This window comes from Pelmatolapia mariae, linkage group LG23, assembly GCF_036321145.2.
Source record: "Pelmatolapia mariae isolate MD_Pm_ZW linkage group LG23, Pm_UMD_F_2, whole genome shotgun sequence".
Classification (NCBI taxonomy): Eukaryota; Metazoa; Chordata; class Actinopteri; order Cichliformes; family Cichlidae; genus Pelmatolapia; species Pelmatolapia mariae.
In genome coordinates, this window is record NC_086246.1 from 39,433,212 (window position 1) to 39,577,390 (window position 144,179).

The following is a 144,179-nucleotide window of genomic DNA, read 5'->3' on the forward strand; positions in this document are numbered from 1 at the left end:
CTGGAGGCAATGATGAAATAAAGCTCGACAAATTTATTCAGAAACATTTGCTGGAGGAAAAAAACCCCCAAAACTTTTCTTTAAAAAAGTTATGAGTATAAGCAAAAATTTCAGAAACATTTATTGGTTTACATTTCTGATTTCAGAAGATATGTGCTTTAGGAAAGTGGCTGTAAAGTACGTGTCAAAGGTCAGACACGGGTCTTAAGGCTGTAATTCACACGTTTTATTACACTGTTAAATATTTTATTGTCTATATAAACACAACCCTTTGAATATGTAGCACAAAATAGCGCATGCTTAATTTACAGTTGGAAAAACCAAGACTGTTAGGCATGACTTGCACTTCCAGATGTGCTTTTTTACCTGCCCTCGTGATCTGTTGTGACACGCGTCATGTTTAACCTCCAACACAGCTATCACATGTGCTGCTGGCGCCTGTCAAACACTTTTATCAGACAAAACAAGGAGCGGGTCCTTCTTATCCATCTGAGTGTAAATGTTGCGCATTCTGTCTTTTATCTAACGCGTCTAACGCAATCTTTTCGAGGATTTGAGGGTCCACGCTTTACAACGCGAGCGAGCCCTGACACGGGGGCCAGTGACGTCAGATTGGCCCCAGACAGGGTTCGCGAGTGCGAGGATAGGCCACGGGGGCGCGCACTTGCGCACAGGCTTGGTCTCATTTTAACAGGAGCGCGGGCACGTCAATATACACACAGCGAGCCGAGCAGCGCTTTGGGTATAGTAGAAGGTGCTCAGCGGAGAGAAACCAGGCAGGCGCAGACACCTTCACGCACCGAGCAGCGGTTTGTTTGGCGGCCGGGACCCGATCCTTTAAAACCATGCTGGATTGACTGCGGAGAGGCAACTCCAATCAATGGCTTGGCTTTGAAATCGTTTCAAATTTATTGGAAAGGAGCGCGAGATAGAGCGACAGAGGGAGAGGGAGAGAGAGGGAGAGCGAGAGAGTGGCGCGAGGGGTGGAAATAAAGATCCTTTCAACGATGGAGCTGACAATGGAAAACATCGGAAATCTGCACGGTGTATCTCATTCCCATCAAACCAGCGACTTAATGAACTCCCCGCACGCGCGCCAGTCGTCGGCGTCGCATCGGAACTTGGTGTCGCACGGGCGGTCAGCCATGGTGTCCAGCATGGCCTCGATACTGGAGGGAGCGGGGGACTATCGCCCAGACCACGCTTTGTCTGGCCCCCTGCATCCGGCTATGACCATGTCGTGCGACTCGGGGATGAGCCTGAGCAGCACCTACACAACGCTGACGCCGCTACAGCACCTGCCCCCCATATCCACGGTCTCGGAGAAATTTCACCATCCACACCCGCATGCTCACCACCATCCAGCACACCAGAGACTTGCAGCTGGGAATGTCAGCGGCAGCTTCACCCTGATGAGAGACGACCGAAGCCTCGCCTCTATGAGTAACCTCTATGGCCACTACCCCAAAGACATGTCCGGGATGGGGCAGCCCTTGTCGCCCCTGTCCAATGGGCTCGGGTCTTTGCACAGCTCCCAGCAGACTCTCAGCGCCTACGGTCCCGGAGCTCACCTCTCCAACGACAAGATGCTGTCCTCTGGGGGGTTCGAGTCTCACGCAGCCATGCTGTCCAGGGGTGAAGAGCACTTGGCCCGCGGTCTCGGGGGTCACGGGGGCGGGCTAATGACCTCCTTGAACGGTATACACCATCACAGCCATCCGCACTCTCAGGCAAACGGATCCATGCTCTCAGACCGAGACAGGCAGACGGTGGTGGGAGGCGGGCAAGGTACTGGGTCAGGGCAGGTGGAAGAGATAAACACCAAGGAGGTGGCACAGCGAATAACAGCAGAGCTCAAGCGCTACAGCATCCCCCAGGCCATCTTTGCTCAGAGGATCTTGTGTCGGTCCCAGGGAACTCTGTCTGACCTGCTGCGGAATCCTAAACCTTGGAGTAAACTCAAGTCGGGCCGAGAGACGTTCAGGAGGATGTGGAAGTGGCTCCAGGAGCCCGAGTTCCAGCGGATGTCAGCGCTGAGGCTTGCAGGTGAGTGAGGAGACAGCCTGAGTGATGTGGAGGGATCAATTAGAAGTCAATGTGGCGAGACTGTCAATAGCAGCTCAAATAGACATTAGTAGAAGTTATTAGTCGATTGTATCGAGTAAAAGTTCATCATGACAGTTGAGGTGTTAAATGTTGAGGGAGATCTATATTTTGATTGATGCTACAATGCGCAGTAGTATAAACATACATTGTGTGATAAACAAAAGAGAAGCGCTGTCTGTCATAAACAGACAGACTCCAAAGCAAACCGAGTCTGCTCAGACACTTTTGGCTTTACGCACGTTTACGCACGAGTACAGTATGCATGCGTGCATCCATCTTCCTCTGTCTCACTCTTCTCTCTCTCTCTCTCTCTCTCTCTCTCACACACACACACACACACACACACACACACACACACACACACACACACACACACACACACACACACACACGCATGCACGCAGAAAGAGGCGAAACAAAGGAACACAGAGCGAGGAGTGAAATTGATTAAATCTTACTTGAAAGGTAAACGCTACACTTTGATATCATTGTGCCCCGAACACCCAGTTTTATTTATTTAACAAACCTCATCTAATTCTTTTGCGCTCTCCTTGTCAAATATGCGCGTGGTCACAAACAAGGATCGTCTGAGGCCTGGCCAAAGAGTCTGGGGAGCATGACCTCCCATGGATCAATATTCCAGGTCCAGGCGTCCCCTTTCAGAGTAGCGCAGTGATAAATGATCGATCTGGATCTGTAAGACACAAACAGATGCGTCTTTCTCTGGTCTGCGTTGTCCCCTCTTCTCTCCGGGATCCCTGTCTACTAATTTGATTTAAGGCCTATTTAGTCATTGTGCTGAGAAATTGTTTATTGCGGTTTGTGAAGTTATATGAGATCTCAGCTTAACAGGACAAATACTAAATGTGGCACAAACCCTATCTGCCTCAGCATTTCGGTTTTCTGAATGGTTCGCCACTTTGATCCATCGTTTCGATTTTTATAGCGCAAAGATTGTCACATTAAAGGCTGTGATTTGAACCCAAATCTCTGCCCACTTTAAAGTCTTTAACACTTGCAACCTGATTAATAGGATATAAATGAAAACAAGCGCCACGGTGGAGTTAATACAAAGATGTGAGTGAAAGGTCCCCCATCATTGATGTTTCTGTAAAGGCCTTGTTTAGACGCGCTGCTCTTCCAAACGTCAATCAGCGCTTCTGCGTCGTATTTCAGTGAACAGTTCAATTAAGCAGATATAGTGGCATATTTTAGTTCCAGTCAATGCCCTATTGAAAAGCACTTAATGGCATGTAAATTGTTCCTTTGCGTATTTAGTGGGGTTCTGGTAAATAAAGATTTAAACACTCCACAATTGTCTCTTTAAGTGCCACTGCTGTTAAAGCTAATTGGGCTGTGGGGTTTTATATCTTCCACACCCGGCACCAGGATAAAACCCTCAATTCAACTAGCGTGCTGGAGTGGCACAGTCCTGTGCAGCACACGGCTGCCGCATATTTGAATGTGCTCAGGTCCCGGACAGACTAGAGGTGCTCAGTGGTGAACGAAAATAAGAGCTGCAGTGTTTTACCACATTTTAGTTTTCCAGAAAGTACAAATGTTATCAACATTAAATGAATAAATGAAGTTTATTCGAAATTCCCAGCACACCATTAATAAATACTTCTTTTTGGAAACAGCTGATTCTTAAGCCTTCACTGTGCATCAACCTGCTGCCACAGTAGAAGCAAGGACACTCTAGGTGGGTTAAAATGACAAATGACTCGTATGTAAATGCAGGGAGCAACATTTTACTCATTGCATTTAAAATCACAATTATCCTCGGCTTTCATGTGGGCTGGGAGTGGGAGTTGGGGGAGGCGGGTGGGGGTTTTGATGCTGAAAGTGAGGCTGGGCCATACTCGCTCGGCCACATCAATCAATAAATTCAAATTACTATTCCAAATTCATCACAGTCACACGAATCAATGCAGCTGCCCTGCTTAGCTAATGCGAAAATACCAGTGTCCGCGCGCACACACATGACAATTCACTGCCGACAGGAAAAGCAGAGCAAAGGTGGGCACGTTTGGAGGGGGGATGTGTGTCCTTCACGCTTAACATCTCCTAATGCTTTCTCCACTTACTGTGTTCTTCATATGCAGACCTGTAACACACAGGCCACGTAAACAAAAGGCATTTCCACACTCTGAACATATATTATGCAGACGGCTGTTGTGTAAGCGGGCAGCTTTAAGAGAGACGCGGGCAGAGTGAGGTTTGGGGGGCATTTAAAGATCGCATTAACCATGAAAACAATTCGTCTTTGCATCTGTGTTGAATTCCACACTCCATCTCAATGTATTTGGTCGAGTCAATACAGCCCTGATCGATAAGGATAGCCAGTGCATCTATCAATTATCCCGCCTCAGCACTCTCTCCCATTGGTTTCTCCCCTGGAGCAGAAGGGAGGGGGGAAGGCGGGAGCCGGAAAAGGTTGGGAAAGGGGACAGCTGGTTTAAAAAAACGCCCCTGCACATATTTTTCTTTCCTGTTATCATGTTCCGTTTGTTTATGCGGTGTATAATCCCTCGTTTGTTCTTTGGGGTTCGTGCACCCGGGTAATGTTCACGTTTTTCCAACAGATGTTGGACAACACGGAAAATATCATCAGAAAAAATACATTTCAGGAATATCCGCTTCGTTTCCTTCCATTTACCAGTGATAATGTGCCATGGCATGCCAGGGTCCCCCCCCCCCCCCCCCTCTCTCTCTCCCTCTCAAAAAAAAAAAGCGCAGTAGGTTCATTTCCATCTGAATGGCCGGAGCACGTGCCAGGGTGTGGAGGTCAGGACCCACAGGACACAGAGGAAAAACATTGTCGAGAATGACGGTGGGAGGCCTCTATTCATGTTTCAATGGACTACACGCAGTTTACACAGGCCTAATCCTGGAGCTATACTCCAGCTCATCCACCACCATCCCCCCCATCAGCGTCACTCTGCGCCCTTTCCTCTCTGCACTAATCCATTCATTTTCCTGGGTAAATATATGTATTTATTAAGATCCCCAGCCCATTTCCATTCCTTACAACGCACGACCTTCATTTTGGTTAGGGGTTCATCATTTTGAGATAAACTCAGGCTTTTATATCAAACTGATGAATTCTGGGTGTTTTGTATATTTTAATTAAATTGTTGCTTTTCTTTAAATTAAATCGATGTGTGTTGGTTTGTGTGTGGCACACAGAAGGTTATAGCTGGTTAAAGCTTTGTGTTTATGTCTACAAAGCGTTTTCCTGCTGGTCAGTTTCTGGCGCTGTCCAGAGTGCTGAAATATCCACCGCAGGTTTGAGGACAGTCGAAGGTGGTGATCTGGAGTTTTCCAAATACATACTTGATACCGTTCTTGTGGCCTCTAAACACCATTATTTCATCCAACAGCTTCCACCCAACGATCAATATTACAATCCACAATCGCGTCAATCACACCACCACGCATCCTACTTTCCAGTCCAGCACGGAGCCCATCGGGGTTTCCATTTAAATCACATCTCCAGCTTCTTTTAGCAGCTGCAGATACAAAGTGGAGGTCATCTTTATTTTGGGATTTTCACGGAAATATCCTGACGTAACAAAAATGCCTAAAAGGTGTGCTCTTTTTTTTATTTTTAATCCAGTATAACGGGTTTCACTGGTAGAAACATTACGAAGTGATTGATGAGGGATAATCTCAAACAGCATTTTTTTTACATGAAAAGATGGCTTGATGCTGGCTTGCGAAATAATCGATTGGTACGTTAATAATTGATGTATGAGGGGAAGATAGGGGAGTAAACAGTGCAGCTGTGGTTTCAGAGCTTCGTTGTTCGTTAAGCACAGCATCATGTGCTGTAAGTACTGAGACACGCGTGTACAAGCATCGCCTTTTAAATCCCCTGGTGGGAGGGCAACAGTCATTTTCTTGAGGTTATACCTCGAGGCTATTTTGTTTAAATCCCGAGTTCAGTGAAGCTCACTCCAAATGAAATGACATTATCTGTAGCCTCGTGTGGAGAGGCTGGCTGGCTGGACTCCTAAACAAACACATTTAGAGGAATCCTCATGTTCGAGTGTGAAATGAGGACTTATAATAATGCACCGCTGGAGTCATGCTGGAACTGCGAAACAGCACAAAGCAAAACCATATACGTTCATTCCCACAGGATAGTGTTTTACCACCAGCACCTCGCAAATGTCGCCTCCTCCATTTCTTCTCTCCAGTATGTGTGTGATCGGGATGCAGAGTGCGTCTGCGCCAATTGTTAAGGCCGATCTGGTGAGCCCTGAATCTGTATCGATTTCCATTCCCCGGCATCTCCTTTCCATCTCTGGAGCTGCGCCATGCGGCCATGCAACCCCCTCCATCTCCGCCATGCAACACCTTTCCTCCCATTAACAGCTCACCTTTCATAACACATAACAGGACGAATCTTACGGAGCTGTCAAGTGAAAGTCTGAGAGTTTGGCTTCCCTCTAAGGCTGTGCTATGGTGGGATTAGCAGCGAGAGACGACTCACAGTTCACAGTCGTTTAACCTCTTTTTGCTCATTACACATCCCACCCACACTGGCCGTCCCGCACAGCCGGCTCTGACCACTTCGACCTTATTATTCAAAATAATGTCATTTTAATAGAAATCAGATTAGCCTGACTGAAGCCGGAGCCCGCGTCGTCTCTCCCACGTCTTCACCCGTTCCTCTCACAGCGCGCGCACGTTCCAATTCACACGGGGTGAGTGGTTAGCAATTATAAATGCAGCAGCGCTCCGTACAGTCTCCAATACCGTCTCTTCTATTTTAGATGATCAATTCCTACGCTGCTCAGTCGCCCCCTCTCCAAACCGGATCGATAGGAGAGAATGACCTTTAAATCAAATTGCTGGCAGAGTCAACGGCATGCACGCGGATCGCATCAAAGGGTTAATGGCACCGCGCGCGTCCCCTTCTTTCCAAGTAAAAACACAAAAGGTCCAAAGCAAAGATAATCCTAATTTAATCTCGCTGTTCGTGCACGCGCTTTGGAGTTCAATAGGTGCACAAAAGGATTTTAAATGTGAAATGAGCTAATCGTCAGTGGAGCTGAGGCCTGATAACGGACAATATCGCCCTTATAATGTCGTTATAACAGGTGTTATTGTAACAACACCTTTTATAATGACACCGTGGGCCTTTGTCTGCAGACTGTGGTGGTTTGCATAAGAGCATCAGTTAGTGAGGACTCCAAAGAGCAGCTGGTGAGCAATTAAAATGTTGACCGGAGTTATGTAACGCCGGGGTGCCCCCGAAAAAAACACACGCTCTGGTAGCTCCTGTGCGCGTGCACAGTGCCCACATTTTTTCCAGGCGTCTTTCAGTCGCTCCAAACTGTTAATTTTATCGTGATCTGTTCAAGTTCGTCATCAGCCCTGATTTATTCCAAGCAGTGATTGGCTGTGCTATTTTCCAAATGTCTCTGATACTTCAGGAAATAAGTAACAGATTACTTTTTTAGGGGTGACTGGGGATTTGAGTAACCAAAACCACCGCTGGTTATAAATCAGTGTCCAGTGGCGTCGAAGCAGCAGCGATTCCGCACACTCCCCTCTTATCTGGCGCTCTGACAGGCCATCGGTTATTAAAGGCCCGATAATGGCTCGTTTAATGCGCAGGATAAGAACAGAAGGCGAGGACACTGTCCGCGCAATTAAAGACGAAAAGGGCGGATATCCATTTGATCATTGTAAGACTTTAAATATAAATAATAAAATGAATAAGTAATGTAGCATCGCATTAAAGGAGATCCATAAGGTAGAAAAAGAAATTATGAATTTGAGTGAAAAACTCAAATAAGAAATATTCATCTTTTGTAAATTTGTTTCTCTCGCCAAGGGGGGGAAATATTTGACAGACACAAAAGAAGATTAAATGATTTAACTGACATTTAGCTAACACTGTAAAACAGTTTGTAAACAATGTTTTGGATGTAAAAAAATAAAAATAAAATAAAAAAATAGGTAAAAATCATATCTGGGAAGAAAGAAAGAAGCCTGCAGATGGTTCGTATGTATGGAGCCTTAAGTCTTCCTGGGGTCGATCACAACCAAACCGCAACACACACACACACACACACACACACACACACACACACACACACACACACACACACAGGAACACCGCTTATCGTACCCACAGATGCAACCCGAAACTCCGGTTGGGCAACCCCACACAGATCAACAAAGGAACAAAACGACTGTGAAATCAATTGATGAATGAATCGATGTCAGCCTTTGCAGCCTTTGTGTTACATGTTATTAAATATAACGAACTGCCTTCGGGTTTAAGCTAAAATTAATAATTTGGTTAATTTGTTGCTTTGGTGAGGGACGTGAATGCGCTGACGATGCATTTCCGTTCTTCAGGATTTCTGACTTTAAGGCGTGTGTGAGAGATTATTATAGAATATCCTTATGTATCAAAACAAAATTATTATTATCATTATTATTATTATTTTTATTAATATTATTACTATAATTTTATTACTGCTACTGGTATTATTATTGAACGGTATCACTGCTGTTTGCTGATCAAAAACTTTGCACACAAAAATAGAAAACCAGTTAAATAAAATATGTTTTATATCTTACTGTACAAAAATAAAAACCTAAATATAATTTCCACACTTTTTAAAATAAAACTCAAGCGATACATCAGTGTTAAAAGGACTACATAATATAAAATTAAACATGACATTCAAAATGTGCATGTGCGTTTTGTAACAGAATAAAGACACATCGCCTTATTTTATTATATAATATATTTTCTCCATTTTAATATCCTTTGTCTTGCATTGGAGAGAATAAATCAGATAAATGCAATTACATGGGTGCAATAACGGGCTGGGAAATAAGGGCTGGAAATATTTGTGTTGACTCTCTCTTCGCATGATTGAGTGAGGACGGTATCGAACTGAATCTGGAAAATCCTGCATATTGAAAACCTGTCTGCGTCCCCGTGGAGAGTAAACAGTATCATCTGACTGCAGATCAGTGTGATGATTCTCCTGCGACAAATAAAAAATTAGCAGAGAAGTGACAGCTCGGCGGCCAGCTGACATTTGAAGATATTTTTTTCTGAGAAATCAAGTATATGAAACCCTCAAATGGCGCACAAATGTGCACACATCCACTCAGGAGTGCAAATATAAAAATAAGGTAATTAAAGTCCGCAGATCCTGCTAGTCCCGCGAGATTTAAAAGTTGAAAACAATGGTGTGGGATTTGAACAGAAAACAAAGTCGGTAAATTTTCACCCCACATCTGATTTATACAGTAAATGATCGTGATGGATTAATATTAAACGACATGGTTATTTAATTAATTAAATGCTGATTCGTTTTATGAGAATAATTTGCTGCTGGGGTAAAATTATATAAAAAAGAAAGAAATTAAATATTTTATCATTTCGACTATTTAACAAGATTTAACATAAATATGAAAGCTCATTTAACATAATTTAGTAAAAGCAAAATTTAACCGAAAAATCTCCAAAAATATTATTTTTTTAAAGAAAAAAAAAAAATAGACTCCCACCTGTTGTTTGTGGGAAAGCATCCGTATGGCCACCTGTCTGTACATTCACAGTAATAATAAAAAAAAAGAATCATGATTACAGCTATCACACATAACTCAAGCAATTATCACTGAAATCAATGATAATCACAGATAAGATTATCACTCTAACAATGGACCCACTCATAACAATAAATGGCGCGTGCAGAACAGGGCTGCTATTAAACAAAAAAAAAAAAGTAATGCGGGGTAAATTTCAGCTCCGTGCTCTCGGTCCAGCGCTTAAATGGCTGAGTGCTTTTAATTATCCAAAACCTCATAAGGAGCGTGATGATCACAGCCATCAGCCTCGGCTCATTATTGAATGTTCTTAGCGCTGCGCAGTTTCTTGGGTTCACTAATAACGAGCTGGGATGAAAACAGCACCGAACGAGCTTTTCGAGCATCTCAGGCTGACACGGATCTTAAAAAATGTCTTTAAAAAAAATCTCTAATTAACATGAAAATCCAAATTCCAGTGCATGCATGAGAGTGTTGTGAGAGCTAATACAGCAAATCTAAAGGTAAAGGCTAGCTCCAAACGTTTCAGGCAGCAGAGAGTCTCGCGGACTTGAAGGTGGGATGTGGGCGAAGGTGTAACTGAGTTCAGGTTGAGTGTTATTGAAGGGCTGGAACAGAAATGCCTCGCAGCTGAGTCGCAGGAGAAGGCAAACAAACAAATTGTGCCGCTTTATCAGTATATTAACACCAATTCTCACTCATTACATTAAGGAGTATTGAGCAGGAAGTGTTTTGGCCTGGCGAGAGAGAAAGAGAGAGAGAGAGTGAGAGCTTGGCACTTCCCTGCAACCGAATGCCACAGTCTGCAGAGAGGGCCGTGTGGATATATATGCACACTGCTATCAATCTTTAGAGCAATAGCCCATGCAAAACAGCAGATACGTCATTTAATAAACAGGCCGAAGCTTTAACGCCAAACTGCCCAATCACGCATGCTCCATGTGAAGAAGAGTAGAGCTACAAGCAGCCTGCATAGATTATTAGTGAGGACAGCACTGCATTCCAACAATAAAGGGGAGGCACTGTGTGTGCGTGTGTGTGTGTGTGTGTGTGTGTGTGCGTGCATACATATAAAGGCACCCAACCGTAACCCGTAAACATGTTTATTGGTAAATTAATTAAATCACCATATGCTGTTGACCTCGTCTCCTTTCCAGGGATCACAAATAGGGCCAACCAGAGAAGTTTAGAAAACAAGCAGGACTGTTTCTTTATGCAGATGTGTAATCGTGGTTTCATACAGGCACAATATTAGGCGGTTTGACTTTCTCATTATGAGCAGGAAGGGCAGCAATGATCGATAAATGATTAATGCTCCAGATGAGCTCACATCTGCAGGGATCGAGGAGGCCTCGTGAAGACAGCTGTGAATATTCAGCCGGGCGCAGAAATCGCAGCTGAAGCGGGTGATGATAATTTACTCCTTTTCCTGCTCGGGTTTCAGGAGCACAGAAAGCTGGATCATCACTCCGCTTCCTGCCCAGTGCGCTCTCCCGTCTCCAGCCCCCTTCATGAATCTCCTCTCCAGGCCCACTCCCCCCTCCGAGGCATAATTAATTGGACGAAGTGAATTTCACACACGAATTATTCACGAATCTATCGATCGATATTGAACACCCAGGGCCTTTCTCTTAACCTCGCTTGGTTTGTCGTGAAGCAAAGAATATTAATGTCATCAGTGGAAAAGAAATGGGTCTAACTTATACCGTTTTCATCCGCGCATAAAGGCATTATTAAAGAATTCCAGATGTCTGGAGGCACGGGCCAGTCTGCGGGGACATTCGTTGACATTCATGAGGATTAACTGGACTTCCACTGCGCGCGCATATTCATGGACAATGATATTACACCTGTGTAGCCTGTATATGATGTATGTGTGTAAAATAGCGGCACGCGGGACAAACGTGGCTGTGAGAATCAATCTTTCTATGTTAGCGAGGAGCTTGAGGGATTCTTCCAAAGTAGGTCAGCTCCTGCTCTCAGCTCCAAAGCGAGAAATAGAAATCTCATTTCTCTTTTTTATCAGCATCACGCGCACCTCGGAAAACACCCAGCGCCAAATCAGGATTTCTGCTCCTGTCCGGCTGCTCTTTGTGCATGAGTTTATGTCCGTCTCTCTGCTCGGTGCCTACTGTAGCTCTAAAAGCTGCAATGATCGATTTTTTTTTCTTTTCTACGCCGAGCTTGGTTCAGTAATCAGGGCCCCCTTCCTCACCGATCGATCGATATCGATTACTAAATCCAGCGCCTGTAGCAAAGGCAGCGCACTATGGCGCCCCGTGCAGCCGGGCCACGACGAGAGCGACACCTACCGACCGAAACGGAACAAAGCAAGCGGTCGATGAGGTGGCAGAACGTGACTATCCGGTGGAGAAGATGTGTAGAGAGCCCGGGACTATGTCAGCTTGCTGTGGAGGCACATTAAGAGAGAAACACTCGTCCTGCTGACTCTGCATCTTCCCCACGCACAGGTGCACTCACGGCGAAAACGTTTGGATGTGTGTTTCTTACTTTTTAGGCATTGGAGAGAACATTTAACCATTAGGAACTCTTTGAGATATGATGCAAATCGTAATACAAATAAATGAGAAAACATTTTTGAAAGCGTTTAAAACATTAAAGATGTTGTATTTGGCTGGATGGGATTTTTACAGGGGTCCTATTTTTGTGACACATATTAATGCATGTGAATGCACAGTGTGAGGTGTGGAGGCTGCAGGTGAAAATAAAAAAAAAAGCTACTAATAAAACTTGGTAACTGCACACAGTTTTGCATTTAAGATATATCACGAGAGGTTGTGTGTGTTTCCGTGTTTATCCATGCATATCTGTGCAAACCACATGGACAAACCACAGAAGAATAAAGTTAGACAGTAGGAGGAAGTAAAGCTGCTCAGACCAACTGGAAGCTGCATAAGATAAATGGAGAACTGAGTGTTGTAATATATATTAAATATCATCATTATTATTATTATTATTATTATTATTATTATCCTAAAGACAGTAATCAATCTATATTGATAAAAATAGAAGAAGCTGTTCTAAAAGCAGCAAGATCCATAATAAAAATATTCTTGTATGAGATGCAGTCCATGCTCATGTGTAACGAGGAGCTACATTAATAAACACAGGTATCTTGGGAAGTGTATTTAAAAATGCAGCTTGAAAAAACTATTTTAAATGAAGCTGAATGTTATTTATAGAAAAAAATGATTAACTCAGCACTCTTCACGACCATTCCAGAGGTTCTGTGTTTCGAATAGGAGCAGACATGTCACACATGTCAGCACTGCTCTGCTGCTCCTCCTCGGACTTCAAACAAGCCTGGTGGAGCTTAGATACATGTTAGGCTCATTGTCCTGCTGGGAAACGAATCCTCTTGCACACACGTTTAATCCATACTGTCTGGCATGTCTCTGATGGGCTGTACGCTTCTCCCCGATGGCCGTGATGATCCAGTACAAGTTGTCGAGTATAGAATAAATAGAGATTTCATCACACCTGGAAATGTTTGAGCACTTAAGCTTTATGTTCAAACTCTGACGTGACTGAAGAGTAATTCTCAGCAGAGTTTCTTTATAAAGGAAGACACAAATGATGAACTGTTCATATACATTAGAATGAAGTAAGTAGCTCCATTTATTGGGAAAAAGAAAACATCTTAAATATTAACTTTTATCGGTTTTGGAGACAAAGAAATCCGGGATATAAGCTAGCCTGTCATTATTTATCCCTGGAACTACCAGGTGGGATTTACTTTGGCATTTTTAGAGTATCTTCAAGAAAGAGAAATACAATAAATACATGATGATGTAATCTTAGTAAGAATATGCCTTCTTGTTGTAGTCTTTCTGATTCTTTAGTGTCCTACTTTTTTCTTACTGTGAATAATTTCAGACACTAAAGAAATGGCATCCTCCTCCTCCCTTTTCCCACCATCATTACTACTCTTAAACCTTTAATAAATCAAAGTATTATACATGATGATACGCTCGCTGTTCGTACAAGCATGGACAAATTTGTATGTGGCATATTAGCATGTTTGCGTGATATATATAGCAGCAGTGTTGATGTGAAATATGAATATGATGGATGCGCAAGTGTGCAGGTTAGACATCTGTAGTAAACAGATTGGACTGCAATGGCTGATCAATGGGCTCTGCTCCACTGTAATTAGACACACAGCGCCACTGCTTGGCTCCAGCCACTTCAGCATAATCACAGCCTCCACACACACACACACACACACACACACACACACACACACACACACACACACACACACACACACACACACACACACACACACAAGGAGAATATAAAAAAAGAAATCTGTCCTTAAATGCATCAAGACACACACACACACAGCGTGAGAGTGAGACATTACTGAAGGCGAGTATGAAAGTATCAGACAATACCAGCGGCAGCAGGTGGAGACCCCATAGGGATGGCATCTTTCCCGCTCGCTTTCTCTCTCCAATTTGCTCCCGTTTTATTGAGACAGTAGGGAAGCTGAGAGGGACACACAGTGCGTTCTGGCAGGATTCGATCCTCAGTCAGCAGGGGAACATGTGGCTGCAGAGGTGGTGCCTTAACCTCACACACACATACACACACTCCTCCTACACCATCTCTGGGCGCCATTTCTCCCTTTTACCTTCCACCTGTCTGTTGCTTTCCACCCGTCTCCTACAAATACTTTGAGTTACAACACACTTACCCACATTCCATTAACTATTAATTTCTGCGTTTGCTGCACGCAACCCCATCACCCCCTCGGACACCCTCCCAAACGTAGAAGAGTACACTCAGTGTGTTTTCTTTTGAAAATTGCTCTGTGTATGGGAAGGGGCTCATAGCAGCCAGTGCAAGCACCTCTCCAGTGTTTGTGTTTGGGAGGGGTGGGGGTGTGTGTGTGTGTGTGTGTGGGGGGGGGGGGGGTTATAAATACCCTCTCAGAGCTCAATAGAGTGGGCTCCAGTGGGCTCTGTTTGAAGTAGCAGACTGTAGACCTGCTGGGGGGGGGGGATTCTGACCTCAGTCCCTACAGAGAACCCCCCAATTCCTACAGCAAAGTCGGTCAATATCTCGCTTTCTCCTTCACTCGCAGCCCCTCCCTCTTCATCTCAGCTCCTCTCTTTAGTTCTTACACACACTCACACATGCACACACACGCACGCACGCACGCACGCACGCACGCACGCACGCACACACACACACACACACACACACACTTTGTCTTACTCCTGCTTCTTTTCTGTTCTTCTCTCTCCAACCTATTCTTTCCCTGCATTTGCCCCTCCTCTATCTTTCATTTCCACACACGCACACTCAAACACAAAATGCTTACTTTTGTGCAACAGTCACTCAGTCCCCCATTGCGACTCAAACTGCATTAATATTGAATCAAACAGCAGTGTCTCCAGCTAGCAGGCAACAGCCAGTGCGCCCCCCACCCCCCCAATCTCTCTCTCTCTCACCGCAGGCTGGGTCCCTGTCTGCACTCTGCAGGATGGAAGGAATATTCCCACTGGGCAGGAGGCATGGATTAGCTTTAAATCAACTTTAATATGGCAATAGAGATGGAGCCATAGCACCTCCACTGGTGTATGAACTAGTTTTATGTGTTTAAGTACTGGGTAATTATAGTTTACGCACTTTACTTCCCTCCACCTCCAGCTCTCAGTTCATGAAAATGATCACTTTTGTATATTTACCTTGCGTTGTGTTTTCTTTCTCCTCTTTGCCTCCCACTCTCATTCCCATCCCTCCCACCTCTACAATCCACACCAAGCCTGCAAGCGCAAAGAACAGGAGCAACACAAGGACCGCAACACGGCGCCCAAGAAACAGCGTCTAGTCTTCACTGACCTGCAGCGCCGCACACTCATCGCCATCTTCAAGGAGAACAAGCGTCCATCCAAGGAAATGCAGATCACCATCTCCCAGCAGCTCGGCTTGGAGCTCAGCACCGTCAGCAACTTCTTCATGAATGCTCGCCGCCGCTGTGTGGACCGCTGGCACGATGACCACGGTACCAGCCCCGGGCAGCCAGGCACCTCTGCCACCACCTTCTCCAAGGCCTGAGAGAAGCAGGAGAGGGCCTTCGGCGGGCCGAGGAACCAGGCCGGAACAACAGGCGACGCTGGAAATTCCCTGCAAAGCCTGTCTGTAACAGCCCTGCCTGGCCCGGAGCACCTGAAGGTGTCCTCTACACGATATAAAAATCCTTTGTGCCATGCAATCATCTTTTACGTCAGTTAAAATTTCAAGCTCTCACCTGAAACAAGCATAATCTAAAAAGGTGAAGTGTGAAGTCAGGTCCACTCTGCATTTCTCACACACAAGGACAATCATTGATTTTGTCTTTCTTTTTTTTTCCTTCTTTTTTGAGAGAAAATAATTTTTATGGCATCTGACAAAGCAAAGCGACACCAAAGATTTGACGTTTCTGTTGGGCGGTATCTACATGATGCTGGCCTCCTCCTTCACCACCCAAGTAGCCACTGATTCTGCTTTTTCCTCTCAACTCACCTCCTTTGTGTCTGCCTCCTCGCTGTTTCCTACACACACACACACACACACACACACACACACACACACACACACACACACACACACACCACACACACACACACACACACACACCGGCACACGGAAGCAACAAGGGCAAAAGAACGGCAATAAATCTGAAAACAGAACAGCACATAGCCTTATTATCAGAGCCCCATCCTGCACACACACAAGGCCGTCATGAAGAAAACAACGCAGCCTATGAAAAAAACAACAAGGCTTTCCAGTTCTCCGCCTCTACCTCCCCCCTCCTCCTCCTCCTCCCGCAGTCTCCTTCATTCCTCAGCCAAAGGTATTCCCTGATGGCCAGCCATTTCAGAGAGCAGCTCGGCCTGATCATACGGCAAACTAATGAATTGAAAAATGAATCGATGCAGACAGAGAGGGAGCGAGGCCTTGACCCCCTCATGAAGGTGAAACTCAAGACACTCGCCAGTAGATACTCAGGTCTTCCAGGCCCAGGTCTCGTATATTTTTTGCACAGATGTTGGGAGGCCTGCAGGGAGACATGTTACTCTTAGCCTGAGCCCAGAGTCTGCGTTTCTCTGACCAACAGGAGAGGCGGGTGAGATGTCTGGACATGCTCTTTGTTCTGCTGGGAGCTTTTCCTCTAATCAATAACTGAGAACCGAACGATGACAACAACACGCTCGGGCATCCAGCCAACTACATTACAGCTGCATAGGAAAAGCAGAATGTAAGAGGAGCACATGAGACCCAGTGGAGATGGGGACACAAAGGCCTCACTACAGCAGCAGCAGCAGCATCAGCAGCATCAGCAGCAAGCACACCTCGCCAGCCTTGCCTGCGCTGGCAGAGCAACAGTGCCCCCTGCTGTTGAAAGCAGAGACCTGCATCCAGCAGAGCAAGGGGGGTTCAGAGTGGAGGAGAGGGAGGGAAGAGCCACTAGATGCTGAGGAGAAGTCATGGCACAACACATTCAGGCCTCGCAGCTCTTTGAAGGCAGATCAATAGCTAACCATTATCCTATTGTTGTTCCTCATCCAACCAGCACTGGTGAAGCCGGAGGAGGGGGATGGTTAGCCTGAATGCTGAAAATGCAGGGATTTTGCAAAGGCAGGGATTTATTTGGGCAATCCAAACGGAATACAAGAAAATTACACAAAGAGAGGAGGGGGAAAGTACAACAGAGTAAAATGTAACAGAAAGGCATCCCAAGTAAGACACATCAGTGGTGCAGTGGAGGTTTCATTTAGATTATTTTTCAGAGGTTTTATGAAATCATTGATTTTCTATTCATTCATTTCATCTGCTTGCAGAAAAAAAAAAAAAAGCTCAACAGATGTGATTTCAGTCAAACCTGGTTATTCCCACACAAGGGTTATCAGTAGCTAGCCCAAAGCTAAACACCACACTCAGCTGTTAAAATGCTACAACAATTAGTGCCAATGCTTACTGCCTTAATGCGAGTCAGAGAAAACGGTGCTATGGTTAACACACAGTTACAGTGCGCCCTGCAGATGATGGGCGGTGTGTGCCATAGCGCCCAACAATCAGCTTTTAACTGAATGAAATTATACTTTTTTAGTAAAAGAAAAGAAAAAAACAAGAATCTGATTTTAAAGGCAAACAATAACCAAACCTCAAATGAGAAAGACACCAAACATACAGTGCAACACAAAATGTTTCCAACGCATAACTGGACACATTTTGAAGCAGAAGAAAATCTCTCATTCTATCTTTGGTTCTCTACCTCCTCTGTCCCTCTAACCCCATTTCCCCCTCCAACCCCTCACCCCCTTCCTCTCTATATTGATGCGGGTATTTAATTAGTACCATAGACACAAAGTTTCTATTTCTTGTTACTATTGTGCTCTGTTGTGCATAAGTAAGGCACCTTGTTGATAAATCAAAAACAAAAAAAGGAAGGACTTTTTAAAAGGAAAAAAAAGAAGGATGCAAGGACTGAGGCCAACGAAGGACGTGGTTTTGTTTCTTTTTTTTTTTGCATTCTGTGTGAATATAGACCTGCAGGACATTTACCGCAAGAAAGAGAAAAGACAAGAGAAACAGGGAGCTGCTGAAGAGAAGAATAAATGACAGACACTTTCTCTCCTTTGGCATTTCGTGTCGGAACTGTGGTACTCTCAGCCCCCCCGCCCCTTTAAAGCTGAGCCCTGAGGATGGGGTAAAATTAAGAGGGACAAAACATGACCTCCAAATGTCCTGGCTGACTCGCTATGTTTTATTGGAGGGTGGGGTGGTGGCGCGGGGCGTTTACGCTTGGGACTCCGTAGTTATCTGTGTGGTCTTAAGATGCAACTGTAGCATTTCCAACAATGTAGTCAGATTAGCAGTGCAGATTAGATAAGAGGTGGTCATTGTAGAGGAGCTGATCAGGAGGTACTGACTAACTTCACGTTGCTGTAAGCAGTGAGTTAACGTCGCCAAAGGAAGATGAGCTTAAATTGACTTGTGGTATACAGTTCAGTGAGCATAGATAAATAGCTAGATTCAGCTTTAGGAATGACACTGACAAAATGACGTTTGTAGTAGTGAGAACCAATGTGGCTACCTCACTAAGCTGAGTGGTTTGTGAAACCGCCACTAATACCAAAGATACTGCAGCCTACCAGTCACAAACTGCCTAGGGGGACACAAACCAAAAAAACGAGAGCCCCCCCTCTTTGCCCCAAACTGTTACAAACACACTGATGATATTACGCACACACACGCACGTGCGCACACACACACACACACACACGTTCCTACTAACAGCGCAGTCAGACTGCATTGTGCCACATAGGAGGAGGTGGCTGCCTTGCAGACAGAGTTGAGTGCCTTTTCCCTTCAACCACGGGTGGGACTGCACTGGACACACACCCACACACACAGATGCATGCATATAGCGGCATACCCACTTACAAGCGTGTGCTCACACAGACAATGCACCCATAATTGGATGGACAGAAAGGGGGGCCAAAGAGAGGGACACAGAGTGGGGGCTGTGTCAGCATTTTCTCCCATATTGACTTTCCATCTTGATACACTAGAATACAAGCACTTTATCATGTAGAAAGTCTATAAAACATTTTCTATACGCTATTTATTTGAAACAAAATTATATGTTACTCCTTAATCTGTCGGAGTCTTCGTTGCTGTATCGTCGATCTTCTGCTAGCTCTCAGCCTTCGTGTTTTTCTTTTGCTTTCCGCCTGGCCTGCTTACGCTCTCGGCCGCTTTACCTTCCTCACATCAGAGATATTTTTGTGTAACAGAGAAAGAGAAGGGTAAAGAGGCGGCGGCTGTAAGCACCCAGAGGGCTGTTGTTATAAAATCTTAAATGCCAAACGGCTTTCTTTCTCCCCACTGCGTGCAAGCACAGAGGCTGCACTGGAAAAGTGTGGAAGACTCGCTGACAGTTTATAGACACACACTCTCTCCTCCCTCCCTCCCTCCCTCCACCTTGTCTGTCCAGTCAACTTTTCCCCCTGGCTAGTGCTAGGACTTGGTAGGCGTGTGTTGACAATTAATTCTGAAATACCTCAAAAACCTTTCATGTAAACTTTATGTAATTTAAACTGAAAATAATACTGCTAATGATAACAATGATTATGAAAGTATGATACTATGATAGTTAGTTTTGGAACTTGTGACTTGAAGCTTTATACTGTTAAATTCCTTTTATTCGTTTGCTTATTTTTCCTCGTACGTTCTCTCGTTTGTTTTTTGCTACGGCATGTACTTACTGTTTTCATAAAGGAAAAGACATTGTGAATGTTTCTGTGGAGGGTCACGCGAGAAAAGGAGACAGAAGAATAGAGGGAGACGAGCGAGAGCTGCTCGCTTCAGATGTTTAGTTCAAAGCTCTCTCACAGACGCCTACATTCAAAGAAACAACAAAAAAAGAAAGAAAGAGAAAAAGAAATGACAAAAATGTGATTTCGGTTGAATTATAAACCAAAAATTTGATGTTAAACCAAAGGAGGAATAACCTTATATCCATTGTTAGCTTTCTTCTGCCTTTCAGTTGTCTTTTCTCTGAAAAAACAAAAAGAAAAAAAAAAACAGTTTCACAGTTACTTCTGAAGGTTCCTGGGTGTGTTCAAGTGCTCCTGATGTTCTTAGAATATTAAAGACCAGCACCTCCTGTTGAAAAGAAGGTGCACTTTTTTTTCTTTTGTGCATGGATATTGTATAACTGTATAGAAACCAACAGGAATGACCTGTGATTTTGTGGGGAGAGGAGGAGGATGGAAAGACTTGGGTGTGGGGGGAGAAGGGTGGGGGTAATAGTTTGGTTATCAAAAATAAACAAAACAGGGTGGGAGGATTTGGGTTTTAGGCGATGGAGGGGTCTTTGTTTTAGAATTTCTGTCACTGTTGGATTCACTGGTTGTGTGCATGTGTTGTTGCAACCCTTCCCCTTTCCCCAATGTTTCTTTGATGTATATAAATCCAAACAGTAGGGGGCAGTGTGTGCTGGGGGAGGTCAAACTCCTCTCCTCCCAATCAATCGCATTCAATCTTCATTCCTCAGCTTGCGGTCCTCACTCGGGTCCTGAAACGTGTGTCTTGCTTTTCCAAAGACGGGCTGTTTACTTGGAGTTAATCACAGGGACACACTCAGACCTGAGCGGCCTTCCGATACCTGTACGTCTGTCTACATGCTTTCCTTCGGCCTGTGTACAATGTATATGTGTTCATTTGTACCTATGTGGAAGACTATTTCTATTTTCTGTTCCTTTGCTATGGGTTGCAGTATTTGTCATGCAAAAATCTGAAACCATTTCTTACTGACCGACCGACCGACCAACCGCAGTACCATGTGGCAACCGATCATCCCGCCTGAAGTGTCGTCCGCATCTACTGTCAAACAGCATATTCGTGTCATTTCTCTGTGGGATTGAATAGGTTGCCGGTGGGACTGATGTAGACACCCCCAGTCACACTGTGCTCTCCCTCTTCTGTTACCTGTTAATCAATCAGAACCAAGTGTCTTTGTGATGGTAGAAGACAATCAGTTTCAAAACAAGAAAAAAGGTAGAGAGAGGGCAGGCCAGAGGAAGGGAAGGACGGAAGAACAAAATCACGCGGAAAAGAGGCTCTCTGAATCGTGACATGCTGTAGTGCCCGACTGCCAAACGACTGCCCCACCAGCCCCACTCACTCGTTCATCCTTCCTCCCATCTCGACCAGATCTCACAGCTCAAACCCCTCGAACCGACGATCGCATGACCAGTTCCCCGCCACCATTGTAGTCCGACGCAGCAGTGCAAAAAAGAGCTGTGGTGCAAAGACCATGTTTCCCATCACCCACCACAATGTCCTGCTAATGTAATGACGATGTAACCAGCCGCGAGGAATTAAAAAATGGCTCCGGTTGGTGGCTTTTGCACAGAGAACTATGCAAACACCTGACCCCCCCAATCCTAATTGTTGCTGCTGGGTCAGAGTGTAACCCTCAACCCCCTCTCCCTTCCATCCGCGACATTTAAGCGCTCCCACTCATTTCGACCTTCACAGCCATTTACTCGGCCAATTAACCAATCCCATGAGCCCAGTGTGGGCGGAGTAACCCCAGTCACTCAGGTTATGGTGAGAGTGGCTGGGGACACAAGAGCACTACAGCATCCCATGTTTCACCACACTGAGATCACTTAACTTTACACGAACGCCCCAAACTGCCACTGACATCAAAATGGAGTCCATGCTGATGTTTGCAAGCCGATCCACCACACTCATGGCTCCATCGTTCTACAATGTTCGACTGTCTTTGTCCCCAGCGCCAAGGAAGGGCCACAATCAATGCAAAGACACTTACATTGTACCTACTTAAGTTTACAAAGTCGTCTGGAGATGGTGGCTTATATTGCACTCGGACAGACAGACAGACACACAAACAGACACAGGCACATGCTGGAGAGGGTGAGTCTGCCTTTTGAGAGTGTTTGCTGAAACCAAAGATGAAATCAGAGGTATGACAATCTGGCTGCCAAACCTAGAAGACAATGTTCAGCTCTACGGGTCCTGTGATTTCCCGGCTGTGTGGACATTCCACTTATTGCACTTAAACACACACACGAACACATGCGTACATGCACATACCCCAGCGTAAACCCATCACACACATCTCCACACCCACATAAACGAGGGAAAAACCCACTCACGTCTATTCAGAAAGCCTTTTTTCCCCTCCTCCCACTGCAGAAGCCGGAGAGCCTGTGGAGGACTTTTAGTTTCATTCTAGTTGAGACTTTTGAGAAGGAGAATAATCTGAGTAATAACTGTTACAGAAAAATAAAAACTTAAAAGGATAATATGGGTAAATTGCGTGTTTTGAAATAAATTAACAAATAAAACAATTGTAAAACAAGGCTATGCTGTCAGTTTATTGTGTTTGGTTCGATCCTCAAAGGAAATCCGCTGTAACCTCAGCAGATGGAGATTTGATTTTTACTCATATAAAAAGATTACCTCTGTTTGAACAGATCCAAAGTGCCAATGCGAAGATAATAAACAAGATTTATGATGCATAATATATTTTGTACATTATATCATTAACTTTATTTCAAAATAGTATCTGTACAATAGTGCAACAGAACTGCCCACAGAACCATACGCAAAACACTGAAAGACACAGAAAAGTTTGCTGCAGGAGCAGACGATACGTGTTATCTGTTACAAAATCTTTTAATGCAGCACTCCATTACGTATGTTTCACACAGTCAGTCGTTTTTCGCCTTCGAGACAGCACGGTTATGACTTGCAGTCACTTTCTCATGTGTGTCGCTGAGGTGATGTGGCGTCCGGACCCAGCTCCCTGAGAGACAGCATAAGAGGAACGGCGGAGAGGCGTCCCTCTTCTGAAACGAGTCCTCAGTTCCACTGACTGATGGGATACACTGTGGACCTGGGTCACAGAAAGGGAGAAACATATCAGCGACCGTTTACTTTATATAAAGTTTTTGGGGGTTTTTTGTGTGTTTCGTTTAACCCCAGAGTAACAAGAAACAGTGACAAAACTCAGTAAACTGAACCGGAGATGATGGCTGGGCATGTCAGCAGCAGCTACAACTGCAAGCATGATCTCCTTTCCGTCTCTAGTGTCTTCTTATCAAAGCTCCTTTTCTCTGGTCCTCTTTTCCCTCCTCTGTCTCTCACTCTCCCTCACCTCTGCTTTGGACTTGGGCACCAGCACAGCACCTGTAGGTAAGGTGTATCTGTGTCTCTGTGTTTTCAGTGATCGTGTGGCCTGTCCGGTTCCTGTCTTTTTCCTCAGGCGGCACACCTTGGGTGCATCGGCTCATCAGCATGCTGTACTCACAACCCCTTTGCCAACTCACTTCTCAACAGACTCTCTGTCAACCTCTGTGGTCTGAGGATCCCCTCGTGCTCCATGCAGCCTTTGTTGAATCCCATCTCTGATGATTTTCTGATCATCGCTGCAACTGCTGCATTATTCAGTAATTCTTTGAACTTCGCTCTCTGGTCTAGTGTACTGCATCTGGGTCTGCCAGTTCTTTGAAAATACGCTCACAATAAACTGCAGCACATGACTAGAAAACGATCAGATAATAATAGAGAAAGAATAACTTGAGATTGGTGGAGTTTTTACGAGCTGCTGCAGGTTGTTTGGCGTGGTATGTGCTGTGATTGTTGACTGTGAGGACAAAGTTTCTGTGTGTTTCCTGTCAAGAGCTGCAGTTTATGAATCTACAGTTTTTCTCAGTTTTTCTGACCATTTTTACACCTTCTCTCTTTTGACAGAGAGATGGCATAAACTGAGCAAACTGTGAAATATGGAGCATGACATTCAGTGACTCGAAACCTAAATGGACATACAATTTACATTTTTAGCTTTTCCTTTTGAGAAGTATTCCTTTTCAAACAGATACACCACTAGATCTTTCGTTCATACTCTCCCATGCACAAAAAGATCACCTTGTGTTTATCGTGGACATTGAGGATGACACTGAGGGCGTGAGCAGTCACTGAGGGCAAAACAGCTGTCCAGGCAACAAGCAGAGCTGTGAGCCATACAACCGGATCAGTGAAGGCGTAATCAGATGCACCTGATAAAAGGACAAACATAGAGCAATTATACCTTTAGACAGAAAGGGATAGAGAGCCACAATTTTCTAAAGGCAAATTGAAATCAGCTCCTTGTTGTTGCATGTTTTCTTTTTTGAGTTTTAGTCCAACGATGGGATGTTATGTCACAGCTTAAAGCAAAATCTCACAAGAGTGACAAAGAAATAATAATAGGCCTGTGCTGAATACCAAGAAATATATAGTCCTTGGGTGATTTCTCAAAAAGGAAGCGGTTGTGGGTGATCCTGGTACAGATGAAGAACAGCCCCACGGAGACAATTACAGCTGCTATGTTGAACTTGGTCCAGTGTCTGGTCAGCAGAATAATCTGAGACGTGGAAACACATTAAAGGATAAAAGTCCAACTGGATATATAGTACAGTGTTTATGTCAGAAAGGAGACCGAATAGTAAACATTTATATAATCATATAGTAAGTCTATACGAAATAACGGACCAGCAGATAGTTCAATTACTGTAAATAAAAATGAAATTATAATTAAGTTTTCTAAGGTTAGATCATTCCTATTTAGATCAGTGTTAGAAAAAAGCAATTAGAGCAATATATTATGTATTATATCAGAGCTGGTATGAGATTAAAAAAAATAATTGCGTTCTGATCACCAATGTTGGGCAAGTTACTTTGAAAAAGTAATTAATTATAGTTACTAGTCACTTCTTCAAAAAAGTAACTGAGTTAGTAACTGGGTTACAAGATTCTAAAAGTTAATAATTACTTGAAAAGTAACTGTTGCATTACTTTAAAAAAAGTTTCACTCTCTGGGGTCCAGGGTATAATTGCCCATTTTTAACAACTTTTGATGTTTCCTCTACATTTCACCTTTAAAAACTATTTACTTTGCCTTGTTTGGTATCATCCTTTTCAGCACAACCTCACGTCTGAATTTACAGTTATGTTTTTCATTTTGACATACTGTACTAACACAATTAATCTAAAATCAAAACATAAAATCCAAGTAGAAAAAGTTATATTTTTACAGTAACAACCACAAACATGTTTATTGAATCATATTTTATAACTTTAAATTCAAATATAAATTGTCAATTTTAAATGCATATGCACAAGTTTTGCAAACAACAAAGTTATTTGCAGCCATTTTCCTTTTACCCTTTTTTTTTTTAAACCATTTCAAACTATTTACAGAACAATCAGGTGTTCTGCATTCAATAAAATGCCACACAAATTATTTGTGCCACTCCAAAAAAACAATTTCTGTCCACTATAGTGGAGAACATCTCAGCCTGATACCTGCAGGTCTGACAGCAGGAGGTGTATCACTCCTCCTGTTTTCTACCTGGAGACAGCAGTCGCCTCACTGTTCTGACACTCAACAAAAAACTATCCACAACGCTACACACTAACTACACAAGACAACGTCTTGATGCATGCTCAATAATCCAGGTAAGTAAATCTCCAAAAGTTGATTCTGTTAATCTGGACGTAGCGTTTTCAGTGGGAGAAACGTTTCATCACTCATCCAAGTGACTTCTTCAGTCTCAGCTGACTGCAGGTTTCCCCAATCTTATAAACAGTACATTTGCATAATGACTGAAACCAGCCCACTGAAGGAACAAAGGGCTTGGAGGTCAGTTCCTTCATCATAATTATGCAATGCTCATGAGAATTTGCAGAATTCAGAATAAGAAACCTGCAGTCAGCTGAGACTGAAGAAGTCACTTGGATGAGTGACGAAACGTTTCTCCCACTAAAAAAAACGCTACATCCAGATGAACAGAATCAACTTTTGGAGATACACAAGACAACATATTAACTACACACTCCAAACACGCTAAACGTCACAAATTTCTCACATTTTAAAACTTGCTCTCTCTCTCTCTTTCCCCCTCTTCCTAAACAACCAAACATCATGTTGCCATATCATTTTTTGATTGGTCGACATGGTACATTTTTGCACCAAAATGAACGGGCTGTTTTTTGTTTTGTTTTTTTATTTTATGGTCATAAGCAGAGAGTGCTTTCTAGCGCTGTCCTTAAGACAGTAAACATGACGAAACTATAGAGGAAAAAAACGCCGTGTATATATTGTTTATTATGACTCTGGTTTTACGTGGTATATATCACCTTGTTGCTTTGTCATCTTAAAGTGGTCATGTGATTGGCTTACCACGACTACTATATTCTTCCTCAACCAAACAGCAGCATTAATGCGATTGTTTTGCCCCCTTAGCTCCAGGTGTTGTGCCAAAAAGTGATCGTCTGCCAGAAAGTGACTGCCTTCAGCGGGAGCGCGCGCAGCTGCTTAAAGCTGTAGTGCCCAGATTACTTACGTAGACAGCTACTTCCCTGCAACTGATAGAAGGTGCGGTAAGCTGAAGACAGCTTCAACCGTCCTTTTGTTGAAAAATAGTAATGCGACCCCACCGCATTTTCTTGTTAGTAACGGTAACAGCGTTGTAACGATAGCAATAGTAATTAGAGTTACTAGTTAGATTACTCGTTACTGAAAAAAGTAACGCCGTTACTTGTAACGCTATTCCCATCACTGCTGATCACACATGGCATTTCAAGTACATATTATGTATTTGTTACTGATAACCAAACATAGCGGTCACTTTGTCTTCATTCCCAGGATGTCAGACACTGTTGTCACATCAAAGCCCCAGGTGTCTCAGAGATACGCCTAAACTGTCCTTTGATAATGGTGCCATGACGCCTCTGACACATCAGTAATCAGATAGATTTCACTCCTTCTCATTTATGAAAACCTTAGTGTCATCAGCTCCAGGGTTGTATGTGTGAATGGCCGCATTTTAAATGGTCGACCGACTGTGCTTTCAAAGCTCACAGTCCTGTTATACGGACCACAAACCCACTACATTTTTAAAAGATGGTTAAAATGTATTTTTTTTTTTAAATGATCACTTTCAAATGATTAAATATGTATTCCAACAGTGGCTATAGATGAATAGGTAATTAATTATAAAACATTTTGTAAACATTATCAAGTTTTCATAACATAACATTCACAAAAAACTTAATTAACTATCTACAAAACATTTAACCATGGTTATTATAAATATAAATCAATTAAAAATGTTACACTTTCTGTTTCACTGTGACAACTGCATCTATGAAAGAAGAATAGAATAGCCCTTTATTGTCATTGCCCATGTACACACAAAACCATAAGACATCCTGACCTCAATCGTGGCAGTGAACGTAACTGCCATGGAAACCGTGATCGCCATCGTCTGGTAGTCAAAGACCGTGTTGTCGAAAACGCCGAGCGGGATGAAGACGAAAACGAGCGATGCATACACAGCATGCAGGAGTGACAAGGTCAACTTGAGGGGGCTCAGGAGCTCATGTCTCTGTCCACACTTGTACAACTCGGGAAATTTTAAGCTTTTTTCTGCGCTGACATCCTAAAAAAGAAAGAGGCGATTTTTATTGTTTAGACATTCACACTTATCTTCTTTTAGTTTAACATAAACTCTCCAGCTCACCTGTTCAAAAAAGGCCAGGCAAAGAATTGGGTATGCACTGTAGAAAACCGTGTATAAAGCGATGAACCATGTTTCATACAGAGACTGTGAGAGAAACATAATTTTTTGAACCTCACTTCATGACGTGACTATAAGCCTTTAACTGGCATAATTTAATATCTGTTTTTGTCTAACCTGAGCACTGAAGCCATTGAAGAAACCAAACCATAGATGCACAAGGGCAAAACTGCAGGTCTTAAACAGGAAATAGCGCAAGAAGAGGGAAATGCGACGGTAGGACCAGCGGCCATGGACGAGAAGCAGCCGCTGCAGAAATCTGAACTGGGCCAATGCAAAGTCTGCATTCTGCACCGCCTGACCTCCCTCCACTCCTGCCAGACCCACACCAACATGAGCCGCTGGTGTTGAGGAGAGAGGAAGGAGGCAAATGTTAAAACATGAACACAAATGATCAGTGCACACTGATTTATTTTTACTTTTTTATATTGTAGAACTACAAATAAACCCTTACTCTTGATCATATTGACATCATTGGCACCATCACCAATGCTCATGGTCACTGAGCTGGTATGTTTTCTCACCAATGTGACGATTTCGGCCTTCTGTGCAGGTGTTACGCGGCAGCACAGGACAGACTGACAATGTTCTGCCAGGCTCATGAATGTGGCCCCCCATTCTGGCCTCTGGTCAAACTCTGTCTGGGGAAAACAGACCCAAATGCGTAGATGCGGGGGAGACTTAAATAACAAAGTCATTTATTATGGCTGATGCAAAGTCCAAGATACAAAATCCAAAAGGCAATAGACTCAAAGAGGAGGTTAATAGATGCTCAGACAAAGAGTGAGGGGAAGGACTGGACTATTTATACACAAGAGGATAATCAAGGAAGCAGGAACAGGAGGGTAATGAGACAAAACTGAGCTTAATTTAGACAGAGACAGAGGGGGGAGTAAAACTAAAGGTATCAAACAGGAGAGAAGTCACAAAGTAAAGCAAAACGTGATCAAAAATAACGAACAAGGAAAGACAGAAATTTGAACTTTACAGAGGAGATAATGCAGGAAGAAAACACAGAGGAAATGAGAAACTCTTTAAATACAAGCAGTAACTAACGCAAACTGAAGGCACAAGTACTAGTGAATAAATGAAGATCAAAGCTAAATGATCAACAAAACTAAGAACCGAGAAACTATGAAGGAACCAATCAGAATTTTAAAAAAACAACAAATCCAGGCTTAATAATAAACAAGAACTGAAATAAAGAACCCTAGACCTGATAGTAACAAACAGAAGTCTTTCTAGAGTTTAAAAAATTACTTTAATCACCTCACTGTACAAAACCCTACAACAAAACCCAGACACGAAGACAAGCTGACCTAAAACTTAAAGCAAAGCGAGAATAGGACGTGTTCCCTGCTTAGCTGAATCATTACAAGCGTGCATATGTCCAGTGTTTTCTTTTTTTAATGTAATTCATCCTCAGAGATTACATTCTTTGTTTTCAGTGTAATTTTATGTTTTCCTCCCCTCCCTGTATGACTTTTTTGTTGTGAGTATTATCTGTTACAAATAAACGTATATATGAATAAACTTATACTAATCGTTCACTCGCTGGTCCCACGTCTTCATTTTAGGTTTGACAGTGATTTAGTAGATAAAGGTGAATGGCTTAGACATGAAGTGAGCTAGGGGAAGGCCTCGGAGGGGACTGGCGGCGGCTCCCGGGCCTTGCAGATACCCATGTACTAACTAGAAATGAATGAGTTAAAGAATTGAAAAGGGGAGACAGGGTGAGGCACGTAAACGAGAACGAACAGTTTGTAGAAGTGGGGGCGCAAATATAGATGAGAACTGGAAGCAGCGTGTTTGGAGGTGTGGTCCCGCTCCTGAAATTCAGATAATTTATCTCCAATTAATGTAAAACTAATGATTTCTTGTTTGATCATTCCACTGGGCGCAAGAAGTTAGTCCTAAAAGAAGAAGAAACAGAAGAATCTACTGCTCAACACCTTTTAATATCGCCTCTCCATGTCTCTGCAGAATACAACTTCTCATGAAACCAAATCGTCCGCAAATCATAAGATAGAATTTGTCCTTTACAAAACTTTACATTGTCTATGTATAGCACAGGTCGGTGTGTTTACCAGCTCAGGTCCGGTGAGGACCACGGAAGTCTTTGCTACAGCCATCTCCTTGTCTACAGCCCACAGCTCTGTCTGTCTGGGCTTAAAGAAACTGACCCGTGGATCTGGGGACTGGAGTATCTGTCTGCAGGGGCAAACAAACAAAGATCAATGGGATGGTGTGAGTGTGTGTATGTGCATGTGGTTGGATGTGTCTGTGTATTTCTAACACTGCTAACCTCAGCTCCTCCCATTCTACTATTCTGCTATCAGGATCCAGTAGTTTGCAAGAATATCCAATATTCACTGCAGTCTCTACAAACACAAGGAAAGAAGTCGCAGATGGAATTAGAATAACACATAAACCACAGTGAAACTTTATTTTTATGACACGTTCAGAATTTATGCCATGCTCCTTGTCGTGTCACAGCTTATCATAATACCTTTTTTGTCTCCAGTCAGCACCCATACTTTAATCCCGGCCTCTTGAAGTAGAGCAATGGTTTCAGGCACTCCATCCTGAAGTCGGTCCTCTATTGCTGTCACCCCCAGCAGCTAAAGCAAGACTTAATTTCAGCATCCATACAGCATATTCACATTTTTAAATATTACATACATATTTCATACCACAAAGTTCTATGACTGTGCCCATAAAAGTATGAAACCAGCCCTTTACATTAGACTAAAAACTTCAAGTTTGTGTCTAACACAGCTGCTTTCTGGGGAAGAGTTACTACCTGTGCATTTGTGCGTGCCCTAGATCTCCTGCATTGTGTTGGAACAGACACCCTTCAAATTGATTATCATTTTAGAGAAGCAACCAAAGTCACAGTGAGGAAGACTGTATTGCTGCAGGCAATAATGTTATCAATGTGTTGTGTGCTTGTTGCATGCACCGCAGTTCATGCAGTTTCCACAAAATAGTGATGCAGCAGAGAGCAGCCTGAGAATAAACAACACCATCACAAACTACCAGACTTTCAAACATCCCCAGTGTTTGTTATCTCAATTAACTGTCTACAAATATCTCTCAAAGGTATGTTTAAAAATGCAGTTTATTGAACAGTTTCTGATGCATAAAGTGCAAGAACACTGCAGTGTTTTGCCTCAAATCCTCATCCAGTTAACCTCTCAGCTATGAGGGGAAATACACAAAAAGCTTACGGGTCTGACCTGTGACTTTTGCCCCCTTTACTGATGCAGGCAAATTTACTGTTTTTAGCTTGTGGTGATAATGCTGAGTGGACTGTGGTCAGTCAACAGTTTCTTGCAAACCTAGTGCAGTTTGGTTAGACGTTTAATCACTTACAAACATGCTTCAAGTGAGTAATCTATTTGCTGTTACTAAACCAAACAATGGGCAATAAAAATAATAAACAAATATAGATAAAAAGAAACACATTTGCATTTTAATATAGAATATTTTAAATATTACGAAACATAAAAAGTAAAAAATTTAAATTTTGGACGTCACAGTGGAACTCTGTTTTGATGTGCTGAGCGTGGTAGCACAACTCATGACTGACCTCAAGCTTTGCATGAGATTCATTCACTGAAAATGGTGTATGGTGAAACCAGACCTTTGTGATTGTAGTCTAAAGATGTATGACTACATCAGAGTCAAATATAATGTGAGAAACTTAGTGAAGTTTAACCTTATAAAACAGGTTAAACAGATTTTAACGAAGAAAAAAATATTTGAATCAGTCTGCGCTCAGCTCCACAAATGCAAAAATAAATTTTGGGGAAAATAAAGGGCTGAAATCTTTAAGCATTAACATTATTAGAACCCTTTAAATGAAGAACTGACAATATATAAAACCTCACTGAGCACGAGCCCACCTGCAGGTCCATTTCCATCTCGTCATATAATTTTTCCAGCAGCGCGTCACGGTCACAGGTCGCCATGGTGGCAGACTGAGCCAGAGTTTTGTTCCACTGCTCCCATGATGCTTCAGGAACAGATCGAACCGCAATGCACAGTGTCCGGAGACAGGCCTCGGCAAACAGCTGACAGAAGATAAGTTAGATTGGTTTTTGATAGGCTCGCGTTATTTACTGAGTAATCCTTCAGGCAGAACTGGAAGAAAAAAAACAAGCGATAATCAGGGATGCCTCAGCTATCTCATTAGCTAGTAACGACTGGTTGGACCCGTTCTTGAAAACCTACTAATCATTGATTAAGAGCCTTCAGTATAGTGTGTAGATGGTTTGATGATGTGACAAATGATAACTGTAGTGGAAGATAATGTAGTTTAAGTCCGTGTAGACTTGTACACATCGCAGTCACAGAAATTTGAGAGCAAATGCAGAGTACGTGATAACTGTTAACAGGACGGAAAAAACATTACGTTAATTTAGCTTAGCATAATGATTAAAAACAGGATTAATAGCAAGAGGGAAATGCTTTACCTCTAGAGCTCTTTCAGTCCTTTCCTGATGTGGAGAGTCCTTCTGCAGTCTCTCCAGGATCACTATATCTGCCCCTTTACAGTACAACTTTATTCCACCTTCTGGCTCCCGCACTAAAGGCAAAAAACCCCTCTTAGTATGGACTAAACAAAAGGATGTCTAAGAAATAACAAAAGGCTGTTTCACTTAGAATCAAACCTGTGTGAGCCAAATGAAAAAAGCTATTATATGCGTGTGTTTAACAAGAGCTGCTCTCACCCAATACAGACATGCGTCTTCTCTGACTGGTGAAGTCCAGCAGTGCAAGGAGCTGATACCTGCGAGTGACGCCCAGCTCTGAGACAACAATAAAATCTCTCGCCCTAGAAAGAAAGACCCAGCCCAGCTCTCTGGCAGCACCAACAAGTGCTTCCTCATCTGGGGACGCAGCCTGGTAAACTGGAGTCTCTGTGGGAACGCGGTTAGTGCACAAAGGAGGAAAACATGTTGTCTTCCAGAAAAGGACCACAGTTATTCTGCCATGCACATTCAGATTAGTGATTTACGGGTTTTCTTAGATAATAGCAGAGAAAAAAACCTTTAATCTTTATTTAACTTTAGTTAAGTTGAAAAAATTCACAACTTAGGTAAAAAACATTACGGACTCACGACATGTGCAAAGCCTTACTTTTCTTCCACTCTGTCATGACAGTATGGCATAAAGCCAGCGCTGTAAGGAACTGTCTGCTGAGCGGACACTGGTTCCCTCTAAGTCTGTCCACGAGGGCTGGGGCTGACATAAACAGGCCACCACGGGAGAAGGGATTCCAGCTTAAATCCATGGGCTGCCCAAAGGCGGGGAAAGAGGCAGAATATAAGATGATATCATTTCAAACATATACTGAAGGATCTTTAGGGAATACCTTAGAATAAGGTTAAGTACATATAAAGAAGTGTAATTGTTTACCTCTACATCCTCTGCCCTGACTGAGGCATCACCTGTAAATGTATAAAATAAGACATTTATTTATTTATTAATATATATGTTTTAAAGGAAAAAAAAAGAAAGTTTGTCATCTGTGGTGAAAGTTGGTATTAATATTCTCCTGTGGTGGTGAATGTTGGGGTTACTGTTGCACTGAGCATGTTAGGAGTCTCCGCTGGTCTTTCTCGAGGGATGAGGTTTATGATGTAAGCATCTTTCCCCAGAGTCGTCTTTGTTCAACTGTAAATCTTTGCTGTCTAATTTGAACTTGAACGTTACCTTGTACGAGTTTTTAATGAAGGAAATTGCTGCAAATAATAACTCAGCATGTAACCTCACACATTACTGGCACAGGCTGTACTGTTGGACCATTAGTTGTTAACAAAGTATTGTTAGGGGAACAAACTGTGTCATTGCTGCTAAAGTTGTGTCACGCTGATGAGAAAAACTGTTTTAAAGCTTTCGTGTGTGACTTTGTATCAGCGGCTGAGCAACAAACACAAAAATGCCAAAACAAAACTGCAGTTCTTTCTGTGCTACTTCTGTGCTACTTTAAGCTGACTCCAAAAGTGAGTTTAAATGCCAATTTTATTAATATAGCACATTTCACTATATCTAAACTCATTGCGCTTAACACAGAAGATAAAAACATAAAAACCTTTGTGGGTTTACAAAGCCTTGAGGAAGTGCGAACAGCAAAAATAAAATAACAATTGCCATACTTTATGACATTAACCAAAATTGCTAATCTTAACTGACAACTTCTATCTCTCAACCAATCCAGACATGGTGGCTTCATCCAAATAAAAACTGCATAACTGGGCACTTTGCAATTACATTTTAAAACACAGATTCTAAACATCTGTGCAAAATCATCTGATGTATTCTCTGTTAATGAGTTTTGCTTTTGTAAAGCAGAGTATTTGGCTTGTCCAAACATCCACCTGCCCATGTGGCATGACCAGAACATGTATTGGTGTGGCCTGCTTTAAGCTGAAAATTTAAAATATCACATTAAATATAGTGTTTTGTTTAGTCACGACACACTCTCAGTTCAGTAATCTGTAAAAGAAGGAGCTCTTGTTACCATAGATTTCCCCAGCTATGCAGCATTGTCTGACGAGCAGGCGATTCTGGGTTAGTGTTCCAGTTTTGTCACTCAGCAGGTATCCCACTTGGCCGAGCTCCTCGTTCAGTGAGGTATTCCTAGCCTGAGCCGGTTTGTCTGCCTGCTGCCAATACATCTCCAAATCCCAGCCAATAAACAGGCTGTGGACCGTGTGGACCAGCTCAAACCTGCAGGCACACACATGCATGCATAGTAACCCAGCGCACGCACACAGATGTGCATACCCAACTTTCTCCCCACCCACAAATGATTGCAGTATTGTAGATGGAACTAACGAGATGTAGAGGGCTATAGGCATGGCTGGGCTGAGAAGGATGATGTAGCTCCAGTAGACGAGGAATCCGGTGTAGACAGCATTGCTGTTAAACACCAGAGCAGACAGAACGCCATTCCGTCTCATGAGCTGAGCAGAAAACACGCCGCTGCCAATGGCAAGGAACAAAGCTGCCAGCAGCACACACAGGACTATCTAGACAGAGCACAGACACACAGGGTATATAAAAACTGCAGAAAAATGTCTCATGGTTGTTATTCTCATGCCCTCCATCCACTCACCCCCATCACCACTTTGTTAAAAACTTTTTCCATCTGAGTCCTCTTCAGTTTCACTTTCCCGCTGTTCCTCAGGATCTTGGTGTCTGCGCCTGCCGTTAAAAACACCACTATTAGATGCTATTGCCGACCGGGCTGATTGAGTAGACGGTCAAGCAGCCAGAGGGTAAGAGTTCAAGCCCGCGTGTCAACAAGCTCCTGCTGATGTGCCCTTGAGCAAGATGCTGAATTCCTAGCAGATCCGGGGGTTTCTGACCCCGGTGCAGGGAGGTCAGGGGAAGAGAGAGTTTTTCTTTGCAGAGATCAATAAAGTATCACATTATGTTTTCCGACGATGCTGTCTCAATCTCACAGACTGTGGAAAGTCGCTGAACTTTGTGTGCAGAAATGACAAAACCATTCTAGGGCAGAAAACTGATTCCAACTCAGCCCTACAACAGCAACAACATGCAAGCTTTGATGGAAGCAGGTTATGTCGAGTGTGAGTTTACTTAGAGTTATTGTCAGGCTTAACTGGGGTTACACCAGTGGACAGCTTCAGATTAATAGTATGAAACTCATCTCTGAATAAATTTGATGTATTGATCTGCTTAACCAGAACAGGAAGGGTCAAAGCTATGGGATCAGGGACACTTCTGCCTCATCCAATAATATCAAATCAATGATGACTTAAAAGACAGGGAGAGCCTATAATCTGCCAGACGCCCACAGCTATAAGAGTGAGGTACTCAGGACCATAATTAGCAGTAGATTGTATTCCTCATAATAACATTTGTCATTGAAGTGAGTGGAGGCAAGAGTGCAAGGTGAAGATAGCAGATCTGGGAACATTGTGTAAAAGTGATATCGCTGTGCACTAAAGTAACAGTTTTCTGAACACAGATGACATCGTTCCACTCCTCTTTCCCATCTAAAGAGTACCGGTGTAGATGACCAAGCCGTACGCAAAGGCTGTGTTGCGTAGGACTGTTCCCCTCAGCAGGATGTGCTCACTGTCCAAGAGGAGACCCTCTCCGCCCCACTGCAGCTGACCTCTGAAGGTGTACAAGCGGTTGTTGGGTTCCTCACAGCGTACAACACCTGGAAAAAAGATACATCACATTAGCTCTCACTTAATATTCGGTTTTATAAATGCACAGCTGAAATCTGCATTTTTAATAAAAATAGGTTTATTCACCATCAAAGGCACTAAGGGCCTCCTCTGAGGGATTAGAGGTCAGCTCATCGTGTGTAGCACTGAGTGCCTGTCGATACTTGAGGTTGGTTTCTCTAAATGAAGAAAAAAACTTTAGTGTTCATTACAAAGTCAAAGAAAAAAGCATCAATACACCGAAAACACTGATAGTTAATTTTTAGTTATATGGATGAGGGCAGTCGTACGGTCTTAATTCTGTAGTTTATGAGTTCAATAAAGGACGATTTGTATGTACTGATGCATATAATCACACCTCTGCCTCCTCTATTAATAAAGATGTTACATTTATGTCATGTTTTCAAATTTTCTCCTTCACAAACATTTTCTGACGTCCATATTTGAAGCATTTTTATTGTCCTGTTCAAACACTTAAAAAATGTATCATTACTGTTACTGTCTACTTTAAGCATCATAAACGTTTCTGCATTTACATCAGTGTGTGTGGTGCCTATACATTTTAAGAGAATTATTCAGGGACCGGACTGATTATGTCTTTTTACCCATCTATATCAGCCGTCTCCACGTAACACAGACTGTGAGGCTCTGAGCTACACAAAAGAAGAAGATCGGCCTGGGTGGGAAAACAGAAAACATTAAAACAGAGCAGAGAGGGTGATGAGGGCGAAGGTGTGGAAACACAAACTGACACAAAGCACGCACTAAATCCAGTTTGATCCAGCTATCCTAAGAATATACTGGTTTTTTACCATGTACTGTATTTTCTAACAATATTATTGTTATTATATTCTCGAAACAAGGACAAATAAAAATTGCTGCACATTTCTACATTTTATGAATCAAGAAGCTCACTGGGAAGACTTGGTCTTTGTGGATCCGCAGCACATCCCCCACACACACGTCTTTCCAATTCTTCATTTGAAAACTGAGACAGAGAACAGACGAGAACTGAGTAATTGAGAAGAAAAAACCTTTTTGAATGATTTTCTAGACAAATTCAAGCAAAATGTTTTCAAAAGCAACACATGAAAACATAATTAGTAACCAACATTCAAATTAAAGTTTTGTTCAGGGCAGGAATTTACAGATTCATACTGTTTACTTGCAAAAACAATGACTCATCTTTACACTGGTTGTGTTTTTTGTGCATTTAGCTTGTTAGTTCTTTGTAGGACAGCGATGACTGCATGAAATAGTACAATTCTTCTGTAATATGTGTAATATCTGCAACATAATATTCTCAGAAACAGCAGAAGTTAAAAAACATGCGTCATTAAGAGGCTGGTCATAGTTCTTATCTTTCAATAAGTGGGGAAACTGCTCAGTGCATTTGCCCTGCTCTAATGCGTAAACGGGACTATCATGGGATTCACTCATTCACACTTCATTAGAGATTCATTAGAGGTCTGTTTCAAAGTGGAGATGTGTTGGCTCCTGAGAGAATAACCCCCTGTCTTTGTCCTTACCTTTGGGAAATGAGAATGTCACAGGGTCTGGAGTTAATCTCAGAGTCACTGCGTCTTCTTGCCTGTATCGGATGTAGGGAGAGAAGGACAGAGACAGATGGAAGGAAAGTAAAAGAGAATGAGCAATTGCTGGGAAGCATGACAAGGGTGGAGGGTAAGAGTGATGGACAAGGAGCAAGCGAGAGGGAGTGAGGGTGGCCATGAAAGGTTGAGAAGAAAAGAGGAGAAAGGAGAAATGCCATTACGGGGCTCTACAGTGACACCAGCTGGGAGATTTACACCCTCCACTAAATGATTAGTCAATAGAGAGGGGTCAAGCAAGCATTTCACCCAGAGCTGTTAACGACCGTAACTCAGCGATGCACTTAACCAGGGAATTCTCCATGCAAAACATCACGCCCGTATTTAAAAGGAAAGGCTTTAATGATGGGAGAGAAAATTAATGCTACTGGGATGACTGGTTCCGTCAATGAGAAGAGGACAAGGAGTCAATGAGGACAATGAAGGAGAGAAACGAGTAAGTGGCATGGGCATAAAAGCATGCGTGAGCCCGGTCACATACTTATATTCAAACTCCTGCATCTGTGTGAGCGGAAACATGGAGCTCAGAGAGGGATGGGCAGCCTCACCATGTCATTGCTGAGGTCTTTCAGCCCTCTCAGTGAGAGAATGGAGATCAGCGGGATGATGGTGATGTACCATGGTACTGATGAGATGGCAGGCACACACTTGAAACCACATGCAAACACAAGCACGCGTCAGCCACATCATCCAGGTAAAGTTCCTCCACCATTATTATAAACTATGCAAAATGCTTGCAAATGACTGCTGAGTTAAGTTCAGTTTGACAAGCTACATTAACCAAATACGAGCTGGTTTGTGATCACTCTCACTGGTAAAAAAAAAAGAAAAAAAAAGTGAATTATAGAAAATTAGCAGCAGGCTATATCAGGTGTAAAATGTAAAAACGTCAGCATATTAAATTATGCATTTGTTAAAGCTGAGCTGACAGAAGCACACAAAGCAGGATTTTTGGATTCATAGCATGTAAAAACAAAGCGAGACGCCGCAGCAGAGCCTTCATCTGACCTGCAACACCATGATGAGGAGATAATAGACATTGGCTGCTCGCTGGAACTGTTCAAATAGCGTCAGGGGCAGGAACGTCAAGGGGGTGTACTTGTAGCTGCGCACCACATTGTCCTGGCAACCGATGTGGAGAGCCATGGAGAGGGGCAGGAAGAAGACACACATGCAAACATCAGCGCATCAGCCTGACTCTGAATGTATCAGCAGGTGTAAGGTTTTCGTGTGGGATGGCTGACTCACAGCGGATCTCCCCCAACGGAAGCACAGAAAGGATTTCTTCTGTTTTGGTTTGTGGTAGTGGCGGCTGTTTGCTCTCACCTCCCATGTGAAGCCTGTCAGAAAAACTCTGTGATCTCAGACAACATTTACATAAAGTGATTTTTATGAGTCATTTTTAACAGTGATTACAGATGCAAAGAAGTTCCTGCACTGTGCGTTGTCATGCAGGTGGATGCTGTGTAGTACCTCTGTCAGTCCCCTCCTCATATCCCCCACTTAGAGTCTTAAGAAAGTTTAAAAAATACTCAAACAACATCTGCTAAAGAAACTTTATCTACTATAAGAAAAAAAAATCAACGTGGATGTGAAGCATGCAGATCAAAATGGAAAACCAACTGCATTCCTTTCTTGGCGGATCTTATGAACACAGATATGAATACGATGTCTGAAATAAAGTACAAAGATCAAAAGAGACATACCAGATTCAGCACTTTCATTGACCATGATGTTGATGAAGACTTGGACGCTTGTAGACTCCTGTTTGCTGCTACACAAAGTAGAAATCACAATGACATGGCAACTGAAATATGTTTTATCAGCAGACATGCAAACTCATCGCAGTTCACTGACCACACAGGCAGCAATTTGATCTGAGTAGGGCTGAGCTCATCAAAATAACCTATTGGAAAAGTAGATTTCACCTTCTTTCACCTTCTTTCACCATGTTTACGGGAAAAAAAACAAAAACAGAAACATATTTACACTTGAAAAAACACCCAGTTAGAGAGGAGATGATAAATGGTATGGAATGGCCACAGCAGGAATAATGGTTTATTTTATTTAATCATTTGAATATTATTGTGTATCCAATGGATACAGGGGATGTGCTGTGGGACGTTCAAAACCTTCGGTAGCACCTTCTTGGTTTATCAGTCGTGTACTTACACTGTGTTATGTTACTGCTGATGTGCTGATTTAAAAAGACTACATAGTTCTCTGTAAAGCGTACTCATACTTGATTAACTACACTGTGGCATAAACAGGTTACTAAGGCAACCTGAGGGCAACAGCAGGCTGACACATGTATGATAAAATACTGAGACGAGTACCTGATCTTCCTGCTGAATCTGGAAGCTAACGAGCAGTCCTGGTGAAAGAGGCTCGAGGATGTTCGGATCCAACCAGCTGCATTAAATCTGCAAAGTTTTACTAAAACAAAGACAAAACAGACTCATCAACAGAAGATTTATATGCTAAATTTTACCTGTTGCTAAGTAACAACCATCTGAGCCTTTTAAAAAATCGGAAAGCCATAAAGTTTGGGAGGATGTTAAACTCTTTTAACTGCTCCTCACTTCAACACAGAGTTACAGGTAACATGTGTACAAATACAGTTAAGGAGTACTTTACTGTACGTTCCATTTAGAGTATTGCTCTAATATCTTTCATAGTACTTCTACTGTAATCTCATTTACAGTATTTTTACTCTAATGTTTTTACTGCACTTTTATTGTATTTTCCACTGACACTGATTATAGTAGTTTAACTGTGAACTCATCTATAGCATTATTACTGCAGTTTATTTTATGGTACTTTTTTCTGTATTTGTGCTAAAAGCGCTTGTGTTCTGTATTCATTTACAGTACTGTATTTTCGTTTACATCATTGTTGATTATTGTGAAATATTCTAAAACTCTCATTTTTAACCTGTAAAAAACATTTGAATTGCAGTCCAGCGCTTTAAATTCAAAATTGAACCCTAAAAGTGAGGTTCTCATATATATTTGGACGTAAAATATGCTTTTAATTGTAAAATATTACTTTGAAATTATGAACAGTACAAATTACATACTTGCTTATTTAAAAGGAACACCGACTATTTCCACTAGTGGGCCTCAGTACTGTCTCATATTAAAGCATGTCGTTAAAAATCTATTCAAGCACTTTTATTGCTTAAAAAAAATCCTCAATCTCTAATATAATTCAATTTCCAACCTGCCACGACTTTGCCTGTGCAATGCATTCTGGGTTGATGACACGAGCTGGTGGCACTCGATCATTTATCACTGAAAAGGAGTTTACTGAATATTGGAAAAATACCAGACTGACACTTTTGGTTATTCTAAGCGAAAATGAAATAAAAAGATGTGAAGATGATGCTGATTATCGGCGATGACTAAGCGCCTCACTAACAACGTTCACCCTGAAGGTTTCCTCGAATTGATGGGAAATTGCTTAAAATTGGAAAGGATGGGAAATATCAGGCACTCTTGTGTTTGCAGTAAACCGGAAGCACTCTGAAAGCTAGCGAATGGTCGTGAATGTGAAAGCTGAACACCAGCCAGTAGCATCAGCAGCCTAAATGTTCCGTGTTGTAAGTAAGATCTGTGCTGCTACTCGTGTGGATACACACAGATAGGAACAGCTGAGCTGGACGTAGTTGAGCCAGTATTTATGGATCAAGATTGACTGACTTGGATAAAAAGTGGAAGACTAAATGATGGTGGTGGAGGCTCATTTATGAATTTATTGTTAGTAGAATATGTGTCGTAAAACTATAGTTTGATCCTCACATTGGCCTCTAACAGCTTATTATAGTAAATGAAGCTTTTCAAAACAAAGAAGCATCTCTCCTTATGTTCTGATTTCAATTGGAACGATTGAACAGAAGCCATTTTTATCTCACTACAGGGTTCGTGAACTAGGACCAACACAGTTGCAGCTAGCGTATGTCACTACCCAGACTACATTGCAATGTAAACAACAATGCAGGCACATGAATTAAATATTTATTTTACATAAACTAAGACATCAGATGTTTATTTAATATACATGTCGTTGTAGTCAGGGTTCAGTTTAATAAACAGGAACCCTTTTTCAATAAACACTGTTATTTCCAGAGGGAAAAAAAACACATAACAAAAAACATTAATAACTAAATTTAGTAGAATTTGCCATCTCATGACCATGATCCTTTAGCAATATTGACTTAATTTGGAGAAGATAAGAAACAACTCGTCTTTTTCATCTTTTGTGAATTCTGAAATCCTGGAAACAAACTATGAGCAGATAATTTTGTCTCCTTTTTTGTACAATTTTTTGGCCGCTAACCAGCTCATGTGTTCCTTACCAACTTGCTAGGTCGTTTATGTAGCAAGCTTCAGCCATCACCTGTTATTCAGGTGTTTGAGTCTCTCATCCTGCTAGAAGACGGACTTATCTTGGGCTGGATTTCGTGATTATAATCTTTGTTATTCTCTGGAGGGTCACTCTAACAGAACTAACAGCAGGAACTGGTTCATTTGCCACTATCTCAGGCCGGAAAGCACAACAAGAGCAACCAATAACAGTTGGAGTTCATCCACAGGACAGAAGACTCACTGGAAATGTTATTTGTCACAACACTGCAAATCCCAGAAATAGAATCGAAATCTGTGAGAAAAAAGCATAATATATACACAACACCTGACACCATTCCATTACACTGTGTGAAAACATGTTTAATGAACCATCTTGTTTCAAAACAGATGATAAACATTGTGGGATGTCCCAAGAAAAATAAGGCAAATTTCAACTCTACACCTCAGTTTTTCAGATTAAGTCTACCTGCCCTTATTACACATAAATTACATGTTATAGAACCCAGTGAATCTCCTAAGGCAAAACATTCACACTGAGTATGTTACCACATTATTCAAGCAACTTGTCAAGATCTATGAATACTTCAGCCTTTGCATACATTTCCATTCTTGCGCAATGGTGCTGGAATGGCCACAGCAGGAATAGCGGTTTATTTTATGTAAAATCATTTGAATTATTAGTGAAATCTCTGCAATTTCTACTGTTTACAAAGATACCAATGGGCTGGATTGGATATGGGAGATATGCTGGACGTTCACACCCTTTGGTAGTACGTTCTTGGTTTATCAGTCGTGTACTTACACTGTGTTATGTTACTTATAAATCCCTGCTGCTGATTTAAAAAGACTACCCAGTTCTCTGCAAAGCATACTCATACTTGATTAACTACCCTCTGACATAAACAAAAGGTTACTAAGGCAACCTGAGGGCAACAGCAGGCTGACACATGTATTATAAAATACTGAGACGAGTACCTGATCTTCCTGCTGAATCTGGAAGCTAGTGAGCAGTCCTGGTGAGAGAGGCTCGAGGATGTTCAGATCCAACCAGCTGCATTAAATCTGCAAAGTTTTACCAAAACAAAGACAAAACAGACTCATCAACAGAAGATTTGTATGCTAAATTTTACCTGTTGCTAAGTAACAACCATCTGAGCCTTTTAAAAAATAAGAATAACAGAAAGTCTGGGAGAATATTAAACTCTTTTGACTAATCATTAATCCTGTTTGTACTGCTGTGAACAGTAACTCTGTCATTCTTAAGTAATAACATATAAACATACTGTTTTTTTAAGTCACAAATTTACCTCCGTTTTCTGCTGCCACAGTCCGAGCCTGTGTAAAAAACATTACAAACAGGTGTTTAGCTTAGTCATTAATGCTGATGCTCCACAGACCACAACCAGACATTAACACGAGTGTTTTCACAACCATTCTTCAGCTGCTTTACATAGCTCAAATCTGCGCTACCTGCCTCCCTCCTTTATCCCTGTGCAACATGACTCCACCTTTCTCGTTCTCCCATGTGAAGACTCCAGTAACAGACTGTACTCCCCAAGCACTGTACCTGAGGAAAAAAAAGGTAACGTAGGAGGGGCATCAAACCCTCACATGCATAACAGATCACTGTTTGAATCTCAAATTTGAGTAAAGCACAATTAGTGATTTTAAAAGAATCTAACCCAAATAACTTGAATGAGCCAGAACGTCCTCATGAGGATATGACAGTACGGCCATTGTGTCAGCAGTGGGAGTATCAGTTTACAGGAATGTGAACGCTGTGAAACTTTCAGATAAGGCATGCACGGCCAACACACAATCTTTCTTTCTATCTGCAAAATACTGTTAAATGTACACACCAAATTAAATAGGTGTCAGTCTCCGAGTGCTGAGTTTAAACAGCGGCTGAATTAAAGATTTTTTGGTGAATCTTGGCCTTGAGTATTTGCTCAATGCTCTATATCTTTTAAAAAAAGCTTTATTGCCTTTGCTGATATTTTCATATGTATGTATTTGGATCTTAAGCAATCCAGCTCAAGTATGAGCTCATCCATTTTTCTTTGATAGTTTAGAAAACCTAATGTATGTAAGTAAAGGAACGTTTTAATGATTTGACATACACCAGTCTCTCCTGTCTCCTCCTTTTATTTAGGGCCTTTCTAACAAGTGTTTTGAACTTCCTCATGAATCTAATGCCACCTGGTGGAGGTGAGCACCCACTGCAGATCAAGCATCAATTGAAGGTCAAAAAGGGTGAATTTATAAACAGTGGCAACCCCGAACAAAAGGCAGTTTGCTGAATTGATGCTCACTCAATGTCAGTTAAATGCACTTTTTGTGGTTTCATATCTCTTTGTCTCCATTGCTCTTTCCTAAGTGAGGTCCCCCCCACAAACGCCACACATCTACACCTGAAGGTGTGTGTGTATCTTATTTCTTATATGTGTCTCTATGTGAGTGCGTGTGCATATCTAGGGCAATCTTTCCTATCTATTTTTACAGCTGGGCTGCGACGCAGAGTGGTTAAGGTGATGTGCCAGTGGTGTGGAATGGGTGCTTTAAGGCCTCCACAAACAAATGACAATCGATAGGCCAGACTGTTCCCACCAACAGTTTAACCGTTGGCCAACACGGCTGCAAACCTCAGAGCCATTAACGAAAAGTGGATTTGTCTCTTCGAGCCTGCGGGTTTGGTCAAGGTTCAAGGCAATATGTCAAAATACGCGAATATTAGAAATTACAGCGTTTCAAAGTCATGCAACACAAAAGCTTATGTTACAAAAATCATCAAAGTAAATAATGAAATGTGGACGTTTTAAGCAGAAACGTACTCTCCTAACCCTCACATTGGTAAAAGCACTGTCAGTTACGCAAAGATGAGGCCTTGATACCATACTGGAGGTCACTTAGTGGTCACTGATAGAGCTGGACTGCTAAAAAAGGCAAATGAAAGGTAAAAAAATAAACAAAAAGCACATTATGGGCTATTGCTCATGTATGTGTGCATGCTAGCTGCCAACAAGAACCAGCCTCTGCAAACATTAGTGACCCCTTTATTTGTTTTAACACCTTTTAAATTCCCAGAAGTGACCAATAGATAAAGACATCACTTAATATTTAAAAAAAAAAAACCCTATTTAGATTGCATCTTGTTAGATTCACAGTCTTACTGCGGTAGTTAGTGAGAAAAACAGATGACAAGTTTAACTTCCTCATATCTTGCTCAATACAAAATGGAAACACACAAACTGCTAAACCAAATGGGGCTAAACACTGCAATAACGACCGCAGCAATCAACACACACAGCAACTTGTTTCAGGAGATTATAATGGTTGACGTGCTGATCTCTAAAAATGGCCGATTATGACTGAAATACTTTTAAATAAGTTAGTTACTTTGCTGCTACTTGACAAAGCAAGGGTGCAAAGTGTTAGGTTGTTTTAGGCTGACTTTTATTTTAAACACATCACAGTTACAACTTTATACAAATCTTACACTGACAGTAAAAACCACAAGTGGCAAAACAGACACATTCATTATCACTGTGCTATTTATCAAATAGTCGGAAAAAAAAAAACGCCCAGAGCTTTTATTTCGTGCCTAATGAGCTTATGTGTGTTCTCATCTTCTACTGTATCTCACAGGATCTCAGCAGTGCATGATCCTCAGGCCACTCATGTATCAACAGCACAGTAAGTGTGAGAAAGCCCCATGCTGTGGGAAGCTACACAATGCCCTTATTTCTCAGGGGCCTACATTACTACTGTAAAGTTGTCATGTGACGCTGTACAAAAGTCACACTGCAGTTGAGTATGAGGAGGCGATATCCTCTTCATACTCGCTGAGGCTCAACTTCCTGTAAAAGGTGGTTAACAGCTGAGCTGTGAATTAAGGAGTAGGAATCAGGCCAGCAAACATCAACCTCAACAATCACACAAATTACCTACTTGGAGGGGTTTGCAGAAGACATGGGGTCTGATATGACATACAAACTCACCTTAAATAGGTCAGGTTAGAACCAGAGCAAAGCAGAGGGGACGGGAGCTTGTTAAAAGCAAAACATCTGTGTGTGTCTGCGTGTGTGTGAGTGTGTGTGAGGGGAATGGGGGTGTGCGGGGAGTAGGGCTGACATAACAACAACAACAACATCAAAGTTTACAGGAACAAACTGATTAAACTAACCGCCCCAGTGATGACTCACCTGGTGGTATCACAGTGAAGTGAACTGTGTGGGTGCAATGAAACACGTTAGTAATGGTAAAACTGTGGTTTGGAGGGTACTGCTACAAGTAGGGGTACCTGGGCGAGAGCTGATTTGAAAAACAACCAAATAATATAACAAGTTTGTACTGTGACTACCACAAAGTAAAAGCACTGTAAAAAAAAAATCTTTCCATTCTCTCTCGCAGTACTTTTTAGACAAAGGCCCACGTGTCCAACAATTTACTCAAGTCATCATTATGATAAAGTTATTACAGTAGTTGTCTAAATGAATCAGTTCCACTAGCCATATGTTTTTTCTACATCTTATCTATCTGGGCACTAGCTCTGAGTGACGTTTGAGTGACTTTGATGATAAAGATGACCATTTATTGAAATTTCCACCAGCATGACACATCATCGCTTGTGTGCCCTGGAATCCTCGGGTGTTTCAGCGTTAATCACAAGTCACCCTCGATTAGCTTAGCCCCTGCCATGGAATAACAGATATAACTTGTTTTTTCTTAGTACTGCACATAAAGCGATCTCCTTCACCTCTGCATTGGCTAAAGTCTGCTGCCTGCATACTCAGACAGCCGTCCTGACAGACACTAACGAAGGAATATGAGTTATGCCTGAGTTAAACTCTTTAGCCCCAAGCCTACCTGATCTCCTGCTTTTTGCCCCCGTATCAGGGGGCGTTGGGGCTTAAGAGGTTAAAGTGGAATTATTATACTCATATCAATCTCCATATTATTATTCCTGTACAATAACAACAACAACAAGAGAAAACCCCCACTTAACTTACTTTAACCTAGCTGATAAACACCCTCACAAGCAGATGAAAAAACCCAGCATGACATCACAGGTCACTTTCCTTTTTTCTAGCTTCTGCCTGTCTATTGCAAACCACCAATAAACACATCGATATATAAGCGAGACCATTTATGCTCATTTCCAACACCAAATTTTACTCGCTGGCCACACAAAACTAGCCTTCCATGAGTTACAGTTAAAAACACTCCTCATGTCATCCTGGAAACATGTATTTGATACCTTATCACACGTTATCACACGTTATCACACGTATATCACACATGTCCAAAAGCACCCAAGAGACTCAGAGTGGTGTGTTGAAAAGTAATGATGTCAGTTTCACTGGAAGACGCTTTGAGTTCAAACTAAGAGACACGATGCTGAAATAATACTTTTAAACAAGCATGACTTCAATAAATATTTATTCATATACACTGTACAAATTTCTATAATTAATTCAATATTAGAAGCAGTATGCTTTAAGTAATTACATTTATTAAAACTAGCTTGACTAAACTCTCCTTATCTTTCATACTAATTTACCCATGAGGTAACTGAGCTCTTAATATTAATGCACACAAACACACACACATACATATACACACTGGTGAAGACTACAGTCTACAACAAACTTGCAGTTCTGGTAAAGTTTAAGCCACTCCGTCTCTGATTCCTCACTTCCTACAGGTATCGCTTGAATAATGCTTAAAAATATTAACTAAACTCAATCGCAAACAATAAATGTGTAGATTTTTCTTTAGCTTATGCTATGAATCGTCATGTACTAATGCACATATTGGGAACGGACTGATTCTTACAACCCTCACCCACCCGGTCACATCCATCCATACAAGAACTTTTTTCGATCGTTAAGTGTTTCTATGTAACATGGGGCTCTTGCCCAACCCAGCCAACCTTTTGATTAGTGGTTGACCTGCTCTACTCCTGAGCCACTGCATTTATATAGATATAGGAGTAGGGTAATGGAACCCCTAATCTCTATCATAGAAAACAATACAGAAGTGCTTTAAACTGGCATTCTTTCTAGCCGGTAGACTGTGTAAGTCTACAGAAAAACAGCGCCAGACTTAGTAAATCTTTTTCCTGATGGGTTAATGATCTCAGTGAACCAGCTTACAGATTTGGTGACTACAGCATAATATTCATTTCTGTAAATAGTGTAAAAAACAAAGGACAATGAGGCAGAGTATGCTTTAAGATGAGGCAACACTGTGATTAAGGAGCTGGTTCTCTAGGAGTGAGGATTTTGACGCAAGTTGTATAAAGTGCCCTGAGTGCTTAGGTCAAGTAGAAAAGTGCTATATAAGAGTCAGTTCATTTACCATGAAGATGAAAACACAACTCAAGCTCTCCCAACAAAACTAATGTCTATGTACCACTGTCTGAGGCATTTAGAAAGGTCATGGTAACACTTAAAGTGGGTATGAGGAAGAAAGAATATATACATATATACACTTTTAATGCACAAGGTAAAGAAATTCAAAGACAAAAACAAGCAGAATAACTTTCTCTTTGTGGCATAATGTGCCAAAAACAACAAAAGAGACATCAGTCATCACACTTCCTTTTTTGCTGTGCGCATGACCAGTGTAGTAAAGATCAAATTCACTTTGGCACAGTGATAAAGCCTAGAAAGTCAAGGACGTGCGTATGAGGAGGCTTGAACAACCTTTTTCAGACTATTCTTTTATTTAGACAGTAGGTCACTTGTCTTTGTGTTTCTCACAACCTCATTTAGACATATGACGGGGAGAGTGATGGGGAGACCTACAGTTCGCACGTATGTGCAAAACACTTGTTGCACTTGTGGAAAGATGCATTTGGCACCTGGTGAACACTAGCGAAGTGTAAACACACTTTTAGAACATTTACTTCTCTTTCTTTCTTAGTCACTAAGATCATAATCTCTATCTGTTCGGAGTGCATTTGTGATTTACAGGGCTTTGTAGTGAGTGGTACCCCAAAATTCAACCACAGGTTACAGGAGAACTCTTTTCTTCATTGGGAAGAAAGAAACAGCATCACAGACAAATGTTTTAATCTACAAGGCATTAAAAACAGATTTGGTGAGATTGGAATTCTCTAGTGAGCTGAACAACTCACAAAGTTGAACACAGACTGGGCTGTCATATTCTTGTGCATGCATGTTAACATTAGCGCATGTGTTCAGATTTGTGCCATGATGAAAACTAAACATATGCATGCAGATATATGTATGTATAAGAAGCACTTTGAGGAGCTGATAGATGGAGAACATGAGAAAGTAGGATGGATGAATAGAGGACAGTTGGTGAATCAAGAAGTGCAGAGGATTAGTAGCGAGGAAGTGAGGACAGCTATGAGGAGATGGAAGAGTGGAAAGGCAGTTGGTGCAGATGACTTACCTCTGGAGGTATGGAGGTGTTTTGGAGAGAGGGCAGTGGACATTTTAACCAGACTGCTTAACACAATCTTAGAGAGTGAGCACTGATTTTCAAGAACAAAGGTGATGTGCAGAGCTGGACAGATGGATAAATGCGTCACACCATGTTATAGGAAAGAAGGAGCCCTACAGATTCTTGTTTTGGGAATGTTGGTGGAGATCAACCATCCAAAGCAACAGAGAGAGTATGAGAGAGGTCAAGAAAGGAGTGCTGGCAGGGTTGAATAGGAAAGGGAAGGTTTAGGAGATAGTAGTGAGACCTGCAGTGATGTATGGTTTGGAGATGGTGACGGTGACACAAAGACAGGAGGCCGAGCTGGAGGTGGCAGAGCTGAAGATTTTTGTTGGAAGCGATCAGGAGAGATAGCTCAGGCTGAGCAGTTTGGAGACAAAATAAGAAAAGCTGAGCAAGGCTGAGATGTTTTGTACATGTGCAGAAGAGGGAGAGTGGATATATTGGACAAAGGATGATAAAGATTGAGCTGCCAGGCAGGAGGAAAAAAGAAAGACCTCAGAGAAGATTCGTGGATGTAGTAAAGGAGGACATGCAGAGGGTGGGTGTGATTGAGGAGGATGCTGGGACAGGAGGAAATGGAGGCAGATGATCTGCTTTGGTAAACCCTAAAGGGAGCAGCTGAAAGAAGAAGAATAAGGAATAGAGGACAACTGGTGTTCTTTGTCACAATCATTGGATGTGATCAACATCTGTTTGAGTATCCTTCTTTCTTAGCCTGCAGCCAGCTGTCTAAACAATTCATGAATCCTTTACGGAATTAATTAGAAATCCTGTCTGTGAGGATAAACGTACTAGTGGTGCACAGGCTGGGTAATTAAAACCTGGAAATGACTAAATCATTAGCTTTTTCAATAGATTTATTGGTAAAAGGAATACAGCCTTTAACAAATGTTTGAAGGCCCTCCGCATCCATATTTTCGATAAAAATCAAAGCTGCCAGCAGCATGATGTTAGTTGAGCAATCACTGGTACGAAAGAAATACAGATAATGGTCAGACGTTCAAAAGTGTTCTCTAAATTGGACACTGAAGCATTATAAAGCCAACAGGACTTATACTGCTCAAGCTAAGTAATCCACATAAAAGAATCATCTGCAACATGCAGTCAGGATGTGGGTGTTGCCACACACGAACGTGGGAGTGCAACAAATTATGCAGGCCCTTCATATCACAATGTTTTCTAAGCATGTATTATTTTTTTAACAGTGCTAATAAACTCTCCTCGAAAAGGTCCAGATTCACACAGTGCTGAGAGACACAGTCGAGTAAATCGGATCACTGTCTGTCTAAAAAAAAATCAGCCCTGTATTTATTAATAATTTGGATGCTATCATATTTATAACACCTGCTTCCTGTTACTGCTACAAGCTGATGCTACACTGTAGTCCTCACCTGCATATATGTATATGTGTGTGTGCATGTTTGTTTCTGTGTTTTGTGTGCATTTATGATAGTTTGTCTCTTTTCAAAGCCGTCGAACTAATATGCGGGAACCAATACAACCTGACAGGTACTATGTCTTTAAAAATCTGGAGACAATGTTCTTACTAAAAGAAGACTGTTGGAACATGAGTGACTGTGGCTGATGCGGTTATGATGAGTCAGACAGAAAATTCTACTGGAGTTTTTAACAAACACACATCTGATAGGACACCCCCCTGTGATATGGACAGCCCCCTCACTCTGCACGCTACAAAGAAGTCTTCAGCACAAACTGCAGAAGAGTGATGTTGTACAATGTGGTTTTCCATTCGTGTTGCTGTTGCTTCTGTGTCTTCTCGCGAGAAGCTGCTCTTTTGCAGCCTTTCAAAAGAATACCCAGACTAGAATTAGAATATGAACAGAATAGGAGAGGTCGATAGTTAGGTTTCACCTGTGCTTCTCAAAGTTGTTAATGCTTAGGCAGCTGCTCAGCTGGAGATTTCAGTGCTCTCCGCAGACAACATAATGTACCCTGGTGCACTTTGCCCCTGTCCCCTGCAGACAGTGATTCATCTCTGGCAGCTCGGGTGAGGCAGGATTCAAACAACAGCCTTCTTGGTTGTGTTATGAAACATTTTGTTTTTTTCACCAATAGACGGACAGGTGGATTTGCCACTCTTAAATGGAAAAATACAACACAAATAAACAACTGGAGAAGAATGAGAGATGTGGGGAATCACGTCTGCACCAGTGAAGATTAGTGACATTGAAATAGCTAGACCAAAACCAGGTGCATAACTAAATGGACTATGTGACTAAATTAAATATGGAGAGATGAATACTGGGGAGAGACTTGCCAAAGGCACAAAAAAGGGTTTAACGAATCACATTTATTAAAGTAGATTTGTATGTGTAAAATACTTACTATACAGCTACCTATTTTTGTAGACAAGTGTGGAAGTGAACAAGAGTTGTGTGTGTATTGTGGTCATGTTAACATGACCACAACGTCCTGACATTTTAGAATAAAACATTAACACTGCAAGGCACAGATGGTGCTTACAGATTCTAAAGTCCTGCTTTGTCAGATGGCTGGAATGAGCAAATCCAGCAATGGGAAAAGAAATTCCCACAATCTGAAGCATTCAGCAGGAATTGCCTCTTGAAATTTTCCTTTTAATATAGCAAAAAGGAATTTGAACTGACCAGCAATTTCTCCTTCAATGTGATTTGTCTAATTAAAAAAAAAAAAAAAAAAAAAAAAAAGATACAGGGAACGCTAAATTACAAATCTGGACTTTAGTGATTCCCTGCATCCTTCCTGAGGCGGGACTAGTGGATGACTGGACCCATTCAAAGTCCTTCCTGAAATTTAACTGTGAGCACGTGATTAGCAGTTATGTGCACCATAACCTTCATTTAAGGAGGAGTTACAGGTGCAAAGCAGGCACAGGTAAATCCATGAGAAGTTATAGCTTTTGTTACAGTTCCCGCAGTCTCCATTTGAAGAGATGCGCCACATGCTGAGCAACACCGTGATATGGAGGGAATCTTTTAATTAAAAAAAAAGAAGAAAAAAATCTCTAAATCTCTCTAAATGTAGCTCGTGTTTTCTGGGATTTGTTTCAGTGTTTTATTTCATTTCATCACGTCATTCAAAACAAATAGATAAATACATGTCAAAAAAAATCTCAAAGTCAAACATAATCACGTCGTAAACCAAACCATGTTTTCTACTAATGAGTAAAGCTTACTGAACAGTGGTGTCACAGTGCGACTGTTCTGTAGACACGTCGACCGATGTGCTGTAATTTTACAAAAGTAATAAGTAGGACGGTTGATCCAAATCGACTCATTTCAGTAACACCTGTTGGTTTGATCGTGGCCACACACAGCTCTCTTGGACTTCCGCACTCCAAGTTAAAGTTGCCAGATCGGTTTCCACAGAATGAAACAGACAGCACAGCGTGATTGGCTATCCGTGTGGCCTATATGTGCGCACCGCCCAGCAGCTCTGCTCTCCACATCACCGCTTATTGTGAGTGAATGGTAAGTTCAGCCCTTTCTCTGTTTCACCCCATGTAACACCCACAAACTTAAAAAAGATTAAGTCACTTTTCCAAGTGCTGCGCGTAAAACTGTATGTCGTTCTTCTTGTGTTTGTGTGTGTGTGTCTTTGCAGAGCTGCAAGAGACGCTCAAAGTCCCGGCTTCTAAACAGTCCCACAGGTGTCATCCTTCCAATCAGGTCAGTGTCAGTTCAACTTTACGACGCTGTCTAATTCTAAGGCTTTAAAACGTGAACGCTCACATTCAGTATGCTCGCGTAAAGTTCCCTCGAGGCTAACTTTAATGTATCTGCCTTAATCTTAAGAAGGTTAGAAACTGTTTGAAATGAAAAGGCACCGCCACTGTCGTATGTGCCGACATCATTTAACGTTGTGGTGGAGTAAGGCTGTTTAGATTAATGCACATTGAATTTACATATTATTAACTCGCTTTTCAACGTCAGTAAACTACGTGTTACGTCAAATGTCTGAAGTACATTCAACTCAAATGCTCAAAATAAACGTAAACGAGTTTTATTCACGCAGATTTTTCTCAACATTAGTTATGAATCGAAACTTATGCAGCAATCATTGCTTTAGGTGATTCAGGTGCAGCTAACGGGGTCAGATTTATGCTTGATGCATGGATGTATGCATGCTGCTTGACTGACACTTGTTTCCCTCCACTAGTGTCATGAGCTCCCCGAAAAGCCCTGACGGTGCCGGAACAGATGCTCCTTGCCAGCCCTCCTCCTCAGTTGAGAGCAGTGGGTACACGGACACGGAGCCTCGGCTCCTGGCTGGGACTCGGTCCTCCCTCTTGGCTCGACGTCTCATGCGCTTACAGGCCTACAGTAGCCACTTCACCCCCGTTACGCGCCGGAAGAGGGAGATGATCCCAGACGATAAGAAAGATGCCAGCTACTGGGACAAGCGACGCAAGAACAACGAGGCGGCCAAGCGGTCCAGGGAGAAGAGGAGGCTGAATGACCTGATGATAGAGGGCCAGTTACTGGCTCTGAGCGAGGAGAACGCCCAGCTGCGGGCTCAAGTCCTTAACCTGCAGTACATCAGTACCCTGAGCATAGAAAAAAACAAAGCACCCTCTCCCTCTGCGACATCAACTGCGCCTGTCCTAGCGCCCACTCTGCCCTTGTCGCCCATACCTCCCCACACCCCTTCTCTCTTCCAGGCAGGGATCAGGGCTGTGCGACAACAGGAAACTGCACTGAACCAGTATGAGTCCAAGCTCCCTTGTTTTGGCTCAACTAGAGGTCTTTTTAATCCACTAAGCCATCGCAATTGTGGGACACAGCCAGGCATCCTTCCTCTCACCGGCTCCGGTGTCCTTTCGCTCCGAGATAGTTTAGGGAGCGGAAGGTCAGGGGAGGTAGGAGTGGATGCCCAGCGCCAGGTCTCCTCCGCCGATGTAATCCCCATCTCCCCCAGTGTATCTTCCCCACCCGTCTCTTCCTTCTCAGCAATCATGTCCTCTCCTGACACTCTCCACCATGCCTCTGCGCTCTCGTACCCACCCCAAAACTGGCTGGTGCCCCAGCTGAACCACTCGGCTGTGTGTAATAATCTTCTACTGCCCTGGAGGTCCTCCTACCTGGCTCCGTCGGCCGTCTACTCCGGGCTGCCTCTCCACTTACAAGAAAGGCAAAGCCAGGGTGTCGGTGTGGAGGCGCACATTCAGAGGGGGCTGAAGAGTCGGTTCAGCAGTGCAACGCCTGGTTTGTCTCAGCTCGGGATGCATCTCAGTTCTGGGGGACGCTGACTGGACAGTTTAACTGTTAAGGTGTAACTTACAAGAAGTTTTTAAAAAATCCCCAAACTTAACGTGATTCCATATGCGTCCAAATGTGATGCGAGGTGAAGGCTTTTGCAGCTGTTTTTTTGTTTGCCAGTAAATATGCAGTCCAAAAAGAATGAAACGTGTGCAGTGGGTCATAATGAAAATATGAACAATTAAAAAACGAAATAAACAGCCTTCACGTGACCTATATTCCCCAAAAGATCAGCCATGAACAGTGTATTTTACCACGAGCTACACGGCACGATTTTCTGTGGTTTTATTCTGTTTGAATGAAGCTTTTGCGCTCCCGCTCTTTGTCTGCATTTGTTTTATACAATGAAATATTAATGTATTATGTAATAAACACACAAACTGTTTTTTCGTTTTTGTTTTTTAACGTTATTCCGCACTTTTCTTTTTCATTCAAATTATTTAATTTCATTGCAGTATGCGTATTTCTTCTACATTTTTACCCTTTGCCAATGATGAAAAACAAACAAAAAGAAAAGAAAAACACAGCGACTGCACCAGTGAAACTGTGTGTGCTGACTCGGTATTCCCCTTTATCCCCACTGCGTGATTTCCCAGCACAATTCGACTCGATGGAAAACTGAACGTTGAACCGTTTATTTGTGGGTCAGCAGCTCAGTGAGACACAATCCACCACATTTCAGTGAGACACCACATCTGGGTAATGTTTAAATCTTTAAATGCTATGCTTTTGTTAGAATAGGGTCTTTAATATATGAATGTATATCCATGCATTCGAATAGTCCTGTTAGTCATTTTACAATCAAGTATAAAAGTAATGCTTTAAGTCTAAAAGTAAGTTTAAAACTCTAAGAATATACTTAGAATATACTCTAAGTATAAAAAGTATTACTTTTATACTTGTCTAAGTATAAAAGTAATACTTTAAGTACAAAATATACTTAGTGTACATATATATATATATATATATATATATATATATATATATGTATGTACACTAAGTATATTTATATGAAAGATATATATATATATATATATATATATATATATATATATATATATACCAAGTATAAAAGTAATACTTTAAGTATAAAATACTTGGCTTGTGTATATATGTGTGTGCATATATATACACTAAGAACAAAAGTAAGTATAAAACTCTAAGAATATACTTACACACACACACACACACTCACTCTCTCTCTCTCTCTCTCTCTCTCTCTCTAAGTATATTTTATACTTAAAGTAATACTTTTAAACTTAGTTGTCTAACTAATATCTTCTTTAGTACGCACTCTGGAGAAAATGATTTACTCATAAGCGTCAGTAAATTACATCTGAGATTTCATTTTTAAAATATGTAAATAAAGGCAGGCCGTTAACGTGTAAAGGCAAATAAGCAATCAGGAACATTCTGATTTAGGTCTATATCTTAGGTCTAAACAGTTCACTGGAAAATCCACCTATAATCCTTCCAGCCTCATAACTTTGTTATAAAATATGCTGACTTTAGCGCTTAGAAAGCCTCGTAAGCTTCTGTTCAGTGTTTAAGCTCAAATCCACTCTTTGAGTTATGGTTGGCTTTTACAAATGTTTTAAATATGATTATGTGACAGTAGATTTTCTATTAGAAGTACTTTCGGCTGCTCCCTTTCTTATAACGCATCACCACAGCAGGGGGGCTCTGCATGCTTCATTTTTTATTTTTATTTGTATTTTTTTAATCTCTTTTTATGCCCTTCTTGATGTAAAAAAAAAAAAAAAAAAAAAAAGATCCGGGTATCCTCTCGCAACAGGATCTTTCACTTGTTAGGCGAATGGAGCATCATGTCATCTCTGAGTGCCATCGCAATCGGCTCTTAAATACCCATGCACGATCTTGAAGCCTCCAGCAGAGGGCGCTACAACACAAACAGTGTGGCAGATGGATTTCGTTTTGTGGAATAATTTCTGCCTCTCCAGTAGTATGTATGCATTTTTCAAACATACACCGGTTTTAGAGTAAATAACTAAATAAAGTAAACGTAAACTAATATTAATGCTACCAATATATTCACATCGCATATTTTTATTCAGACTTCAAAGAAAGAATATTATTTTAAATTAAGGAGACCAGACGTTCTATTTTATGTGAGAGCGTAAAGCATTTGTATGCCTTCTCCTGAAACTCAACACACTCAGACACTGTTCCACATTTTGAGTGGTTTTAGTTTACAAAAGTCAGTACACGCAAGTCTTTGAAGAAACTTGTGGTTAAAAAAGAGACGTGCCAATGCATCCCTACTAAAACCCAAAGATTAGTATCAGGCACAGCAGCAGCTGAAATAGCAATAAGGTTTTTTATTGTTAGTCACATTTTAAAAAAATGGAATCAGTGAGTGTAAGAAGACAAGCTCATCATTAAAACAAACTTTTAACCTTCCTGTGACCAGTGCCCAAACAGTGAACTGTATAGTTTGTGTGTTTGTGTGTTATGGGTTAAATTCTTTTTATGGGATATGTCATATATGACAAACTGGTGACATGACCTATATTGTCAGACAAAATCATATCCTTTGACCCAGATTTAATTTGTTTGGATGTGGTCACCCCAATTCAATCATGGATTTGAACTTTACTCTCCTCTGAATAAATGCTTGACCTCCTTTCTTGAAAAGGGACGGCCTAAATTAAGGCATCCCAGGTGTTAAAGTTAAAAGCAGAAAAAAAACGATGACTGAATGTCCTGTTTAACTTACTGGAACTCGTCCGTCAGGGCTCGTGATGTCAAATTCATGTCTTTGTGTAAGACACGTTCCAGCTTTGACAAACTGAGTGCGTCTCAGTGTTCGTCCATCCGACACAGAGAGATGGACTGAAAATAAGTTTACATGCGAGTTTAGAAAATAACATTTTGGCATACAAGGAACCCTCTTTCAGCCCTTTGAAAAAGAAAGCATTTTTGCCTCCACGTGGACCTCCCGTGCTTATTTTTCTAACATTAAGGACTTACACGCATCACAACAGGAAGCCAAAAATCTGTCTACATGTGACACAGGCTATACATAGAAATGGGCGTTGAAGTAAAATTTCCAGTTACGACAAAAGCATGCATTTTAATTCCTGTGTCAAAGTCATTTTGACCTCCTATTATAACAAAAGATTCTAAATTTGGATAAGAAGAAGATTAACTGAGCAGAGGCTTGAAATACACTCTCATAAGTCACAAACACTTCTGCATTTTCTGCGAATCTGAGGTGCCAAAGATTTATTTAAAAGTCACACATAAAGTTTTAGTCACGTCTTCTCACTCCTCTCACTTATGCTTTACTCTAAATATCTGAACAACACAGAACTGATGGTCATATCATTACCTGGCTGTTGTGGCTTTTATCTCTAAAACGTCTTATATTACTAAGACTGCCGCAACTACTGCTGCGCCCAAGCTTTTCTGGAACGAGACATCAGGTATGTGACTGAATTTTAACATGTGGTTAAAACATTTCACTGAACAAAGTATCATAGTGCAGCTGCAGTACGAACAAAATGCTGTAAAGACACTAACAATGCATTTACTCTAGAGATTTAAAAAAAAAATCATATAGCTTTACTAAACTCTAGGGCATTAGATGCATGTTTTCATTTAGTTTTGGCATGCTATAGACCAAATATGCCTAAAATTGAAAGCAGCATCATACGGGGGAGACCCCTGTGTGGGCAAGCCACTACCACCACAATATGATCGACATCAAGGAAAGCAGTCAGACACTTTTCATGCGACAACAGAGGTGGACAGCCAGAGTTAAAGACAGGAAAACAGCGCGTTAAAAAAGGCTAAGAGCAAAGCAAAAAAGAGAGAGGTGAGTGGGTAGGACTGAAAGCAACAAAGTATTATGATCCCCACTCGACTCATATGTGCATTAATTGCTTGACAGTGTCTAACAGAAGAGTTCGGCACTCTAAGTTGTACATTAGGGCGAGAGCGAGACCTCTCTGAAACAGTTCACTGGCAGTTCGACGGCAGCAGATCTTGTGGATACGCTTGCAGAAGGTAAGGCCTGAAGTGCATTTTCTCACATATACTGGCACTGACCATGTATGTTAAAAGCAAAAAGACCGAATTAAGGAAATGGTTGAGGTGTTAGTGACCGAGGGACGGACATTTATCAACGCGGCACAACTGGTCTTGCTGTGATCACAGCAAAACATAACTGTGTATTCTGTGAAATTGTCAGCTCAGCAAACCTTTGAATCGCTTCATTTCACTCACGACCAAAAGCAGAATTAAGCAGCCAGACTTGTAAAGTGTCATTTTCTTTATTCAAAATTAAATCAGGTATTTATTCTATATTATATTATCTGGTGACAGTTGTTTGAGGAAGAGGAAGTGTTTGCACTGTGTAACTATGCGCAAGAGGAGCACAGTTGTGTACATGGAGCTTCTCTACAGCAAACGACATATTTCTGTTAGCTGTATTCTTTAAATAAACTACCAAGGTTAGGAATAAAAAAACCTTTTTTAATGCTCTGCAACGACCTCGCAGTTATATCAGAATACGAACGCTCTGAAGGTTATTTAGTTGTCTCAGAAAAAACGAACGTTTGTTTTATGAAAGGTGAAAAGATATACAAAGTTAGACTAGAGCACAGAACAACAATAAGATATGATGTTGGATGATCTATAGCTTATGTGAATTGTTGTATGTCATCTCTGCTGTGGTGTTTATGTGAGTGATTCAGTTTGTATCTGTATGTTTCTCTATTTGCTAGTTGAATTATTCTAAAAGTCCAGGATGGATTTGCATGAAAATGACCAAATGTGGGGCTCGGCCCAACTCAGAGATTGTTGACTTTTGAAGCCGAGCTAGCCCCGCATGCAGATCCCCATTTTTGGAGGGATTCTTTACCATTGCGAGGGAAGGCGAAACTGGATACTTTGTGCAATTTTAGCAAATCCATATCAAACTGAAGTCTTAAAAAACGGGACAACTAATCGTGATGTTCTCAAAAACAATGTCACAAATGAATCGCTTCTGATCCAATCAATTCGACCGTGATGTGGAGGAAAATGTCTTGGCCCGCTCTTAGATGCTGCGCTGTGCTGTAGATGTGAGAAAATGAGAGTTTTTAAACATTTATTAATTCATAAGTTACCAATCCATCATTGTGCATACTTCTCAGACTAAGAAGCGGTCTCACCCAAAGCTGAACATTTTTAATAAAATTATATTTACTGCAATGACGATACCCGCGTCTTGGACACTTAGTAATATTTTACGCATGATATAGTTGGGACATTTCGCCCGTATGAAGCCTGAGTTTGATTGGAGCTGCAAACATCACAAGTTTGCAGAAAGTGAAAGTTTGTTTTATGAAAGCATAAAATGACTTTACTAGTAAGTGAAGGTTCACTGTCCACTCACAAGTAAATAAAGGTCAAGCACTTTGGTAGCAGCGTTGCTAGTAACGCTCGCTATGAGCAACCAGAAGACTTCAAGTATAAATCCAAAAGGTTTTAAATAGTAGTGCGATCACAAGTCTAACACATTTATGCAAATTCTATAGTCAGTCATGAAGCTAAATGTCTATTTTGTGATACGAATCATAATTTGTGACACTTGAATAATAAAATGTTTATGTCGGTATGGCTGACAAAACAATGAGGAAATAATATTTTTCACGTAAAGTCAGGAAAATTAGAAAAAAGGCAGAACGCCTGATGTTTACTGCATGCAAAGCATTGTGAGGATGGTAGTTTGTATTTTATCTGCTCTTCAAGAAATGCATTGCATTACAAGACGGTTAAAAGCAAGAACGGAGGCGAATTCTTTATTCACCCAACAGGGAATTCTTTCACACTAATGGCAGTTTCAAGGTGATGTGAATAGAGTACATTGAGGTGGAAAGCCACAGAATATGGACTGACCAACTTTTCCTATGAGTACTTATTTTAACAAAGCTTGGCAGGGTACAGAGCAACACAACAACAGATGTTAGAGTGTGAGAAAACGGATAGACACCAAAAGAAGAAGTCTGAGAGTTCCTTACTAAAAAGCAGGCGGGCTATAATTAGTCGATAAGAAACAGGTGCAAATGTGCAGCAGAGTAGTGAGCGGGGTTGGCCTCAAGAGAGATTTCACTCAGGAACCCTCTCTTTTTTTATTTTCTCTTTGTCTGTGTCTTCCTTTGTGATTATTGTTTTCTCTCTTCCTGCTGTTGCTTTTTTTTTTTTTTTAATGTACAACTCTTAGTTTTTGTGTCAGACACCAGTTTGCAGGTGTGCACGTTCTCACACAGAAACACACGGGGTTTCTCTGGGCAAAGGTTTGAATATTTTTAACCAATGTGTACTCTCACCACTACACACACAGTACATGGCCTCTTTGAAACTACAGTTTTGTTGCCTCTGGCAAAGTCTGACTGTACGGTCACTCGACATGCTAAGAAAGTACTTTCATTTTGTACAACTGAAATAAAAAAGGCCATTCTACAGCCTTGCAGGGCATTGCACGGTAAGTAATAAGCTGCGAAGTTATTGTTTGCATTTAAGAGCATGCTATATGTGTGACATCCTGAGTGACAGCTTTTTTTGCAGCTCTTCTATGAGGTGTCACAATTGACTACTATCATAAAGTACCGTGCAGTGTCTGATTAAAAAAAACACTTATCAGGTATTATATTGTGAGCAAGAATAAGGTGTGAATGAAACATCAATGAGTTAAAAGAGATAAGTGTAAGCCTAGCATGTATGAGTCTATGTGTGTTTCTGATTGCACGTACAGGAGGCTGGCTGTGGTTTTTAACACATTGTTCACCCATCTTGCACAGCTTCCCATAAAAACCACCCACAAACCCACGTGAATAAAAGAGAATTCATTAGCAGCAGTCAGTATTCCTCCTATTCTGTTCATTTAAAGAAGGATTCGAGGTACATGTACAGCAAAATGGACAAACTCTTACTGGCTGCACGTTTGTTCACACAACAAAGTGATGCACAAAGATGAAAGTGCTGGAGAGGGGAAGCAGCGACTAGAAGGACAAGGCGATCAAAGAGGAAGATGAGGGGGAGACAAAGTGAGAAACATGAAGCATTGTTTGACTTCACGTTAACTAAAGATACCTATGCGTAATTTGCATACGCCGAGCTTAGGTCACCTCAGCTGAACTAAAAGCCGCTTGGTGCGACAGCATCTTCTCGGTCGCATAAAACCTCGCGTGAAAAGTTTCCGTTAAGAAGCGTTTTATTTGGTTTCACAGATATAAAAGTAAAAAGAGAAAGGCTTGACGACTATTTTTATTTGGTTTTGACAACACAGATCTGTAAAATCACAAATGCAAACTCTTCTAATTTGGCTCCTCATCAGCCATGATGCAGACAAAGCACACCGATGACTCAGTATGGAATATGGAGCTAACACACGAAGCCACAATCTTGCCATTCTATGTATTGTTTCCAGCCTTATTATTTTCATATGTTTCATATTGAGACAGGTAGGTGGTGAGGCTAGTTCAGGAAGGGGGGTTGTGGGTCTCGAGGTGCTAGACAGAGTGTAATAAAGTATTGAACTGTAATAGCCTCTAAATATTTTTGGAGAGGAAAAAAAACATAATGGCATGAAATTGGTCTGCCATAGATGGACAGGCTCTGCAGTCACGTGCAGTATTTTATACAATTATATCCTTTTTTTAAAAAAGCCCTTTATATCTGAACATTAGCCATTTATATGCTTAAAGCAGGAAGAACAAACATAAAGTTGAAAATACACAAAGTATATGTGCCTCTATTACTCAACACATTATAAGATTAGGGACTAGCACTGCAACAGCATCCCGTTGTCATCATCGGCTAATCTGTTTTCTCAGTAGTGCGATTAAACAGCTTGCCCTAACAATATGACAAAAATATGGAGAAGTGCCTGCTGTTGTCTTTAACCAGACCCTGAAACGGCATCCGTAAGTATAAGAATCCAAATGTAAGACATATTCAGATTATAAATGTGTGTAATGACAAGAATCACTCAGAGCGTTCAAACCTTCACCGAGGCAGCTCGCTCTGTGTGCGCGACTTCCTTTTAAGGGAATAGGATTGCATTTTGTGTATGTTCACCTTGTTTTCTTTGTTCCTTTAAAATGCTTTTAAAACACGTAATGGATAATGGGTACTGATTTGTAAATAACTAACTATATTCTGCAGTATATCTCTGATGAGCTCATTCTCTCTCTTGACGATACTTTCTTTAAATATTTAACACATTTGAGGATCATCTTGAAAGAAAGGCAGATATGAAATTAAAAGTGAGATCAGAGGTCAAATGTGACGTGATATTTGGATGCAAACTATAATGCGACACTCAGAATCCTCAAATACCACAATCATCTCCTAAATGTTGTCAGGACAAACAGAAGCAGCAGAATTTTAAACATAGTTATAAACATAATACATTTTACTGAAGTTTGACCTTGAAGAAGAGGTCAGAAGTCCAAAGTAATATTTAGAATCCCCCTATATCATTTCTTATATTCCCTTATGCTGTCAATATAAACAACGGTAATTAGAAACCGTTTTAAATAGCTCTACGCAACATTATTATCACGTTGACTTATCTATTGACCTTGAAGGAGTGGTCCGAGGTCAAATGTGACATATTTTAAATCTTCACACAGTACTTTCTATATGTTGACAGCGCACAGTACAGCTGTAAGGATAATGGAAATCATCATGTTATTTGAAAAGAACCCCAAAGCATAAATATTTTGTGGTTCCTGTTTGTTTAATGTAAAGCTATATCTATAATTACCTCCACCAAGGACGTTTTTGGTAGCGTTTGCACGTGCGTCATTCTGTAAACGTGATATCTCAAAACGTTTTTATTGAATTCTGACCAACCTTTGTAGGAGTGTAGAGCGGGGTCACATTGACAGTTCATTAAAATTTGTCTCATTATTCATTAAAAAACTGCAGATTAGTTTCCTGATAAAGAACTCATTGCTTACTCAGCTGCTCGCTTCAGCTCCACTAACTGCTCTCCTCTACTCGATTTCAGGTCTCTGTTGTGACTCACTCTTCATTTAGCATGGAGTCCCTATCGCTAGCTTTTCATGGGGGCCAAGAAAACCATGTTTTACACGTGGAAAACGATCTGGTACGTAAAGGACCCCGTCGCAAGAGGGAGTTCATACCTGAAGAAAAGAAGGATGCGCTCTACTGGGAGAAACGTCGCAAGAACAACGAAGCTGCCAAGCGGTCACGGGAGAAGAGAAGGATGAATGACTATGTGCTGGAGACTCATCTCATGGCTCTGAAAGAAGAAAACGCCAGGCTCAGTGCTGAGTTAATGGCCATCAAGCTTCACTTTGGCTTGGTTCACCCTGCAGCGTACACAGGCCAACAAAGTAATCCACTGCAATGCCATTTCAACAGCAGCAGCCAGCCTGTAAGCACCACCAGCACCCACCAACAATCCCTGCAGAGAAACTACTACTGGGGTGGCAGAGACTCTTCTGTCCTGCCCAGTCACCAGCCTTCTAACCCCTTTCTGATCCCTGCATACGCCCTTCATACGATGAGAGGCTATTCGTATTTCAACAGACCAGCTACTAGCGGCTCTGGCATCCTCACGCCCCTTGTCCTTCCTCGAAATCTCCTGCCAACCCATTCCCCTCATCCCATAGGTTCCCTACTGAAGCCCATCGCAACAAGAACCCCCTCAGATGAAGAGGAGGAGCAGCAGGTTCCAGGGCTGCTGTCCATGTCTTGCCCACCTCCGCCTCATAAAATCATCGCCAGAGGAGGCAGAGCCCATTCTCCACAAAGACAATACATGTCTGACTGACTGTGAAACACAGAAGGACGAATCTAGCGTACAGCTTCATCAACCAAGAAACAAATGTGTTATTTCTTTTTCAGTACTGTCATACATGCCTGCTGACGATGTAACGTCATTGCTGGGAACTAACGGCTCAAGGTGCGCAGCCCTTTCAAAATGAGAACTTTTCAAAGGTGCGCAGCATGCAAACCTCCCCCCTCTCCACTTTTTGTTCCTACAGAACCAGCTGTCAGCTCTAAGTTGCTGACCATTCCCATTGCAGCCACATAAAGAACATTCTAAAGTAGGGAGTACAATTTTTTCCATACAGTCCATTCATGCTGTTTAACTTCACAGAACACGATGCTGTGGTGTTTGTGCAGTTCGCCGTTTGGTACTTTCCTGAGAAAGTATACAAAGAATAAAATGCACACAGAATTGGGCGGGTAGCCACATGTGGGTCAGTGACGATAACAACACACGCTCACCTTTGCCCACCACTCTCACTTCAGAAATCTGTTAATTTTATGCAAAACTGTGACTGAGCTACAGATGTGTGTCCGGTGTCACGATGTTTCACTGGTGTTAATGCGACTGACGATGTTAATGCAGAATTTACAATTAAACTTCTCTGTCATCGTATCACACACTGCCTTTACAAACTGTAGGCCGCAGTCTGCCTCCAAACGGAAAGAGTGAAGTATGAAAATGATCTGTTTTGCCGTGTGAGCAGATGTAGTCATGTTCTTCCATACTGTGCCCACAATTTGTTTTTATTGTTCCATTAACCTTCAGAACCCTGACATTGTTTTTAATATTTTTACACATAAAATTGATTAAAACAGATGAATAACAGCATTTTGAACAAAGTCTTTGCTTTATTCTTTGACACAGTGCTCACAAAGATGAAAAACACTTCTCTGACTTCTAACCATGAAGATTGCCCACCCCTGGGCCTCTGTGTCCATGCTTAAGGTTTTTGGGGCTTTGCTAATAAAGTGTGACAGTCTAACCTCATAGAGATAAAAACAGAACTATTGCATAGGATTTACAAAAACAGTAGCTGTGACCCCTTTCTTGGATTTGGCTTGTGTTTCAGTGTGTTTTTGAGTCAGCAGCCAGCCGCCCGGGCTGTAGCAGGTTGCTGGCTCATTGCCTGACAGTGCTGCTGGCCAGGCAGGCAGCCAGTCCCAGTGGCTCAAAGACAAACTCAAAGAAACATTCAGTGTCAACAGAAAGACAGCAGCTGACTGCAGATGAACTCTTTTTATAATATCACACTACTTTACAATAACTTAACCAGCTATTTAACATCATTTACGAAGCAACATCAGATAAGCAAAAGTAAATTGGAACTTGGACTATGTTGAGAAACAATTTGCATTCAATAAAGAGTGAGCAATAGAAATCCCACCTGTTTGCTTGCTTCTTATTTGTCATAATTGTCTCTCACGGGTAACGCCTAACTTTGTTATCAGCAGACATCCAACTGAAATAACAGGCAGCTGTTATTCCTCTGAAGCTATTAGCTGGGTTATATTTCTCATCAAGAGTACAGCCTACAGGAGTCTGACGGACAGCTAGCAAGCTATAAGCTATTTTTTTTAGCCTTTTTCAAATAGGAACAGTGGAGAGAAAGAGAGGGGGAGGCATGCGGTAAATTATTTTTACGCGCTCTCAGCCATACGGCATTGTGGTCGCCGACTCATCCCAGTGAGCTTAAGCAGCGCATGAAGCTACTGACCTGGTGGCTAAACAAAACTTCCATGTAGTTACAACAGAGAAAATGTGGTAATTTCAGAGTGAGATGCACTTACAGGTTTTTAAAGCTGCCGAAGTACTCGTGGTGCTATTTAAGCATTTGTGGACATTAGATAAAAAAATAAATAAAAATTTTAAAAAAGCACTGGAGGGTTTTTTTTCCTAAATAACTTTGTTTTACCTCTGGGTTACACACAGCCAGGATTATGTTTTAGCTGACCACCAGTGGTTCTGATCTACGAGATTTATGCGTCTCTGTTATTAAGACTGTAGTTTATGATATATTGTTTTCTTTTTTGTAGTGGTGACATTGAAGTGATCAGAAAAAACACTAAATAAAACTTGGCTTTCTAAAAATAGTTTTGTATGAACACAAAACTATTACAGCAAAGCTGCACTGCTATAGTGGTCAAGGGACCAGAACAGCAAGTTCAATTTCAAGGGCTGGAGGGAGGTGGGGGTGGCCTAAGTTTATATTTGGTGAAACCCTGATTGAGATATATTGGTGACTTCAGTCACATCAAATGAAAGCAAGCTAGTTACAGTAAAGCAACATATAGTATCATACGCGTCACCACAACTGCAGACAAAGTCCGAGCTGTGACCTCAATCACAGCCTCGCTGGGTCAGCCAAGCCAGAGCAAGTGCTCTAAACAGAGATCTGGTTGCTGTATGACAGTTTGATCTTTTGAAAAGAATAATGAGCAATGAATGAATCATAATTATTTCTCCTCTCTGTACTGGTTACATATCAATGTAGTAATCAGTATATTATCACTAGACTGGTCCAACACAATAACTCTTCAAAGGCCCAGAATTTTCCATTTGCACACTGTCATCACAGGCATACTGAAATACTACTACATATAAAAACAGTGCAAAATAATATCTGGATTATATTGTTTGTTTGTTTTTAATTCAGTGCCAGACGGGCTCCTGTGAGACTTCATGCCTCTCAAACATAAAGAGCAGACACTGTTTATTTTCTATTTAGTAACTTCTATAATTATCATGTACAGAACCACTGCATATAAAATTAGCAGAGACATACTGAAATGCTGTAGGCTATATTTTATAAGCATACTCTGTAGTTGGCTGATATTTGTTGCCTATTAGTTTCCATTTGTCTGTAGATTAATTTATGCTCTTCGGTTTAGCTTCTGTTTGACATTTTGTGTCTTGTTTAGTAATTTCGTTGGACTGGAGTTTTATTAATGTTCGACTCCTTGTGTTTAGTACCCTCTTGTATGTTATGTGATTCCCCTTTTAGTGACTTCCTGTTTTCTTCTGTTAGTTATTTGCCTCTTGTGCCTCACCGTTGGTTTGTCTTTCCTTGTTATTGTCTTAATTTGTTTCAGCTGTGCGTTGTTACCCTGCTGCTTGTACTTTTCTTGATTACTTTGTGTTTATGCGCAGCCTCAGTTTCCCTTTTTCCTTCTTCCGGGTGTCTGCCAATGTGCCATTGTGTGTTCCTGCTTAGTTACCCCATTTTGGATTTTTATATTCTCTGCATTCGACCTTATTTATCTTTATTTGTTCTTTAGCCTAAATTTTGAGTCTCACATTTAGGTGCTGATCCTGCAGTCAGTGATACCATATTTATAGCCTGAAATACATTTAGAGAAAATGGCTTTTGGTCTTCATATTTGTGTATGTTACATTTTTATTATTTTTTAAAAGTAAGACTTTTAAAAGACTACTATTAGACTGTAGCCTAAAAGTAAAACAATGCCGGAAAAGCAACCATCATTTCAACTTCATATCTAACTAAAAATATATATATTAAAAAAAATAGAAAAGTAAGTGGAAAAGAAAACTGGATGAACATTTTGCAGCTATTTATTTTAAGTGGCAGCAGGTCAACAGCATGATTGGGTATAAAGATCGGCAAAAGTTTAGCAATCTGGAAAAAAAACAGAACTATTTTAGAGGGATGTTCCTCTATGTACAAATTCTAAGTGAAATTTTACAGCTAAGATAATGAATATCTGATTATCTATAGTACATAACATCTTCAAACGATTCTGAGAATCTAGAGAAATCTCTGTGCAGGAGGCACACGGCTGAAAGTCTGCACTGGATGACTGTCATATTTGGTCCCTTGTGCAGCACTACATAAAAACAAGGATGATTCTGTCATTCTGAATGAGTGCACAGGCTCGTGAACACTTCCAGAAACGCTGCTGTCTTCTCTGGACCAGAACTACGGGTGGGCTTCAGTGGAAAGTTGTTCTTTGGTCAGATGATTCACGTTCCTGAGCCCGTGTGGTACAGAATCAGTTAGTCGTGTCATGTTATACACACATATCTTTTCCTTTATTGGTTTTTGACCTTGTCTATTGTGTTCAGAGGCTTTTCTAGAATCTTTGAGTCGTTTAAGCATCATAGATGATAAATTCACCAATTTTATGTTGACAAGGCCTTGTCATACATTGCTGAACTCATGCCCACACAGTGTTTTTGCAGCATGGGGAAATCCTTTTAGTTCTCAGAAACTCCATCTCTCTGACACTGACAGTTAACTTCAGTTAGTAGTGAGATATTCCAGTGGATTTTTTGAAGTATTACACAACTTTCCCTCAGTCTTTTGGCGTCACAGTTCTAAATTTCTGGAAATGAATACATATTTTTCAAAACACATTGGAAATGTTTCACCTATGTTGTTTTTGTAGTATGACTACAATATGAATGATATGCATCTAAGTGTGTTCTTTTATTTGCATCTCAGGGTGTATTTCTGTGTTTCCTTTATTGATTTATTTCTGTATTATTCATATTAGAACCACAGTTTTCGACATGCAGCCATCGGTGGTTGCTGGTAATTCTTTGTGCAACCTGCTGGTGTGAAGAGCGTGCTGATCTACAACTACTTTAACCACTTTATGTTGTGATATAACTGAAAACAATTTGAACTGTTTGAACTTGATCGTAGACTTTTTATTCCAGTCACAGTAGCAAACTAAATCATCATAACACTGACAGACACAGGTGTCAATAAATGTCATCTCACTACTAGTTAAAATCTAAACCAGTACAAAAATGACAATTACCAAGACAAATCACCACTCTGAGATGACACATTGCAAACACTAACTAGTACTGATTTGCACACTTTTCTTGTTCAACTCTCAGTCATATGCTAGCTCGGTAATCAACAGTAATCCATTAAACTTTTGAGAAACTCTTTATCAGAACATGTGTGAAGGTTTGGGGGTTTTGAAGCAAGAAACTAGGCTCAGTTTAGCTGCCCTGCATTTGTTCTCTACTTAAACTAGAACCTGCGCTTGCAAATTGTTACTTTCCTCTTTTTCACCCTCACCGTCACCAACGAGCAGCTGTGGCAGGAGACACTGTACATCAGCAGTCTTTGTTCAAACTAATGATTCAGATGTAAGATCTTGCCTTAAACTTGTGTGAAATGCAACCTTTGAAACGTTTTGCGGGGCACAGGATTTGGATAATGAATGCAAATACATATTTATTAAGCACAAATTGACAGGTGCATAGTGCAGGTGTGCTTTTTGAAGAGCTTATCAGAAGTGCTGCAAGCAAATGAAAAGCGGCGCACATGTCGTAGCAGGTGAATTGTTTTTTTTAACAACTGCTAACCACTGCATTCCCATTTAGACCACCACACCTCAACAACATGGTAGCAAAAAAACGTGTGATTACCACACACACACACACACACGCACGCACCCACTGTGTTACATCATTTCAGCTACTTCATACTTGTTCCCATGGTACGGATGGAAATAACCTCGCTGAAGCAGAAGCTGGGTATCTCTGTGTTAAAGTGCATTCTGACATCATTTCCTCTGGCAGCCAAATGAAGAAGGTAGTTCAGGGCAGGGTTTTAACACGCTCTGTATTTTGCCACTTTTGTCTACTCCAAATAAATTAATAAATGGTATAAATGCAAGGCAGACCCAACTGAGTAATGATGCCATTTCACACTAATTCTGGCATCTAAAGCAGGTGATGACACATCTGACATGTTCGTTATGTCTCTTCAGAGACCCCCGAAATCTGCATAGGTAGCCACAGTCAGTGCTCAGCAAAGGCGGAGTTTCAGGTATATTACTTTGAAGTTACAAATGAAAAAAAACTGTCACAATAATTTGTTTTCAAAGGAAATTTAACAATTTAAGATTCAATTTCTACAAGGTTTTGTTAAAATCCTATCTTAACTGTAAATAGCAAAATAATATTTAACATGGAAGCCTGTTTTTATCTATTCGCAGAACGCTATTGATTCAATTGCAGCAGGTGTCTTGAAGCAAAAGCAAATTATCAATAAGCCCTTTCTTATACATACAGTACCTACATAATCAGCTACTCGATATCTAAACAAGAAAAAAAAATTTTATAAACTACCAAAATTCTTGTTCGTGGTCACTTTTTTCAGATATCTTCCCCTGTGTCAGGCTAAGAGGTGTATATAGGTGAGACATCACTAGAAAGACCTGAGAGAAAGAGGGGACAGTCATAACAAATGCACAGGCTTCCACACGTGTGACACAGATGAGCGGTAAAGGTATTCTCATTCCTAGTATAAAAATGGATGAGATGTGATGATCAAAATTTAACAAGAACGTAACGATCAGAGGTGACTCATTGTAGAGTCATTGTAGGTGCAAAAACCATTCACTTTCACATGTGCCTTCAGAGGTATGAAAAAACCTTATAAGGCGAGATGAGTCATTCTAGTCTGTATTCTTGATAAATGGCCAAGTGTTAGACTGGTAAACACAGAAAAATTCTTAAAGTGTGAATGACCCCCCCCCCCCCCCACCCCCCCATCTAGGGAATGGATATGTCTGATATGCATTGGGGGTAAATTGCTTATACGTCTAGTTCTGAGGAACGTTTCTCTTCTCTGCACATTTTCAAACATTTTGTGGTGGTTTGAGTGGTTTCAACAGTTGGGGGCACAAACATGGTGCGATTATGATAAATACCTGTGGGTGATTTTGGACTCATGTTTATGGGAAAAGCTTTTGAAAGGTAATGCTCACCTCTGGGCTAAGGGGCAGTAAACGTGTGGCGTGTTTTTGTCAACACATTTGCAAATGTGGGATCATATGACCTATTTGATCACCCTTATAAAACATAAAATCTATAGTTTTGTTGTTGTTGTTCTTTTTACAGATGAACTCCAGATATATTTTGAGACCCTATTTTTTAAAAAGGAGGAAAATTCGATAGAAAATAATACAGACCTATGAGTAAAAGCAAAATGCGTCTTACATCACTGAAAGTTTTAGTATATGTGTACTGCAGGCTTCAGCTTTCCACGTGACATCAGTGTAATTTAAATACTGAAACCCTCATGGCTTCCAGACTAGCAATGATGCCAAAGGTCTTGAACATAAACGTGTTAAAATCAAATTTATAAATATACTTGTTGTTCCTACAGTATTTAAAAGTAGAACGGGAGGCAGAGCCTTCAGTTTTCATGCCCCTCTTCTGTGGAACCAGCTTCCAGTTTGGATTCAGGAGACAGACACTATCTCTACTTTCAAGATTAGGCTTAAAATTTTCCTTTTGCTAAAGCATATAGTTAGGACTGGATCAGGTGACCCTTAGTTATGCTGCAGTAGGTCTAGGTTGCTGGGGAATTCCCATGATGCACTGAGTGTTTCTTTTTCACTCACCATGTGTTTATACACCTCTCTGCATTTATTCTTTATTTAATATTAATCTCTGGCTCCTTTCCTCCCAACCGGTCTCAGCAGATGGCCGCCCCTCCCTGAGCCTGGTTATGCCCAGAGTTTTTCCTGTTAAAAAGGTATTTTTCATTCCCACTGTCACCAAGTGCTTACATATATATAGGGGTTTGTCTGTTTGTTGGGGTTTTCTCTGTCTTACTGTAGGGTCTTCGCCTTACAATATAAAGCAACTTGAGACAGCTGTTCTTCTGATTTGGTACTATAGAAATAAATAATGTAACATTGAAATTCAATGTTAAAATATTGCTGGATGAGGAAGCAATTTAACTAAATAACTCAAACAAACTTTTAATGCACGGGGATTTTAATGGGGCAGTGGTTCACACTGTTGCCTCACAAGGTCCTGTGTGGAGTTTCAGTGTTCTCACCCGTGCCTACGTGGGTACTCTCCAAACATTGCGGCTTCCTCCCACAGTCCAAAAACATGCACAGGCTAGGCTAACCTGTGATTCTAAATTGGCTGCAGATGTGAATATGAGACTGTCTCTTTCTCAACCCTCCAACAGATTAGCTTTCTATTCAGGGTGTACCATGCCTCTCAGCCCCTGATCCCTACACTCCATGACCCTGAACTGTATAAGAAGAAGAAAATGGATGGGACTCTTAATGAGTATGAAGCTGTATACTGAGTGGTAAAATGCTGAGAACTTTATGTGTCATTTATATGACCAGTTATCAGTCACATAACTGGTCATATCAGTACAAAATGAATTCATTTACCCAGTGAACACTAACAGGGCTTGATTTTGTTTCATATTAAACTCACTGCCATGGATTAAGTCATCATACCCACACGATTAAGCAGTTACAATCTTGAAAGCCCACAACAGACACATCTGAAAGTGTGAATGCAGAGTTGACTTTATCTGCTCACAAAAATGAATTTATTTTTTGTAACTTTTGATGAATGCATAGAAAATGAACAGTAATAACCCTCCCCAGACAGTATATCATGCTTACTCATTCATCAAGTCCGGACAAGAATGCTTTCTGCTGAGCTCTATATCTTTACTTGTGGTGCTGATAGCACATCAATCCTTCTGATGCAACTTTCTTTTGAAATTAAAATATGAGCACTTCCTGGGGAAAGAGAAGCAAATAAAAGCACAAAATCTTCTAAACAAATTTCAAAGGGGGTCACAGGTCTATCGATACACTCCTGAGACCACCACCATACAGACTGATTCGCTGGCCAGCTGCTATTAAAATGGAACAAGGGACAAGACATGATTGTAGCAGATAATATCACATGCTTTATAAACAGTGTACTTCATTATTTATAAAACAGTAAAGTACAAAACAGTATAGCACAATTTCCATACACAGTGGTTTCCATATTTACAGGAGGGATCGGGGGGAGGAAAAGAAAATTACAACTGAAACCAAAGTGTTTACATATTGAAAAATACAAACAGGAAGGCTAACTGATGTGAGATCGGTCCACGAATGTATTCAAAGTTCAGTATTAATAACTTTGTTTGTAAAATTAGTTGTGCAGTGTCTATGTTGTTGAAACACAGGACTCAGTTTTGCGTGTTTGAAGAGGCAGGGTATACTGTTGAGCAACAATAAATTCATTTTTAATTCCAGCGCTGATTTAGGTCGACCATTGCTGAATTCCACATTTGCCTTTTGAGAAATTGAAAAAAATTACTTAATATTAAGTAAAACCCTGCTTGCACTATAGAAATAGTGAAAAGTACAATACTCGTCTTAGTCAACAGAGGGCAGCAGAACAACACTGTTAGAAATCAGCAGTCAAAGCTAAACAGAAATAAATGGTTTGTGATGATGACATTGGGTCCCAGCCCTAAACCCACAGATCATGAGATAGAGCTTGAGGGCAGAACGGCATGCGGGTGACCTCTGTTATCAGCATCTAGGCATCAATGTTAGTCACAGTTATCATGCAGCTTTTTGTTGTTGATTGTATCATTAAGCTTTCCTCAAATGACTTTGGCTGGTGTCATTTAGAGTTTTGCAAAGATATATTTTAAAACATTTACACTGAATGCCTCAAACGTAATTAGAGTTTCTTCAGCCACAGGTCAGACAAGCCTTCGTGTTATTTGTACAGCTACAAATAGGTAAACGAAGTGAAACTTGATGCAAATGCCCTTCATGATTTGCTGAGTGAGTGAGCTCAGGGAGTGGGTTGTGTGTTTCAGTCGAAACTAAATAAAAATAAAAACGCTTCTAACTGAACTGTTATGAGTCATTCCGAATGGGACTTTAACACTTTAATAACAGCATAACATTAAAACCTTATTAATCACTCAACAGTACTATAAACGACCACAAGAACTTTAAGGTCAGTAATTACAAAATATATAATACATCTTATGCACCCCTATGAGTGTTTCCTTTACAAATAATACAAGTTATTCAAAGTAAGAAGCCAACTCTGTACATGCATTTAATTCTATACACATGTTTGCAGATTAGGAGGAAGCTGAAGTTCTTTACTGAACAACAATGGGAAATCTGACTAGCAAACGTGTATTGGCATGTGCTGATTTGTCACCACATTACTGTGCACCAGGTCCCACTGTAGCTAAAAATCTGTAGAATGTTATTTTAAACAACTTCCAGCCGTAACTATTGATGTGAAACTTCTTTTTGCCGTGCCTTTGGACTGATAGTGATATTACTTGGTGCTTTCCGGTCGAATTGGCAGTGTTGCAGAGTGTACTCTAAGTGTAATATATTCTGTACGAATCCACCATCAGCAAAATGTCTTCAAGCAGAGCAAATATATTGTTGCGCTCAACTTATGACTGTGAATAAGTCTAAATATGCAGTATATAGCTGGAACTACTAAAATACATATTGGCATGTCCTTGGCATTTATTGAGCACCACCCTAATATTATGTATTCACCGGTTTGTAGACAGAGCAGACGGAGGAGAAGGGTGTATTCCTTTTGAGATGAACGGGGCAGAATTCCTCGTAGGGAAGCAGAACTGAGCTGGTCGGAGCATTAAGATAGTGTAGATGTGACTTTGCCGACTGGTCTTTTAACAGTCTGTTCAAGAGTTTAAAACATATTCGATGATAATATAGCTTTTCTTTGCACAATAATGTGAATACACAAGAAAGAGCTATAGAAATATATCCAGGTCTCGCTAAGAATAAAATGTCCGATAGATTTGACGTTGATGCTCTTCAAGCACAGCAGTCCACTTTAATGTGTGCTTATAATCAGCACTGAGGAGAGAACACTAAAACAAATCAAATCATTTTCATGTTGAACTTCCGGGCTCCACCTTGTCCTCCACTGGCTGCAGGCCCGTCCACTTTTCTAAAAGAATATTCTACAGAGAAGTTGTTTTTGTGCTGTCCTCGCCCTCGACTCCACACAAACAGCAGAATGAAACAGAAAAGCACTACCCCCAGAAACATGATACAGCCCATGGCTGTAGATATGAGGATCGTTTTGAGGTCCAGAGTAAACTTCAAGAAGACTCTGGTATCATTCAGATTTGTGTCATTAAGATCCCCAGCATAGTAGGTGCGGTTGGCCATGAGGGCTGCATCCAGTGGCAGCCCACTCACTGTAAGTGTGGCAAAATATGTGTCATTTCCACCGGCATTGCTGGCTATGCAAATGTACGTCCCACTATCTGTGACCTGGGCATAGCGGATTTCTAGCGTGCCTTCTGGTAACACGGTAAGGCGGCCGCTGCTCTTTGTGGTGATGCGGCGGCGCTGAGGAGAAATCCAGAATATCACCGGTGTGGGTTCACCTTCTGCTCTGCAAATAAATGACACTACCTGTCCCTCGCGGGCAGATATCTGCTGCAGTTTCCGGTTGCGGATTTTGGGCTTTTGACAAGTAAAGTGGTCAAAGAGAGCTGAATCAGAGAAAGCATTGAGAGCACGTCCTTGCACTTCAACAGGTGTCATACACACTGGGGAGGCACCATCAAAGTTCAGGGTCTTCCTGCGCTGAAGGATCCAGAGCAAGCGGCAGTCGCAGGCCAGAGGGTTTCCATCCAAACGCAGAGTCTCCAGAGTGTTGACAGACTGAAAGGCTCCCTCCTCCAGGGTCACCAGGCTGTTAGAGGAAAGGTTAAGAAGGCGGATTTGCCTTAGACCACCGAGCGCATAGGGCTGCACTACTGCCAGGTTGGTTTTGACTAGATGCAGCTCCCTCAGCCTTACAAGATCCCGCAATGCCCAGGACTCCAACACAGTGATGGGGTTGTAAGATAGGTTGAGGCTGGTGAGGTGAGCCAAACTACGCAGGGCAGAGGTGGGCACAGAGGTGATGTTGGTGTGCGTGATAGACAGCCAGGACAAGTTGAGACCCTGCAGGCTGTGGGGAGAGATGTACTCCAAAAAGGGCCAGTGATCGATCTCCAGGCCCCTCAGGTTTCCCAGCTTCCGGAAGTTTTGGTCCTCTAAGGCAGAGATACTGAGGTAGCGGAGCCGCAGAGTCACCAGGTTATGCAGGTAAGACAAAGACTGGCTGGACACTGAAGTCAGGTTACATCTCTCAATTGTCAGCTCCTTCAGTCCCACCAAACCCAGAAAGGCCTTGTTAGAGATATAAACTAAATCATTGTCACCGACCTCCAAGTTCTTTAAACTTCTCAAGTCTTGGAAAGTAAAGTCCAAAAGAATTACAATCTTATTCCCACTAAGGTCCAATGAAGTTAGGTTGGAGAGACGTGAGAAAGCTCCCATAGGGACCAGCTTCAGTTGGTTACCCCTCAGTGAAAGCGACTTAAGGTTCTGAAGGCTAGAAAAAGCATTTGGTTCCAGGACACTGATCATGTTCTCACTCAGGTCTAGCTTTTCGAGACGTGAATACGGAAGCAGGTCTCCGTGTTCTACCCAACGCAGTTTATTCCCACTCAAGTCCAGGATCTTGGTGTCCTGTGGGATTCCATCCGGCAGTGCAGACAAGCGTTTACCATAACAAGACACAGTCTTGAGCTTAGCAATGCACTCACAGCGCTGGGGACATCCTTGGCTTTGGGCAGGTGACACTGTGATCATTAGTAACAAGAAAAGGAAAGGCAGCAGCCAGCCTACATCCTGACCCAGGCTCGCCCTCGTGGCCATCCTTTCTTCCTCTTCCTTCGTCTCCTGTCTGGGGTCGAATCACTGGGCCAGACACCTGCAAAACGAGAAGGAGGGATAGAAAGAGTTAGACAGAAAAAAACCAATAAGGCAAGAACAGAAAGAGAGGGGAGACAAAAAGACATATAGTGAGAGAAATTCATTAGCGTCAGCTCTCTTTAAACAGCAGCAATCAAACACTCTAAATGAGCGGAATTACAATTACAAACTCTAATTGACCCGACACAGCAGTGAAATTAAAGCCAGAGCACCAAGATAATCCTCGAAGGACTGATTCGGCATTGAGTTGAAACAGTTTGGCTTACAATGGCCGACTGTGCATTGTAAGCTTACTGGTTTTATAATCACTTGCCGTGGCACAAAAACCCTAATAGCCATGACTCAATTTGATATATGATGGTTAGGGTATATTGCTCCCCAGCCTGTCTGTATGAAACTCATGCATTGTAAATGAAAACGGGGAAATGGAGAACCTATTGTATTAAAAGCACCCCGTGTGAGAAATCTTAAAATGCATGAAAAGCTAAAGTAATTGTGGGCTCTCAAAAGTCTTTAACAGCAAATACCTGAAATGGTACACATAAAGTATATATTGTGAAACAGAACACTAACAACTATACTTAACGCTTTGTAGAAGAAAACACAAGAAAGTGAACAGAGTGACTAAAACATCAAAGCGACACTGAATAATCAATAGACATACAGCACAGTATATCCACCCCAGAGTCTTTGAGTACAAGCCCGACACTGTCTCGCACTGCAGAAGAAGGCCACGACTGGGTGCTTCAGTATAACTCCCATCACATCATCTGCATGAGTCTCTGAGGCATGAGGCTTATCATGAGAGGAGCTTGTCTAGGCTGATCTGCTAGTGGTTTCATATGACACACACACATGCACGTGCACAATCCCTCTCTCCCACCCAACGTCTCTATCTCCTGATGCTTTGACAGCCGATTGGCAATCCTTTATAAACCCACTGTGAAAGACTAACAAGTAGGATGGAAAGTAACTCCATATATCACCTTGTTTTAGTACCTGATTGTGATGCTAACTGTGTGTTAAGAGACGATCAAAAGCCACCTTTAGTTTGCCACGCTATCAATTGCATATTTAAACAATACCTATTATTTATACCTATTTCCTCTTGGAAAATTTACAATGCATCTTAGTTGACAGATGATTATTCCCAATACCCCACCTGCCACTAAATACAGTTATACACCTGAAAATGTGTATAGAAAGGTCTGATAAGAGACGGGGCTAAATGAGCACATTGTTTTAATGACACTGATTTTTCGAGAGCCACCATCAAAGACGCTGTGACAGAAAGCGATATACCAAACATCCCACACACTCTCACCCACACGAAACAGCCTGACACATAGCCTTTTGCAGTCGACCCAGAAATTTTGTGTCGTTGACTGCGATCTAACAAGGCTCAGTAGACACTGGAGCAAGAACTCTCGCTGCACCCATGGGTAGTGTTTAGATTGTGGCTCAGACTTTGTGCATGGAAAACAAATCGCAGCAGATGGTTTGGTAGCAAGAAAATGGCAAAGAATTAAGAGATTTAATCGCTTGGCAAAGCAGATGTTCCCAAGGCACAGACATAAACAATGCCGTTTTAAAATAGAGCACCGCTAACGTAATGCAAATCATCTTGCTTCATTTGATGGTCCAATATTTGACTCTGATCTTTACAAAACTTAAGAGAATATGACTTTTTAAGTTGGCAAGCACTCACTGAAGGCTGCTTCTATTTCCTATTTCATTCTTTCCATTGCTGACGAGAAGGGAACTGCTTTTTTTTGAAAAAAAAAATTATACATCATATAATGATGTATAATTGAATTGCTCTAAATTGAATTGCTGCACTTGTCTGCATGATTTCAAGGACTTTATGTCATGCCAAGCATGTCTTTAGTTGGTCTGACATGTTTTGGCTGTGTGACCCACGGTCATGCTGGCAAAATAGTAAAAACTCACCTCGTCTGCAAAAGTAAAAAAATATTTCTTTCAGTATTCACCAACAGAGTATTAGCCACAAACTTCCTCCCTAGAGTCCTACTGTCCTCAGTCCTCTGCTTTTAAAATGTCTCCAGTTTCTCTGTCAGTCACATAGCCACGCTTTACGAACCCATATCTGGTAGCAGTCATTCACTAATAAGCCCAGAGGCCCCTGGCCAGAGAATGCACCATAAGTCAACAGCAGGTGGATAGAGAAGTGTGCACTCTACTGTGTGTGTGTGTACATATATATATATATATATATATATATATATATATATATATATATATATATATATATATATATATATATATATATATATATATACATACATATATATATATATATATATATATATATATATATACATACATATATATATATATATATATATATATATATATATATATATATATATATATATATATATATATATATATATATATATATATATCGATAGATATAGATATATAGATATATATATATATATATATATCGATAGATATAGATATATAGATACATATATAGATACATATATATAGGTGTTGACGTTGACATCTATGTTAGTTATGGCCTAAAACCCATTTAAACAACAGAACCTACACAAAGCCCTATAGAGACATGCACATTTACATTCCAGGTCTCCAAAGAACCCATGTTTATTTCATTAAGATGTGTTTAAAATTTGCATAAGTCACAACACACTGCTCTTACATAAGCTGCCTTCATAAGTTAAAAGTATCAGTATTGATAGTTGCAATAATGGCTCTGTATTTACTTGGTATGGGATCGATATCAAAATTTGCAGTATTGCACAGCACTAGTACTCAGACCTATAGGAGTGTCAGTCAGGTCAGCTAGCTTAGGGGCAGACAGCATGGCCTTTACACTGTGGCTGTATTAGCATGGTTTTCTGCTGGGTGATAATAAATGCCTGTCAGCTGCTAAGGAGCTCTGCTTTCTATTTTTAAGAACCTTCCGTATAATGAGGATGGTGCAATGGTTAGCTTTGTGGCTAAAGTGAAATTTTGTCATGGTTGTTCAGTGGTGGAGATCATTGTTAACCAATGAGGTAAAGCTACTACACTCACATGTAAATGAACAGCAGGAAACACACAAAAGTTTGCTTTTATTAATACAAACTTACTCTCACAGGCTATTTTTTTCTATAGGTACTATTATAATGTAAAAGATTCTATTTTAATAGCAGTAATTGTGTAATGCCACAAGTTTTAAATATAAAGTCACCGAGCACAGTCAGTGTCACATCTCTCTGATTATGCACTATTATGTTCCCCGCTGACCTTCGGCTATTTCAATGACACGAGCTACAGTGAAGCTGCTGCTCAGGCTAAAAAGTGGCTTCTCTTTACAAAGCTGTGACTGACAGCAACTCTTCCTCGTAACTCATAACTCACTTCACCCTGAATTTTTAAAAAGAGTAACATTTTGTGGTTTCTCACCAGCCAAGTTGTAAAACTGATCACTATTGTACTGGCTTGAGTCATTAATAGCGACACTAGTGAAACAGAAACTTTAAAGAGGACGGAGGACTTCCAGAAGCGGACGCCAAAGGAAGAGAAAAAAAAACTTGTGAACAGTGGTGCTAACGTGATCATGTCCCAGTTTTAACTATTTTAGAGTCAGTAAAGTAACTGAAGGGTTTAAAATACTCGGTCCATGGGATACGTAGGCTGTCGGTGAGATGCTCAGTAAAGTTCAGTTACGTAAACACTCATCTGTGAAGTCAGAGGATGTTCAACAAGCTGAGATACATCAGCTACGCCTCGCAGACAGAATCAATATGCAGCTCTGATATGAACCGCAAAGCTTCCAAAGGACAATACTGTAGGTGTTTAATGTTGCCGTGGCAACAGCTGCACCATCTCCCTCCACCCATCCTTGAAACGCTGTCCTTCCCAGTCTCCTGTTTTTCATATCAAGCTCAAATGCACCTGTCCACCAGATAGCTTCAGTAAGTTTCCCGCCCCTAGCGGCTGTTCCTGTTTACAGAGAAACTGCTCATTAGCTCTTTGATAAATATTGCTAATTATTATCAAGTATTTTAAGCTCAATTATACTGTGTTGTTGCTGATGTGTACGACATCCTTTCTGCTTCATACCTGTAGAATTTTCTGCCCCCCCCTTCCCTTTCCTGCTTGGTGTAGGTGCATTTAGGTCCCATTTCCTGTTACTTACCACCATCACAGCTGCCTGTCACATTCACACATTGCTTGTGCAATATGTGCACACATTCATAGCACTGACAAGTGGTCAGTTGTCTTTTGTTTTACTATTTTTGTTGCCAGGCAACATTTAGCACATGCTATTAGAAAAAAAACTTCACTGCCTGAAGTCATGTTCTACTCCAGAGTTGCCTCAGTGTTTAAATGCATGGGGGATGGACTAATTTTTTTTTTCCTGAGAACACTGCACTGTTAGCTGCACCAACTTTATATTTCTGGACATCTAAGCTTACAAAAGCGTGCAATTTGTATTCGATTTTGCACATGATGGATAATTCAAGAGGCAGACACAGAGTGTTCCTCCAGCTGGATCTGAATTTAGCTAATACTTGAATATTTTTAAAGGAATGTGGGAAACTGTAGGAATGATCTGTTATTTGTGATTAAAAATTACCTGAAAAATGCCAGCAGTTTGCTTATGCAAGATCAACACATGTGTCAGTGTCCCTGTGGAGATGAAAAGCATGAGTACACAGTCAAACTGTGCTGCCATGAAAGCGGAATATACAGAAGGCAAGTAAAAATCAGACGATGGCATAATCCTGTGCTGCTCTGCACTGTGTTGTTTGAAAATGCAAAAAGAAAAAAGAAAAAACTTAATTTAGCCCGTACTATCGAAATAATAATGAAGGGCTCCAAGCTCTGAATAAAAAATAGTTCTAGAAACTAGCTATCATTTCTGATGTTTAAGAGCACCAAAGGTACATGTAATATTAAACTTTCTGGGGGGAACTCGGAGCACCCTAATGCACACATGAATTAACCACAGCCTCGTAAGAGCCACGTTACAATATTCAGGACGTGTCTGTTTAATGGGATGGAATCAGCTTTAAGCAGACTTTAGTCAGGAGCTGACAAAAATGAATGTGGTGTTATTAAAATTTAATTAAAGAGACTTTGGTAGCGACCCTGTTATTGGTGTTTGAGCTGCTGATGCAAACAGATGTGCTGACTGGCTTTGGAGTCTCCATTTCTACCTTCCTAAGACCCCTAAGTTCTCAGGGTGATTCATTCCCACACGTAATTAATTTTCATACCGAACTCAAATTTAATTAAAATAATTAAACGTTTCAGATTTGATAGTGCGGTATCTAGCTGTCTGACATCCTGATGGTGTATGTCGTCTTTCCGGGTGCATGTTTAAGGGTTTTACAACATTTTGAACAAATATTAATGATTTAAAACTTACTAACACATCACCACAGGATGGAGTTTAAGAACTTTTTGATTTTGATCCAGATATGTGGATCACAGGATGTGACCCTCAGCAGGCTCACCTCTAATATGTGTTTAGTGCTAATTACCAAATATCAGGATGATAATAAGCGTGTTGTTAGCACTGAAAACACTGTTTTAGTCTATGTCCACGAATCCATTAGCTCTTATTAATCATGCCTGTTTTGCTTTTGTTGATAGACTTTGTTGTTTTGATTTATGATTTTTGTACTTTAAAAATTCAGAATGTGATGCAGATTTCTTCTAGTTTGCATAGCTGTGGTAAATAACCCCCCCCCCCCCCCCCCCCCCCCCCCCGTTTGCTCAATGTCCCCCATCTAGAGATGAAGAGAAGCATAGGCCTGAGCTCTGAGTCTCTAAAGTGCAGATGGCGGAGCAGGCGACCCGGAATTCATGTGCTCTTTGACTCCGGCCCAGTTACCATCGGAGACATCGCACATACCCAGAGAGTGGGGGTGTAGCAGGAGATGTGTGGCTTTTAGCTCGAAAAAAACCAAATGCAGGTTAGATAGCAACAGCGCCATAATTAGACACTAGAGTGGGCAGAGGCCACAGCAGCGGGGAGGCTCGCTGAGATGTTCTGCCACTTCTCAACCCCACCACCACCTCTTCTTGCAGAAACCACTACATGATTTATTTCACTGACTGCCTATACTGCCGACTCATCTCCTCCCTGGTCTCTCTATACACAAAAGCAATCAGAGCTTGAAAACTAGCAACTTAAGCTGATTGGCATTATGTAAACATTGTCCTTCTTGCTGCAGCAGAAGAAGAGTCTGTGTGTGTTTGTGTTGCCTACAGCAAGGCCCTGAATCAGAACCAGCTGAAGCAGAGCAGAGGATGAGACTGCCAGACTTATCTGCAGGTGTAGGACACAGCTGACAAATGAGCAGGAAGCGTGTTGGAGTGTGTAGGTGTATGCAGGCACCCTCCAGAAAGACACATAGGCCGAGGCATAACATCCACAAAAGCTCCTCAAATGGCTGCGCTCGCTGATTTTCACCGTGCCCACTCATTACGGTTTATATAAGCAGAGCTCTCTCTCTCTCTCTGTGTGTGGTATGTGCTGAAAGTGTCCTCCAGAGAAAACACATTAGTCATTTACACTGAGGGAAGCCTTCGTCAGTGTCCATCAGTCTGTGCAGGGAAACCCTGAAGACCATGGCAGTGCAAGTTCCAAGGAACACACAAATAAACACGCACTCACACACACTCGGAAAGCAAGAACAAGCTCAGGGATAAATGTGACTGACTTGTTTGTTCCCTCTAATGTTCCTGTAACTTCCACCTTGCAGTACAGTGATGGATCATTGTTACCTGGAGGGTCACGCTACCCGACACAGCCAAGGACGAAGAAGAAAAGCTGGAGTGGAGAATTTGTGACATTCATATAAAAGCAGTTCCAAACTTAGGAAGAAGAATTGCTGTTTATTTACGCGAGTAAACGCCTCTTCGTGTTCGAGCACACGGGCTTTCTGTGGACACTGAGGCTAAAAGAGGAATGGATGAGAGAAATGGTACACAAACAGCTATTTAAAGCGATTTCATCCCCGGGCACCGCATTACAAACTGATCGGTTATGTCGAATATTTCCATTACACCTCAGCATCGGATGCAGATTGATTTGAAACACTAGTTTAAAGGTGCCAAAAAAGACTCTCATTATTATAATGGGTTCCAGGGAGATTCTTAAATTTCATTTCTGTTCTATGCAAAGCATGAACGTTGAAACCGAAGGACACAAAGGGGTGATTAAGAATGTGTGCCATGAATCTTTAATAAGAGAGACCTGTTTCAGGGCTTATGGACGTAAAGGCTTCTACAACCAGGAGCTAAATAATGGATGACGTTATGCTGCGTGGTCATGACCCACTGACATGGAAACTTTGACCTTACCTGGAGCTAAAATAGCTACATAACCAAAGACATAGAGAAACAAAAATATTATTATTGGTCAGTTACTGGTTTTATACTTGAGCTGATATAAAAAGAGTTTTAAACTTTAATGATACATCTTAGTTTCAAAGAAATACCTTATAGCAACCAGCGTTTCGGTCCATGTATTAAGTAAACAGATGACAGCATTTTGTATTTCCTTTGTCTACTGACACATAATAATAAAGTTTTGGCTGTTTATTTACATAAAAAAGGACAAAGTGTACCATAGAACAAAATGGACAGCGCTACAAATCTGTTATTATTAGCATGATTAAAGAGGAAATTAATAATGATAACTAGTCAAACATCGTGTGATATGTTCAAAAGTCTGCATGACAAAGATGCATCTGTCGACATTCAGATATGGAACATGCATTTCATGTCATTCAGTGAGAACAAAAGGTGTTTAGACCGTGAAGCTGACATTTACGAGGATTTTGGTGCCAAAAAAAGGATCTCCAATATTTTATTTTGTGTCCTTGGAAGAACACAGAGTTACTGTCCGGTCCTCACTCAGATTCGTTACAGAGGACAATGCTTCTTCAGAGTTGATTGGACTTGCATCTTTTTCTAATTTTATTATACCTCAAACTGCACAGAAGGAGATTTCATTCTGTGATGTTTTTCAGTTTAGATGAGAGAACAGGTGGGGGCCACGATGCCTTACAAACACACTATCATGACAGGCTCTGACCCGGTTTTCTATTTTATCACTTTGTATTGAGGCATGTTCACAGCTGAAGGTTAAAACAAATATTGGGGTCCCTACACAAACACTCCCACACAATCTGAGCCCTCCGAGCACAGTCACTTTGATTTAACACAAAGGGATCTGTGGCTCCAAAGAACATTAAATTCGATGCCAATCTCTGAGAGGCCACAGGCCATCACTGTAATGCAGAGGGACATGCTTTGCCACGGTCACATACACACACTGTATGAAGCTGGCTGAGGTTTATTGAACAATCAACATTGTTATAGCAACAAAACACTGAATACCTTCAAAAAGTGTACAATTACTCAATTACTGTACAAATTCTAAAAAATGTGCTCCTCATAATTAATAAAAACTAAAACAAATACTGAAAACTAATGAACTGGAAACAAAAACAAAAATAATAATCATTTGAAATACAAATAAAACTCTGCTTAGTAACTCAAATTTACTTAAATTCAGGCTTAGCTTAACTTGAGACATGATATCAGTCTACTTAAAAATCTACAAATGAACCTCCCATTGTCTGAATCTTCTTCTAACTGTGATCGTGTTATTAATCGACAAACATGTGATTATGAACACAACTGAAAAACATGATGGAGACATCTGGAACCCCTCTGGCTTCTGTTCTCCACCAACAGACATGGGTTTCACAGTGGAGCGACACTAGTCGGTCACCCGTCTGTCTTTTCGGCCTGCTTTCCACATAGGCAGGCTGCCACTGGCAGCTAGCCTATTAAATGGCCAACCTCTCTTTAAGCCGTGGTGATCAGACTGTGTCAGTCAACCAGCAGTACCCCTCCTGGAGCAGCCTCTCGGGCTAGTTACACGACTTCAGCAGGGATGAGAAGTGACAGACCACCAGGAAAGAGAAGACATAATTGGGGGAACTGGGAGGACTAACAGTTTGTGCTCAGCGAGGAGAACAAAAACGTTAATTTGTCCTTGTCCAGATCTTTCACGACTGTTTTTACATTTTAAAAAAAATACATGAGTAGAATTTGGTCAGCACCCTGATTGTGTCTGGCAATTACTAGTAAGTTGATACAATAAGACAATCCGGTTTGAAGGCGTCACGGGCCATTTAACTATGAGATTCATGTCCTTGAAAGCTCCCTGATCAAATGCTAAACGTAATGACTTGGAAACATCCACTGTCTCTCTGTAGCTTCAGAGTAAATAGCTGGTTGTCATTTGCTCCAGTTTGACTGTTTAGTATGCATGACACATGCAACCTATTACTGTATAACGCTCTCTTTTGTATCCATTATGCTGTGAAATGGAGAACCTGGGCCAATATAACGCCAAGCATTACTGCTGGGGTTTTTTCCCCCTCTTTACCAATTAAATCACATAAAGCAGATTCCGCCTGTAAACTTGTACAAACAGTGACAATTCATCACTTGGTCTCTATTCTCACAGCGAAATAAACAAATCCTGGGTAATTTCAGGACCGTCATCCCATAAAAAAAAGTAAGTAAGCAGTAATAAATCATGATGCAGACTCCAGTCCCTCAGGAAAGAGGGTTTTTTTTCCTTCTGTGCATGAATAAAACTTGAGGTCAAAGGTTAATAAGAGTAATATTCACAAGCTCAAATTATTACTAGCTACTCTGTTGGCAGCAGACTTTAACTGTGACCCTTAATTTGAGGTCATTTCTCCCATAAATGCAAAACTAAAGCTGTATAATCTATATTGCCTGTTTTTGGGTTTGTTGTTTTTTACAGAGGACAAAGAGACAAGAGCCAGAAGTTCTTAGAAGGTGGAGGTGAGTGTGATCTGTGTCTCTGCTGGCATCTATTTTCTGACTGGCTGGCCTGTCTGCAGTGTCACCAGCCATCACTTCAATCCAGGCTCTTTCCATGCCAGTTGGCTCAGCTCTCGGTCGCTCTCACACTGCCTGCTACATTCAGAGACGAGAGGCAGAGATGGGGCATTTTAGGCTGGCATCACACATCACACGCTTGCAGTTCTTTGCACTTCACATACACACACGCAGAGATTTGCGTGTTCCAATTTACGCACGAAAATGGTCGAATGCACAGAGATGCGAAAACAGACATGCATGCATATTCACTCACGCTGCCACTGTCCTCAATCTGCAGGGGAGTGTGTGTGAGTTGTATCTTAAAAGGCTAGTGTGTAGGGATGCTGACCTTTATAACAACCCTGTTTACAACATAAACGCTGAATAGAAAGCAGCTAGAAATCAAGTTGTGGCAAACGTGGGGTGTCTATAAAAGATGTAAATCGAACATACTTCAACACTTTTCTTTTTCCCCTTTGGTTTGAGAGACTCGTGGAAGCATCATAAGGGAAAAAACTGCTGGCGCCTGCTTTAATCCTTCTTGAAGCCTGCAGGCTCTCCATGTCCTTCTCATTGGATTCATTAAAAGGATCCCTGTCCTCTCAACTTCCCTTTCACTGCCTGCCGCCTGCTCATCAAGTGGGCCAATTACAAGCACGATCAGGAGTCAAGAACTATCTGAAAGGGGTCACATACGCACTGCAGCTCCCTCTTACTTGCAGACGGAAAGGCTGAAATGATGTCGTGTAAGCAGTGATGCCACTTGTGTAGAAAATAAGGAGCATATTGTGTAACTATATCCAGCATACACAGAACACGTGCACGGCTAGTCGCTAGCTGTCTAAACAGTAATGTTCTTTGCTAGTTGGCAGCCTAATGTTCATATTTTATAAATGTAGATGCTAAGCAGACAGCTGCTACTAGCCCGGGCTGCAGGACTGGTGAAGAGAGTCTGAGTTAGGAAATGAAAAATCTGTGAACTGTGTCAGTTGAAACTGGCTTGTAACGACTTGTCTGGAGCAAGATATTAACTGCTGAGTAGCACACCTGGACATTACTCAGCAAAGCAGAGGTGGTTTCTATATTTGTACACTTCAACAGACTAATTTGCCATTTTTCCATCTGTAGTGTTATGAGAAGCATCAAGTGCCACACACTTAGACAGAGATCAATGTTGTGTTTTCTTACTTCAAGACTAGCCAGATTTTTTTCACCCACTAGTGAATTAGTTGCATTAGTTGTAATGGAGATTAATTTCTTAAACTTTTTATGTGATTGGGTTAGAGTTTCAGATGGCAATCTAATACGGCCCTGGAGGTCCCTTGAAAACGAAGTCTGACTACCAGTGCGAGGCGGCGAGGGGAGCGGTGTGCAAATTGAAAGTAATCCTCAGACCTGGGCAGCAGTGTAGCTGGATTAAAGTCTATTCATAATTCATCACTCAACAACAGTGGGGTGAAGATTGTTCTATATGTGTAATAAAGCAAGAAGAGACGTCTCTGAAAGGCACTGACAGAATCAAGCAGACCAGCCATTGTGTTGCTGAACGTCCCAGGTGAGGGACGCGCTTGTTACAAGCAGAGAGACAGACGGAGACGATAGCTGCAAGTCACACCGCGTTAGCTCCTATAGCCATCCATCCGCAACTTTCAAGAGGAGAGCAGCTGACTGAGCCTCTGCCAGTCTAATATGAACTGTCAAAAGCCTAATTAGACAGCACCCAAGCATCACTCACAGAGGCACCAGTTTCCCTCCAGTTGGAGCGTTCAAGCTTTTCCTGACCAGAAAGGAGTCAAACTGCTACACTAAACCCCGAGGGGGAGAGAAAGGAATAATTGGTAGCACATTTTCAGAACAAGCTTAAACATTTTAAGCAGACACTTGTAGTTGGTAAGTTCAATATTCACTTTTCTTTGACTCTTTACGTTTCCTCCAACATTCATGAAAAATATCTAAAACTTTTGCTGTAAAATCATTTAGATAAATTATGTTTAATCACAAGTTTTTTCCGGGTTCCAGGTTTAATGCAGTCATCCAAAACACATGATGAGGACACATCGGACTCAGAGGAACTGCAAAATCACACTGTAATTCTCTGCGGGTTTGTATTTTCTGATTTAAAAAAAAGATGATTTAATCCCTTGTTATTGTAAAAACATAAGTCACAGCTGCTTCATCACTTTTATCCTTGTAAACTCAGCAGGGTAAAATGAGTTTATTTCAATGATATAAAAAAAGTCACTTTTCCCTGAGCTGCTTCTGTGATAAACTCTTTGAAATAAATTGAATCATTCATCACTTTTCAAATTAGGTATCTAACGCATGAGCATAACTGGAGCTGAGGATTTAATTCACTCGTGGGACAGATGCATAAATCCTTATAGCAGCTTGATGCTGACATTTTTGGAAGACAGCAACAGCAAGTCAGCATGATTGATGATGATGACAGACACATGACAGACACTCAGACAGCTTGTGGACCCCAGACACTCAGCACTGCTTTACCTAATAGAGATTAGGAAAAGTTGAAACAAATTCACAAGCCGAAACTCTGAAAACAGGTACACTCAGGTGGTGTCGAGGCTTCACCTTGAATACAGAAGTTCAGTGACATGTCCTCATCTTCAAAGATGCGCAGTTTGCATAGTGACAACACTGAGCCTACTGCACACTGTGGAGGTGACTTTGGCTGTCAGAGATGTTGGCTGGCCCCCTAAAGTTCTGACATCACACGGTCCTGATGCTGAGGAGGACACGGTGGAAGTGAGAAAAAGAAGGAAGGACTTTTAAAAGATGTGATGTGGTGAACTACTAGTTAGCATATAGTGCCTGTGCCATGATAATACTGTCGTAAATTTTTGTGTGCTAAAAAAGTGTTGTTTTGGAATGTCATTGTGCTTAAGTTCCATAGTGCGCGCTGGACATGTCTGAGAGCGAGAGCAGTGTCAGCATAGGACTACTTCAACAACTTCTAATCAATAAAGTACAATGCAAAATATGTTTTTAAAGAAAGTATACAAACAAAATGTATGTTTGTAGAGGTGCAAACAACAAAAACACACTGTGGAGTACAACAAGGCACATCACCAGCTGGAGGCCAGCTGGTGATGTGCAACCCAAAACTAAACTAATGACTCAGTCAAGCACTGCTTGAGTGCTCACTGGTTGCACTCCATATGACAGGAAGATCAAACGGTAGATGCAAATTACAGATGCAGTAACATGGTAGTAAAAGTGAATGTTAAGACAGTAATGTGCAGGCCCCAAAGAGTAACAAGGTGGTTAATTTAGTTATTGCTACAGTAAAAATGTAAACACCAAGGATACTTGATGTTGTAATAATAATAATAGTAGTAATGTACACTTTATTGATGCCCATGGAAAAATTACTCTGCATTTAACCCATTCACTCAGTGAAGCAGTGGGCAGCCACCAATCCAGCAACTGGGGAGCAGTGTTCAGAGGTACCTCAGGGTAGCCGTTCAGTGGATTCAAACCCCCGACCTTCCGATCATGGGGGCAACCACTCTACTCCACTCTATACTGAGCTGTCCCTATTGCTGGCACCAAATTCACACTTCAAATTAGGTAGTGTGTCATCAGTGACAATAACTGTACTTTCATCATCTTAAGTGTCACGATCGCAAATTTCCTATAAAATGTAAATATATTTAAATAAATATAAATAATAATAATAATAAATAATTTTATGGCTATAACACCCATCCCTATTACTAGATTGGTTATAGCCACATAATCTGTTTTTCTCGTGTTTGTGCTGAGTCAGGCTAGACTGCTGCCATTACTGTTTTATTTAGCATATAGACATGAGAGTGGCATTGAGCTTGCTTCCTATGATGTTATTTTATATATATTTACATTTTATTTGGGACTATCGAAGCAGGAGTGTAACAAGATATTGGAAAACGCAAAGACAGACCCAGCGTAAATATAACTTCAAGATGTGATATATTAGGTTACCTCCAGAGTAAGCTCACTGCACCGTGTGCTTAGTCAGCTCTTTGCAGATATCCTAATTGCATTTTTACGGATTAGTCATAAGGCTGACATGGCTTATGTGAAATAAGGCATTAAAACCATAGGTGAACAATAATTTGCAACCAGGAGTTTTTTTCATTGTGTGTCCACGATAGCGCTGTCTGGCATTCCTGACCTCCCTGTTTCTAAACTGCACCAGCTCATCGTTGTCACTGATATTTTGTAAGATGTTGCTGTTCCATGTAACGCGTCTCATTAGGCTGCTGCTCCAGCAGGGTAGGTCATAAAAGGTCATCAGCATCCAAATCAACAGCTCATAACTAACATCTGCTTCAAATTAAGGATCCACAATCTCAGTTTCTGTTTCTGCCAATTTGGATATTTTCAGTGTTGCTATCGTTTCACACTACATTGAGGAAGATCATCTAAATATGCCTATTTAAATAACAAAAATACAGCTGAATATCTTTCTCGTCTCGTTCCTCAGAGTCGACCATTGAATGTGAGAGATTATCAGAAGTAACCACGAGTTCACTCATCTATATTAATATCTTTTTCTGTAAAGAATTTCTACGCAGCTCATTCCATAGCAGTGAGCAGACCCAGCTCTCACTCTCGTCTTACGTTCAGTAATGAATACAACACAAACCTGCGCTGCAGAAACAGAGCGTTGACAGCTAGCCTTGTTTTAAAAAAGAAAAATACACCAAGACCGGTGACATCTCCACAGCTGTTATCCGTCAGTGCTTTGTTCCCTTAAATGCAAACAAACGCTAGAATTGATCACTTCTCTTTCAGATATTTGACACGAGCAAAGCGATTTTGCTCCAGGACGCATTTCCTGATAAAATAGGGCACATCTGACATCAGTGTGAGTCTACATTAAGGTGAAAATGACGCAGAAATATCCACAAGTGTTCCTGACCAGTAATTATCCCTGTCTGACACACATGCAGCGGGAATAGCCGCTGGCCTGAACGGGATTACAGCGTAATGACATGCTGATGAAATGTACTGGGCCATCCAGCTCTGTCTATGTTATGGCCTGTTGTCCATATTTCAGCTGAGCCTGTTTGTATGGCCTACTTCGCAGTCCCACCCTCTAATCCCGTGCCGATGGGAACTGCCACGCCGCCCGGTCCCCTTCCCATCTCTCCTCCACTCAGCTTTAATCTCACTTCGGCTAAGACGGCGATGGCGAGCGCCAAAGTGGGGATGGCTGACAGTCAAAAGCAGCCTCGGTGAAAGTGTGTTTTTGATTCTGATAAACAAAAAATACTTTAACTAAATCTCGTTATTTTGCCCACAATTTACAGTCTTCGCATGAATGAAAACAGCAGCGAATAAAACGACTGTGTGCCTTTTGTTGCTGTGAGCGAGTGGCATGTCTTCCTTCCTGCTGCGCCGAGCCTAATAATTTGAGAATAGCGTGGTCTGGGATTTTGGTGTAATTATCCGAGAGCGCTAATTGCAGTAAGAATTCGGAAGCAATTATGAGGATCTTGAGCATCGACGCTGGCACTGAATCTGCATGGCGCAAAGTCTTACAGCAGCTAACTGTTGATTAATCTTCAAGCTTCACTAACACACAAATCCCTGCACAAAACTTGTGGAGATAATCATTCATAAGTTAAATCCCAAATTTATTCGCTCATCCCTTTATTTGATTTGTGCGCACTAGGAGGGGATGTTTAGTCTGGAAAGAAACTCTTGTTTATAGCTTTGAGCTGAAGCAGAAGAAGCAGAACGTTCAGTATCTGTGCCACGTCTTCTGAGAGATTAACTAATATGGCAGCAAGCTGCCTGATAAAAGGACTCAAGAAGTCAAGTGGCAGGAAAGAGAAGAAGGCGCTGACCAATGAGGGAAACGAAACAAAGCAGTCAAGAAAACGAGGAGAAACGAGAGGAAAGAAAAGCAGTTATTGAGCACAGGAAAGCAGCAGAGCGTGCAAGATGAAATTATAAATAGAAATAAAAGAGCTTCTTCTTTTTAGTTTTTTTTTCTTTCTTTTTTTTTTTACAAGGTGACAGATAAAAACAAAAAGCAGAGATGTGAAATGGTTTAGGGAAGGTGATGAGGGATTATACATCCTGACAGAGCCACAGAAGAAAGAGAGCCTTAGAAATGGATTTGTCAAAAGTGAGGCACTTCAGAGGAACGTGGACTGCAACTCTGTGTGTGTGTGTGTGTGTGTGTGTGTGTGTGTGTGGTTGACAGCCACACTCTCTTATCTCTCTGTTGTAAATCTGAACTCAAAAGAGAATCTGTCACTGACTGTGCTGCTGCTGCCGTTGCCCATAGAACAGCTCTGAGCACCTAATTGAACACTTACATACTGACAATGAAATTGTAAGGTACACATAAGTTCTGCAAAAAAAAAATGCAAAAAAAAAACATGTACAGGCTCTCAGATGAGGCTTTCTATGGCGTCGACAATGACACAGGTTGTCAGCACCTGTGATGAAGGCTTAGTGAGAGAAATCAGAAGGAAGGTGGAGGAAGGAGGAGCAATAGCAGATTGAGGATGAAGAGAGGGAGGAGAGAGTGACTCAGCTGCTCTCCCTAAAGGCCTCGAGGAAAAGAGTGATGAAGAGGCACCAAAGTGAAGGGGTGTTCAGGCTGGAGACAGTCATCTCCGATTTTAAGTCTGTGAAAAATACATGTTACCAAAAAAGAGACCTCAAATAACTCTTTTGGGGGGGGGGGGATTTACCCCCAAAGCAAACAAACAACTGTCCACGTTACAAGCGTGAAGGATGAGCAATGAGTGTCCTTAAAGGAGATCACCATGCCTCGCCATCTCACCGAGTCCGAGGCAGATTACGGCATCGCGGCCTTTTGTCTGCCATGCAAAGGGACCTCTTTAAAGTCTCTAGGCATAGCTTTGGGCACCCAGTAATTGGGTCCTGCCTGCGCATTAAACATAGATCTGTTCTGGCATCACACAGGAACTCAGCATCGGATGTACCGGGATGAAACAGCATGCTGGATGGAGTAAGAGGCACACACTGTGCCACACCAAAAAAAGAAGGAGAAGAAGAAGAAAAAAAGATAAAAAACCTCATCCGTGCAAACAGACTGAACCACAGCTACAGTCAGACATACAAATTATTCACAGGCTCTTTTGAAACTGTTTACTCTGGGATGCAGATGCTGCCTTCCTCACACTGAGACAGTCGAGAGATAAACTGAAAGTGGTTCTGATGAGGGATTGGTTGTGAAGGATTTGATTGTGGGACAAAAGTGAGATGCAGAGGAGTTCTTTGAAGGAAAGCTACAGTATGGATGCATACAATAGGCTGACAGAGGCAAAAGGAAGCAGGCAGGGCTGCCTTTGAAATAGGTGAAAGAGGCTGTGACAGTGTGCTGTCAGGCAGGCGAGCTGATCCCTGATTCTGTGATCAATGTTTTCCAAGAAAATAAAATAAAAAAAAGATGAATAATTCAAAACAGACTAGCGACAGGCTCGTGAAGACGGGTAAAGCAACAGCACTCGTCTGGCTCGCATAATAAATTCATAACATTCCCCTGATGTCCAGAACCGGCTTGTCCTTTTCGCCTGAAAGTGTGGCAAACAGCACACATCAGAGAGTACACCTGTCAGAGCTCGAAAATGTGACAGAGCATGAGCAACGATGCGCTTGTGTACATAGGCAGCAGCACAGTCGCATGGACGGATATTTATAGCTACGCAGATCTACAGATTGTGATCTATACCGACAAACATAACCCCATAATTCTAAGAAGCAGCATGAAATCCACCTCCACATATAAAATGTACCCACAATGTTCCAGCTATTCTGTGAGTAGAGTATAGCCTCCATAAGGTATTGACCTAAACAACAGAATAGAAACTTGCCACAGCTGTGATTTAGTTCAAAGCAAAGAATCTCAGCAGAGTACTTCTGATCAAACACGTCTGACAGGCAAACCGAATCCGTACACTCCCACAAAGGAAGGGGGGGAAGATGAGAGGAACCACAGTCTGTTAAGCCCAATCTCATCACACCCATCTGTCACGGTTACACACGGACATTTACAGCTGCACATTTATTAGCTCAAATCAGGCAGGAAGAAAACAGGGAGAGATTTTCTTCCTTTCAGATGACAGCCTGGAAAAAAGCTTCCCCCTATAAATATACTGTCCCTCTCTCCCCCACTGCATGAAAATAACACACTGGCTTCTCAGTGCACAGCAAGTAGGGTCATCTTTTATGGACTCTGCTATAGCTGCTGTTTTAAGTGGACTAATATTAACAAGGCATGCGTAAATAAAAATCTATTAACCCGTCACCTTTAATTCTCAGCATTATAAAAAGCTTCAGCATTTTCATAAAGTGGAGGTATTTCTATTTCTTGTTAAACTATTTGAAAAAGGAAACCAGCTCAAAGAAACATCTCCATAATTATGTATTACACTGACACACGGCCTTAACACCTTCGAGCTACAAGCTCAAAAGCTCTAATGAACACAGTAACGTCTGATATGTCTTACTTGACTTCAGTGTCACCTCCTTTGATTTATTAAAGAGGAATAATTTTCTTTTACCTCTGGTGATCAAAATCTGAAAAATGAGGAGTCTCTTGAATATATTTAGGGAGCAGAAGTTAGCCAGTAGTTAGAGCTGTATCCACGAATCCATTCCTTTATTTGACACTTCCTAATTATGATCCAAATTTCAATTTAAAAAAAATGCTTGAAAGCTTCTTTTAGGTTCTTTTGAGAATTATAATCAATTTTGTTTGAGCTGGAGGCAGCATCAGGTTACATTAACTGAAAACAGGGGGAGGCCGCTAGCTTTGCTGTGTCCAATTTTGCTGTCACAAAACCTGCAAACTGCTGGAGACTCATTGTTCCCAGACCAGAAGTAATCAAGTAAAAAGAAAGCACACCCTCTCTCAGTTCTAAGGTTTTACGTATAAAGCCATAATAGAAAAACGTATGTGGTCCTCGGCAGGTGTTAAAATTGAAAAATACAACCTGAAATGAAACTACACATATTTCCGAGTCACTATTTAAACAAAAACTGGACAATAAAATGTTTCCACATTGGAAGGAAGGATTCATCAGCTCGTGAAATGGGATCATCCAATGAGCACGTGAATGAACAGTTATTCAATTCTGAAAGTGAAGTTCACTGATTTGAAATCATGCATAAACAAGGTTTAAATTACAGTTCAAATGCTCCCATTTCTTGTTTCTATAGGGAGCAACTAAAGTGCACGCAAGCTAGCAAAAATATACTACAAAAGACGCAACACATAAGGCAAGTGAAGCGAGGATAAAAGGAAAGAGCAGCCTGACTGCGCAGTTCAATCTCATCTCCCTGTTCCACTGATCTCCACTTCAGGAAAATGATTTGATCAACTGATTATCTGATTTATGTTCAACAGCTGAAAAGGAGATAAAAGTCAGCTTTAGTTCTGTCAGCGTGATCCGCGGAGCAGACAGAGAGGAGAGTTGGAGGTCGTGGAGTGAGCTGAAGATGCAAAGAGGCGTGAGTGTTTAATCTTCATTTATACAGACGGTTCAGTCGGATATTTAAAGTAGCTTTAGTAGGTTCAAAGAACAATTATTTAATGAGGATGAGTAAGAGAAACAGACAATACCTAAAAGAGCTCCACAGACAAAAGTAGACATGGAAGCAATGCGCCGGAGTATTCATATTCTGCACGACTGATCTTGATATAAATGCAAAATTAGCTGATCCGGGCCAAGATGTTGAAGTAGCAGAGAGAAAACCATCTATTGCAGTGATGCAATCACTTAGACATAATAACAGATTCATAGCTCCTGTGAAAAACACAAGATGTCAACTGAATCCAGTTCAGCTTGGCAAACTTTATACACATCTGGAACAATTTTACGCTACGATATGCACTATGGGCTCACCAGCTGGAAACACCCCATCAAAATCTGCAAAAAGGCTCGCTACATAAGAATGAGCATCATCATTTTAAAATTTCAACAAAATATAATACAATAAACTGGGAAACCGCTGCCAAACATGCAGATATCCAAGTGTTTAAGCAAAATTAAAACACATCTACTAAGTATTTAAGCAGGTGGCTGTGGCTCAGGAGAGGCGGTAGTGCAGGTCATCTACTAATTAGGAGGTTGGTGGTTCGATCCCTGGACGCTCCAGTCTGCATGCCAAAGTATCCTTGGGGAAGATGCTGAACCCAGAGTTGCTTATCGGAGTGTGACTGTTAGACAGAAATCACTTGGACGTAGAAAGAAAGTGCTTCTGTGAGTGAGCCATGATGTATAAAGAGCTTTGAGTGCTCGAGAAGAAAAGAACCGTTTATCATTTTCTACAGAGAATTGTAAATACTGCTTACAGTACAGTACACTCAGTCTTGAAATACCAACATCCATGTGACTCGATGATAATTTGTCTTTGCTTTAGTAATTGTGCTTATGTCCTTCATTCAATGTATTGGTTTTTTTTTTTAAACTTTATTTTTATTTATTTTTAGGAACAGGAACATTAACATTTACACAGACACGGCAAAGGAAAAAGCTAAACAAAATAAGTAGAAGTAGAAATAATACCAATAATAATGATATAAAAAAAGTAAGATAAATAAAAAAAAAAAATTAAAAAAAATGGAGGGGAGGGGTTCACCCAGGGCTATGGGAAGTTACTAAAAAGTAGTTTTTCTGCTTGGAGACACACCGTGCATCTTGCTTGTTTGTATACACCCCCATACCTACGTCTATGTCCACACTCACACACACCTTCAAGTGTCTACATACACATCTATATATACATACATAATACATGTCTACCTGTGCATGCATGCATACTCACGCACGTATACCCTTTGACATATTTTTGTGCATATCTATACAAGTGTCCATTTAGCATCATAAGGTATTAAGACCAGTCAAGCACCGGAAAATCAGGTTAAATGAAAACAGAATGGGAAGGGAATGAATAAGATCATTTCCCTACATTATTTACAACCCTTTTGCATACTCGAAAACCATTTTGACCAGTATCTTTGAAATTTGTCTTTACAGAGTCTTAGAGAAAAGGTCATCTTTTCCATTTCACAAATGTCTTTTACTATGGCTGACCACTCTCCAACCGTTGGTGGGTCCTTGTCCAGCCATCTTCTAGTTATTGCTTTTTTACTTGCTGCCAGGAATATTTTAAAAAGGTATTTGTCTTTCGTATTCATCTCAACTGGTACATTTCCCAAATATATTGTAGTAAAGCACAACTCAATCTCAAAACCCATTACTGTTTTAATCCTCATTAGTATTTCAGCCCAGTAAGATTTAATAGCTGGGCAATCCCAGAATATATGGTAGTGGTCAGCCATAGTCTTACCACATTGCCTCCAGCAGTTACCGGATTCAGGTTTGCCATTCTGAAGTGATTTATACTTAGGTGTAATGAAAAATCTCATACTGTTCTTCCAGGAAAATTCCCTCCAAAGAGGGGAGCTAGAGGTAGTTATGTTTATTTTACAAATATTCAACCAGTCCTCATACGTAAGTGTAATATCTGCTTCTTTCTCCCATCTGTTCTTAACATACTGGGTGGAGTCGGTCCTGTACGATTGTAAACATGAGTACAGTTTCGAGATCAGTTTCTTATGTACTTTACCTTTATATGTGTCGACAAACATATCAATGAGCCCTCCCTCCTCACAGTCCTCCCTTGCAACTTTAATATTTTTATTAAAATGGTGTCTCAATTGTAAGTATCTGTAAAAGTCCGTTTTATTTAATCCGTAAGTTTCACTGAGTTGTAAGAAGCTGTCCATGTCTGTTTTGGTTGAGATTTTACAGTATGCTGTAATACCCTTCCAAGTCCACTCTCTAAACACCCCATCCAAATGTGCTGGTGTGAAATCTGTATCATATCCTACCCACCTTAGTATTCGCATTTTCCTTTCTAAATTGAATTTTTTACTTTGTTTAGCCCATGTATTTAAGGCTACTTTGGTGCACTCATGCAATTTACACATGTGTTTTTTCTGTAGACTTATATCACCCAGTAAAGACTGTAGAGGTATATCCAATTGAGCAAGTTCCAAATCTTTCCATTTTGCTTCATATCTGTTATCACATAGTCTAACCAAATACTGAAGCTGTGCCGCATTGTAATAGTCCTCCAGGCTGGGTAAGGATAATCCACCTTGGTCTTTTGGCAACTGTAGCGTTTTAAGTCGTACCCTGGGTTTTTTACTCTGCCAAATAAATTGTGAAATCATTCTTTTCCACTCATTAAATTGTTTTGTGGGAATTTCAATTGGCAGGGATTGAAAAAGAAACAACAAACGGGGTAAAACATTCATTTTCACAATTTCTATTCTACCATACAGACCATTTGTCAAATATGCCCATCTTCCCAAGTCCACTTTTATATTTTGTGTGATGGCATTATAATTTAAGTTATAAATTTCCGTCAAATCCTTTGGTATGATGACTCCAAGATATGTCAATTTGTTAGTATTCCATTTGAAGTCATACATTTTACGTATGTTTTCTTTTGGTACATAATTGTAAGTCAGAGTTTGGGTTTTGTGTATATTTAATTTGTAGCCTGAGTATTGGCCAAACTGTTCAAGGCGCATCATCAGTTTGGGAAGACTGGCGTCCGGATTTGACAAGGTCAAAAGTATGTCATCTGCATATAAGCATATTTTATACTCCACTCCTTTAACTTGAATGCCCATGATTTTCTGGTGTTCTCTAATACATTGCGCCAGGGGCTCGATAAAAAGTGCAAACAAGGTAGGGCTTAGGGGGCACCCCTGGCGACATCCTCTCTCCAGTGTAATAGTCCTGGACAGATTTCCATTAATTTTAATCCGTGCAGTTGGACAACTGTATAGCGATTTTAAACAGCCTATGATCTGCTCTTTGAATCCAAACTGTTTTAGTACTAAATAAAGAAATTCCCATTGCAGCATATCAAAGGCTTTCTCCGCATCCAAACTCAAAGCGACTGATTTAAATTGATTATGACTCATAATATTCATTAGGTATAGTGCTCTTCTTACATTATCCTGTGTCTGTCTATATTTTATGAAACCCGTTTGGTCGTGGTCAATCAAGTCAGGAATAATATTTTCCAGTCTTTTTGCGATGATAGAAGTAAATATTCTGTAATCTATATTTAAGACTGAGATAGGTCTATATGAGGTGCACTCTGATCTGTCCCTTCCCTCCTTTGGAATCACGGATATGATAGCTTGTTTCCAGGATACCGGAGTCTCTCCTCCCTTCAAGATATAATTAAAACACTTTAACAGCATTGGTGACAAAAGGTCCCTAAACCGCTTAAACCATTCTGCTGGGAATCCATCTCCTCCTGGCACTTTGTTTGTCTTCAGCCTAGCTATAGCTTTATCAAGTTCTGCTTTAGTAACATCTTGAGTTAGTATTTTGTTTTGTTCTTCTCCTATGGAGGGCAAATCTAGAGACTCCAGAAATCCTTGCGCTAGTGATGAATCCATTATTTGGGGTTGAGTGTAAAGCTCTTTATAATATAACGCAAAAGATTCTTCTATATCTTCAGGTTTATGGCAATAGGTCTTAGTAAGTGGATTTTTAATTTTTGTAACTGTTCTATCTGTTAATTGTTTGCGCAATTTCCATGCTAATATTTTTTTTGCTTTGGGGCCGTTTTCATAGTAGTTTTGTCTGAGATATTTTAGCTTGACTTCTATTTGTTTATCCAGAATATTGTTTAGCTCCTCCTTAATATTTTTAATTTGTTCTAAAATTCTATCATCTTTTGATTCTATATGTGCTTGTTCCAATTCTTTTAACTTATTCGACATGATAGTCTGTTGCCTCTCTCCTTCCCTTTTCTTTCTCGCTGACCACATTATTAGTATTCAATGTATTGTTAACTGTCGTATGGTTATGCCACAGTTTCACCATTCCTGATCATCTCACCAATTTAGCAGCCCTGAATTGAATAAACATGTATGAACGTTATTATTAACATTAACATTATTATTGCAGGGTCTTTACCTTACAATATAAAGCGCCTCGAGATGACTGTTGTTGTGATTTGGGGCTATATGGATGCAACTGAACTGAACATGGATGCATGGATGTTTATGTGCCATCAACCTGCCAGGGACTGTAGATGAAAATAAGCATTTGTGGCTAAATCTTTCATGATGTACCATAGCACTCGTGTTAATTAATGTGCATTGCCACTATTTAAATATATAAAGATAAGCATCACCTCACAAACACTTAACTGAGTGTTTTCAGAGATCAGCTGGATCGAACACACTCTTAACTATAGTGAACATCAGGACCTGATTAATTAATCCCTTCCTTGATACTCTACTCTGACCACTACACATGAAGGTCTCATTAAGCCAAAGTCATCAACTGTATCTGGACTGAGGGAACACTATAAAGGGGGGAAAAAAGATATATTTGATTAAGCACTTAAATATTAATTAGTGGATGATGTTGACTGGATGAGGGTATGCAGGTGTGCTTGAAGATAAAGCTGCGGAAGTTTAATTAGGTATTGCAGTTTAATCGTGATATGTTTTAATGCATGTGAGGGCAAGAAAAATGGGAAAACGTCACAACTGCAAACACTCACGCGTTAATCTAATCTTGCTCGTAGTTACATAATTTAAGAGAGCTGATTATGAAGCGATCTCATGTGCGGGGTCTGTGGTATGAAAGATGTGTGTAACTTGAGTCAGCCCATAGGACACAGCTGGCTTGACGCAGTGGTCCCAGATACAGTAAGCCGCGACCGCCTGGCTCAGCTGCTGCAAACGCAGTTTAATAACAGAGCTGGAAAGACTGATGCCCCTCGAAGCATGAAGTAATAATATTTCTGGAATCTATCAGTCGCTTTATACAAAGTAGAAAAGGTAAATTTACATTTTTATCTGCAAGTTATTTTCCATTGATGTGTTTAGAAAAACACTCTGAAATCCTTTTGAAAACATGAACTCTACTTTGGGCTAAATGTGAATTTATGATGTGAGAGTTACGGGTAAAATAGATAAAAGGCAGCTTTTAAAACAAGCTGTATTCAGAGAGTTAACATCTCTTATAGTCTGGGTACTTTTTCATTTGAAGAATCAAAACGTTTCTCAACACGTCCTGAACAAAGGAGACAAATAATGCTTTAGGATTCTGCAGTGAGATGAAAACAACCGGGTGCCCTTCAGAGATGAGTGTTTCCATGCTACTGAATTACAGTGCTGCAAAAAGCGTTTGCCCCCTTCTTGATTTCTTACTTTTTTGATTTCGGACTCTCCAAAACATTTATTTGTTGTTTGAGCCAATCAGAAGTGGACTTGTCATGGTCCTGCTGCCTGAGTGCCCTGCTGCTTCGGGACATGAAGTGATGGGCGGACATCCTCTTTCATGGTTTTCTGGTATGGAGCAGAATTCATGGTTCCCTCAGTTACAGCGAGTCGTCCTGAAGCAGCAGAGCAGCCCAGACCATCACACTACCACCACCGTGTCTGCCTGCTGCTGGGATGTTCTCTTTATGAAACACTGTTAGTCAGATGCAGATGTAACAGGACTCAAACCTTCCAGAAAGTTCAGCTTCTGTCTCATCACTCCCATGCAGGCCATTTTTGCCAAGTCTCTTTCTTATGGTTGAGTCATGACCTCTGACCTTAACAGAGCCAGACAAGGCCTGCAGGTCTTCAGATGTTGTTCTGGTTCTTCTGTGACCTCCTGGGTGAATTTTGGTAGGCCGGTCACTCCTGTGAAGGTTCGGCCCTGTAATGAGGTAAATACTTTCTCACAGCATTGCACGTTAAATGTAACTACAATGCTATGACTGAGAATAAAGTGTTGTGGTGGTGGTTGAGCAGTTAGAAAGGACAGGTAACCAATATTACAGTATAAATACCATTTACTCTGGTTATTTGTTTCCTTTTGCATGCATTTCATCTGATAATTCATAATGAGTGATGTCAAATGCAGAATCTATATCTCAGATGTAAAAGGACAGTTTTCATACCAGACTGCCCAAAGATGGCACAGCAGTGAGCCCATGTTTTAAGTTTTCAATAGCAGAATGAAGTTGGCATACAATTTAAAACCTAATTTAAAACTTGAATAAACAGTTATCTGTGTCACTTATTAGTTTTATTATTCAAGACTTGCTAGTGATATATCATGTATTATTTTTGATTGGACAGATGGATTATTCTTGATTTAAGGCGATTATTTTTGAGGAACTGCCATAGGTAGTCCTCAGAGTCCTGTTTAAATAATTTCTTACGCTATTAAAGATAACATCTCTGACGAGACACCGAGCAGGAGCCCTGAACTCCATTTTCTCCAGCAATCTCAGCCATGATTGTCGATCCATATTGAGAAATTTTGTTTTATAGCCGTCCGGTCGCACCACTTTAAGCTGCCAGCAGCAGCAGAAATACATAAAACGAAATGAGGCGGAGAGTCTGACAAGTATATAAGCTCCCCAGAAACCCTCTTCTTCAAGCCCTAGCACAGCTCAGTGATGGAGACTCTTTGCTCTCTGACACACACGTTCAAGTATCAGCTCAGACACATTAGAGGTTTAAATAGTTGATCTCTCTGTTCTGTGTTGTTTTATAGATGATTTCATTTTTAGATCCAGCTGGCCTGGTGTCAAGCATTCATCGCCACAAACGTTCTCATCCTAAGGAGCGCTGGGCAAACAAACTGACTTCACGCAAGAAGCAAGAGACAAAGTGTGATCTCTGAACTCCTCTTAAGTGTGTAAACTCAGACACTCATGAGACTCATTTGATTCCTCTTATTATTTACGTAAATACTAAGACCATCTCATCACACATTCTTTCATCCAGAGGCTGCGGAAAACAACTAGTATGCAGCATCCAAAGTGCAAAAACCACTTCTCTCATGCCATCGCTTCCTCTCTGGATCTCGCCTGTGTCCTCCAAAGTCACTCTAGAAAAATCATCATCAGCTTAAACGAGCAAAATTTCAAAAGTACACAGATAATACAAGAAGTTGAGGTAAAAGAAAATACATTAGCTAATGTAGTTTTAAACTGAAGGTAGATATATTTTCTGAGTGGGCCGTGACAGAAATTGCATCTGTATTGTTCTGGGTTGATTTATTTCTTTGGCTTTGATTCTATGGCTTTTAAAAAAAATCTAACGAAAGCCTCTGTAGTTACTAGCGGCTCCATTAGAGTCACATAAATAAACAGCCCTGCAATGACAAACTGCAGCGTGTGGCACTTCATGACTGCACTGCTGTACTAATTCGTCTAAAGCTTCAGCCTATTTTCCGCAGGTCAGGGAGCATAATTTTGAATAAAAACGCTCACATTTGGCCTTGATTAAGCCCTGAAAAAAGGTACACACACACACACACACACTCACACACATGCAAGAGTCTAATTTCACTAAATTATTCTAGATGCCATTTGAAGATCAGTTCACATTCATAAGGTGATATATTGAGATCAGTAATTGCCATCCAGGGGACACAGGTGTTTCTGCAGCAACCAAGGTTACGTAAAGACTGTCAAGCTGCTCGAGCAATCTTAAAATAGTTAGCTGAATGTAATATATAAACAGTGAAATAGTATAATGCATAGCTCCAGGAGCTCCAGTTTCCCCCAGCATCAAAAAAACATGCTGGACTTTTTCTCCTGTCATGTGCTCTCGAACAAGGCACAGTGGCTGGCAACTACTCCTAATATAAGGATGGGTTACAAGAGGAGAACTAGCTTCCCTACAGGGATGAATAAAGGAAATCTTACCCTCTATAAGTAATGAATAAATGATTAAACCAGAACGTCACTGATGTAGTAGCTCGTCCGACTCATGATCCATCACAATTCACAGGTCATTATAATGTGTGAGGTACAGAAAGAACGTTGTAGGCTTCGCAGTCATTGGTTGGCGGTATTTTATAAACTAATGAAAATTTAAATCTACTAAAACGTCAAGGAGGATTGCAAACAGTCACATACAGGAAACTACAAGCTGAGCATTAAGAGGAGGAGTGATTTTTGTGACAAGCAGAATGACCTTGACCTTGATCATTGCGTGTAAGTTTCATTAAATTCTGGCCAGTACTCTGCGAGCACTAGCAGGTCTAATCTCCAAGCTACATCATTAGATCCCTATAGCTAAAAGTGGCGATAGGCAGCTGGACTATTTGGTTTAACATGTTAAATAAAGGATTAGCCATCTGACAGAGTACAGAATTAGCTAATAGTAACAGATAAATTGAAAAAATCTGAAAATCTGAAAAAAATTCATCTTTTTGGTCAAATTTTATCCCAACTGCACTCAGTTCGAGGATGCGATTGGACTGATCTGACAGGGCTGTTGTGGTCCATCTGGCAAAATAGGACTACTGCTCTAAAGTAAGGAGGTCAACCAGGCACTAATGTCACAACAAATGCGAAATGAAGAAATCACATTTTTAAAAAGACTTGTAACGCCCACGTGCTCTCTAAGCTCTGCATTAAGGTTACAGCCCCGTCTGAATGTCTGTAATGGCATTACAGTAGTCTGTGGGAGGACAGCCAGCGAACGCAGGCTGACGATCATTCCAGCTGGACATCTTAACGCAGACAGATGACACGCCAGCCTGCCTGCAGGTATCGGACAGCCACTCGCAGGAGCACTCTTTCCTTTCAGTCCCGCATCGTATCCCTCCTCCTCCCTTTTCCTCCCTCTGCACTCTCCTCCCTGTAAGAGCAGCAATGCCCTCATCTTGCTGACAGTGGATGCATCTCTGTTTTATTGCACTCATAAATACTGTGGAGTTGAAAACAATGAGACACTGTTAAGTTGAGCCAATGTGACTGTTGAGCTTGGATGACAGCTTTATGTGCAACAGAAAGGTTCAAAATGAGAAGGTAAGTGTAGGCGTAGTAATGGACAAGGCTAACAGGCCTGCTTTAATAACGCACTCTGAGGAACTTTGCAGACATTTCATTACTGACACATAAATCTGTCAAATAAGGAGGCTAAGTGGCACCTCGGGTACCATTAAGAGCTGTTTCATAATTGCCTTCACTTTAGTTGCTGTTTTTTCTTTCTTGATTTTTTTTAAAGTACCTGCTCTCAGCAGAGATCTATAAGATGACACATAGAGGCATGAAATGCACAGCATAAATCCAGTAATAATCCTGGGATTAATAAGAATGTAAGATGTTAAAGGAACTGCACCTCCAGTACCTTAAGCAGATTAAGCATTTGCAATGTGACCCTTACTGTATGAACCCAGTGACGAACATGAACCCAGTGTCCAAGGACACTTCAACAAGTCGAAAGCAGCCAGTGACTGAACAAAAGCTAACACACACCACTGCAGGACGCCAAACATAATTCTTCAGTCACAGCGCATGAAAAGAGGGAACATGGTGTTTGAAATGATTTTCATTTGAATGTTGGTGAAATTACCGACTCTGCGGCTCTCTACCCGCCTCTTATTGGTTTAACGGTGACCGATTAACTGGGGCAAGCATGCAGTGACACTACGGTCAAAAATCGTTGAATGGGCCAGTCTCAGACTGACTGAATCAATGTGATAAATGTGTGCCTGTGGCTGAGAGATGTTAATGTCACGGTTTAAAAACAGGGTAGTCCGACAGGCTTGGACTCGAGTACTTTCAGGGACCTTTGTTGCATCTCATTATCCTCCTCTGTCAACAAGTGACCCCCAAAATACTCAGATCATCAAACTCACAGGAATTACAATTCCCTCCTGTACTATCTTAAAAACAGAAACACATCAAATGTGCAATTTCAGCAACAAAGCAGCCAGTTACAGTATGTATGCAAGCACTGCTGGACCAGAGGAGGAAAGAGATTAAAGCAAAACTATATTCAGAGCTTTCCTAAAATAATCATCCGTCTTCCAGAGACTGCACTAAGTACGGAGCAGAGGCGCAGTAAAAACAGAGCTGGGAGAGGGCTGAGGAAACACCGACAGAGGGTTTAAGACATGCCAGGCGGAGGACAGGCACGGAGCCTCTCACACTGAGACAACTGCAGGGATCGATCAAAGGCTGCCTCCCCCCTTCCCTCGTTTAGATCATCAAAACCTAATTGAGAAATGGTAACCAATGACACACACATACACAGTGGCTCTGCTTGCATGGTCGCACTAGCACACCATCCCGAGGTTGACAATAGAAAAGCACGAGATAATGAGACCTGATGTCCAACTGAGTTAGAGAGCAAATCAATCACCCGGGAATGCACCATAACAGAGTGAGAAGTGTCTGAGGGGATGGGATGTGTGGATGATTACAGGTGCAGCCTGGGGCTCATCAGGTTGTCTGTTAAGGTGAGAGTTGAATATAGCAAATTGGAAGAATGGGTGAAAGACACATGCAGCAAAGAAGAGGGACACAAATGATAAACGCCATGTGCACTGTCTCGTTTCGTGGCACATTAATGGATCACAGAGGAGTGTGGAAAAGTGTTTGTTTGATTGCAAGAAAAGATGGGCACTTGACTCACCCAGGAGTACAAGTTGACCGGCTCTCCCTCCACATCTGAGCCTGGAGGTGCCCTGGTCTCCGCTGGCCGTCTCCTCCGAGTCTGTGCAGGATGATGTTACAGTGTTGGTCCTCCAGCCTCTCCAGACGCTGGGCTTCTTGTTCCTCCTCTTCCTCCTCTTCCCGCAGCAGCAACAGCAGCTGGACCGAAGTGTATTCACTCACCTTCCCTCACCGTTCTCTGCTCCTCCCAGCAATGCCGAATTATCTCTCGCCTCCCAAATGGAGTCCCCGGATTCCCCCTCACCTCTGCTTTGTGCTACAGAGCCAGCAGGAGCTCCTGCCACAGCGGGCATCCAGCTCTGCGTGTCGGCGAAGGCAGCCACCAGCAGCGGCGAGCGGGTCGGACTGATGGAGCTGTGGTTACTGGATCGCGTTTGTGTGAGTGTGCTGGCATTTGTGTGTGAGGATGTAGAGCGAGGTGTGTGTGTGAGTGTGAGTGTTTGAAAGAAGACCCGGCTTCTGATCATTGGGGCTCATCTGCTCTCTCTCTCGCTCTCGTACTCGGGCAGTTTTGCGCTGCATTCACGTTCCGTGTATAAAAACGGAAAAGAGTCACCTGCTTAGAAATTCAGCCCACCTCAGCTGAATTTAAATGTATGAATGATGAAATACTTTTCAAAATTATTCGTTTCTACTACAATATTTTATTATTTGAATTATTCAGTTTTTGTTTGGTTAACATATTTATGTATTTATTTATTTTATTTTCACGTATTTAAACTATACTCTGGGTTTCCTCAGCAATACCCTAAACTCCTTATAATGTAGTAAACAACATCCAATTTAAGGTAGGCTATTTCCGCCCAGCTAATAGAAACATCTCTATAAAAATTCGACTTTTAGCTCCGTTTTTGTCCTCCACCAGCTCGCCTGGGGTCTCTCATTAAATAGTAAGCATGTAGTCTGCAGTGGATTCACCAGAGCCTTCTTGCAAACAGTTGCTAGAGCTGCTACTTGAACCTAGCAGTGAGAATGAATAAAAGCAGAAAATATTTCTGACCATAAAGCCAAAACAATGAGCCGAAGTACAGTAAAACTCTGCAGAGTTGTAGAGATCTGCAAGGACAAGTGGTTTTTGTACGAGGCCGTCCTTGCATCTACAGCTAGTTCTATATTTGTTTGACACGGTTTTTGTGAGTTTTGGCCCTGTACACCACTGCAATCGATTTTAAATCAAATAGACACGATGTGATTGAAGTGCAGACTTTCATCTTTAATTTTTACAACAACTGTGCATTAAATGTTTGAAAATTACAGTAGTTTTTATACACAGGCTCCCATTTTTGAGGCACATTATTTATTGGACCATTGATTGCAGTTTCATGGCCAGATGAGGCCCATTCCCTTTTTATTTCATGACAAATGAAGCAGAAATCAAATCTGAAGTTAAAGAGTCGAGTTTGTATTTAACAGTTTTTTATTGTAATTTCTGAATTTGACGAGAGCAAGAAGCTATCAGAGATAGAAAAGGCGTTAGGAGGGCCAAATCAATAATTTAGTTCATTCGTAAAAAGAAGGGATGGCAAGCTGAGCAACACCAAAAGGCTCAAAAACCAAAGGAGGTAAAGTGGATGAAGACAGAATTATTTCCATAGTTGACAAAATTATCTGACCAAGATAAGAGCACTGCTGAGGAGACGAGTGTATCATCATCAAGCTCTACAATTTACCAAAAGTTCTACAAAAGTTGTGTTTTTCAAATACAGAGAACAATGAAATGCAAACCACTAGCTGCACTCAGGGAGGTCCCATTAGACTTTGCCAGGAGACATCTAAAAGAGCCTGCAGGTTTCTGAAAATAAAAAAATACATAAAAATCTTGTACTAGAATGATGGGAATAGAAAAGTCTGGGAAAGGAGAAAAACATGAAAAGCAATAACATATCATTGCTGGAGCCAATATTATAGTATAAGGATGTATAGCCACTACTATTATTACCTTTATTTTGCCAGGAAGTCCCACTGAGATCACATTATCTTTTACGAGATAGCCCTGACTGAGGTAGCAGCCATACAACCTAAAGCGTCTAAAAATGCTACAAATGCAACATAAAATATAAAACCACAGCTTAAAACACAATATAAATATACCCATAACATAAAATGTTACATCATTAAGTGATTTCTCAAAAGAAACATGCACAAGTCTTTCACTGCATTCCTCATTATATTTCTAAATTCACCGATGGATAGAGGCATGTTTAAATTTCGGTCTTCCTGTAAATTATTCCATGTCCAAGATGTCTAGTAATAAAAGCAGTTTTTCTGAGATCTAACAGAACCCCAGGTACATCAGAAGGCAGCCATTTAATGGAGTGATGATGTGATAATAGTAGTAAGATGAAATGTGAAGTGTACCATGCTGTATTCTCTGCTCAGATTCAACCAAACGCTGCAAAACTATCTGACATAGTGCAAATAATAAAGACCCAAAGCATAAAGCAAATGCAACCCAAGAGTTTCTCAAGGCGAAGAAAAGTGATGTTCTTCAATCCCCAACCTAATTTGAAGCTGAGAGAGCAGCTTTTCAGTTATTAAATATAAAATACAGCAGAAAGACACGCAATCAAGCAGTAACTAAGGTAGCTGCTGTAAAGGCCTGGCAGTGCAGATAAGGGAGGGAACAGTATTTGGTGTCCATGGGATCTAGACTTCAGTCACTAACTGAATTCAAGACTAACAAATAATTCCTATATTTAAAATTATGTGTGTTTGTTCAATTAGATCCTGAGTTTCTGAAAATGGGGAACTAACTCTCTGGCTCTCTTACAGTTTATAAATAGTCCTGGTAAATAAGTGTTAAATCCATGTTGGTCCTCAACTATCCTGTTCCAGTTCGGCTTCCTGTATTCCCAAAATGACAACCATCAGTGAGCAGAGGTCTCCATGTAGGAACAAAGGGAAGCAATTTGGGGTTTAGTATCTTGTTCCAGGAGAAAACAAATGAGCAGCACATTAAAGCATAAACTCTAGCCAACCACCAGCCCAGCCTAACTGAGCAACAGCTGCTACACTGTTGTTCTACAGTGAGACTGAGTGGAGAGGGATGGTGTGCCAGGTGGCTGAAACTACAACAAAGCTTGATTTTTCAGTCCATGCTGAGTGCAGAATGAAGCTCGTGCTCTTTAAATCTTAGAGGTTACGAAGCCAAAAGATGATGTTTTTCATCTCTGAAAAGAAATGACAAAGAAAATCTGCTTTTTTTACTTGCACCAGAAGGCACCCCAGTGTAAGATGAAGATGGCCAGCACTCCAGATAGTTGTTTTTGTCCTTTATTTTTTATTCTACTGATATTAATTCAAAATTATTTTTGTTCTTTTTTAAGCGATAAGTGTCTGTGATGGATGGAAGAGAGGCTCCAATGATCTTCTGAGCTGTTCTCACTATCCATTGTAGGGTATTGCGATCTGATATGGTGCAGTTACCATACCAGACAGCGATGCAGCTGCTCAGGAAGCTCTTGATAGTCCCTCTGTGGTGAGAATGGGTGTTGGGAGATGGGTTTTTCTCAGCTTCTGCAGGAAGTAGAGAAGCTGTTGGGCCTTCTTAGTTATGGAGCTGGTATTGAGGGACCGGGAGAGGCTGTCCGCCAGGTGAACACCACGTTGGTGCTCTTGACGACCTCCACAGAGGATCCGTCGATGTTAAGTGGACCGTGATCTCCGTGCAGTCTCCTGATGTGCAAAACAAAATGCATCACAGGACGTCTTAACAATATAACATTACCATATGTTGTGGATTTGAACTAAGAGATGCTGTACATCTACAGTTTTCCAGCTGGACTGCAGCTATCCCATTATACTCATCCCTAACTCAAATGCTAGAATTCCTATTCTACAAATGGGCTCCAATGCCAACAAGAGCTGGAAGTCTTGCAGTCTTCCTTCAGGCATCCTCACACATCTTTTACATTTCACTGCTGTGTTTTAGCAGGGAATAAATCTAAGCCCGAGGCAGTCATGGAGTGTCATATCCAGGTGAAAATGGCGGCTGTGCTACGTTTCATCCCATCTGCAGTCTGCTTTGCTGTCTTAGACGCACACGATGGGGCTTTCCTGTGCTGGTTTCTCTCTGCATGTGTGGACTATGCATGCTGACGCTCTCCGCACAAATGCACTCACTGCTTGTTGCATTTTTAAATCCAAACTTCTGAACTGCAGTAGCCTGTAGTATGGTGACCTTCAAGAATGTCATTTTGCCATTTCCATCTTGGGAAGGCTTTGGTTAAAGAAAAAAAAACCATGGTGGCTCGGTAAAGGATTCCACATCGCTTGGCTGAGATCTCTGAAAGCTTGGCCATAATCGCAGCAGAGTAACGATCACCATACCTGACTCCCACATGCTTCATACCCCAGGGCAGTGGTAAAATTAAGTCTGCTCTATGGGTATCAAGGGCTTTTCTGGCTGAATATTTTTAACACTTTTTGCAGTACAAAAGTATTGAGGGGGCGAGTGTTGATAAATATGTTATACATAAAACATGAATGCAATGCACCTGCCTTCTGTGCAGGCTGAAGCGGCTGTACATCAGCTCTAGGACTTTATACTCATTTGTCAAACTGAAAGGACTGCTTACCCTTATTTTCTCTATGCGTGTGTGAAGGGCTCAGTTGCAACGAAAATAAAGTCATACAATCACAGCCATGTTCCCGAGATCCAAAATATGCCACTCAGTCACAGAAATGTATTACATTTATATACGGTAATAAGGTCCCCAAGGAGAGCTACGATGTAATAGAAGTGTCTCATTAGTTTTACTTCACGCTTTTCTGAAAAAAAATCGATGTAAGAAACTACATTTACAGCTTATTCCTGTATCAGACACACTCATTTTATTTATTTATATTGTTCCCATTGTTTACATTGTTTATTTATTCATTGTTCTCAGACCATCGTCAGTGATTCCAGTTGATGGGGTGCTTGTGCTTGTATGCTGTGTTAGATTTTGTGCATTATGGACCACCATCTTTTTCTAATTTTGCTGTCATGAAGTTTAACATTGAATATGCTAACTGAGGCCTATAGGGGTTTTTTGCAGCTTCTCTGAACATTGCACGGTCTGACGCTGGAGTGGATTTGCTGGGACGTCCACTCCTGGAAAGAAGGACAACAGCCTTGAATGTTTTTTATTTGTGATTAATGGCCTTATAACCCTTTTCAGATTGATGGGCGCCAAAATTGCTCCTTTAGCATCATTGCTGATATCTTTAACACACCTGAATAGTTCAGACCTGCAGACTGTTAAAACCTCTGCTTTTGTAGCGGTGCTCACACTTCAAGTGCATTTGATCAGCAGCACTTGGCTGCTAGTTTCCCTCTTAATTCCTGAAGTAAGGGTGTATTTAACTTCTCACAGGACTTCAGAGTACTGGAAAACCTCCTTTTTCAGTTATCGACCATAACTGAAAGAGACAAAGACAGAATATGTAGCTAATAACATCAGCCTTAAAATTACTTTCATGCTATTTCAACCTTGTTGTCTATACAAACTAAAAAGAAACGGTCTGTATTTACTAAGGCTTTATTTCTCTCTGCAGTACAGCTCACCTTGGGTCAAGGCCATTAGCTGACTCACTATCCACTTTTGTTAGATCTAATTAAAACTAGCACAGGGAAACAACAAGCTAATGGTGTACAGTACCGGCCTCTGATACTTTGTAATATTCAGCCGTCACTCTATCCCAGCTGCCCTCTCCTGCTCCTCGTTAACCCCGTATACATCTGGTCAGTTGTCTGTCTAAATCCTGAAGCCCAGAACCATCCTAGCGTTGCTGTTCTCATGTTTTTTTGAATGGTGAATCCCATCAGTGGGAACTTCTGCACATTTCCCAGTCATTTCACTATGTTTCTCACAGTATACTGTCTCACCCTGCTGCCATGTGCTGGACTGTCTCAGGGGCATCTTTGTTCATCAGTCCCAGTCTGCTGCAGTAGGCTTCTGCCTCTATGGCTCTAATGCTGCCATGATCAGAGGCTATGTTTTTCTAGCCACTAGGATGCCTTCTTATAAGTTACTACATCTATTTTCCAGTATTATATCCCATGGAGAGCCCCAGTCTTCCACAATATTTCCTCTTCCTCCTCATCACCCTTTGCCTTTTCTTGCCGAGGCTATCGCGTATCAGTTCATCCTGTAGAGGCAAACAATCCATAAAATGACAATTTGTAATATTTTTTAAAAGATCCACAACAACCGTCATACACACTTTAACAACTGCTGCTTATAAAGATGAAGGTATTTAATCCTCATTTACCTCCCAACATAGTAAAATCAACTTTGATATGGCTGTAGGAAACAACTCATAACTACGTAAGTAGTGGTTTTTTTACATATAAATATATATAGGTATGAATATCTATTCATACCTATATGAAGGTGATACAGGGGATGATGAGAGGCAGCCCCAACCCCCAAAATGTTGAATATATGCATTTATGCCCCAAATAAAACATGAAACGAGCAAAAGGCCTATTCAGAAAAAAGAATTACTAAGAGAGGAAAGCCTGCGACAGCGGCAAGTGATTTTCATTCAGCGACATATATCGTCACACAGACAGAGTTGTGAGTTATGAGCTACACAGCTCTTCTCTGTTGCCTGCGTGCAGGCAGGTTGATGATGGTGAAATTTAATTTAATGCTTGGCGTCTTTCTAGTTTTCAGTGAGCTTCAATAACACAGCTGAGATGTACAAAATTCCTCAAAGTTTTTCCAAAATTCAGACGTGTGATATGTTTTCAGTGTGCAGAGTTTTAGCTAGTAAGGTCCCGGAGCTTTTAAATAAACTATGTGAATTTACTTTTGAACAGGTAACTCAAGCTAAGCAGGTTCATTCTGTGACTTTTACATCTGGAACCAGACAAACACAAGTCGATATGTGCATTGACTCAGCCAGGATGATTACAGTTTGATAGAAACTGTAGGAAAGAATGCGTACAGTAATGCCTGAGAGCCAAAGCGCAGGCGTGAGAGTTGACAGTTTGGGTGAGGGTCTGTTGTTAACCACTGATATCTTCTTTGGCCAGTAGGGGTACATAATGTCGGGTCCTGGTGCTCGTCGTGCTTTGGACTTGTTTTTGATGACTGACTTTGTGCTAAATGATTGGGAGCTCTCCTCTGAGATCCACCAGCTGATTGGCAAAAAAGTGTCACGTGATGCCTTTTTCTTCTGCTGCTTAGTCTCAGCTCTGGGTGGGTCTGTCCTTGTTCTGTTGTTTCCTTCCAACTGGGAGTTGCTGGGTCTTTGAAGATCAGGCCATTTATTCTCTATAAATAGAAGATTAAACAATCAGCAAAAGGATTGCATTCATCCTCATGAATGTCAGATTAGAACAGTCGGAAGGCTTCTTCCTCTGGGAACCATGAATGTCAATACAATTTTCATGATAACCTGAGAAACACTTTAAAGAGGCTGGTAAACACATTAGCAAAAAGCCCAAAAGCTGAGAGCAGGATTTTGTGTCTTTCTACAGAGTCCTATAATCTCTGAGTGGGTAAGAAGATCAGGCAGAAAACGGCATTTGTGCTGCAATACGCTACATGAGACGAGAAGTGGATCTTTGTTAATTAATGTGTGTCATTAAGTGCTTTCCATGTGAGTGTTGGAAGTCTGTCCTGCAGGCTTTCCGAGCTGAGATCAACGTACCCGCTTCCTGCGTGAAACTGACGAGAAGAGCAACCACACCGCACACAGTAACTCCGTGTGTGTGTGAAGGTGAGTATGAGTAGCCACAAAGGCACAGTGTTAGATGTGAAAAAGGCTGCGTGAGTAATCGTTGCTGCTCAGCTTGTCTCTCTGCTATGGGCTTCCTGCTTGTGAGGTGAGCTCAGAGGTGGCACGTGTACTTCGCTAACAGACACATTCAGGCAGCCAGCACATTCATCACACCATCAGCGTGAAGCCACAAAAACACACGGACAAAATGACAGAAAAAGCCTCCGGCTGGGTGATGTGAGCTGTAGGTTCCATCCATCCATTTTCCTAACTGCTGGGGGCTGGAGTCCATCCCAGCTGTTATAGGGCGAGAGGGAGGGTACACCCTACACAGGTCAACAGTCCATTATGGGGTACTTCAGCTTTTTAATCTGTTTCACCTGCAGTCTGAATAGGCGCACAGGACAAAAAATGATGGGAAATGCTGCATGTGCAACAGATAGTTCTACAGAATACAAGTCAGAGCCAGACGCGGATTTCTTTTGTACAAGCTTGAAGCATAATGGCATGAAATACAGTGAGAATACATTTATTAAGTGCTAACATTAAGTTATGTCATCATCTTTGACCTGTAGCCTGATCCATCCTATTTCCAACATGGCTTTCTGCAGTTGGTCTATGCAAGCAAGCTTATTAACTCTTCTTTATAATCTGATGTGATGAACAGAAGTAAGGATCTCCGTGCTGTAGCCAGGCAGAGGCAGGATGAGTAATATGTTGGTGCTTCAGTGTTTGCGTGTGCGTAGGCTGGACAGTCCCACAACCGCAGGCTCGGACAAAGGTTGGTGACTCAGCAGAGCTCAGCTGAAGCAGTAAGAAAGATAAAGTAATGGAGAGAAGGTAGAGCTCTGGATTAGCGGTGGCTCTCATGAGAAAGAAGTGGAAAATGGGAAAGGATGGAGGGATGGAGGTCTTGAGGGAGCCTGAAAACCCAAAGGGAAAAAATGTGTGAGCAAAGAGAGGAGGAGGCACATCGGAGGCGTTTGCTTCTCCCTAAAGGCTGACCTTTGGGGAGTGAGTGAAGGACGGAGGAGTAAATAAAGTAGAGACAGACTACGAGAAAATAAACAGCACCCATGGGGACTCTGAGGGAAGCAGCAAGGAGGAAGAGGAGACAGCTTGGAGGAACTCTGGAGACTACCAACACACACACAGACTTCCCTTTGGATGTGGGCAGGAGACCATATTTACTACAGTAAATACAGAGACAAGTGAGAGTGTGAGTTAGCGTGCCCATGTGTGTGTGTGTGTTTGTGTGATTGCACAGTTTCTGATTGCACAGCAGTGTTTATCTAAGCAGGACTGCAGTGACTGTGGGCCTCAAGCAGCTTCTGACTTCTTGCATTATGTCACATTCCTTTGCAAATTATTGCAGCCAGAAGTAGAAAGGTATGAAGCTTAACTGCCTCCACTGAGAATAACCAGCGATTAATGAGAGATTTCGTCTTCCTTCACTTTCGGTGCAGTAAAAGATCATCTTAAAAGGAACCCTGTGGAGTTTTTGACCTCTGGAGGTGCTTTTAAAGCAGAGTTTGATTGGTCAGTCTCCGGTGGAAGGAAATATCAGCAGCTGTGGTTCGTTATGTGCAAGATTTTGTAAAGACATTCAACATCACTGCAAAACCTGAAGGATTTTTTTGTGCTACTTACATTTTTACCTCGACTGTGATGTAAAATTGTATAATCAGTACAAAATACAGCACTTTCACTGGTTACAGCAATTGCAAAAACTGGTAGAATATCATCAGTCCAACCTCGTTTACTTCAGAAAGTGTCTTTTGTGTATACTAGGACAAACCCCATGAGATACATCATCCACTTTTGAGGGGGGAAGGTGGGGGCGGCGTTTAAGCATATTTAGTATTATGTGGGCTCTAAAATCCTATGTGGCCAGACTTCTGGAGAGTTACTTTATGCTTACCGGTTCTGTCGTTAAAAGTTTGAGGTCAGTCAGTCCCTGCTGCAGTTTACTGAAGAACAACTTTTCTTTATTAAAAAGTTTCTTAAGGTTTTACTTAAGACAGGAAAGAAATTCGCTGCAAACTTATGACAGATCTTTGTGGAACATCTGCGGCACTATGACTGCAAGCGTTTGACTTTAGATGAGCAGTTTGACCTGCAGACCTGCAGCACAGCTTCCCCTGACTTTGGAGTATTTTTACACTTATGCATTTAATGCTTTTGTTTAATAAATTATATTTTAAAATGCTTGTTTGTGCACAGCTGAAACAGTTGATCAGAACTAAAATCTGTATGTTACAACTGTCAAAAGTAAAACTACATGAAAATCTCATAGCTTTCATACCTAGATGGTATCATTTTCTAAGATTTCAAAACAGACTAAGGTATTTGGATTTTTAACCATCTCACCTCATTCATACTAAAGCGACTGGAGCTAATACTCATAAAACTGACTTTTAATCGGATGCAAATTCATGCACTCCTGCAGCAGCTTCCGGATGTAGGCGTAACTGGAGGTCTTGGACAATGGGTCAAGGACTTTCTTTAAAATTAACCTCCCATAAAAGAGTCCACATTAAAGAAGTGCTCTCTGATTGGGTTCCTTTAAATACAGAAACCCCTGCAGGGCTTTTATTCCCCCCACATTTTTCATTTCACACCAGTAATTTCCAGATATTTAATCAAATATCACAATAACATGACATTAGTGGGGCTTTTCCATGAAAATAATGATGGCTCTGATTATTTTAATCAGAATTCTAAGTTGAAAAAATGGTCTTATTCATCTCAGTGCTTAAATGAGATTATAAACCAGCACACACTGATGACAAAATGAGTTTTTACAAATAATATGGATTTACCGTGTAGGAAAGCAAGCCAGGGACTGCACTGAATTCAGAAACCGAAGGTATTGGAGGGAAAATGGATGGAGAGCGTCCTTGGTTTTAATATCTCAGTATGGGTACTTGACTTTGGTGAAAAGAAAAAGGCTGACAGCAGGGAAGATAGTCGGCCACCAAATGACCTTTAAAGTGCGGCTCTGGGTCGAGACAGGAAAGCCCTGTTAATTATTAATCACACGAAACATCCCCTCCACCATGAGCTTAAGTTTCGCCCTTTAGGGTGATGCTAAAGAACAACCCTTTTAAAAAAAAAGCTCTGCAAAGGTTCTTTTATCCTACATGTCATTAATATGGTGTGAATGCACAAACTGTTGTGTTTAATCGTGACGCTTTTATCTCATCTGAAGATGTTTGTATTGTGCTGGGTGAGAACAAAGGTGACTTTCATGCCTGAGCTAGACAATGATGCTTGTTTAATTCTGTTCTATTTAAAAGGTTTGAGGGAGATAAGTCAAGATCTTTAATGAGGGCCGGGCCTGAGATGCTGATCACAGTGCTCTCTTGCGGCACATATTTCTTTTCATTTTAATTAAAAACCTCTTATTATGTCTGTGCGCTTGAAAACTGATCAGTGAGACTTAAAACTTTAGCTTCTGCTGATGGGAAAAAAAACTTTCGAACTGCTTATAATCTTAAATTTATATTCAAGGCTGAAATTGATCCCAACCAAACGAAGGAACGTTTCACTACTGCAGGTTTCACAGAGACATTATAAAGAGTGCAAAACAAGGCAAAGGAAGGTGAAGGAAGAATTTTTATTCCCGAGAGAGAAATTTTACTTTTAAGGAAGAAAAGAGGTTGCGGCAGGCTAGTCAATGTTGCTGAAATTTCACTGCAGCAACTCAAAAAAAAAAAAAAAATGGTACTCAGTAGTTTGTATGGCCACCATGTGCTTGTACAATTGCCTGACCACATTACAGTGTGCTCCTAATGAGACAACGGATGGTGTCCTATCCAAATCTGGATCAGATCAATAAGCTATGGGACAGTCTGAGGTGCAACATGGCAGCATTGGATAGCCTGAAACATAATGTCCCAGAGGTCTTCTATTGGATTTAGGTCAGACAAGCATGGGGGCCAGTCAATAGTATCAATTCCTTCATCCTCCAGGAACTGCCTGCATACTCTCACCATATAAGGCCGTGCATTGCCGCGCATGAGGAGGAACCCAGCACCCACTGCAGCAGCGTAGGGTCTGACAGTGGGTCCAAGGATTTCATCCTGATACCTAGCAGTCAGGGTGCAGTGGTCTCTGCGTCCCTCCATGGATAAGCGTCGCAAACCATCACAGACCCACCACCAAATCAGTCAGGCTGATACAGGCAGCATAACACTGTCACAGTTTCTCCAGAGCCTTTCACATCAGTAAAAGGATCTGGAGTGGTGGATCTGCCAATTTGATATTCTGTGACAACGGCCAGTCAGCTCTGCTGTGCTGAGCAGTGAGCACAGAGCCCACTAGAGCACTTCAGGCCCTCAGGCCACCCTCGTGAAGTCTGTTTCTGACTGTTTGGTCAGAGATGTACACACCAATGATCTGCTGGAAGTCCTTTTGTAGCTCTGGTAATGCTCATGCTGTTCCTCCTTGCATAGAGGAGCTGATACCGGTCCTGCTAATGTGTTAAGAGTCTTCTATGGCCCTGTCCAGCTCTCCTAGAATAAATGCCTCTCCCCTGGAATATCCTCCATGCTCCTGAGACTGTGCTGGGAGACACAGCAAACCTTCTGTCAATGGCATTGACATGCCATCCTGGAGGAGTTGAACTACCAGTGCAATCTCTGTAGGATCCAGGTATGGCCTAATGCTACCACTAGTGACACTGACCCTATAGCTAAATCCAAAACTAGTGAAAAACAGTCTGAAAAGATGAGAAGTAAATGTCAGTGGCCTCCTCGTCTTTATTTGTCCAGTTTTGTTATGGTAACCTCAAAGATGCCCCTCTAGTGCAGCTGTTGTTAATGTAATTAACACCAAAGCAGGTGAAACTGATTAACAACGCCCTCTGTTAGTTCACTGACCAGATCAGTGACCACTCACACTGACAAGTGCTCCTGTAAGTTTTTTAAGCAGTGTATTTATGTTGTAGTCAGATTCAAGGACAAAAATCAATCTATGCAGCATTTACAAGAAATCCGTCTTCATGAGACATCTGCCTAACCCAGTTAGTCACAAACCTTCAAGGATGAAGTCTGACCTCCTCACGTTTTGTTTTATTACTACAAAAAACAGATAAAAATAGTGAGATGGAACTGAGTGCAGGCTGCGTGTTTCTGGGTCAGTGTCAATTGCAGTGAGAAGTTATCTCTGAACTAAAGAGACCCTAACCCTTTAGTGTTGAGGGTCAGCGCCTCCAAAAAGGGCTGTGGAACAGCTCCCCAAACTGTGCACACATCACTGCTTCACATGGGGAAAAAAAAGAAAATCCGGCAGCTTCCCGCAAGCATCAGGGACAAACAGGGCATGGAAACACCCACAGCAACAGCAGGGAGAGAAGAGCATGTTAGTGGCAGATTTCTCATTAAATGCAGACATGCAAATATTGTATTTATGCTTTTCTGCATAAGTGCATGAGTCTGTGTAGCTGGCTGTGAGACAGGGAGCTGAGCTTGACAGATCCAGAGCCATGCAGGCAGCTTCAATGAAGTGTTAAATAATTGATTGTTCCCTGGCAAAAAAAACAAGAAAAAAGAAAGAAAGTAGCAGGTCTGTGTATGTGTGCGTGAATGTTGCTCGTACTATATGACTCCAGCTCGGGCTGTGAATGAATTCATTAATTAAATCAGGGCTAAACCAAACCCTGTAGATGAGCGCAAATTCCCCTGCTAGGTTAGCTAATTAAATCACAGTAATTATTTATAGTGCAGTCATACAGTTAAATTAATGTTTAATTTTAAGTGGGGAGGTGTGTGTGTGTGTGTGTGTGTGTGTGTGTGTGTGTGTGTGTGTGTGTGTGTGTGTGTGTGTGTGTGTGTGTGTGTGTGTGTGTGTAAGACAACAAGAGAAGTACAACACTGCAGTGTTAGAAAGGAGAGCGTCACAGAGAATAAAATATTTTCTCATCCTGATTAGAAAAACAGCGATGAAAGGCCTCGGTGTTGCAGGCGACAGTAACATAAATGAAATTAAACAGTACACAGAACTCGGTGGCAGCTCAAGGATAGTACGCAACAGCTGAGATCATCCATCAAATGAAAGCTTTTAGCACAGAACGAGCTGAGGCAGCAAAGGACGGTGCAGGTGAAAATCAGTCACAGATCTCAGTAAAGCTGAGCTCTGCAGAAATGCAAGCGAGTAAAGAGGGCAGCTGCAGCAGAGAGGGCCGAAGGAACATGAAGTAATCACAGGAATGTTAAGACCAGGGAAGCAACAGATTAAACAGCCTGAGCAAACAGCGCACTGACTTATACTTAATTATAAGATGTCAAAAAACATTTGTCCAGCGCTGTGACAGACTGGCAGCTCGAGGTCATCATCATCCTTGTTGCACTCTCATCTCTTGCTCACCCCCACACACACATAAGTCTGAGCAGACAGTGGAAACATTTATCTGTATGAAAACAGGCTAAGGTATAATATCGTAGATTATATTAAATCAAAAGACTGGAGCCAAAGTCCATCTGGAAGCATTGTTAGTTTGCAGCCATGTTAAAATCGCTTGCAACACTTGAGGAATGACACTGCACATAGAGCAGCATCAGTTAATTAAGTTACATTGCACATTATTATTTAGAAGCAGCATACAGTACTGTACGCAGTGTTATCGGTTTCTGTTTCAGTGTGTATTCAATATTTTATTAGATTAGGCTGGTGTAAAATTTTAGCAGTTGCAGAAACAGGTATCCAAGGTGTTTATGTTGCCATGGTAGCAAGATATAGATGATGTCGGCCTTGGTTTTGAGGGAAGCTCCCTTCGACAGCGTTCCTTGGGCTTTTCTGACGTTTAACGTTCCACGCCTCCTGTGTTCTCCATCCTCCTGTCTGTGACCCTGAAATCAATCTCAGTCTGCCACCTTAAAGGATGACTCAGCTCCTCTCCTGCATCAGCAGGAGAGAGGAATGAGGAGAGAGGAAGCTAGCTATGATCATGGATGCACAGGTGTTTTTACCCTTGAAGGACACAATCAGTCTTCAGCCATGTTACACAAGCGTTGATCCTATGGCAGCTCGATGATTGGATGCGCTGCTATTAGCGTAACACCTCTGACACGCCAAAACATGATGATCACGTTGCCTCCGTTCCTCTCTCCGTATGTCTCGTCTTCATCTCCTTCGCTAAGAAAAGAGAAGCATGGGGTGAGGAGGTGTTTATGCAGAATGTGGACTGAAACATAGCTTCAGTACTTCTACTTGGACCCACAAAGCTCAGCTGCTCAGAGTGACTGATGTGTTTCATATGCACAGAGGACATGACAACAAATATGAGGTATAGTCACCACTAGTCACCATTAATCAGTTCTTTTTTGGTTTGGCATGTAGATCATTTTGCAGTGAACGCACGAAACAATGATTATCTTGCCTGTGGTGACAAAAGCCCGCACCTTTAACTTGAAGGTTTGCAGCCCACAGCGATTGAATATTAAACGCTGCAGTTAGTGGAAGAAACACTGAATGCAAATTAAGTGTTGGCTAGCTGTGTTTTCCCACCGTGCCCGCCGAGGCTCCATACAGCTCCTATAAATCCAACATGGCAACCTCCGATGTTTTTAATGATGTGAAATTGTGATGATTGGTTCCCCTGAAATGTTTTTTTTTCTGCTGTATTGCTATTTGCATCGTCTGCTCCTGCTGATAGAAAAGACACAAGGCTTTACACTGACTGCACCTCTGCAGTTGAATACACATCATAATTACAATCGCCACTTTTAGCCCCAGCAGACTCCGTCCACCCTACCCGCTGTGAGAAAAGATGTTAAATCGATTTCTTTTTCCTAGACCCAAATCATGCACACTGAGCTTATTAGAGACCGTTTATTTCCAGATGCCACGTCCACAGCCATGTCTTATTTTGCAGAATTACATTTCTTATTTTAGTTCATATTTTATTTTCATTCATTAATCCTCCTTCGGTTCATATCTGACACAAACTTAAACTACATCTTTACATTTCCGATATTTTACTTTGGCTTTGGCAGGTTCTCTGGCACACATGCAAAGTTAGAGCTGCCATCTGTTTTGCTGAAAAAAATAATTCCTTAATGTTCATTTAACAGCAGGAGATAAAGGAGCGCATTAGATTTGTTTCCTCTATTCTGGATCAGGCGTTTTATGTGATGATGAGAAAGGAAGTAAAAGGAAAGCTTCTCCTGTGCTTACCCTGGAAGGTCAGAGGTCAGGGTTGACTGCAGGTAGTGGCTATTGAGCATCTTTCTCAAAGACAGCTTCACGGTGACACATGTGGGGACATGCCGAGTGTACGTGCAGGAGAGAAATCTCATCCGTGTCCTCGCTCTGTGGCCTGTGTGCCACTGGGGCAGCTAATGAGCAATGTAAAGTCCAGCCAAGCTCTCAATCTGCTGCCCACAACATCACGGCACACCGAGTCCGGGCACAAAGCCAGGACTCAAACAAAGTGCCGGACTGTCACGAACACCCCGTGTATACGCTTCCTAGCTCCGGGCTATGGGTGGGTTTTCTGTTATCCCTGTAAGAGCAAGGACGCGGCTGACATTTAGGTGTGTGTGTTTGGAGGCAATCTGTTGTGAATTTAACAGTGAGTACACAAAAGCCAGGGAGGTATTGATTACTTTTTAGCTCCTTTTTAGATTGAGATGCTAGTGTGCCATTTAAGTGTGTGAGCGTGTGTGTGTGTGTTACTCCACGTGTTCAGACAGAGCCATCTGTTCCAGTCTATAGATTTAATGTATTATCCACTCTCACTGTCAGCACTGGTGCCTTACAGTACCTGCTTTGGCAGAGTTAAGTTCTGCAGCTGTGCCACTGAAATTAAATTTAAAAGGTCGCACTGAGAGTATGTGAGTGTGGATTTTTGCCAAATACGTCTACAGTAACTTGCATAAATCGTTGAATTTGCTTCTTCCCGTAAGATAATATTGGTTAAATCTACTCTCCATCATCTGAAGTGTGCAGACGAGCTTTTTTTTTTCTCAGAGAGCTCAGACAAACGGGCTTTATTTATTCAGCAGAGAGAAGCCCTTGTTCTGGTCTTATCTGAAGGTAATGACAAAACTGTCTGTAGCCGTCACACAGAGAAACATGCCGGCCGTGATTAATCCACCTCTTCTCTCCTAATCCAATCTCAAGTCCACTGTGTTTGTTTTGTCTTCAGTCTTAACAAATGGACTGTCCAGTCCGCCAAGAGAGACGAGGCTGGAGGACTCGTAGAAAATAAAACAATGTCAGGGTCAGCTATTGATGAGCCCCGCAGGCAGCGAGCAAGCCAGAGGAAAAGAGAGATATCAGGAGGCGAAGGCAGCAAGAGAAAAAGAGAACAAAAAACTCTCTTCCCTTGTGGAAAGTCGGCTCTAAAAGTGAGCGTTGCTGAGAAGCGGTGTGGAAAATGTGATCACGGTTTCAATTTGAAGCTGTCAGGAGTAAATAAGGAGTATGTGGCTGGAAGGCATAGAGGGCAGGATTAGTGAGCCTCGCTCTGCTGTGGCTCATTTCCACCTTTGCTAGGAAAAAGAAGGAAAAAGAAAACACCCAAAGAGTGAGAGACTTTAAACTGCTTAACTCCAGCAGGCAGAAGGATAAGCCGACAAAAATATATAGATTCAGTATATAACACTGCAAGTGAATCATGGTGAAAACTCGTGAGCTAAATGTGGATTATTATGAAGAGAATCATGCATCGTTTTAAGCTTGTGCTTCTCTTTCAGAAAATCAGCTGCAGATGTGATGTCATTCTCTGCAACTTCTTTGCCAACACAAAAATAACTTGGATTTTTAAAAAAAAGCATGCAGCATCCTGCAGAATGTGTCAGCAGGGATTATGGGAGCTTGGTCAAAGTGATGCTGAGCAGTAAGTTAGAAATCATCCATATGCTTAGCACAGAGGGATAAACAGGTCAAAGGACAAAGAACAGGTCTGCCCTCTCAGCATTTCTCTGACTCATATTTAAATGCGTGAGGTCAAGTGTGACATAAAAATTGCACACTGAAAATTGGACATCAACACTGCTTGTAAATATCTGGAGGCAGCGGTTGCTTATAAAGGCTCTTCTGAGCTTTCCATGGCATTTATTTATGCTTATTGAGATAAGCATGCAAATATAAGCAAGCAAATATTGTCCCCAAACCAAATTATAGCACATCAACATCCCCAGAGTATCCTCAGCTTCTGGCCTCACATATGCAACAACAAAAGCTTCTGATTTCCTGTTTGTCGAGAAATCTTTAAATGCAGATGAACTGCAGGCAGCGAAAAGAAGTGACACATCTCTATCTGTGCTCATCGCTTCAGGCCTCGAATACGGTTCAGGTACCTTTATCGAATGATAATGTGTGTGAGACGCGTGCATACGCTTCCCATATTTAATGTGGCATTAGATCAGCGAGTTCACACAATAGCCTCCCACATCGTATGCAGATTGAAGCAGAGCAGAGGATTGTGGGTGGATTAGAAAGCTCTGGGGTTATGCTTCTCTTTTACTGTGGTTTCCAGCCAGCTTTAACAGCTCAGACAAGAAGAATCCAAATCGCTACAGATCATACGAGCAAACGAACCAGGGTAGATACAATAAAAACCAATTAGATGTGCACAAAAGGAGACATTTTCAATGCTTCGGCTTTGGCAGAGTAGAAAAAAAATCTTATCAGTAAGTGTAGATTTCACAAATTGGATTCTTAAAATTACTTTAAGAAGGCAGAGATATCACGTTCTCCCTTCAGCCTCCGTTGCCCCGCTCGTGACTTTCACATTGCACTGCTCCAGCTGATTATGTATATTTAGCTCCAAGCGGCACGTCTGGAACAACAGGATAAATACTTCTTTCATATTTGCATTTTATAGGCACATTATGGCACCAGTGGTCAACTGCAGGAGGAAAATATCCATGACAGGCTGATATTTCTTGCTGACCGCTGCTTGTTAGCGCTCAGGCCAGAGAGCCGATTAGGATGGGTGGCCAGTTGAGTTAAGCCGAGCGCTGCGATGCACACAGCTTAGATAAAAATCGCTTTGAAAGTCAGAAAGTGAGTGGGAGCGATAGCAAGTTCACCAAAAGAGGATTTGGGGGGTGGCATAATCAAAAGTTATGCAGTCACTTAAAGTCCAATGGAACAGGATGCCGTGACAAACTAGAGTGGTTTGGTGTACTTTCAGTTTCTTAATATATTTCAGAGAGGTGGGCGAAAAGATAAAAAAGGTTTTTCCATTGTTCCCGTTGACTCTGTGTCGCCACATTGTTCTCACCTTATTTTTAGACCTGTCAAATGGCCTGTGCTTTGGTGCCTCCAGGTATCAGAGGAGCGCTCCCTGCCCGGCAGTTCATCAGTTGTGCTTGCGTGCCTGTGGCTATTCACTTCATGCTTTTTGTGTTATGTAAGGAGACTGTAGCAAAGTAGCACATCTACAGTTGCCAGGTTCTCTGTCTGCTCCTAATGCTGCAAAGCTACTCTGACTCCATCGCTTCATCTCTCTCTCTAAGGGCCAGATTTTAAAAGCTCACATTCAGCCCTAACAAGTATCAGCTCACTCTGTAGGCTTTAGTCTTTTTGTGTGTGACATGCTCACTTCTGTCGTTTCTACCACAAAATCTTGAAATTTGAATAATAAACAGAGAGGCAGTGGCTGGCAGTTTGTTCCTGGAGACACCAAATGGGCTGTTGCTCCTAATGGCCCATCACAGTCAGATCAATCAAACAGCTGACAAACCATTTGAAGGATGGGAGGCGTAGTGTCAAGAAAAAAAACAGTGGCCAGACAGCCAAGGTGAGAAGAAATGAAAGCCCATTAAACGCTGGAGTCTCCAGAGAAATAGATAGATAGATAGATAGATAGATAGATAGATAGATAGATAGATAGATCTATCGATCGATATATAGATCGATCGATATATAGATCGATCGATATATCTATATATAGATAGTAGGGGTGCAACGATACACAAAATTCACGGTTCGGTTAGGTTCGATACTTTCGATATTTCGATATCGATATTTTTTCGATACAAAAAAATGTTCATGCTTTTTTAATTTGTCATTTATTAAAATTATAAGTATATATTTTAACTCAAAAGTACAGTTTTTAAATTTAATGTTGCTGAAACAACAAAGTAATAAAAAAAATAAATCTATCTGATCGAGAAATCACTCATCTTTGGAAAAGAGAGTTTATTACAGAGAAATGACTCTTTCCAAAATAAAAGCTATACTATACGCTTCTTCTGGGGTATACTCTCAGCAGCATATTAAACATATCAGGTCCCCATAAGGAGAATCATGTGCTAACGGCTGTCTAAATGACACGGGTAAAGTTTGTAGCATGCCTGCTTGTTGTTTTTGTCTGCTTCCACTTGTCTTTGCACTAGGATGATGTCGGCGTAAATGTGCAGTCATATTCATTGTGTTCCCACTAGTGCTGTCAGCGTTAATCTGAAATGACGTTAACGCCACAACACGGCCAATCTCCGTTAACGAGCTACCGCGGATCGCCCCGAGCAAACTGCGCTAACGCAGTAGTTCCCACCCATGTAATTGAGCACTGCGTGGCACATCCAACATACTATTTTACTTTTATCCATGACCTTCAGGGTCATACTTCACATGAAGACCAAAATAGTTCCAAAGGCCAGATCTGAATGAGGGTGGGGGAGGTTCAATTTGCCATGTTGCAACGAGCTTAGCTTCTGTCTTGCTAGCTTGCGCTGTGCTCAGTGGATCTGCGCTTGACAGTGCAGCCTAGGCGGAGTAGTCGAACGCAGATCCACTGAGCTCTCAACACAGACAGCATCGTCAGAAGAAAAGTTGATAAAATAAATTTAAAAATTTGTATTGTTCGATACACATGCATACCGAACGGTTCAATATCAGTATCGTTGCACCCCTAATAGATAGATAATAGGGTTGCCAACCGTCCCTTAAAAAACGGAATCGTCCCGTATTTAGAAACAAAAGTACACGTCCGTATTGAGCTAATAAGGGACGCACTTTGTCCCGTAATACAGTGAGAATCAAAAGTAGTCTATAACTTTTAATGGAATTAACGCTTTGTTTGAAAACATAATTCCCAGCCCCTCTCCTGCTTTGTGACCAATGAGCTGACAGCACACTTATGACAATTTGAGTATGAAAATTCAGATTACCGCTTATCTCATTGGTCGAGGAAAGGTCGCTTACGGAGAAAATACCGGAAGACAACAGATGACCACAACAAGAAGCATGGCCAACAGGGAAACAAACGCCGACACTGCGGTGCAAGTCTCGGACGACAGTACACCTAAAGCTGGGCAGACACTGTGCGATTTTTTCAGTCACGTTATTCAGCTCCTGCTCAAACTGCACGATTGACTCGCAGGGGTTATAAGTTCGTAGGTCACGATGCAGGGTCTCACACTATACCGCCCGATGCTCTGATGCGACCTGAGTGCTCACACTGTGCGTCCATAAAATGAAGGTTATAACAGAAAATCTGTCGCTCGCTCTCCCTCTGTGTCTTTCACTCACACAGACACGCACACCACCACCATCAACTTTGCTAAATTGCTAATGAAAAACATTGATCAGGCAGCTGTGATTGAGCAGCAATGTAAATCCAACTATTTTCACGGTTGTTGTGGTCGTGATAATTTTGTGAGGCCACATCGAAAAGGCTCGGATGAGCTTTCCAAAGTTCTACAAGTTGTGCCTCCATCGCTTGTGTCCAGATCACACGCTGCACAGCCGTGCTGCTCCGTCTTTTTCACCGACGTTTACGTGTTTGCGCGTGAGCAGTGTAAGCGGCTGCAGTGACACCCTCACGAGCGATTGACGATCGGGAGCTGGTGTTAATCGCTTCTCGTTACCCCACGTATACTACACGATGCACAATGAAGGCCAAAATCGGGCCGATCACCAAATCGGTGACAGATTTGGTGATCTGCCCGATTTTGGCATCATAACTCGATGAGTTATGATGCGTAATCATGGGAACAAGCGGGTTTACAAACGGGAGCAGCTGATTAGCATTAGAAAAGCTGAAATAATGCCTCAACTGAAGCCAACTGTACTAAATGCACTATATGTGCACTGTTACAAGAATGTTTTTCGTTCTATTGTTTTCTATTAATTTATATAATTTTAAGTTAAGCAGGACAGAGTTCTTTTAAAGAAAGATTTACTTATATTCTCAAAAGTTAAGCATGACAGGCTTCTGTTTAAGAAAGAGACCTGTTTTATTGTGTTAATAAATGGCTAAATGATCATTTGTTTCCCATGTGTTCATATCACAAAGAATATGCATCTACTTAAATCAAATTCAAGTCAAATGGTTAAAAAATAATAATTGCACACACAAAAAAAAGAGCTACAAAATTCACCACACTGGGAAGGGTGAAGACAACTGGGTTGCCCGGCCCTGGCCACGAGGTGTCCCTTATTTATTTTTCAGGGAGTTGGCACCGACCGACAGACAGACAGACAGAGTAGTGGAATACGTGGAGATTGTAGCCTTCGGCTCTTTGACTTGTTTCAACCTCGATGTTGAGAATCTAAGGTCTTGCCTCTTGGTTTAATTTCCTGTTGCTTCTCCAGTCGCAGATATCATCAACACCAACAACAGCCTCGGGAGGTCTCGGAGTGAAAGGATACATTCATATAGCACTTAAATTACACACACACCTACAGATCTATGTTTTGGCTCTAAAACAAGGCTTCACGATCACAAAAATCTCCAATACCTCCGATATTGAAAGGCCATTTGTAATTAGCTGAACTCCTGATGGAAGTTCTCCAGCATGCTACAGTTAGTCAGGCAGCAGCCATGAAACACGCGTGTCCGCGTGTGGGTGGAAATAAATGCATACAGTGTACAAGGAGCGTAATTCTGTGTGAAAAGACGACAAATCTTATTAGTGCCACTGGCCACATCAAGGATGTTTAGGATTTGGCTTGCTCTAGATGCGTGTGTGTGTGTGTGAGGGGGAGAGAAAGGTCTCACTGTGACTAAGAGGAAGCTTAACATTCACTCTGCATGTTATCAGCGCTGTCACTCAGCTGTGCCTGGCACATTCTCAAAAGCACAGGACTACGCTGAGCTGCGGGGGAAAACATAATGACAAACAAAACGACAGCAGACAGCAAACCGCAGAGAACATCATCCCAGAACTGCCTCGACATCTAGGAGAAGCAATGTGTAATTTCTCCATGATACATCGGGTTATCTAACTGCATAATAATTAGTATTTTTCCTAAGATCCAGCAAAAATCATCTGCGGTGGATGTTCAGCTTCCGGCAGCAAAAGCTTTAACCGTCCTTTTATTTATCTGTCCTACTTCTGCGACCAGCATCATCAATATGGAGTCAACACAAACTGTTTTCACCCGAAGAACAAGAAAAAGCACAGAAATGTGGGTTAATTGGACAGCTGGTAATTGGAGCGTATTAGTCCCTTTGCTGCCACAGATTGTATTCTGTGGGAATAGGAAAGTGGGGCATTTTGGAGAATCTCAAGCTGTTGACAGCCTGAAAGCACTCTGCTGATGAAGGCTAGAGCATGTAGAAGTCTGGCATTCAAAACGGGAAACGAATATCACAATCAAAACATCACATCAAAGAAACGGTTGGTTTTCCTTTCCATCTAAAAAAGGATGGCAGTGTCAAGCAGAACTCAGCATACAGATCACAAACAGCAGGGCTTTAAATGGTTTCCACACCTGGGATTATGGTGTGTATGTGTGCGTCCCTCCCCAGGGTGTCGCAGTATCTCTTAAATTAAGCCGTTTGTTTTAGAAGCATTGAAAGGCCAGATTATGTTCTGTATGCTGGGATCTAAAACAATTGTGTCTCATGTTACTTGATATCTTTAACTTGCTGTTGTCATTCACCTCACCTGCCGACGCCAGATCTCCCCGCTGCAGTGGTGTAGTGCAAGTAAGCATATTTACTCAAACACAGAGCACATGATGCTTGTTTTTTGTTATTTATGGCCACTTGGGAACAGCAGATACGAGCCGTGAACACAGCACAGACGTATCACCTTCTGAAAATGAGCTGTGAGAGTGAATGAAAACAACAGAATTACAGAACATCTAAACAATGGTGCGAAAGAGGAGCTGGAGATTCAGGTGGTAATTATCACTCATTTTCTATCATCTCATTCTCATTAGATAGATTACTATAGTGTTAAAAAAAAGAGGGTATATGTATATATAACAACAACGAGAATCAACCCCACGGACCACCAAGACCCACATGTCCATATTAGACCGTCCTTCTTGTTCCGCTGCTCTGTTTCACTGCTCTGTTCTCATTCCAGCAGTTGTTGATATCTGAGAGATGGGCACAAGATGTCCTTTAAATTCCCCCCTGTGAAAAAGGTCATGGTGACGATTCAATGTTGCAAAAGGGCATATTTCAACTCATTCTGCAACTATTGTATTTTTGGTGGTTGATCCTAATCAAGTAGCATGCTGCCATTAAAGTAATGAGCGAGTGAAAACGAAACGTATTAGTGAGTAAATGTGAAACAAAGTAAAGTTCAAAAGAAAAAATGACACACAATGACACAAACCACATTCTAATGGGGGAAAGGGGTAACCCTCCCCTCCTGCTTCCTGCAGAATTTAATGCTCTTTAAACAGATCGTCAGGTGTCTGGTTTCACTATTCATGCAGCAGGTACGTTGGGGTATGAGTGTGAAAGGAAACCCGCTTTTCCCCTTCTGATTCCTTATCTTTTCTACATTTGTCACACTTTCATGTTTCAAGTTAAACAGGTTTTAATATTACAGGAACATAATTCGAGTAAATACAAAATGCTGATTTTTTTAAACAATTTAATTTTTAAAATAAATTCAAATCTAACTGTGTGAAAAGGTAACTAAACATGGTAACAGGTGTGCCGCCCTTAGCTGCCAGAACTGCAATCAAGTGTTTGTGATACCTTCTTTCACATCACTGTGGAGGAATTGCAGCACTTTTCTTTGCAGAATTGCTTTAATTCAGCCACACTGGGGAAGTTTCTTTTGAATCATCCAAGTGTGCTTGAGCTTCAGGACATGAAGTAATGGGCAGACATCCTCCTTCAGGGTTTTCTGGTATGGAGCAGAATTCATGGTTCCCTCAGTTACAGCGAGTCGTCCTGAAGCAGCAGAGCAGCCCAGACCATCACACTACCACCACCGTGTCTGACTGCTGCTGGGATGTTCTCTTTATGAAACGCTGTTAGTTTGATGCAGATGTAACAGGACTCAAACCTTCCAGAAAGTTCAGCTTTTGTCTCGTCAGTCCACAGAAGATTTTCCAAAAAGTCTTAGGGACCCTTGAGACCTTGAAGCCTTGTTAAATCACAAATGAACTGTGGCCTGATCACTGTCAGACCTGCTGAATCACTTAAATAGAAGCTGTCTGACAAAGTGAAGCAGGCTAAAAGATCTAAACAAACAGCTGAGAAACAAAGTCACTGACATTTATCAGTCTGGAAAAGATTACAGAGACATTCCTGAGGCTCTGAGACTCCAGTGAACCACAGTGAGATCCATTATTCGCACATGGAGAAACTGGGAACAGTGCTGAACCTTCCCAGGAGTGACCGGCCTACCAAAATTCACCCAGGAGGTCACAGAAGATCCAGAACAACATCTGATGACCTGCAGGCCTCGTCTGGCTTTGTTAAGGCCATAAGAAAGAGACTGGGCAAAAACGGCCAAAACATATTTTAAGCACATATAAAAACATATTACTCGAGGTGAAATCAGACAGAGCAAAACATTTACACTAGAAAAGTATTACCACATAATATTTTACTTACTATTCTTAACATTTAATGCAGAATAATTATTTACTGAATTTATGGATATTGCTTTAAGCAGCTGTTTGAGTGGTAATCTCACCATTAGTGATGAGTCTATGTTTCAAATACAGAAATCAAGCGAAAGTAACTGTTAAAATCATCTGTGTACAAAATATGTGAACAGGTGGAGTCACTGTTGGCAGCATCAGAGGAAGCAGCTGTCCCTTTTCTAACCTGGTAGAATATAAATCCCATGTGTCTGTGTCTCGAAACCAGAAGCCGAGGTTATAGTTGACTGGCAGCAGAGAGGAGTGAATAGGAGTTCACCCTCAGATAGAGCTGAAGAAGCACACGCTCACAAAACCTGATTTTACAAACATGAAATAAATTTGGTGTAACGATATCAACGTTGGGAACACAGCAATTTTTTCTTTTGAGAGTTTTTCAGCCCAGAAACTCCAGTTTGTACCTTTACGCTCTCTGCTCTCTTCTTAAAATCACAATGGTCCCCTCAGCGCCTCGAGCAGGGTTATCTTTGTGGGGTTTAAAAGCTGCTAAGTTAGAATCTCAGTGTGAACGTGGAGCCGCGACCTCTGCTGCCGTTCAAGATAACGGTGGGTGGAAAGTGTCAGAGCCTCTTTATTCAAGAGCTGTGCCTACTGTCAGTACAGGTTTGAGATGCTGACATTTAGGGGTAAGAAGATTTTATACTATTCAGCTTTGACTTTGACAGAGTTTCTTACTCCCACTCACAACATGCTACGAATTTTATATTCTCAAGTAACCCAAAATCCAGAGTCGTATAGTTTATTTTAACAATATTTTAAATACATTGTGCTGTTTAATACTTCTTCACTTACTGGCCTTTTTTTTTTTTAAAGAAAAATAGACTTGGTAGAAATAGGCAATCAAATTAATTTTAAAAGATATTCAATACAAATACCAAAAGTTTTATAATTGCAACATTCGGGAGCAGCTTACAGCACTGCTCGGTGTCAACGATAGAGACAGGAACACATAAAAAAAAAGCAAAAGAGTTACTTCTAATATCCTCTAAGTCTGTAACGTGTTTCTATGAATGAGTCTAACACTAAAACAGCTCTACAGTATCTATGCTGCATTGTTGTTATTCTGTATCTACCTGCTAATAAAGTTTATCCAACACATTCACTGAGGAAGTGCAGGTTTGACACCGTGCCCGGGTCCATGAATAATTGAAATCTGCTGTATAAACTCTTCATGGTTATACTTCATATTCAAAACGTTACTCTGGCTTTGCAAAATCAAACAAAAAACGAGGTTTTACAAAAAAAACCCATCAGAGCGCAACAACGAGTGAAAGATTCATTTAAAAATGGATCTGAAAACTTTTCATCAAAGCTCAAATCACTGTCTTCCAGCTTGTGATTCTTACAGTTTGGTACGAACTGCCTGATAAAATTTGATGTTTGACCTTTTCAACTCCATCCAGCTTTTTGCGAGCAGAAAACGCCACGACTCTTGCTGCTGGTGCGAAAAAATTGAATAAAAGAGTCAAAGGTCAAACCACTCAGAGCAGGAAGTCATCTGCATTGCAGATCCCGATCATGAATTAAGATCTACAAGCTGTCAGACTGAGCCCCCTCTGCACACATACCACGAATCCACCAGTGGTCACGTGTCTTGTTGGTCTCTGTGCTCAGAATAGCATCCTAAATGTGTAAATGGATTTGCTCACTGCCATCAGCGGGGGCTGGCATCACACACTTCGAAGGCCCGACACAATTTGCTGGTGTGACTCAGAGGTGTAACCGACCTCCAGACAGACAAGGACAATCGCAAAGCAGATAGAAGCAGAGGCTTTAACTCCAGCCGGACTGTTCGAGAGGCACGGGGAGACCTAAAATACTCTGATCCAGATGATAAGATGTGGTGAAGCTGCCCGGTGACTCCGGTGGACTTGGAGGATAAGCTGGCCTCTGACGGTTCAGGGCACCAGATTATGATGTAAAATTATGTGAGGGGGATAAAACAGCATTAAGGAAATGAAAAATGCTGCCATGTCACATTATCCTTACTGGATTGTTTCGTTCCAGAAAGTTGACTTGATTTTGAGCGACAGCGCCCCAAGGCGGGAGCAAAAGTCAGCCCTTCGCTCATCCATCAGCAGATCAACGCTGCTTTTACAAAATCTGCTCTTTTCTCTTACTTTGAAACTTTTTGAGAACCCTCACAGTCCTGGGCATCAAAGCGTATGACTAACTAAAGGCTCTGTCTGTCTGCTTCATTTTTAAAGCCTCTTTTCTTGCTCTGCTGCTCTGAAGATGATGGATGCTCCTGAAATCTACGGGGACAGCCGGTCATTAGGCTTGAGGTAAAGTGAATCACGCTGCATGACTGTGCTGTGGAGGGTGCAGAGGGCCAGCAAAGAACGCTACAGAGAAAAAGTAAGAGACAAGGGAGTTGGTTTGAGCAGTCTTGTTGGCTGACATTACAGAGTCACATTGTAATGTGGCAGATAATAGCCCGCAGGTCAGGCCGGAGGCCTGGAGAGCAGCCGGCACCTGCTGCCATTCACTCAAGGTGACAATAAGCCAATGTCGTCAAGTCCTAGATACGGCTCTGCAGTGCTCTGCCTCTAGGTTTGTGCATTTCAGAGAGGTTTTCGAACCATCTGTGCTGCTCACATAAATCCGGTAAAAATAAAAACAAAAATAAATATGAAAGCACCTACCGCCTGCAACACAGCCACCCTGCATCTGAACTGATCTTCTCTACAAATAATGCTGCATGCACCCACCCGTTACAGAACGAAAGCCCCACTATATTCTCTGCATGAGGCAAAAAGTCTTTGTTCCACAGCAGGTTTGGATATGCGAATGCATTTTTTTTTTTTTTTGTCCCTTTCAGACTTCATGATTTTTACCTTGCACTTGAAAGGCAAAGGCAGAGCTTGTGCTTTAAAAGCAGGTCTCCAGCTGGCTACAAACAGCAGAGATAGAGGTCGATGCTCTCTAGTGCTGCCTCCGCTGAGCGGTCTACCCTTCAAACGTTCAGACAGCCATGAGAGCCCCAAGAGACCATAAGTTCCTGTTCTGTAGCCAGCTCTCACTGCTGCTGCCCTTCCTGCAAACGCACACACACACACACACACACTAAGCGTTTAATTCACATCAGTATGTGAAACTTCAGTGAAGCTGCTTTTGCACCCCAGCGTCACAGGGTGAAAAACACCTGAGGGAAGGAAAAAAGGAAGTCACAAACTTTACTGTCAAAACAACCTCGTGTGTTTTTAGGAATTAATTGAAGGCAGCTGGATTTTTTGGCACCAACAAGCAAATAACTAACTGATCTACCCTGGATCTAGCACCTCCCTAGAAGTAATTTAACTGTAGCACAGGTGACTGCAAGAGGGGACAAAGCACTTAAATGTTTACTGTTTATTTTTTAACTTGCAAATGAAAAATTTAAAGTGAAGAATACCTGCCCTCTCTAATGATCATTAGACCTCAATGAGCTCCAAAAAAAAATTAAAAAAAAAAAAAAAAAAAAAAGAAAAATCACAATGATATCAAAGGCTTCACAAACTGAATTTTCAACAGCCAAACATACAGTAAAAACTTCAGAAAGAGACATTTGTTGGGAGGCTGTTTTATCAGATGCAATATACACTTGGATCATTGGTCTTCAAGTGCTCAGAAAATAATTCAACAATTGCGTAAACACCATCTGTTGAGGACGATTATGTGATATGACCGAAAGCTCCAGAGCAGTTGCAAAAATGAGCAGTGTGGTGAGAAGTGAGGGACACCCTGAAACAGCGAGGAGGCAAAAATCAGAGCAGAAAGGGCCAGGACATCCTCACTTCTAGCACGGGTTCAGTGTGCTATGGTGCACTCCGAGTCTGTGTTAGATTTCCAGGTCAGGCTTTTACTTTCCCTCATCAAAGCAGACACTGAAACTGAAAGAGCAAGAATTCAGTTGTTTTCCCAAAGTGAATTCTTTATATGACTAATAAGTGACCTTTATGAAGAAAACAGGCGGAGTTCCCCATTTCAAATTACAGCACAATACCAGTTCAACAGTGTTACTTTGAAGAGTGCTCCTTCCTCCAGCCTCGTTCGCATTCATCTGTGATTCAGGGAATGAAAACTGGATAAAATCCAAAAGCACAAAAATAAATGAAACCATTAGTGAGCTGATCTGCTCCCCCATTACTGACAATGCAAAATCGGTACAGCGGCAGCTCATTCGCGTGGGAGCAGATTGTTGAACAAGTACCGGTTCAGTCATTTTTCAAGAGGTTTGCAGGGCTCTTCACAGCAGCCTGCCATCAGCTTCTGTAAGTACACCTCACACTCAGCAGTAAACAGAGGGACCGTGCGTGCACACGGATGGATGAGGTTCGGCTCTGTGGGCAGCAGAAAATTACACTCGTCAGCCTCTTATGAGAGCCACATGACAGCAGCCGTCCCCCTCACCGGCAGCACAGTCAGATGTGAGCGCTGTGGTAACAGCACTTTTCTGCTTGGATGAACTCGAGTCAAACAGCTGAAAGTCACCTGCTTTAAGTCAAAAATAGTCCTGGTTCATCCGCCGTCACGGTTTAAAAGTGTCACACCTTTGAGGTGCATGTCAGACATGAATTTTTGAAACCAAAGCTAAAATCCTTGTGTCTTTAAATACATGCATATCTACAAACAGTAAGACTGCACACATTTTGTGCTGAGACAAACTAAGCCGACAGCTCAAAGGCTGATCAGAACCTCACTCGTGGCGAGTCCTATATAAAAGACTACAGCACAATGATTCCAGAGCCCTCAACCTTTAGCTTGCCCATTATTGCTTGCAAAGTTGTTGAGTACTGATCATGTAAATGAGAAATATTTTAAAATATACCTGCACAACTGAAGCGCCTTAGATGTTCTTAACAGATACGACATCAACATGAGGCTGAAAGAAAATGTCCATTTAAAAATAATTGCAGTTGTTTGAAGTGTGAGTATCTTTTAAGTGCAAACTACCAGCTGCAGAAAACCTACCAATAGTCCTCAAATTTAGTGCAGAACATTTGAAAACCTCCAAAGTAGCCATTATGTTGTGTCATACATGAACAGTAACATGTCTAATAAGTGCGTCTCAATTCTGAATGAAGATGCAAAGCTAAGACATTTCACTTATCTATACAGAATTAGATGTTCATTGCATGTTTTCAACTTGAAGTCCAGTTCCCCTTATGCTCCCAACTCTAGTTTTATGCAGCACTGCCATCTAGTGGTAACACACAAGCAGGCCAAGGCAAAGGGATAAAGTTTTATTGAATTATGAAATCTAAACATACAAGAACGACCCACAACAAAGACACTCAATATGACACGCTAAACAGCAGGGCAGGAGACTTCAGGAATGGGCACATCAACTCCCTGTAGAGACAAGAAAGCCGAGCTGATTCAGCCGTTCAACATAATCCGTTTACAGAACCGTGTCGCCACTTAGCTCACCGTGTTCACGTCGTCAATGACGACACCGTTCTCCGAAACCTCAAGGTCACTTTCTGTGTCATTGTGCGAGCGGTATTCTTCACTCTCCGTCTCTACAGAGCTGGGCTTTAAAAAGAAAGCAGCCAAGTTTTAAGATGCACTTCATGTCTGTAACTAAAACTAAAGCCACAGGCTAAAGAAACCAAGCATGTGAGTTTTACATATTTAAATTTACAGCTCAGCATTAAACTAATGGGGGAGAAAAAAAAATAACAAAGTTTCCTTCTTTGTCCCCCCCCCCCACACAATACCAACCTCATAGTCAGGGTCAACCTCAGGTCCATCATCGTCAGCAAGCTCCTGAGAGAGTGCCTCCACCCAAGTCTGCTGCTCCTCCACATCATCATCCTCGTCATCCACATCATCCTGTTTTCTCTTGCTGCCCTTTCCACAGGGCTTTGCAGGAGACACTCTGATTTCTGTTCACAGAGCATGACCTTTCATGACGCAGTGTTCACTCAATTTCAGAGAAAACTTTAAAACCCACAAGTTCATTTATATTTAAACCTTCAAGCAGGAGAAAACACTTTAAATCGTGTACAAGAGTGTCCTGCTCAGAGGGGACAACAGTACAATCATAAGTTCCATATACTGTATGGCACATCCAAACACCACTTAAGCACAGTCAACAATATAACACTTATAAACTTCAGCATCGAAGAATGAATACCTAGTGAAAGTAAACTAAACTTGCCACAAGTGTCTGAAATTCTTGTTTTGTTCAGTAAGCGGCTGCAGAAGGCCAGACAATTTTTTATTAGACATGAGGCTGCTTAGTCAATCAGCTTTTTAGCAAGAGGTTGAGATAAACATTGTTTTACTGCCGAATTGCTCAAACCGTTTGTTTCATGATTATTCTAAACAGAGTCCCTCAGTAGCTCTAAAACAGAAATATTCTGTAGGCAAAGCTGCAAGCCAGCAGTTATTCACATTATCAGTTAAAGAGTCTCAAAGGTAAACGTAGAGCCAGTACAAGTACATTTGGCCCCATTTTCAAACTGTTTTATCTACTAATGTCACAAACTCATCTAGTTGTCTCCACTGACTAATTTTAAGTATCAGCCGTGTCTGAACAGTGTCAGTGGGATCAGTCCGTGTCCTGTTCATATTTTTAGACAAAACAAACAAACAACATGCACCTACCTGGGGACAGGGACAGTCCGATTCTGCTGGACACCGGATAGCCGAGGGCACTCTGCATCCAGCGGGGCAGGACGGACAGCAGCAGGCGGGTGACCCGGCTCAGGCGCTTGCGGCCTGTGAGGCTCTGGCGCCCAGGGCTGGAAACCGTGGGGTTAACGAGGACGTTTTCCTTTGTCTGCCGTAAGCCCAGCACCCACCAAAAGCCGCGGTATGCACGCACCTGCAAATCAGAGCAATGTTACTTTGGCTAAAGCTGGAGAGAGGGGTGTAACTTTGTCAGCTACGTACAACGATGCCAAAGGGCCAGAAGAGGCCGCGCAGCAGGGAGGGAAGCACCCCGTCTCTCCTCACAACACTGTCCTGCAGGTAAGGAGACACGGCCGGTGAAAAAAACAAAACAAGCCTTCCTGCTCGTGCGAGGGGACCTGAGCAGCTAGCAGAAGCGAGCCTCTCCTTTACCTCAGTATTGTCAGTCTGGACCCGGACCTGATCCTGCTCCACCTCCACAACTTCTTTGACGCCCTCAAGACTCATTCTTCTGCGGGCTAAAACCTGAAGCTGGAGGGCTGCGATAGAGAGAGGACGAACTGAGAAACAACAGCTTGTGAAGGAGTTAGAGCATGAAATGTACCCTGAAGTGTCAATGCTGCAGCCAATCAATGCAGACAAACGCACCTGCTGAAATCAGCGCGAGCCAATGAGCAAATCCCGCCAATTAACCTCCATCAGGCCAAAAAAGGCGGGCAAAACTGTTTGGGCTGGGAGGGATCACAAACGGGTAATGGAAAACTTAAAACGCAGTGCTCTGAAGCCGTGAAATATACACGTGTCTCTACAACTGAAAAATATATATATGTTTTCTATCAGCGCTTAAACATGCGATCTGTAAGTCAAAGTTTTGAGTTGTAATCTCAAAATTTCTGCTACATAACTTGATTTTCGGGGGGCTGACTTCTTGTTATTTTTAAGTTACAAAGTCTAAGACCAACGCTAAAACTTACCTCAACCCCAGTTTAGTTAGAAAGTTGATATATATAAAATTTTATTTTTATATATATATATTTTTAATTTATTATTCATATATATCTCTGTCGAATAAACCATACTGGCCCCGTTAACAAAGAGTGCCTCCAGACTGGAGGGAACTGTGCTACTGTTGGTGGAAGAGTGGATGTAAGATTGGGGACTCTAAATGTAGGGACAGTGCAGAAGGTTGGATGTCAAAGATAGGGTGTGATGGAGGCAGGTGAAGCACTGTGGTGAGTCCTAAATAGAGCAGCTGAAAGAAGGAGAAGGCTAACATTTGTAATATAAAGTTGTTTTCTAAGAAAATGTTTTATTGTCACAGATGCTTGTAGATTAATCACTTGCTTTCTGCCCACCTCTGATCAAATCAGCTGGTTGGCCTGTGTGTGCTGTTTTACCAACAAGGACGTTGCAGAGCGCCCTCTGGTGGACAAACATTCCAACATCAACAATCATAAAATACAACAGTGTTTGTGTTTCCCTTTTTGACTTTTTCATTTTCATTTATCGGCCATTATAATTGTAGATACCGATGTATCAGCTAAAATCAGCCCCACTTATATAGTGGGTGGGTTTTACAGTTTATTAATCAACAGAACAGTTTCCTAGAACTTTTTAAATATCACAGATAAATATTTACTTTGTAGAATTTATACATATATGCAGCTTAGCTGTTTGTTTTTAAACATCTTTTTTGCAAAAGCTGCAATTTTCAGAAATCTAATTTATAAGAGAGCGATGGGTACTCTTCACTGTTTTATTAGTCACTAATAAAATATGCAATAGCACCTGCACCACTGCACATAAAAAACTGTGCGAATCTTAAAATGTTAAACAAGTTTCTTTTCAAAATCTAAACCCTTCATGTAGTCACCAGAATACAACATCTGCCCTGTGTGCTTCTTGACACATAAAGAGGTTTAAAAGAGAGGCCCATCATTAAGCTTCCATACTTGACAGTTTCCCTAATTGGAAACTGTTTCCGCTACCTGTCTTCGTCACATTTACGCACCCTTTGATGCACTTTCTGGAGGACAAAGGGATGTGGAAAAGTATAAAAGGTGCCTCTCCCCACTCCTATTTCAAAATCTACAGACGGTCCGAGCCTGTGTGCAGAGAGGGTTAAAGAGATTTAAACATGAATAAGAATCCCGTCACCAGAACGTTCACCATTGGAGCTATCTGCAGTGGAAGCAAAGCTTCAGATGATTTCCCCACAGGACGTAGGCACAGCAGTGCAGGGATCCAGGCGCTTTCGTGGGCTACCGGCACTGCAAAGTCCTTCGATTCCCATGAGAACATTTTTCCGAATATCCTGACTCCCGACAGCATCCCACAGTTCACCATTCCAAGTCTGTCTGTGCAGACTGGCTTCAGATCACTGGACAAGGAAAGTAACAAAGAGAGAGAAGGGGGCTCAGAGATGGCGCCAGAGTCCTCTGTTTCTTCGGCCTGCGCTACGGTCTCGTCATCTGCATCATTCTCCAGCTTTGCTTTGGTTCGGTCAGAGCGGTGTGCTTCAGACCCTTTAACCAAGAGGAGATCTCTCCTTCAGAGGGAGCTGCACTCTCCTTGCTCCTACAGTGAGACCCAGCATTGCCTTGACCCCGCAAGCAAAGCCGCTCTCTCCCTGCCACACTTGACCAAAATCACCACCCCCTACGGCTTCGTCACCTTAAGCCAGAGCCCCCAGATGGCAAGCGAGGAGGCACTTCTCTGCCAAGCAGGCCCGCACCGCTTAAATAAAGATGACAAGAATTCATACTGGCTCAGCAGAGCTGCCGGGAAAAGCACAGAAGACATCAAAGGCGAGTCCTCCCACCTGTCAAGGCCGGAGAAGAGACTATCCAAACACTTGGCTGACTCACAGTCTAAGAGAGCACTACAGGCCTCTTCTGCCTCCTCCACCACAGTTTCATCGTCTCCACCACCAAGGCAACCAGATGAGAGGCGTAAACCCCGCTTCTACGAGGTCATAAAGAAACACTTCATCTCCCGCCATTAGAAACATCACTATATATTTGACTATGTGGTAACAATGCCAAGAAAATATGTTATGTATTTATTTAAATTTGCATGTAAAATAAATAAAATCCGGTACAATTTAATCAGAAACTGATTAAATTGTACCGGATTTTGTCACTACTCTGGTGTCACTTTCAAAATTCGATTTAGTATTGAAGCACCCGATTCCGGTTAACCAAATTTCAGAACCCTTTGGGACATTTTTTCAGGCCTTCTGGTATACCCACCGCACGTCTGGTCAACACTTCCTCTTCTGTCTGCTTGTCATTGCACACATTGAATACTGAGAATTTTTTTAAAAGCTTATCACACCCTCACAAGGTTTCAAGACCGTTTGTCCGTATACCTGCATGCAACTAAAACTCAGACATGATTGGTTAATACAACCAGACACAAAGCAGACAGAGATTAGAAAACCAGAAGTGGTTTGTTTTGCAACAAGTTCAAAGTCTAGAGCTGAGCACAGAGGAAGATCACCTTTAAAATTCACTGAGGATATTCCACATCACGCGTGAGGTTAAGGTTAATGGATTCCTCTACCGCTTAAATGTCAGTCACTCTCAGTTTGCCTGCTCCTATACACTTCCTCGCTGAACACGTATTTATGAGCCCTGAGTCCTGCAGCGCTGAATGCGTCCTTCTGGCAGATGAACCAAGCACTTGCTCTTTAGCATATGAAGAGACCGCTGGTCACCTAATACATCCTTGGAGCATGTGTCCTTAACCCTCCCACACACTGAAATTAAGCAGGTAAATATCATTATGACCCAGAGTACCCTTATCTAAGCCGAGGGCGAGGGAAACACAAGGCTGACCCTTGAACACGGGAATAGATAAAGGTGATCTAAATTTCAAATCACCCGCCGTGCTGTTTCTGTGCATGATTTAGGCCGTTCCTCGTGGCAAACAGGGGTTTCAGCTTTAATGAAAGTAAAACAGGAAGCGATGAAAGAAAAAAGATATGCAGAACATCTGTGTTGATTAAAATTAAAATAGGTTGGAGAAGTTCATATCACAGTCCATCTCTGAATGTATTTTTATTCTATTATTATTGTATGTTTCTTAAATTGGACACTGGTCAATATAACAATACAAACAAAAGCTGAATATTATTAGTTTAATTTATTTATTTGCTTTATTTTAACATGTGCTGACTGTGGAGTTTGCATGTTGTCCCTGTGCGTGGATTAAAGTCACCTTAGGCAGATGCAAGAGAGATGTTTGTATTTCCTGTCTCAGAGCGATGCCGAGAAACACGCATTCATTACTTCTAGGCTGAACTATTCATTTTATCAATTCAATCCAAAACACCACAGTGAGTGTACTGACAGGGAAAAGAAAGAGACATATAGACAGACCTCATGGTACCTTATTATCC

General features: G+C 41.6%; 4 protein-coding genes across 5 annotated transcripts; 1 reads left to right on the forward strand and 3 right to left on the reverse strand.

The window, feature by feature from the left end:
• Window positions 1-739: 739 nt before the first annotated feature.
• onecut3a (one cut homeobox 3a) lies at window positions 740-63,914 on the forward strand. Of its 2 annotated transcripts, none has more exons than XM_063466199.1 (2): window positions 740-2,046; window positions 63,813-63,914. In XM_063466199.1, exons 1-2 carry the CDS (start codon window positions 1,008-1,010, stop codon window positions 63,839-63,841), a joined length of 1,068 nt encoding a protein of 355 aa, XP_063322269.1. In that variant the 5' UTR covers window positions 740-1,007; the 3' UTR covers window positions 63,842-63,914. The 2 variants fall into 2 exon arrangements, with proteins under 2 accessions (XP_063322269.1, XP_063322268.1); XM_063466198.1 differs by lacking the exon at window positions 63,813-63,914 and adding an exon at window positions 15,488-20,513.
• atp8b3 (ATPase phospholipid transporting 8B3) lies at window positions 24,130-39,640 on the reverse strand. Its single transcript, XM_063466645.1, has 25 exons — window positions 39,618-39,640; window positions 39,396-39,463; window positions 38,938-39,029; window positions 38,698-38,811; window positions 38,238-38,336; window positions 37,609-37,670; window positions 36,995-37,067; window positions 36,685-36,755; window positions 36,167-36,258; window positions 35,911-36,069; window positions 34,993-35,081; window positions 34,713-34,906; window positions 34,396-34,604; window positions 32,603-32,791; window positions 32,345-32,457; window positions 31,775-31,942; window positions 30,376-30,487; window positions 30,172-30,247; window positions 29,954-30,077; window positions 28,321-28,546; window positions 27,984-28,207; window positions 27,810-27,893; window positions 27,504-27,728; window positions 24,511-24,649; window positions 24,130-24,302 (listed from the first exon to the last, which is right to left on the reverse strand). Exons 1-25 carry the CDS (start codon window positions 39,638-39,640, stop codon window positions 24,130-24,132), a joined length of 3,198 nt encoding a protein of 1,065 aa, XP_063322715.1.
• A 7,233-nt stretch (window positions 63,915-71,147) lies between the features above and the next one.
• lingo3a (leucine rich repeat and Ig domain containing 3a) lies at window positions 71,148-108,104 on the reverse strand. The gene is made up of 2 exons (XM_063466733.1): window positions 107,583-108,104; window positions 71,148-77,192 (listed from the first exon to the last, which is right to left on the reverse strand). Exon 2 carries the CDS (start codon window positions 77,135-77,137, stop codon window positions 75,299-75,301), a length of 1,839 nt encoding a protein of 612 aa, XP_063322803.1. The 5' UTR covers window positions 77,138-77,192; window positions 107,583-108,104; the 3' UTR covers window positions 71,148-75,298.
• Window positions 108,105-138,383: 30,279 nt separating this feature from the next.
• Window positions 138,384-140,284, reverse strand: org (oogenesis-related gene). Its single transcript, XM_063467683.1, has 6 exons — window positions 140,210-140,284; window positions 140,039-140,110; window positions 139,751-139,970; window positions 138,863-139,026; window positions 138,569-138,673; window positions 138,384-138,490 (listed from the first exon to the last, which is right to left on the reverse strand). The coding sequence occupies exons 1-6, from the start codon at window positions 140,282-140,284 to the stop codon at window positions 138,446-138,448; spliced, it is 681 nt and encodes a 226-aa protein (XP_063323753.1). The 3' UTR covers window positions 138,384-138,445.
• Window positions 140,285-144,179: the final 3,895 nt, after the last annotated feature.

Coding starts and splice junctions, on each gene's coding strand:
- onecut3a (XM_063466198.1), top strand. CDS start 1,008: ATGGAGCTGACAATGGAAAACATCGGAAATCTGCACGGTGTATCTCAT. Junction 2,047..15,487: donor GTCAGCGCTGAGGCTTGCAG/GTGAGTGAGGAG, acceptor ATCCACACCAAG/CCTGCAAGCGCAAAGAACAG.
- atp8b3 (XM_063466645.1), bottom strand. CDS start 39,640: ATGGTGAAAGAAGGTGAAAGAAG. Junction 36,259..36,684: donor GAGACGGCTGATATAGATGG/GTAAAAAGACAT, acceptor TTCTTCATTTAG/AGAAACCAACCTCAAGTATC. Junction 30,248..30,375: donor GCTGACTGGAGACAAAAAAG/GTATTATGATAA, acceptor TTGTGTTTGTAG/AGACTGCAGTGAATATTGGA.
- lingo3a (XM_063466733.1), bottom strand. CDS start 77,137: ATGGCCACGAGGGCGAGCCTGGGTCAGGATGTAGGCTGGCTGCTGCCT.
- org (XM_063467683.1), bottom strand. CDS start 140,284: ATGAGTCTTGAGGGCGTCAAAGAAGTTGTGGAGGTGGAGCAGGATCAG. Junction 140,111..140,209: donor TCCAGACTGACAATACTGAG/GTAAAGGAGAGG, acceptor CCTTACCTGCAG/GACAGTGTTGTGAGGAGAGA. Junction 139,027..139,750: donor CGGACTGTCCCTGTCCCCAG/GTAGGTGCATGT, acceptor CTCTGTGAACAG/AAATCAGAGTGTCTCCTGCA.